Consider the following 101,599-nt stretch of genomic DNA (forward strand, 5'->3'; position numbering starts at 1 on the left):
CTGTCACCTGTCATTCTGAATTCTGCCGTCTGTTAGAAAATGCCATTGTGCCCTGCCACATCTTCCCTCTATGGTGTCTATGGAAATTCTCAATCATCCAAGTCATGGTTGTCCCAAAGGTGAAAATGTTTATGCTTATAATCCAAGAAGCTTCTTCAGTGCTGAATGATGGTGATGGGGGAATGGAAGGATTCCATAGTCTGCCCTTGCACCAAAGATAGCTTCCAGTATATAGCACAGGTAGTCTTTGACTTATGACCACAATGGAGCCCAAAAATTCTGTTGTTAAGTGAGTTTTGCCCCATTTTACGAGCTTTCTTACCACAGTTATTAAGTGAATCATTGCAGTTGATAAATTGGTAACATGGTTGTTAAGTGAATCTGGTTTTCCCGTTGATTTTGCTTGTCAGAAGTTCGCAAAAGTTGATCGCATGACCCCAGGAGTCTGCCACTATCATAAATAAGAGCCAGTTGCCAAGCTTCCGAATTTTGTGTGAAGTGTGTTAAGTGTGAAGTATAAGTGTGAAAAAGGATCATAAGTCACTTTTTTCAGTGTCGTCGTAACTTTGAATGGTCACTAAATGAACTGTTGTAAATCGAGGACTACCTGTACAGATAGTGCTCAGATTACCATTAAAATTAGGACCAGAATTTCTGTTGTTAAGCAAGGAATTATTAAGTGAGACATGCCTAATTATGTAACCTTTTTTTTGCCATGGTTGTTAAGCAAATCACAGCAATTCTTAAATGAATCATGTGGTTGTTAAAGAAATCCAGCTTCCTGCATTGACTTTGTTTGTCGGAAGCAATTGTTAAGTGAATCATGCAGTCATTAAGCGAACCCGACTTCTCCCACTGACTTTTCGTATGGTCGTATATGGTGATCACATGACCCTGGAATGCTGCAACCATCATAAATACATGCGGGTTGAGTGTGCCTGAATTTTAATCACATGACCTTTGGGCAGGGGTGAAATGTAAAATGTGTTACTACCGGTTCTGTGGGCGTGGCTTGGTGGGGGGGTAGGGTAATGTGACTGGATGGGCGTGGCCAACTTTTTTTTTTTTTTTTTTTTTAACTTTTCAAAGCATTTTTTCTAATGCTTTGAAAAGCCTCTGCCGATCAGGCAACTCAGCTGGGATCGTCAGAGACTTTTCAAAGCATTTTTTGTACCACCTCTTCAGCCAAGAGGTTGCAGAAAAAAATGCTTTGAAAAGCCTCTGAGGATCCCAGCTGAGCCGCGCGATCATCAGAGGCTTTTTTTTTTCTTTTAAAAGCATTTTTTCGTCAGAAGAGGTTGTAGAAAAAATGCTTTTAAAAATAAAAAAAAAAACCTCTGATGATCATGTGACTCAACTGAGCATGGTGGGGGGGGCGCATGGATTTTTGCTACCGGTTCTCCGAACCACCCGCCGCCATCACTACCGAATCGGGCAATCCAGTCCGAACCAGGAGCATTTCACCCCTGCCTTGGGGGACTTTGGCAGTGATAAATGTGAGGTCTTTCAGTGTTGTAGCTTTGAACGGTCACTAAATAAACAGTTGTAAATTGAGGATCACCTATACTGGCCAGATGGGTCAAAAAAGAAAATCATAGCTAGGGAAGAATGGGGGTTGAGGCTGCCTTTCTTTGCCTTTCCCATTGGCATCCTGGAAGGAATTTTGTTTGGGGAGATGTTACACAACAATGGAGAAATGTATACAGCAGAACAAAATTGATGGAGAGTGCTAGGGACAAAAATCCTTCCAGTTTCTGGATGTGTTTGAACTGAGATACTACAGCTCTTTTCTGCTTAGCTATTAAAATATGCTGGAAAATTATAATCAACCCGTATTGGTCTTTCGATATGGGTAAAATAAGATCTGTCCACTCGTGTACTACCTCGCAGCCTAACTGTTGCACTTTGCAGTTGGAATTGTGGATTCCAACTAGCCCCATATAGAATGTTTTGCAGTAGTCTCACCTTGATATAATTGAGATACGGATAGCAATAGCAGCAGCACTTAGACTTATATACCGCTTCATAGTGCTTTTACAGCCCTCTCTAAGCGGTTTACAGAGTCAGCCTATTTCCCCCAACAATCTGGGTCCTCATTTTACCCACCTGGGAAGGATGGAAGCAGTGGTGGGTTTCAAACATTTTTACTGCCGGTTCTGTGGGCGTGGCATGGCTTGGTGGGTGTGGCTTGGGCGTGGCAAGGGAACGATACTGTAAAATCTCCATTCCCTCCCCAATCCAGGGGAAGGTTACTGTAAAATCCCCATCTCCTCCCGATCAGCTGGGACTTGGGAGGCAGAGAATAGATGGGGGCGGGGCCAGTCAGAATTTCCACTACCGGTTCTCCAGAACTGATCAGAACCTGCTTAAACCCACCTCTGGATGGAAGGGTGAGTTAACCTTGAGCGGGTGAGATTCGATCTGCTGAACTGCAGCTAGTAGTCAGCTGAAATAGCCTGCAGTGCTGCACTCTAACCACTGCGCCACCTCGGCTCGGATGGTTACTATCTGATTTGAGCGACACAGAAACAATTGCATATAACATACTAGATGCAGTAATGTAAATATATTCCTTTATAGACCTAACCCAACAGGAAAGTATGGGATTTCATCATCCAAAACTGTCAGGTGATCCATTGTCAGTGGTCTGTAAAACTCCCAAGAAGTCCACAGATAAAAAGGATACACTCCAACCTTCCAGCTTTAGTGCAGATTTTCAACCAACATGGCCAAAATAATCCAGATCCTTACCCTGGCTCAAAGCCTGATTGTAATGGGTTCAGACAATCAATATTTTCCAGTTACACCTGAAGTTGTGAGGCCACCATCTTCTTCATCACCTTGATCAGCAAAGTTATATTTGTGATAAATCAATAATAATCCTAGGTCTCTTAGATCACAAAAAAAAAATAGTTTTTTTTTTTTTTTAAATGAGTCTTAAGGAAAGGACTGTAGAAAGTCAGCACCCACCAACCCTCCTAGAGAATGAAATATTTTGGGGAATATTAAAAAAGCAGGATAAAATATTTCCCCTAAAGGAGAAATGAAAAACAAAACAAAATTTAAGGGAGGCAGAAACCAATCCCAGTTTCCCTGCCCCAAGCAGAAACTGAGGATACCAGCTTTTAGAAATGCAGATTTGGGTCAGGCAGAAAATTCAGATAAGCAATAAAGAAAAAGGTTGACAAAATTAGCTCAGACAGGCACCTAGGATTTGCATTTCCCCTTTTGCCTATAGAGCCAGCCATGACCCATACATGACCCCATAGGGATCCAGAAGTTATAAAAACCCATCCACTCAACTCCATTTTGTCAGCTGTCCCAGAAACACATACTGTTGGCGGTTCTGTTCATCAATAAACCAACTTTTTTTCCAATCAGCCTCCATTTTATTCCCGGCTTGGAACTGGACCTGGATTTTTATTCCAACAGGACATGTCCTACCTTGAATAAGGCAATAATCATTTCCCTCAATCATGGGGACAAACTATAAAGACAAATCATCTCTAGAAGATTCAGGGGTGGGATTCAGCTAGTTCAGACCGGTTCGGACAAACTGGATGCTAATTTTACATCTCGTTCACCGAACCAGTAGTTGCAAGGACTGGCTGGCCCCACCCACCCCACCCCGCCCCTCTCAGGAGTCTCCACGTGGCCGGTTTTGGATGTGAGGTAAGTGCAGGGCCCGTGTGGGCCTCCCGGAAGTTCAGAAACAAGCCCGTTTCCAGCTTCCGAAGGGCTTCCAGGGCCTGGGGAAGGCCGTTTTCACCCTCCTGGAGCCTTGAGAAAAGCCTCCGGAGCCTGGGGAGGGTGAAAACACCCCCCCACCATAGTGCAGGAGGCCAAGTAGGCCACACCTTCATGGCCACACCCACCCAGCAGCGGGGCAGAGAACGGGTTGCTAAAATTTTTCAATCCCACCCCTGAGAAGATTGATTTGCAGCCTATCAGCCCTGTAAATAAACAAAAGTAATTTGATTTCCTCTCAAGTTTTTCTTTCTCAGTCGTAGAGACCTGTAAACCAGTTGTGACATCACTGTGACCGTCTCAATACTCAACCCCAATTTGAAATGATTGCCTTATTTGCAAAGGATGATGAAAGTTGCTTTCAACCCAAGCGAGACTATTTTTTCAGATCCACAGCATCCTAGTAAAGCTGGATAGCAGCCATGGTCTATTCCAGGGGTGTCAAATTCAAGGCCCGTGGGCCAGATCCGGCCCATGGGGTTCTTAGATCTGGCCCGCGGGGGCCAGCCTGGAAACTGTAAAGGACTGGCCCACGGTGCCTCTGCCAGTGAAAATGGAGCTCAATGGGGACCGCATGCCAATGGTGGGTTGCTACCGATTCACCCCGGTTTGGGCAAACTGGTAGCGGCGGCAGCGGAAGGCTCCGCCCACCCACCCGGACATTTCTGCACAGAAACGGTACGTGTATCCCCACACCCGCGAGTGAACCAATAGCGACGGGATTTGCAACCCACTACTGCCACACGTGCCCCCCTCAGCTTCATTTTTGCTGGCAGAGGGCTATCAAAACAAACTAAAAACAAAACAAAAGGAGAAATGTTTTGCATTTGAGCATGCAAAGAGGGACAGGAAAGGAGAAAGGGAAAGAGGAAAGAGGAAAGACAAAGAAGGAGAGGAAGGGAGGGAGGGAGGGAGCAAGGAAGGAAGGAGATTATAATGAGAGTGAGGGAGGGTCTCAGGAAAGTTCTGCCTTAGCACTTGGCCATCACAGGTGCCCCTGACACGAGTGACGTCGAGCTGGCCACACCCAACATGGCCACGCCCAACATGCCCCCCCACCAGGCCCCCCCCCAGCTCTCCAAGGTCAAACACAACCCTGATGTGGCCCCCAGTGAAATCGAGTTTGACACCTCTGGTCTATTCTGTGCACAGCAATTGTAGCAGGAAAGTTGTCATTTTTTGTTGCTGTCTCCAAATGTGCTTCAATCTGTTTTGTTTTGTTGTGATGTGATGTGCCCTGACATGTCTTTAGCTGGTAGTTAAGCTGTTGTCCCACCTGCTTTTATTATCCTCAGTTCGGGTGCTGAACTGGCTGAGAAAAGAGGATTAGAAGTGATGGTGTCTATCACATGACCCCTTCAGCTTAGCTAAGACTTGTACAATTTCATTAATTTACAACATAGGAAATGTTCCAGGAAACCATTAGGACATGCTTTGTTTACCCGCCACTGGTTATAGTTACACACACTACTAAATTATTATCTATGACTTATTAACAAAAGTTGTTAGGTTCACACAATCCCCAAAGTGGAAAAAGGTGGCATATAATAATCTGAATAAAATCAGTCAATTATCAAATTAAGCTCATCATATTGTGGTTCACACACACTGGATGAATCCAGTGTCCAGACTTATGAGCAAAATTGTTTCGGCTTGTTTGGTCAATTTCTGGTGTGTTTCCTCCATCTCTTTTGCAAGTACATTAGATAATGGTAGTCCTTTATCTGAACTCCTGTTAGCTTGAAGGACACACCCATGTAGTCTTCTAAGAGACAGTACAGAAGTGGTTGACCTTTAGGATATTTATCCAACTTCTAGTCTTATCTACAGCCCTGGAATTTCCTGGCAGTCTTGAAGGGCAACTTAAATATCCGAGAATTTCTTTTCCAACCCGGCACAGATTATTAGACTACAACTCCCATCATCCTCTAGTCAATGTGACCAAAGAGGAACTCTGGCTGAGATGGGAACGGTGAAGGAAATTGGATTAGGAAACAACCTTTTAAGTAATAGAGCTCTGAATCAGTGGTGGGTTTCAAAAAATTTTACTACCGGTTCTGTGGGTGTGGCTTGGTGGGTGTGGCATGGCTTGGTGGGCGTGGCAGGGGAAGGATACTGAAAAATCTCCATTCCTACCCCATTCCAGGGGAAGGATACTGTAAAATCTCCATTCCCTCCCCACTCCAGGGGAAGGTTACTGCAAAATCCCCATTTCCTCCTGATCAGCTGGGACTTGGGAGGCAGAGAATAGATGAGGCGGGGCCAGTCAGAATTTTTACTACCGGTTCTCCGAACTACTCAAAATTTCCGCTACCAGTTCTCCAGAACTGGTCAGAACCTGCTGAAACCCACCTCTGCTCTAAATGGAGATACGATGAGACATAACATTGGCAGAGAGATTGTCCGTTTGGCAAATCTTGGTATAAATGTTTCCTGTCAATTTTGTTGTTGTTAGTCGCGAAGTCGTGTCCGACCCATCGTGACCCCATGGACAACGTTCCTCCAAGCCTTCTTGTCCTCAACCATCCTCTGGAATCCATTTAAGCTCATGCCTACTGCTTCAGTGACTCCATCCAGCCACCTCATTCTCTGTCGTCCCGTTCTTCTTTTGCCCTCAATCTTTCCCAGCATTAGGCTCTTCACAAATGAGTCCTTCCTTCTCATTAGGTGGACAAAGTATTTGAGTTTCATCTTCAGGATCTGGCCTTCTAAAGAGCAGCCCGGGTTGATCTCCTCTAGGACTAATCAGTTTGATCGCCTTGCAGTCCAAGGGACTCGCACAAGTCTTCTCCAGCACCAGAATTCAAAGGCCTCCATTCTTTGACGCTCAGCCTTCTTTATGGTCCAACTTTCACAGCCATACATTGCAGCTGGGAAAACCATAGCCTTGACTATACGCACTTTTGTTGGCAGGGTGATGTCTCTGCTTTTTAGTATGCTGTCTAGATCAGTGGTAGGTTCCTCCCAGTTCCGCCGAGCCGGTAGCAGTGACGATATGACTTCACCGAACCGGTTCTGCCCCCCCCACCCCCCCGCCCCCCGCCATGTTATTCTTACCTTTTATTTGGCCCCACCTCCAATCTATTGCTGTCTCCTGAGTCCCAGCTGATGGGCTATAAGGAAAAAAACTGTTTAAACTCTTGCCGCAGGGCTTCAAAGGGCCGCCCTACAGCTGATCAGAGGTAAAAGGCAGTTTGGTGGTAGACCGGTGCCTGCAAAAATACATGAGTAGACCAGAGCCTGCAAAAATAAATGGATAGATTGGTACAGCTCTGCAAGCAGTTAAAAGCCTGGTAGACCAGTACCTCTGCTAAAACTTAAAGAATTGTCACATGACCATCAAGCCACGCCCACAAAATAAGCCACTCCCATAGAACTGGTAGTAAAAAATTTTAGAACCCACCCCTGGTCTAGATTTGCCATAGCTTTCCTCCCCAGGAGCAAATGTCTTTTAATTTCTTGGCTGTAGTCCGCATCTGCGGTGATCTTGGAGCCCAGGAAAATAAAATCTGTCACTACCTTCATTTCTTCCTCATCTATTTGCAAGGAATTGAGAGGGCTGGATGCCATGATCTTAGCATCTTGAACATTTTCTTGATGTTGAATTTCAAGCCAACTTTTGCACTCTCCTCCTTCACCCGCATCAAGAAGCTCTTTAGTTCCTGTCAATAGAGGGTAGCAAAGATCTAATTTACCTCCTTTTGGTTGATTTGCAGACAGAAGAGAAAAGATAGTCAAAAATTACGCTCTAATCTCATTTTAGCTAAAAGAACTATATTTGTGTTTTAATTTGAAGGTAGAGAGTAATAAAACTAATACTATTGATAATAATATCTATGGATAAATTCAGAAAATGTGCTACATTGTTGATCCAACAAACCACAGTTAACTAAGTTCACACAAGACAGTAAACCATAAATCACACTTTGCCATCTAGAGTGGCTGGCTTCACATAACATGCTGAGGCAAAACCAAAGAAACCATGTTTTGTCTAGTTGGGGCTGTATGCACCAGATCTAAATGATGATTGCTTATTTTGAGACAAGGCTATATGACAAACTGTGTTTTCCAGTAAAAGCCAGACTGTATTTGAAGTTCCTGAGAGAGGCTTTTCTCCCAACATCACTTTAGTACAAGGGTATACAACCTTGGCAACTTTAAAACTTTAACTTTAAAACTTTAAAACCTTCCAACTATATTCTGCCTGCAATTTCTGCAGGTTCGAATCTTACCAGGCTCAAGGTTGACTCAGCCTTCCATCCTTTCTAAAGTAGGTTAAATGAGAACCCAGTTTGTGGGGACAATAAGCTGACTTTGTATAAATATACAAAAGTATGAAGGCTATTGCTTAACGCATTGTAAGCCGCCCTGAGTCTCCGGAGAAGGGCGGCATATAAATCAAATTTAAAAAAAAACAAAAAAAAAAACTTGTAGACTTCAAGTCCCAGAATTCCCCAGACTATTTGGGGGATTCTGGGATTTGAAGTCCACAAGTCTTAAAGCTGTTAAGTTTGGACATCCTTGCTTTAGTAGGAATGCAAGAGAAAATCTTCATGGCAGTTTCTCCTAAAATTAAGGCCTAAAATTAACACATTCTCCACGTGCCCTTGAATCAACCAGAAAACTATAGTGGTTTTAAAATGTTAGTGTGCTCCCTGCCAATCTTATCCAGATTCCATGTTCTGACTTAGCTGCTGGATGTAATGTTCTGGTTTTAGAGGCCAGGGTAGGGTGGGGTCCATTTTAGGTGTTAAAAATTGAAGTGGGGTCACATAACTCTGCAAACAATCATAATATAATGCATCCAGAATGGTATGGGGTCTCCTGCTTGAGCAGGGGTTAGACTAGAAGACCTCCAAGGTCCCTTCCAACTATATTCTGTATTCTGACAGTCATGACTCCATCTTCATGTTTTTAAAAACTCTATAGTACCCTCTGTGAATGCCATGTGGGCGGTGCATGTTAAACCAAAGCCCTTGTAAAACCCTGGGATTTCACTGCTCTCTCACTTTCTCAATATTACCAGTTAGTGGGAGATTCTCTGCCAATCTTTGACTGGTTTCATAGATAAGCTAGATGGCCCTGCTCCTTCCCCTGCTAGAAACAAAATGGGGCCTGAGAAAAGTGCCTTGAACCAGATCTAAATGACTAACAGATGACATGGTTATCCTGTCCCGATGAGTCATGAGTCTGTGGAGAGGCCATCAGCTGTCATCTTAAGAAAAAAGTGCTACTTTAAAACTTTAACAGAAAAGGACGATTTAAGTCTCTTTCGATCATGGATGGAGTAGAAGATGAAGATCTAGTGCAGTGTTTCTCAACCTTGGAAGCTTGGAGATGGGTGGACTTCAACTCCCAGAATCCCCCAGCCAGCGCTGCTGGCTGGGGGATTCTGGGAGTTGAAGTCCACCCATCTCCAAGCTTCCAAGGTTGAGAAACACTGATCTAGTGGTTAAGGAACTAGGTTAGAAACCAGGAGACTGTGATTAGACATGAAAGTTGACTGGGTGATTTGGGGCCAATCCCCAGGAGTCTGAGCGTTCTAGTCCCGCCTTAGGCATGAAAGCTGATTGGGTGACTTTGGGCCAATCACTCTTTCTTGGTCCAACCTCACAGGGTTGTTGTTGTTGTGGGGAAAATAGGAAGAAGGAGGAGTACAGAATTAGGTATGTTAGCTACATGGAGTTATCTATAAAAATAATAAAGGTAGGGAAACAAACAGAGACATGGAAGCATAGAGAGGTTGCCTGAGTGCATATATACCATGGTTAAATGCAGGGGAGAAAATACACTTAAACTGTGAATTCCCTACCTAGAGAACACCCCCTCCTCCCAACAGCTTTATTCTTGTTTTTACGTTAGCAAGCAAAGGCCGTTTGTTTGTTTATTACATTTAAAGGTTGCACAACTCCAAATTTAATCTGTTTAATTTCAGAGTTTACTTGGAGCAAGCATTTTATTTTTAATTAGTTATGTGATTTAGATCCTTGCTTTCTTGCTCAAGTTTGTGTTGCTTTGTTTTGTAATGGATGGGTTTTTCATTAATTGGCTTTTATGATTAACAAACCATTTACATTTGTGCATTATCCATTTATCTCATGAATAGGATTAGGTTGGCCTCCCTGACTATCATTTGTTTTGGAAAATCAAGATTATGTTGATATATATATATATCAATAAAATAAAATATAAAGTAGCTTTCCCTGAGTTATAAGGCTGTTGTTGGAATAAGTCTCATTCATTCTGATTTAAGTTTCTTCCATTCTGAATAATGATGCTCAATCAGACATGACAGAAGTCTGTTAAGCAATGATCACATTAGAAATTTCTCTCTGCCTTATAACTTTGAAACACATAGCTATGGAATCTCACTTGTAGCCTGTCCAGGGTGTTGACTGAGAATTACGTCTGTCTTTCAATTTAAGAATTCCTGGCCACAAGAGGTGCCCAAATAATAGGGCAGATGAGAAGAAGAAAAAAAGTACTCCTAAAATAGCTTCAGATGGTTTTGCACTTTAAAGAGAAAAAGGGGTTTGAATAACAGCAAAGAGGAATTTAACAAGCCATGGCTTCCTCTTAGTTTTCAACTACAGTGGTCACACACACACACCAGCTTTTTCCTGTGCAGTGTGTGTGTGTGTGTGTGTGTGTGTGTGTTTCAGGCAAACCCAGCCAGGAAATAAGTTTGTAATCATGTGCTTTGAGCCCAGGCAGTTTACACGCAGAGGCGGCTGTCTATCGCGACTCAGAAGCTCTTCCTTGCTGAGTACATAACGCACCCAAAACACTTTCGCAAAACCAAGTATTAGGAAGCCACATCCAAGAACTCGAAAAGAAAAGATGCACCTTGGACAATTCGGGCCCTGAGCTGGGGGACTAACATTGATCTGGACCCATCGTCTTTTCACCGAGCACCATGTTTTCGAGGAAGAAGCGTGAACTGATGAAAACACCCTCCATCTCCAAGAAATGCCGAGCGGGAAGCCCTGTGCCCCCAGCCTCCTTGGTAAGTAGGGGTGAGACCTTTCGGTACCTGGACAGGCGAAAATATGGATGCTCTTGTTTTACACCTGCAGTTTCACAGAAGTAATTTTTGGGGAGCTGAAAGCTGGGCAGGACAGTATTAGTTCAGGCTGCATTTATTCATTTGCCTTGAACCGAATGTCCGAATTGGAGATCAAAAGGGACGGTTGTCTTTTCCTTGAAAGGGCATGCACTTCAATATAGAAAGTCTCAGTTTATACATTGCGCTGAGCTATGGTTCGTTTAACCACAGGTTTATTAAAGAACAGTTGGCTGGATTGTATTGTTTAGACAGCCTGCCAAACTTATAAATCATGATTTCTACATTGCAAATGGCACTTTATAAATCCGAGGTTGTGCAAAACAGTTGGCTGAACTCCAAGCCATAATTTGGTGTTTCAGCACATGTATTTATGTGCATGCGCATTGGAGACAAATAACAAAAACATTGGGAATAAGGTATGGTGAGCCCTGCAGAGTGGCAAACAACTCCAGTCGCGAAAATGTCAGAGATATTTTGCAAAAGCAAAATCAGGGTAGGGATTTACCATAAAATGAAAAAGAGAGAGAGAGAGACTAAAATTAACTATATTTTCTATCTATTTTATTTATTTATTTATTTATTTATTTACTTGCCTTAGCTTGTCCTTATGAACTTCTGCAGCAGCAGGGGGGTTAGGGGTCACAGGGCATATCCAAAAGGAGGAAAAGGTAATAGAGGTAATCCTCGATTTATAACCACAAAGAAGCCCCAGATTTTTGTTGCTAAGTGAAACGTTTGCTAAGTGAATTTTGCCTCATTTTATGACTTTTTCTGCCGCAATTGTTAAGTGAACCACTGCACTTCTTAAATTAGTAACACGGTTGTTAAATGAATCTGGCTTCCCCATTGACTTTGCTTGTCCGAAGGTCGCAAAAGGGGATCACATGACCCTGGGACACTGCAATTGTCATAAATGTGAGTCCGTTGCAAAACATCTGAATTTTGATCACGTGACCATGGGGATGCTGTAACGGTTGTAAGTGTGAAAAACGGTCATAAGTTCCTTTTTTTCAGTGCTGTTCATACTTCGAATAGTCACTAAAGGAACTGTTATAAGTTGAGGAATACCTATAATTAAGATTACTGAAGTTTGTAAAAGCTGGAAATGAATCTAGTGGTAATTCTGAACGTATTTTTTCCCATTGAACTGAAATTGGTTTCAGAAGAATTTCGTTTCCTGTGGTACATTCAAAATCATTTTGGGGGTTTTTTTTGGCCAAAGATCTAGCAGACTTTTGAGACAATAGCCCAACCTGTTGTACTTGTGTTAGCTGAAGCCACAAAAGAGAAGAAGACATACAGGGCAGACAGTGGGGCCCTGTTCAAGCAACTCTCTGTTTCTAGATGAAGTAACAGCTTCGCTCCATTGACAGCCCTCAACAAATGCAATTAGAATGAATGCACCAAAATGTATTTAGGTAGTCCTCAACTTACAACCACAATTGGGACCAGAATTTCTATTGCTAAACAAGGTTAAATGAGTCATGCCTGATTTTACTACCCGTTGTGCCACATTTGTTAAGCAAGTCACTGCAGTCATTAAGTGAGTCATGCGGTCATTAAGCAAATCTGGCTTCCTCCATTGACTTGAAGCCGGTGGAAAGGTCACAAATGGTGATTGCACGGATACCAAGCTGCTACAACCATTGTAAGTACAGCTGGTTGCCAAGCACCCAAATTTTTATCCCGTGATCCTGGGGATGTTGCAACAGTCATAAGTGCAAGGACTGGTCGTAAGTCACTTCTTTCAGTCTGTTGTAATTTTGAACGGTTACTAAACAAATGATTGTAAGTCAAGGCCTACCTATAAATTGGATAGGAATATGTGAGTGTGAACGAAAATAAAGGGATGTACCCTGTTTGCCCCAAAATAAGACCTCCCCTGATAATAAGCCCAATTGGGCTTTTGAGCTCATGTGCTAAAATAACCCCTCCCCCAAAAATATTTAACTGCATGCTCAGCCTGTCCCCGCCATTTCCTCTGGTTAGGGTTAGGGAGACAGAGCTGGAAATCTGGTAAGACAGCAAGAGGAGCCCCGTCTTGCTCCACACGCCCCAAAATAATAAGACCTCCCCAAAAATAAGGCCAAGCGCTTATTTCGGGGTTCAAAAGAATATAAGACAAGGTCTTATTTTCGGGAAAACACTGTATTTTGTGTGTACAACTTGGGACCAGCCTGGCTGCCCCATCCATCATAGTTAGCCAAGTATTCTCTTCTGTTTTCATACTCTGTAGCAAAGAGAAACTCACGGCCCACCAGATTCTTTGCACGTGGTGAAAATCAGGCAGTTTTTAACTACATATCTGAACTCTAAAGTCAAAGTAAAAATGTTAAGACTTGCAATAGATTGGATAAAAGGCCTCCCCAGCATCCTGTTTTCCATAGAGGCCAACCAGATGCTCCAATGGAAAAATTCTTGTCAATGAAGGAAATGGTACTCAGTGATAGATTTATTGGGTTCTTGATGTTCTCTGAGCTTGTTCCTCTTCCTGCAGATACTTTATTATCAGGCTAGGTAACAACATCCGTGTAGAAGTAAAGCAAATTAAAAGAACACCAAGAACTCAACGATTCCACTCTGAGCCACCTATATTCTCCATTACCGAGAGGTAGAAGTTTGGTGAATAGAGAAATTATATCCGTGATCAATAACAATTTATATTCTCTCATACTTCCACTGATTTAACTAATCCTTCCTTCAAAACAATCGTGACAGTCAGCAGCAAACAACTTTAATTACATCCCTTTTTTGGTTTTTCTGCAATCTCGCCCCATTCAGTATCTCTGGATGACTCCTGAATTCTAGTATTGTATTAGCAAGTAAGGAAAACCTATCTTAGATCAATCAATCAATTTGTTTATTGCTTTGACTATTGATAATAACAAATAAGACAAAAAGTACATAAAAGTGATCGAAGACTAATAACGTTCATTAAAATATGCAGAAATCAGTAAGAATATTAAAACATTAATATTGCAGCAGATAAAACAATAGGAAAAGATCAGGAACTGTTGATAAAATCATATCTCCGTTTAGCAGAAGCCCTTGTAAAGCTTGCTAATCTACATAGTGATGTTTCCTTGTCTAAATTCATTAAATATTCAACCTTATGTGAATCGGGGCAAAAGGAAGAAGGGGTCCAATTTTTTTCCACATGCTAAAGTATAAATAGGGCAATACAATAAATAACATATAAAATCTTCTATAATTTCCTTGGAAAATGGGCAGATGTGCATACAGATAGTCCTTGATTTACAACCACAATTCAGCCCAAAATTTCTGTTGGTAAGTGAGACATTCATTAAGCGAATTTTGCCCCACATTAGGACCTTTCTTGCCACAGTTGTTAAGTGAATCACTAAAGTTGTTAAATTAGTAACACGGTTAAGTGAATCTGATTTCCCCATTGACTTTCCTTGTCAGGAGGTTGCAAAAGGGGCTCATATGACCCCAGTACACTGCAACTGTCATAAATATGAGTCAGTTGCTAAGCAGCTGAATTTTGATTACATGACCATGCAGTGAACATAAGTGCAAAAAATGGTCGTAAGTCACTTTTTTTTAGTGCTGTTGTAATTTAGAATAGTCTCTAAATGAACTGTTGTAAATTGAAGACTACCTAAATGTGATATTAAGAAACTGTCCTTCTCTGAAGATGGCATTTGGTTTCGTTGTACGAGGTGCAATGACAATAAAGTAAACTACGCTAGTTGCCGATGCCATTTGCTATAAACTTGTGAGTGTTTCTTGGAGAGATGGCACTATAATACACATCAGATATGGTTCGGCTCACCATAGCCTTTTCTCTAAAGGAATTGTATCAATTTTTAAACTACTGGGTAACCTAACCTATTTGTGTTATTGTGTGTCCTGACTTCATTCATTGTACAACAATGATGACGATGATACCCGTATTGCAGTGGTATTTTTTAAAAAAATCTTGGGCTTTTAAGCTAATATTAATTTTTTTGTGGTGTCTGAGCTAAAGACTCTTTTAATTTCTGGTTTTTGGTTTTTCCTCTGCGGCTTCAAAAAATATTTGACTTGGGAAAAAAGTAGATGAGATTAAACAAAGTAGAATTGCATAAATCATATTCTTCTCAGAATTGCCCAGATACAAAGAGTGGCAACTTTAATAATTGGAAAGAAGAGGATTTTCCACAGGTTTTAAAAGCTACGTATGCAAAAACGTCATATTTTACTTGCTATTAAAAATGAAGATGGGTTACTGTATTTTCTCTCTGGCCATCTTCAACCGTTAGATTTTAGAGGATCCTGTTTAAAAAAAATAAGTTGATATGGTCTGGAAGAAGCAAAGCATCGTAAATATACAGTATACCACAATTTACCATGAAAATTCACTATCCTTGGATCTGAATTCAGTTAATGGGTAATTATTACCTTACAGATATTAATTAGTGTTTTCAGTGCCAGAATGTTTTGTGTTTTATGTTTTGCAATTAGCCACTGTATTTTACATAGGTCTTACTTCTGACTAGGTTGACCCACATTGGTCTTTCTTAAACTGTGCCTTAGGAGCTCTGGTGGCTCAGCAGACTAATTAACATCCACTTACATCTGCTGCCTGCAATTACTGCAAGTTCAAATCTCACCAGGCTCAAGGTTGACTCAGCCTTCCATCCTTCCTAAGGTAGGTAAAATGAGGACCCAAATTATCGGGGCAATAAGCTGACTTTGTATAAATATACAAAAGTATGAAGGCTATTGCTTAACGCATTGTAAGCCGCCCTGAGTCTCCGGAGAAGGGCGGCATATAAATCAAAATTTTAAAAAAAAATTAAAAAAAAAGTGTTGGATTTCAATTCCCACAATGCCTAGCAATATAGTCATTATCTGTGCTGCCTTAGGATTATGGCAGTTGAAGAACAAAAAAATTCCAGAGGACTCCAAATTGAGCAGAATGTGTCTAAACAAAATGTTAGCAGTCATTGTGGTCTCCTCCCATTCTTTATTTTTCCATTTACAATTCCCCCATGTGTTTGTGAGTGTGTGTGTTTGTGTGTGCATGTAAACTCACTTACGCTTCTGTCAATGCAAGATAACCCTTGGTGTATCTGCTGAATCAGACTGGCATCTATATAGTGACTGGAGTTATTGGTTTCCACCGTGCTACAAAACGTATTGTTCGTATTATGTTACTTTGAAAATGGAGTGTCCTATCTTTGGCTGTTGCAAGAGTGGATGGGTGAGTTAAGAGTTGCACATGCTTCCTTTTACGAGAGGGTGTCTCAGTTTGAAAATGTTAATTCTGTCAGTGGTTGGGGTATAGCCACAAAAATGTTGAAATGCACAATACGGAGCAGCTTGGAAATCTACATTCTGAAGTAACTGCTTGAAGATAAACTCAGACGGTGTGGTCTGACTATTTTTTTTATCCTGCCAATATTATAAAATGTTACCTTTTATATATATAAAACGGAGAAATAAGGCAGGGTAGAGAACACAAAATAAAACACTAGCAGCTTGTAGTCAAGCTGTGTTCTTAAACATACAGTATATAATGTGGACATTGCACCTTTCAGCACAGGGGTGAGCTATACACATATGGAACAGGGAAGATCTCTTCTAAAGGGGTAAATTTCTGAAGGAATGTCTCTTTTGTGACCAGTAAATACATTATCCCAAAGCTTTTTCATTATCTTGAAAGCTTTTTCAAGAGGCAACTGGACTTTCTGGTTTTTCTTTGAAGATATTTCACTTCTCATCCAAGAAGCTCCTTCAGCTCTGACTGGATGGTGGGGAATGGAAGGATTTATACTCCTTGCAGACAGCTGGTCATTTGCATTCTTTTAGCGGGAATAAGAATGCAAATGACTAGCTATCTGCAAGGAGTATAAATCCTTTGATTCCCCACCATCCAGTCAGAGCTGAAGAAGCTTCTTGGATGAGAAACAAAATGTCTTCAAAGAAAAACCAGAAAGTCCAGTTGCTTCTTGAAAAAAAGCACCTTTGGGACAACCATGACTTGGATGACTGAGAATCTCCATAGACAGTAAATAGATTAAAACTTTATTTTTGCTTCGGAACCACCGTTCTGTTGACACACTTAACATTTCATGCAGGAATCTTGGAATCTTGATGGAATATCGAGTAAGTATTAATTCATTAAATGATTATAAGTTTCAACAGGGGAAAACAAATATGGTTTATAAAGAAATATTATTGATGTTTCAATGCATTCAGGAAGATATGACAAGGAATCATGGAGAGATAACAGTAACAGAGTTGGAAGGTACCTTGGAGGTCATCTAGTCCGATCCCCTGCTCATGCAGGAGACCTGTACTAGGGATTCGAACCGCCGAACTGCCGACTTTTCTGATCAATAAGCTCAGTGTCTTAGCCACTGAGTCACCTAGGAATTGATAAAGGTGTGAGACTAGGAAAACCCCAGCAAATGAAAATAAAAGATGAACAAAAAATTCAGAAAATAGGGAAGAAACCAGAAGGAACTGAGGAAAGAATAGAGAACACAAATCCAAAAATGATACAAGTAGACAAAGATATGGTAGAGATAGTAATAATTCTTAAAAAGGAACAGACAGATTATCCTCCAAATTAAAAATATAGAAGAGAATCAAAAGAAAATTCTCTTTAAAATGTTGAAAAAACTATGGATGGGTTCTCTAGAGATCCAACAACAAGAGATAGATGTTGTGACAGATGAAACACTTACTTAAATAAATGTAATGTAAGGAGTTACAAGATCCCAAGGGAGAAGCATGAAAGATTTACCAAAAAGTCTATAAGAGTTGAAATTCTAAAAAGGGCAAGAGATGATGGATAGAGATAGAATACTTCTTATTATGGTGGCTATTTCATTAAGAATTAGAAAAAAGAGAGAGAAGTCAGAACATGGGAAAATAGTATTATCTATACTGATATAGAATAGAATATATTATAATTACTATGTATACACAAATGTTAAAAATTGAAAGATTATGATTATGTATATTTAAATAACATTACTATTATTACTGTGTTTAAAATATATTGACCCAGACAATACTCTGTTCACCAAGCACCTATGGTTCTTAAAGAAAAAACCATAAAACTACAGGAATCTACTTATTCAAAACTAGGCTGAGTAAACCACAAAGAGAACACTTTGTTCAGACTTTAATGCAGAGTATTTCAAATATGGTAATTTTAAGACGTGTGACTTCAACTCCCAGAATTCCCCAGCCAGCACTGGCCCCGGAATTCTGGGAGTCAAAGTCCACACGTCTTAAAGTTGCCAAGGTTGAAAAATATTGCTCTGACTGAGGCCAATATTGGATTATTTGTTTTTTGCACTTTGCAGAAAAGAGGAAGTTGTCAGATCTAACATACTTTGAAACAATTTGTGGTTTCTTTTCTCCGCCTTTTTAGAGCAAGGAAACTGGTAGTAGGCGGGTTTTTTTTTTCTTTTCTATTTCTTTTATTATTATTTTTTTAAAAAAACAATCCTCCTGCAGGTTTTTCAGAACTAAGATGGGCAAGAAAAAACTGCAGTTCCCATGTCAGAGATGGAGATATTTTCTTTTAATTTAATACCTTTGTGGAATATACTTCATAGCAGCGTTTTCAAAACCGCTGTGTTGTCTCCTTTGCAAAAGTTGGGTAGGGGTGGGGGGGTTGCCGATTCAGCCCCTCCTGATGCTATGCAATCGGAGGAATGCTTGGCAAGCGGATGAATAGTAAGTCCGCATACAGCCCGTATTCTGCTGAACTACGGAAGAAGGGCTCCAAAGCCGGAGGAAACGTTCTAGACTCTGTCTCTTTTCGAGCTAGTGTCTGGCTTAAGGTAGGATGATTTTTAAAACAGTCCTGCATGTATAAGGCAAAGAGGAAGCAAAACTGAGTCCTGTGTGGTGACTTGGCATAGTTCAGCTCCCATGCTGACATTTGGGTGGATGTGATTCTTCACATTTCTGCTCCACAGATCTAGACTGCAAAAATCCAGATGAGTGCTAGAAGTCAGCCAAGGGGCAGTTGTCTGTCTCGTTGCTGCCATCTAGAGGTTGCTTGAGTTGTCACAGTCCATATCTGATAGCCTAACTTCCAATAGGAGTCCAGTCCTAAGGGGTCTCACATGGATTCTTGGTTGTTCTCTTGAAACCAGAGGAACCTAACTAATTTATTTGATTTATATACTGTATGCAATGATGATACGTCCTTTATTAACTGTACAGAAAGCTGTCCTTTAAATTTATTTCATTTAATGATTTATTTTTTTTGGTTTTACTCTTGAATTTTCCTTTGTAAAGCAAACTTATAAATAATCAATTTATTTTTAATCCCTATGAATCACTTTTAGATTTGCCCCCTTCTCAGGTTTTCCTTTTCCCCCCAAGAAAATATGAAATTCTGGTGAGCATTTATGGCAACTGACAAAACAGAGTATAAGAAATGAAGTATAGGAATTAATCCTGAATTGTTTTGAAAAAGCCCCTAAAAATCCTCTAACAGTTTAAGATGTGAGGAAAGGGATGTGTCTGTACAGATTTTGTAGATACTGAGAGAGTGGGTGACAAATGAATTTCTTGAGGAGTCAGGAAAAGGGAAATATTTGGCAGATTAATTGGCTGCCAACATCAGAGGAATATCAAAGGAATAAAGCAGTTATTAATTTATTTATTAAATTTATATGTCATCCATCTCTCTGTCAAGCAAATCTATCAGGATCCGTTTTGATAAAATGCATCTTTCTAAGACGGGGGTCTCCAGAGTTGGCAATTTTAAGACTTATGGAGTTCAATTCCCAGAATTCCTCAGTTCGCCATGCTATCTGGAGAATTCTGGGAGTTGAAGTCCACAAGTTTGGAGATCTCTGTTCTAAGAGATAATGTTCCCCTATGTTGCCAAGTTAAAAAGTTCTATTTTCTTCGACATTAACAATTGCCTTAGGTTTAATTTATGCATTTGATGAAGGAAAGGACCCATCATGACCCCTAAAAAGTGGTGCAGAAATCAAGCAAATAAAATAAAAAGTATCGGAAAGGACATGTTTCAGGCAAAGTATTAATCCTGCAATGAGCTTCCAGGCTGGTCCCTCCAATTCTTATTAAAAAGCTTATAAGCTGCATGAGCTGGAAAACTGTCCCGAAGGCCTTTGCCTCAGTGTTACCAGCTTGTGCGGTTGCAGGGCAGATATCAAAAAAAGTGGACAGTAGGAAAGATGCCCAGGTCACTTAAAATTTATAAAAGTTATTAAATGGTCCTTATATTTGCAACATTAGATATTCATTCCATCAACAGTAATGAATCTGACTTGTGTTCCTCAACCTCAGCAGCTTTAAGATGAATTAGACTTCAACTCCCAGAATTCCCCAGCCAGAGTTGAAGTCCACTCATCTTGAAATTGCTGGGTTTGAGAAACACTGTTCTGTACTGTGGCTACGCAGGTAGTTAGTCCATCGACATGACACATAAAGGGGGTGTTTTCCAGGGGTGAAATCCAGCAGGTTCTGACAGGTTCTGGAGAACCGGTAGCGGAAATTTTGAGTAGTTTGGAGAATTGGCAAATAACACCTCTGGCTGGTCTCAGAGTGGGGTGGGAATGGAGATTTTGCAGTATCCTTCCACTGCCATGCCCACCAAGCCACACCGCTCACACCACACCACGCCCACCAAGAGTAGAACCAGTAGTAAAAAAAATTGAATTTCACCACTGGTGTTTTCGTTTATATTCATGGTCCCTCATCCTTTGTTTTGCCTTCAGCCCAGGAATTGCTTAGTTTAGGCATCAGCAAAGGAAGGTGAGAGATTAATGAGGATTAAATGTCTAGCTGGTAGCTAAGACAAACGAGGGAAACAATGACCTAACTGAGATTAGAGCCAGAAGCTTATTATCTCACAGCTTGCCAGGATAAATAGGAAGAGCTAGCTTGTTTAAGCAGCCTCTCTCTCAGGTGTTAATTGAAAAATGAGGGTCAACCACAGGACATCCAATGTAAGAAGCAAACTGAAATTTGATGGGTTTGGAGGTAAAGGCATTGAGATATTCTGCAGTTGCTCAGAGGCAATCTTGGCCCACAACATGTTCACTACCAAAAGTACTGTTGGACAAAATGTCCATCTGGGTTCAGTTCCAAGTGGGGAGAAAGACACTGGAAACATGGAGACTGTTTGGAAAGATGGTTTAATGGTGGACAGGACCACATGGTTTGAGGTCCTGGGCAATCGAGCACATGGGTGAGAGAGAGAGAGATTTATACCCTCTCTTGGGCTTTGAACTTGCTTCCTGTTCCTGTGAAAGAAATGTATTCTGATGGGTTGTCAGACTCCCATGGGGCCATGCAGGTGTAACTTTGTAGGTTGTCTTGAGTCCCAGGCTTGGTTGAATCTTGCTGGGTGATGTAATGAAGGGGCTTTGGGCAATTCCTATTATGGCTCAATGGCTTTGTCCTGGTTTGGATCTTGAGTGAGGGCTAATCCTATCGCAGAGGTCTTCAAACTTGGCAGCTTTAAGAGTTGTAGACGTCAACTCCCAGAATTCTCCAGCCAGCTATACCATCTAAAGCCATTAAGCCATAATAGGAATTGCTCAAAGCCCCTTTATTACATCATCCAGATTCAACCAAGTCTTAAAGCTGCCAAGTTTGAAGACCTCTGTCCTATCATGCCCTGAGGTGTGAAGGTCTTTTGTGTTGTGGATAAGCTGGCCCAGCCTTTTGTCTTGTAGATAAGCTGGCCCAGCCTTTCTGGGGCTATTAACAAAGGTGGGGACTGCTTTTCAAGAGCATGTTTCTCCTTTTCTCATCCAGGGAAATATAATATTCTGCCTTTTTAATATTTCCTAGAATATTTCATTCTTCTAGGAGAGGGGTGGGTGCTAACTTTGTACAGTACATTGGAGTGTGTCTTAATTAAGCTATTTTGTAGATAAGAGGGAATATCTGAATGCATTTGGTTTTGCAGAAATACCAAGTGTTATTCCCTAAGATTTGCTGTTAAGAGAGACAAAAAAAACCTCCTCAAAAATATTAGAAAACAGCAATTTTTTTGAGATTTGCTGCCAGTCAATAGTCTGGATTTTTGCAATCCAGACATGGTAGCTTTAGGCAAAGGGGACTGTATGGAAACAAATGTTTGGGGAAGTATGTCTCCCGTGAGATGGGATGGGAGAGCAGGAGATTCACATCCCCGACATGGTGGCCCCAGTTGGGTTCATACCTTACGCTAAACCCTTACCTTTTCCCAACCTCACAATGTTAAGATGGATGGACTTCAACCCCCAGAATCCACCAGCTGATTCCACACATGTTAAAGTAGCTGAGGTTGGGAAACACTGCTTTATATGAAGTGTTTGTTTTTCTCTGTATGTATGTGTCAGCCTACCCAAATAAATCAGACAGGAAACACAACAAGATGAACTAATTCTACTTTATTGAAAGGCTACATTAAGAGAATCTAAAAATCTAGAGGCAAAAAAATCTCACTGTCGCTTTTAAATGTTAGGTGAACCTTAACAGGTCAAGCAGTTAAACCTTCCTAAGTTTCTTCCTCTGAGCATTAAGCTACTGGGGGCTCCTGGCTTTCTCGACTGATTGTTTCAAAGGCAGCATTTTTTTCTCCTCATCCCCCAATGTCATCCCCACATTTCACTGCAGCATGTTGTGAATCTAAGGGGTTGTAATTTGTAAACAATGGTGCAACGATTTATGTGCTGGGTAATAACCACAATAACAAATTAATTAGATTTGTGATTTACTGCACCCAAACCCAACCAACTGTAGTTTATTTTACAAGTTGTGGCTTAGTTATGATCCATAATTGTCATTAATGATTCTCACCACTGTTCATATGTGGTGGCATGCAGAAGTTTCTGAGGATTCTAGCATCTGGTGTGCTTCACATACGTTTGATTATAATTTCCATCATTTTCAACTACTTGCTGACTGGGACTGATAGAAGTTGCAGAGAATAAGGCTCTGAATAAATTCCTTTATACAGTCTCAACCTTGTTAGCGGTAAATAACAAGTGGCAGCCTTTTTAGCTTGGTTTCTTTGAAATGCTTTTACCTGAATGTGTATTTTATTTCATTTTATTAGTTACTCCAGTCATTAGCCAGCTGGCTTACAATTCTACTACGTGTAAGCAAGATTAAAGCAGCAAAAAGATAACCAGATAAATAAACAATGCTGTATTACATAATAAAATATCCCTATGCTAATTAATACTAAAATAATAATAATAAATAATAATAAAAATAATAAAAATCCAAGTAATCATAAACTATACAGGAGGAATCTTGCTCAGTTCCTCTCTCTCCCTCTCTCAAAAGTATGCTGAAAAAACAGTTTTCAATAGCTTTAGCCAAAATGGCAGCACATTATAAATATAAAAACGAAGTATCTATTACACACTGCCATGAAGACGTTGGTTGGTTTTAATGTACTGTAGACTAATCCATAATATAGTTTTAAAGATACATCTTTATAATCATATTATAATCTTCATATAATCGCCACATATATACATATAGGTGGAGCCATCCCAGAATACCAGCACCAGATTTGAAATACCAACGGCAGTTAGTGCAAAATGACTGCTGACATAAGCCTGATGATGGCAGATGGGATTCTGCCGAAACGTCGCTTCTACCCTTTTAGGGATATATCCACAATTACACGGGAAGAAACCCGAAATATTAACTATACACACATACATACCCATGAAAACTTACATAAACATACATACATATATACATACATACATACATACATACATACATATATATATATATATATATATATATATATATATATGCATATTCTTTCTAGCCAGGTTTTACCTACGTAAACTAAGTTGTTTTGCAGCTCTGGTTGTGTGAAATCTCATTCACAAGCTTCAGGGCTTTTTTTCTGTTGACAAACTGCAACTCTGTGTTGCTCTCTGGGAGAGAGATGTGGTGCCAGAGGTGGGGATTCAGCCAGGGCCTTCAGAACCTCCAGAAGCTCCCTTAAGTGAAGAGGATGAAGAGGAGGAGCCTCTTCTCGATGCACGGACGCGCAGAGCTGCCAAAAGGCAGAAGTGGCTCCTCAGGAGGAGGTCTCCTCAAGAGTAAGGCTTGGGGCTAATTGGCCACTCCCTTAGCCTATTTAAGGAGGAACACCAACTGAAGCAATTTGCAGGGAACAACTTCGTTCACATACCTTCGTGTCTTGTCTTGCTTATCTTATCAGCTTCCTGCAAATTGCTTCTGGGCATTCTGCCAACCACAGTAAGCTTTCAGTATTATTCTTTGAATTCTTGGCGGCTGTTAATGCAGTTAATTAACAGCCGTTGTTGTAAAAAACTGGTTTATTTAGTAAACTAAGGTTTGAACGGACTGTGTGTGTGCTGCGTTCTTTGGGGTCCGTAGCTGAAGCAGAACACTTCTAACAGTCATTAAATGAACAGTTGTAAGTCGAGAACTACCTGTATTGGCAGAATCTTGTGAGTATGAAAGTGCAATCTCTCCCCCACCCTAATTTCCTATAGCCTGAGAAATTAGGGAGGGTCTCTTCTGAATTTCTTCTCCCATCCGCTATCAGTTGTGGGCTACGCTGTCTTTTATCTGACCATTCCCTTGGCAGTGTCCATTCTCCCAAAGTCTTTTCCAGACACATTATACAGCCTGAAAAAATTTTGTGGTAATCCCCTGGTTTTGTAAGGTGAATTTAGGCAGGGACTTGGAGGTGCTACTTTTCTGTTATGGCCCTTCTATTTTGAAATTGATGCCCTCTCAAAACCACACTAGTGCCCTCATTATAGTCATTCCAAATATGAAAAATGTTTCCAAAGGGAGGATTGAAGTATGATTGTCCCATTTATTACTCATTCATGTTTTGTCTATTTTGCTTTTATACCACTATTATTTGCATTTTATATATTTATGAGCGTAAGCTTCCTAGAATCTGTTTATGACAGCATACCTTTACATTAAATCAGGGCAGTGGTGAAATCCAAATTTTTTTACTACCAGTTCTGTGGGCGTGGCTTGGTGGGCATGGTGTGGCTTGGTGGGTGTGGCTTGGTGGGTGTGGCAGGGGAAGGATACTGCAAAATCTTCATTCCCTCCTCACTGATGCGGGAAGGATATTGCAAAATCTCCATTCCCATCCCAGGCTGGGGCCAGCCAGAGGTGGTATTTGCCGGTTCTCCGAACTGCTCAAAATTTCTACTACCGGTTCTCCAGAGCCTGTTAGAACCTGCTGGATTTCACCCCTGAATCAGGGGTATCCAAACTTGGCAACTTTAAGACCTGTGGACTTCAACTCCCAGAATTCTCATGCCAGCCATCGTGGCTGGGGAATTCTGGGAGTTATAAGTCGTAGGGTTGCCAGGTGTCCACTATTTGAGCGGACAGTCCGCTTTTTTCACATTATGTTCACTATTTTTTTTCACAAAATAGTGGACATTTTTTTTATTCAAAAGCTTTATGATGAAATGGTACGTAAGTTTTGTGAGTGAGAATTCCATGAAGTTTTGCGCCATGTTCCAACACGTTGGTTAAGTTTGTTTAAAGCGGTCAAAAGACTTCTTTTAAACTGGATACCTCTAAAATCGTATTTTATTTCTCTTGGATCTGATGAATGCCATAAGGTTATCTGGAACCTTATTTTGGATCAGGAAAATGAACTCGCAAAGGATGATGAACCAACAATTTCAGAATTGTATTTATATTTCACGCACTTCTTCATGTCAATAATGCAAGACACCCTACTGAAGCTGGAAAGCAAGAAAATTCTTGCATGTGATCTTCACATTATCATGTGTAAGCTGTGTGATTCTTTGAAAAAAAAATATGATGAGCAGTTTTTTGGAATGAAAGTTTTATTTACCTTACGTAAAAAACATTTGCCTGAGAATGCCGTGCAAAAGTTCAAGAAAGAAGCCATCAACGTGTATCAAAGAGCCATTGCGTACCTAGAAAAGTGGTATAATTTCACCGATTCAGTATATGAGACGCTAAATTGTTTCAATCTAATTGATCGCAATAATCCTCCAACTTTAGAAGAAATGACGAACATCTGGTTATTATCACCATGGCGAGAAGAACTTCCACCCAACACTCTCTTCTATGAAATTTCTGCCTTAGAAGAAGTTTATGTTCATCTGCAGGGCGATTCATCCCTTGATAAGCGGACGTACTTTTTCAAGAAAGAGCCAGCTCCGAGTTTACTGAAACTGTTCCAGTATCAAATGCAAACGTTGAACGAATTTTCAGCGTCATGGGAAATTTGTGGACTGACGAACGTAACTGACTGCTTGTACCATCAGTTCGAAGTGAACTTTGTATATTTTTTAATATTTCTCAACGTTGTACTGAAATTAAAGAATTATTCCTTAAACACAAAGAATTGATCAAAGCTGCGCAGTCAAATAAAAAATACACACGACAGCAAAGTAAAATGTAATTTAATATTTTACATATTATTATAATATATTTGATGTTTTGAATTTTAAGTAAAGTTTTGAAGTGATTATTTTAATACGTGTTAAAATGTTTGTAAGAAAATATATAATTTAATTGTAAAAAATTTTTTTATTTTCTTACTACTTAAAGCCCCCCCCCTCCCCCCCACTTGTCTGCTATTTTTTGGAAGCAGACCTGGAAACCCTATTAAGTCCACAAGTCTTAAAATTGCCACGGTTGAACACCCCTGTATAAATGTTTATGCTCTGGGCTTTAAAGTCTGAAAGGAAAAATGCAAAATTAAGAAGTGGGAAAAGAGAAGAGGAGGAAACAGACCTAACACCAGTTCCTAAAGTTATACTATAATCAAGAGATGGAAAGTTTCAGCAACGTAACCAGGTGGATTTGAGCACATCTTGACACTGCATTTGATAAAATGTTCATTTTCACCCTTATGCAAAGTCACCTAGTGGCTTATTTCCTTTGGCCTTTGCTGTTGTGTGAAGTTAGCATCTGTGGGTTGGTGAACCATGGTTCATGGTTTGTTTATTAAATGTATACGCTGCCCATCTCACCATTGAGAGCAACATCAAAGTTTTGCATTTGGGCCAACCCAATTACTAGCAGCTCATTCCGTAAACCTTGCTTAAGCAAATTGTGTCACATGGTCCAAAGTGTGAAGCCCATCAGGCAGTGATTTCATAGCTTTGCAAAAGGAATGGAGGGGGGAAGGGTGAGTGTGGTTTCTCAGTGGGTGACGAAAACGCCCGTGTCTGCTGTTTACTCACTGCAACACGCTTGAGCAATTGTAGCTGAGGTTCTCCACCCATTTCTGAGTTGCTGAAAACAGTGCAGTACTGGTATGGTATTGTCTCTCCATACTGCTGATTCCCCTCCTGCCCCTGTTCTTTCTGTCCCTAGTCATTATAGACCCCTGATCTTAAAAAAAATATGGAAACATAAAATCATAGTGCTTGAAGAGACCTTGAAGGTCTTCAAACCCCTGCTTAAGGCAGAAGTCCACCCATCTTCACCCAGTTATCTAGGGATTTCTGGGAGTTGAAATCCACTCATCTTATTTATTTATTTATTTATTTATTTATTTATTTATTTATTTATTTATTTATTTATTTATTTATTTACTTACTTACTTACTTACTTACTTACTTACTTACTTACTTCCTTCCTTCCTTCCTTCCTTCCTTCCTTCCTTACTTACTTACTTACTTACTTACTATTTGAATTTATATGCCACCCTATCTCCGAAAGGACTCAGGGCGGCTCACAACAATAAAACACACAAAGTTCAATTAATAAAATACCCAATAAAACTATAAAAACCATTAAAATCCCCTCTAAAACCCCTTCAGTCCAAGCCGGCCAGGCGGAATAGCCATGTTTTAAGGCCACGGCGGAAAGAGCAAAGGTCAGGGGCCACCCGGAGGCCCAGGGGGAGCTGATTCCACAGGGTAGGTACGCCCACAGAGAAGGCCCGCTCCCTAGGGTCGCCAGCTGACATTGTCTGGCCGACGGCACCCCAAGGAGGCCCTCCCTGTGGGAACGCACCAGGCGATGGGGAGCAGTCGCTGGCTGCAGATGGTCCGCCAAATACCCCGGGCCTAAGCCATGTAGGGCTTTATAGGTGATTACCAGCACCTTGAATCTCACCCGGAGGGCAACTGGTAGCCAATGCAGGTCCTGCAGGAGGAGTGTAACATGAGAGTGTCGGGACACTCCCATCACTACCCGCGCGGCCGCATTCTGCACCAGCTGAAGCCTCTGAGTGGTCTTCAGGGGCCAAGGTTGAGAATCACTGACGACATGTTTGCCCATGTGACAATAGCCATAGCCATAGCATTTAGACTTATATACCGCTTCATAGTGCTTTATAACCCTCTCTAAGCAGTTTTACAGAGCCAGTCTATTGCCCCCAACAATCTGGGTCCTCATTTTACCAACCTCGTAAGGATGGAAGGCTGAGTCAACCTTGAGCCTGGTGAGATTTGATCTGCCAAACTGCTGGCAGCCGATGATCAGCAGAAGTAGCCTGCAGTATTGCACTCTAACCACTGCGCAGGACTATAAAGTCCTAGGCCCCCTGGCTTTAAACAAAACAACACAATTTAAAATACAGTAATAATAGTTTGTTCTACGTCTTAAGTCTGTTCATATATACAAAGTCTAGATTTGCACAATGCCCTGAAACACAAACCTGCCAATTACTTTTAGAAAAGGCTGTTGTCCATATTTAGTCCAAGTGATTATTTAATCGTTCTGCAAGTCATAAAAACCCACAATTTGCTTAATCGAATGAAGCATTGTTTCATGTTAAAAAGGTGAAAACGCAAACTCACAACCCAAGGTTTTCCAGGAAGGCTAAGTAAAAAATTTCTTCCTTATTCTGGTACATGAAAGCAGAAGTCTTGGGTTGAATGCTGGGATTTCAAATGATACAGCATGAGTTCAGGATGAGTTCGCACAAATAAATAAACAACCTACCTGTATTAACAAGATGCAATTGCTGATTGGTTGTACAATGGTTTGCCTTTTGAAAACGCTATGATAGTTTCTGACTAGGGTGGCAGTTGGTTTTTTCACGGTATGATGGATCACAATGTAGCTGGACCATTTTCCTGTAAACTAACCTGTTTTGAGAATGTTGACTTAATATTGTTAAAGTTCAACTGCACTGTGCTGTTTGTCATATCCATCCATAGAAGTGGAACAAATATTGGCCAAAAGTGTCTCTCTCTCCATTCACCCTGGAAGCACCATAGAGGAGGGGTGTCAAACTCAATTTCATTGAGGGCCGCATCAGGGTTGTGTTTCATCTGGGGGGGGTGAGTGTGGCCAAGGTGGGCATGGCTAACTCAATGTCACTTGTGTCGGGGGCACCTATGGAGACCCGAGTGCTCTGGCAGCGAAAACGGGCTCCCATGCTCTGGTTTTCGGCTGTGACAGCCTCCTGCGACCCTCTGTCAGCAAAAACGGAGCTCGGGAGGACCGCACACAGCCGTCCTGAGCTCTGTTTTCACTGGCAGAGGCACTGCCAGCCCTTTGTTTTTTCCAGGGCCTCCCCACGGGCCATATCTAAGCACCCCGTAGGCTGGATCCGGCCCCTGGGCCTTGACTTTGACACCTCTGCCATAGAGTGATCTGCAATAAATCACAGAATTAAGAAGGAAGTTTCTGGGAAATTGATCACCCAACTAAATGGTCTGGCTAGTATCTTCCTCATAGGTTACAACGAATATGATATTCAAAACAATGAAGGACCTCTGTGCTCCCTGCCTACCCAAAATTGGAAAATATGAAAAGTATATTATTATTTTTATGCAGGCCTTGTTCTAGTTCTTTTGCAATGTTTCTTGAAAATAAGACTGATTTCATTGCAAATTCCATTGTCTTTGGGTTTGGTGCTCACTTCCCAGAAAGTCTATCTAGAATAATTTCTAAGATTATCCACAGTATTTATTTAGAAATACAGGGATCCACAACCCCTGGTCCGTGGATTGGCACCGTTCCACGGCATGCCAGCAACCAGTTCACGCAAATAAGTGAAGCCCCATCCGTGGCAGGATGCAGGCAGCATGTGAAACCACGCCCCCCTCTGGTCCGCGAAAAAACCTGTCTCTACGGAACCAGTCCCTGGTGCCCAAAAGGTTGGGGGCCGCTGATTTAGAGTATGGCAAAAAGAATGTTAAAAAGCACATCACAGTTACATTCTCAGTGAGCAAATATGAGACTATTTATTCTATTTATAAATTCAATGGTAAACTATTTATATAGTCAATACATGATGGAGTTGCCTACAGAAAGTCTCTGGAGTTTCCCTAATATGCGTGCAAAAAGGCACAATATGCCACCCTGTCTGCTTTGAAGCACCGCAGCTACATTTTCAAAGAGAAGAGCTTTCCCCATTGATGGAGGAGGCTAGCGCACCTGCCATATTGAGTACAGGTAGTCCTCGACTTGCAACAGTTCATTTAATGACCGTTCAAACGGCACTGGACTATTTTTCACAGTTACGAACTTTACAGCATCCCTATAATCATGTGATCAAAATTCAGATGCTTGGCCACTGGTTCATATTTATGACCGTTGGCTGTGTCCCAAAGTCATATAGTCACCTTTTGTGACCTTTTGACAAGCAAAGTCAATGGGGAACCCAGATTCACTTAACAGCTGGGTTACTGACTTATCAACTGCAGTGATTCACTTAACAACTGTGGCAAGAAAGGTCGTAAAATGGGGCAAAACTAAGAAACTAAAATGACCATTGCAACATCCCCAGGGTCATGTGATCAGAATTCAGACACTTGGCAGCTGGCATGTATTTATGACAGTTTCCCTGTCCTGGAGTCATGTGATTACCATTTGAGCTGTGGTGGCGCAGTGGTTAGAATGGAGTATTGCAGGCTAATTCTGCTCACTGCCAGCAGTTCAGTTCTCACTGGTTCAAAGTTTGTTTTTTTTTTTTTTATTTGATTTATCTGCCGCCCTTCTCCGGAGACTCAGGGGGGCTTACAATGCGCTAAGCAATAGCCTTCATACTTTTGTATATTTATACAAAGTCAGCTTATTGCCCCCACAAACTGGGTCCTCAATTTACCTACCTTATAAAGGATGGAAGGCTGAGTCAACCTTGAGCCTGGGGAGATTCGAACTAGCAGTAATTGCAGGCAGCTGAATGATAATAACAGGCTATTAGTCTGCTGTGCCACCAGGCTCTTTTTACCGACCTCGGAAGGATGGAAGGCTGAGTCAACCAGCTTCTGCCAAGCAAAGTCAATGGTGGAAGCCAGATTCGCTTAAAAGTCTCCATGATTCACTTAAGAACTGCAGTGATTTGCTTAGCTACTGTAGCAAAAAAGTCATAAAACAAGGCGCAACTCACTTAACAATTGCCTTGCTTAGCAACAGAAATTTTGGGCTCATTTGGGGTTGTAAGTCAAAGACTACCTGTAAATCTTCAGTAAAATAGTCATGATGTAACTCTGGTCTAGTTGCATAATGATTGCCTTTGTTCATTGCTTTATTGTATGTACACATATAGCCTTCCACATCAATAAAATACATATTTGCAATTCCTGCCTGGTTGCATTTTCAAAGAGAACCTTGATGCAATTCCTAATGATATGTCAGGTCCGCACATGAAGATTCAATTAAACTGATTTATTGCTTGTCATACCTCAGCACAGACATTTTTTCAACTAACAGTTAGCTCCTGCTTGGAGTTAAATAAGAGTTCATGGAATTCAAGAGAGGTTGGATTTGGTCTGCTTGTGGCTACGTAGGGATTCTAGGCTGATTCCTCTCTTAACTCCACCCCCAGGTTCTGTCACTCCTTCTCCTACACCATCCTCCGCTTCAACTCTCTCAGTAATCAAAATGGTTTTGATTCTTCTTGCAGGAGCTTCCACGGCGAGATGGCCTGGATGTATCAACTTCCAGCCTGGTGGATTTGTCTTCATCAGCCACCGCAGCTACACTGAAGCGTCCCACGAGTCTCAGCCGCCACGCCAGTGCAGCAGGATTCCCTCTGTCCCCTGCTATTCCCAGAGGTCTTGCCAAAGTTCACAAGCCCCACAGTACCTATAGTCCCAATGAAATCAGCGAAGGGAGCCTAGCAGAACCAGAGGACATTTCACAACTACTGGCTGACGTGGCTTGTTTTGCAGAGCGCCTGGAGAAGCTGAAGGATGTTGTATTGCAGGAGGGTGAGTAATATTGCACGCGCATGTACAAGAACCATGAGTTAGGGACTGAGCTCATGACTTGACACTCCATGAGGGTCTGAGAGCAGCTGCTATAACTCTCAGTTAATTTGCATTGTACTTCCACACCCCCAACACATACATTTTGTTGCCAATGCACCCAACAGCCTTGTCCAAATTGGTGTCTCCAATTTGTTGCTCAAATTCCTCACATTCGCAACAGAAAGTCCCTATATTTTTATTTAATTGTATCCAGCCTTTATTATTTTTAGAAATAACTCAAGGTGGTGAACCGGGGTGAAATGCTCCCAGTTCGGACTGGATCGCCTGATGGCGGCGGGTGGTTCGGAGAACAGGTAGCAAAAATCCCTGCCCCGCCCCCATGCCCAGCTGAGCCGCGCGATCATCAGAGGCTTTTTTTAACTTTTAAAAGCATTTTTTCTACAACCTCTTCAGCCAAAGAGGTTGTAAAAAAAATGCTTTTAAAAGGTAAAAAAAAAAGCCTCTGACGATCACAGCTGATCACCCCCCGCGCTGTTTGCGCGCCACAGCTGATCACCCCCCCACACACGCTGTTCTACTTACCGCATGCCTCCTTTTGGCGTGCACTGTGTGCACACCTCGCATTGGTGTGTGGTGTGCACTGTGTATGCGCAGCCAGCGAACCAGTAGTAAACCGGTTCAGATTTCACCACTGCGGTGAACATATCTAAATACTCCTTATTTTCCTCACAACAATAACTCTGTGAGGTGAATTGGCTGAGAAAGAGAGAGAGTGACTGGCCCAAAGTCTCCTGGTGATTGGCCCAAAATCATTCAGCTGCTTTCATGCCTAGGACTAGAACTTTCAGTCTCCTGGTAATTGGCCCAAAATCACTCAGCTGCTTTCAGGCCCAAGGCAGGACTAAAACTCACATTATCCTGCCTTCTAGCTTGTTGCCTTAATCCCTAAGCAATACTGGCTCTCATGAAGGGTGACAGGTTGGGGAAACCTAATCTATAATGAAAAAACACTGTAAAAAGTAACCATAATATAATGGATTGCAGTAGTTAGGGCGGAAACTCCTTGAGGTTCTCAATAATTTTTTGTAACATATAGGGGTCCTGAAACCAAAATGTTTGAGAACCGCTGGAGTAAACCATGATTAAGTTAAGCGTAAGTGCATTGTACAAACATACCTAAAGAAAATTGTGATGCACTAATATGCTTAACTTGGACAAAGATTGGGCGGCTGTAGTTTTTCTTCAACACAGGATAATTTTGCGATGGTGGGATTAGAAATTAATAGCAGACCATAGAAACCGAAATTGTGGAAAATTTAATTTATGCCTCATATTCTGTACAAAATGGAGAGTTTAAGCAAGCATGCATAAGGAGATAGTTCTATAGACTTATCTATAGTCATTGCAATAACCTGGCAGGTATTCTACGAATATCCCCACTTTGCAAGTGGCAGTCAAAGAGGTTTCCCCTTGCCTAAACTATTTCTAAGGCCCTTGTAGCAGAGCGCAAGACTCATTGAGCGCAGAGCATCTACCTTATAAAAATTCTGCCTTTCATATTGGGGTGGAAGACCTGGGAATATCGCTTCACGGGGAAAAGCCTTTATGATGGATGACATCAGCTGATTTCACAATGGTTTGCTTAGCCATGCTCCCAAACCAGTTGACATGTCAAAGCAGGCAGAAGGATGGGAAAATGCCATTTCCTGCCTTTTCTGCCTTTTCATTTGTCTGCCTTTCCTGTTTACGGGATGCTGTGACAGCTGGCAGAGCCCTGATAAATCTTCCATGGGTGCACCAATGCACTGGCTTGGGTTACTCTGTCCTTCTCCCCTTAGACTTTGTGGAGACGGATTCTAGACTGAAAGGATGGCCAAACGCTGCCAAAGGGAAGAGAATGGCGAGGAGCAGAGCCATGGATTAGGCTAATTAAATTAGCCATAGCCAACCGTATTGTGCAAACCAGCCTTAGTCTAATACCCATTTACCCAGTTTGGGGTGCTTCAAGCCACCTTCTTTGCATTCAATTCAAACATACACTTCCTCAGAGTTGTACGGATGGGGGAGTGCAAAATGCTTTTGCAAATTTAAAGCAGAAGCAGGATGTGCGGCAAAACCCTCCCCTCCTTACCCTACCATCCCTGGAGTATTTTTTTTTTAATTGCATTTTTAAAAATATGTTTTGTTTCTTACACTGAGGAGGATGGGGAGAGGGGGTAGGGTAGAAAGAGGAAGGGGAGTGGAGAGAAGAAGAAAAGAGGGAGGGAGGGAGGGAGGGAGGGAGGGAGGAAAGGAAGGAAGGAAGGAAGGAAGGAAGGAAGGAAGGAAGGAAGGAAGGAAGGAAGGAAGGAAGGATAACCAGAGGTCTTACAATTCCCACCCACCTCAGCCTAAAAGGCCACCATCAGGATATCATGGGACATTCACTCCAAAATATTGGGTGGTCACGAAAGGTAGTCCTCAGTTTATGACTACAATTGGGATCAGAATTTCTGTTACAAAGCAAGGTCGTTGTTAAGTGAGTTGTGCCTGATTTTAAGACTTTTTTTTTCGTAAAACGAATCACGGTAGTTGGGAAGTGAAATCTTGTGTGGTTGTTAAATGAATCCAGCTTCCCCCATTTGACTTTGATTGTTGGCAGCCGGCTAGGAATGTTGCAAATGGCGATCACAAGACTCCAGGACATTGCAACCTATGCAGCGGTGGGATTCACTTACCTTCCCTACCAGTTTGCAAATGTGAGCACACGCGCATCTGCAAATGTGCACAGCCTTATGCACATGTGCAGTGCTTGCACATTACATCCGGGTGAGTGGGCGAAGCCTCCTGCAGTTGCTGCTACCAGTTTGCCCAATCCGGAGAGAACCGGCTGAATCCCACCACTAAACCTATATAAATACATGCCCAAATTTTGATCATGTGACCTTGGGAATGCTGTGGTAGCCATCAGTGGGAGGACTGGTTGTTAAGTCCCTTTTTTCAGTGCTGTTGTCACTTCAAGCAGTCACTAAATGAATGATTGTAAGTCGAGGACTATCTGTACTTATTTCTTATTCATAATTGAGATTTCTAAGTCTGCTTAACTCAACGTCTCGCAACCTGGACATGCCCTCCAAATGTATGGAGTTCTACTTCACAGAACCTTCTGGCTACTGTCCTTGCTGAGGGCTGATAAAATTAAAAAGAGAATATTTTTCACCTCTTCTTTTCTATCCCTGTCACTATTAAGGTAAATAGTATTTACCACCTCCTCAAAGAAGAATTCTGGGAAACTTTCATGAACTTTTGTGGCTCTGAGCTGGTCTTGTTACTTCAGTGGACATGTTATCATTTAGTTAACAGGATTACTCGCATTTTTCCTGGCACAAGAATTCATATGTTGCACTAAGCCTGGGCTGAACAAACTTAAGAGCAGGGATGCAATTATCCAAATTCCCTGGTGCCAATTGTCCAAATTCCCATCATATAAGGATGGGAGAAATAAAAAATGAACAGGATACAGTATGCCTAAATCAAGATTAATATAATTTTCAAACATCAGCACCATCCTTCCTCTAACTTTACCTTCTCTTAAAGAGTCCTTTAAAAGATGAACTGAGATACAGGTAGTCCTCGACTTACAACAGTTCATTTAATAACCTCCATAAGTTGTGGATGCTCCAACACTGGAGGTTTTCAAGAAGATACTTGACTGCCACTTGCCTGGAATGGCATAGGATCTTCTGCTTGAACAGGGGGTTGGACTAGAAGACCTCCAAGGACCCTTCCAACTCTGTTATTCAAAGTTAGAACAATACTGAAAAAAGTGACTTATGACCATTTTTCACACTTACGACCGTTGCAGCATCTCCATGGTTGCAGGATCAAAATTCAGATGCTTGGTAGCTGATTCATATTTATGATGGTTGGAGTGTCCCAGGATCATGTGATCACTTTTTGCAACCTTCTGACAAGCAAAGTCAAGAGGAAGCCAGATTCACTTAACAGCTGTGTTACTAACTTAACAACTGCAGTGATTCACTTAACAACTGAGGCAAGAAAGATCATAAAAGGTGGGGGGGAATTCACTTAACAAATGTTTTCTGTAGCATCAGAAGTTTTGGACTCAATTGTGGTCATATGTCAAGGACTACCTGCATTAATAACCAATGTCTCAGAAAGGATGCAAATTTTAATGGATAAACTTTTAGAAGACAATGAGAAAAAATTAGTAAAAATTGTACCTGACATAAGCCTAAGAGAGTTTGAAGGTATGGAAGATAACAAAGATTTGAGATTACTAAAATAGGAATTCAAAAGACAAATTAAGAAAAGCTTTTGAGACAAAAAATCCTAGACAACGTCTCTTCAAGGGATTTACGAAGTAGGCAGTTGAAAGCTTTGAAGCATCTTTTAAATGCCAAAGAATTAAGAAAGATCAAATCCTGCAATGTCATTGGAATGATTTAAACTTCAAGATTGTGTAGTGCAAAAAGAAAGAATATAAAGTTGGACTATTTGACCAAGGAGAAACTATTTGTTTGATATTTCTGGTGACTCCTAATGAATTTTTTTGCTGAACCAGGATAGAATAGTTGACGGGTTCTGGATTGAGTATAGATAAAAGTGACAAATAAAAAAAATTTTTTTTTTAATTTGTAAGTTTAAAAGAGGATGAAAAGTTACTACTGTATATTAACATGCTTGGTGTGATGAAGGGCAGAAGCCATTTCTTTATTATTGTATTTGTTCTCTTCTTCTTTTATTTTCCACTTTATTCTTTTTCTTATTTTTCTGCATCTTAAACTTCTTTTTTCTTCTTGTTCATTTTTAAATTAGTTTTTAGAAGTAGTCCCAGTGGTGGGATTCAAATTTTTTTAATATAGGTTCTGTGGGTGTGGCTTGGTGGGCGTGGTGTGGCTTGGTGGGCATGGTGTGGCTTGGTGGGCGTGGCTTGGTGGGCGTGGCAGGGGAAGGATACTGTAAAATCTCCATTCCCACCCCACTCTAGGGGAAGGTTACTGCAAAATCCCCATTTCCTCCCGATCAGCTGGGACTCGGGAGGCAGAGAATAGGTGGGGGCAGGGCCAGCCATAGGTGGTATTTACCAGTTCTCCGAACTACTCAAAATTTCCGCTACCGGTTCTCCAGAACTGGTCAGAACCTGCTCAATACGTAGTCCCCTATTTACGATTATAATGGAGTTTACCCGTTAGGGTCATAAGCTGTCTTGGTGGCAAAATCACGGGAAGGACTTGATTTTACAACAATTTTGCAGTGATCATTAAGTGAATCACCATGGTCATTAAGTGACTCCGCAGTTGTTAATTAACATTGTGGCCATTAAGTGAATTCACTTTCTATAATGGGCATTTTTTGCTGGATTTTCTAAATACTAATTTCCGGTAAAAAAAACATCTTAACTTGGGGTCACAAGGCCAATGGGACACTGCAAAGAACTGTAAATGGGGGCCAGTTGCTGAGTGCCCCAAACATGATTATGTGACCACCGGGGGGGGGGGGCGGTGGCCATCAGAACTTTGAATCTGGGTTTTAAGTACCTTTTTGAGGGTGTGTCATAACTTCAAACAGTCACTAAGCACCCGGTCATAAGTTGAGGACCACCTGTACAGTACTATGTTTATTAAAAATACTATTTTTTAAAAAAGAATTACATCTAGAAGGCTACCAAGAACCAGTGCAGCTCTCCTTAATAGTATTACAAGGGATTACTAAAATGCATCCATGGCAGGGGTGAAATCCAGCAGGTTCTGACAGGTTGTGGAGAACCGGTAGCGGAAATTTTGAGTAGTTCGGACAACAGGCAAATACCACCTCTGGCTAACCCCTGAGTGGGGTGGGAATGGAGATTTTGCAATATCCTTCCCCCAGGAATGGGGAGGGAATGGGGTTTTTGTAGTATCCTTCCCCTGGAGTGGCGTGGGAATGGAGATTTTGCAGTATCCTTCCTCTGCCACTCCCACCAAGCCACGCCACAGAACCGGTAGTAAAAAAATTTGGATTTCACCACTGATCCATGGCCATTATTATCTGCACTGCTGCATTCTGGAACAGTTGCAGCTTTCAGAAGGTCTTCAAGGGTAGCCCCATGTACAGTACTTTGTAGAAATCCAGTTGGGAGATAACCAAGGCAGGAGTGACTATTGTTGTGGCTCCATTGCCTGAGCTTGGGCTATCGACAGATGCAGACTCTGAGAGTGAGGAAGAGGAGTTGGCAAGGCCTCCCTCTCCAGGACCCTCCTCTCTGGCAATGCCTTCGGTGTCCACCGAAGGGCAAGAGATAGTGCCGGGGCCAAGCACGTCCACGCAGCCACAGATGGACAGTGATGAGGGTAATGAGTCTTGGCTGGATCCATGCCAGCGTCGCAGAGATAAGCACGCGCAACAGAAGAAAAGGCATGCCCGAGATTAGGCTGAGTCACTGGACCACTCCCCCACAGGGAGCGTGGTGGCCAGTCAAACCTTGTGACAAACAAAGCTGAAAGCTTCCATGCCATTCTGCATTGCCAGACTTTTTGCTATAGACTTTGCTGGATTATCTCTGGACTTGATTGACTCCGTAATTATTGAGCTGTTTCTTTTGATGTACCAGGAGTGGGGAGAAGTTATTTCTCCTCTTCGTAAATAATAAACTCTTGGCAGGCAGCCACTAGGTTGTTGCCAAGTTCCGTTATCATAAGGAAAAGGATTTTGCTGGCTGGTTTGGTCTTTAACTCTTGAACGTCTGTTAGTGTGTGTGTGTGTGTGGTTGGGGACAGAACAACTATTTAGAGCAGGGGTCTCCAACCTTGGCCACTTTAAGCCTGGAGGACTTCAACTCCCAGAATTCCCCAGCCAGCAAAGCTTTTGATTTAGAGGACTCTCAGTTCAGAAACAGGTGCAACTGGCATACAAGATGGAGTTCTGCAAAGGCCCTCCTGGACACAGCTGCCACCTGCTGTTCAAGGAGAGTTATGAGTTCAAATCACAGGCTGACAGTGGGGTAATGCAGCCCCGGTCAGAACCAAAGCTGGAAATTGTCTGGATCCTTAACTTAAGGGGCCCATAAACTCAGGCAGTCTTGCTCTGGTTGAGTTGAAATCTATTCTTCCCCATCCAGAACCATCCCAGCTTTCAGACAATGATAGAGCACTGAAAGAGCATCCCTGGGCCAGCCAGAGACAGAGATGAACAATTGACTATCATCAGGATATTGATAGTACTTAATCTCATGCTGAAGGATAAATTCATCCGGTGGCCTTCGTATAGTAAGTAGAAAATGGAGCTCTGAGGAACTGTAAAAAGCAGGGGCTGAGGGCTGGACCGCTCTCCCCATAGAAAGAATGGAACTGGCCCTGGAGAAAAGAGAATTTCTATTGTGTTGTCTCCAAGTACTGCAGCATCCACTATCTAGTGTTCTTTGTCTTTCTTATCGACAATTATTTTATTATGGGTTTGTCGCACAGTCAGCTTACATGTTTATATTGAATTTGGCAATTTTGTACACCTATTGGGTCCTTTCCAAGGACCTGGGATAGACACATGTTGTTTGATGGAGTTAAAGGTACTATGGCAGGATGTAAGCTGTTCTAAGTAAAGCTGCCTTTTGCAATTGACTGATGGAGATTTTGTCAATGACGATGGTGTTCAAGGGGCGCTTCAGTTTTTTGGGGATTGCAGCCAAGGCACCTACAATTATTGGTACTATCTTGGCTTTCTTTTGCCATAGTTCTTCTATTATGCTTCTATTTGTAGGTCTTTGTATTTTGTGATTTTTCTCCAGTTCTTTCTCTTTTATTCTGCTCCCCCCAGGTTCTGTAGCATCCATTATCCAGACTTATTTGCCTTTCGTATCAGCAGTTGTTTTATTATTACAATTGGTCACGCAGTCAGCCAGATGTTTTATCAAAACCTGGAGCTTCTCTGAGGTTTTTTTTTCCTTTTCCTTTTGCAGATGGCCCAGAATCTCGACGATCATTCGCCCACGAGTGTCTTGGAGAAGCCTTAAGAATTCTTCGGCAAGTCATTAGCAAGTACCCACTGCTCAACACCTTGGAGACCCTGACAGCAGCCGGGACCCTCATCTCCAGGGTCAAAGGTCAGTGAAGGGATGCTCTTACCAGGAACTTAGCTTGGTCCTGATTTGATCTCCCGATGAGCCCCTTAGGAATGTGCTCTTTAAAGCATGACTAGTAAGAATGTTCAATGTAGTATTTTTCCAACTTGACAACTTTAAGATGTATGGAAGGATTCCCCAGCCATCTGAAATCTACATATCTTAAGGTTGCCAAGTTGGAAAAATATTTAACTTCAGTATCCCAGTCTCTTTGCTTTAGGGCACCTAGAGAGGGCAAGTAACATTATTTGTGTCATGATGTCACCCTGTAAGTGATGTGAATTATACAGTAGTGGCCAAAATTGGGGAAACCTTTTGGGAAAAGTGTATTTTTGAGGTTTGATGGCTAATAACACCACTTTTTTGGGGAGTACTACCATAAAATTATGTATCAATGGAAAGATAATTTAATCAAGAATGTAATGCAACAAAGATTGTTCAATTATCTGTATTCTATGAAAAGTTATAGCCAAATACTGCCTGGTGGCGCAGCAGACTAATAGCCTGTTATTAACATTCAGCTGCCTGCAATTACTGCAAGTTCGAATCTCTCCAAGGCTCAAGGTTGACTCAGCCTTCCATCCTTTCTTAGGTAGATAAATTGAGGACCCAGTTTGTGGGGGCAATAAGCTGACTTTGTATAAATATACAAAAGTATGAAGGCTATTGCTTAACACATTGTAAGCCGCCCTGAGTCTCCGGAGAAGGGCGGCATATAAATCAAATTTAAAAAAAATAATAATAATCAGAAAAAGGAAGCACAACTTGCTTAGGTTGATATCAGGTAGCTTTCCTTCATCTGATTGTAGTCAATGAGCATGAGTGTTTAGAGAGCCAATAAGGTGTCATCTTGTTTTGGCAATGAGCCAATCAGATCACAGTAGGATTCAGTTATTGATGTCATGTATTGAAGCTGAGAGGAGGACATTTGTCAGTGTGTTATGTGATCGCTATCAAGTTGGTTGGGTTTTTTTGTGTTCTTTCACTTAGTGAGCTTGTAAAACGTAATAAAATTAAAGTAATGGTGCAAAGAGTTGACTGGTCACCCAGAAGGTGATGTAAAATAGTATTATTAAGTGAACAAGGCTACAGTTCAGGGGTGAAATGCTCCTGGTTCGGACCAGATCGCCTGATCCGGTAGCAATGGCGGCGGGTGGTTCGGAGAACCAGTAGCAAAAATCCCTCCCCTCCCCCCCTCATGTCCAGCTGAGCCGCGCAAGCATCAGAGGCTTTTTAAAAAAATTTTTAAAAGCATTTTTGCTACAACCTCTTCAGCCGAAAAAATGCTTTTAAAAGTAAAAAAAAAAGCCTCTGATGATTGCGCGGCTCAGCTGGGATCGTCAGAGGCTTTTAAAAGCATTTTTTTACAAACTCTTCGGCCAAAGAGTCACTGACTAAAGAAGTCAGAAGAAAAATTGGTGGAAACTTAACCAAAGGTGGCATTTCTAAGTTTTTGAAGAGATATAAGGAGACTCAGTCACTTCAAAACCACACTGGTAAAGGCAGGAAAAGGTACACAACAGCAAGCGATGATAGAAGAATTAAGAGACTGTGCCGAGGTGACAGAAGAAAATCTCCTGGGTGTATACAAGATGAAATGGCGCAATGCAATGTGAAGTTGAGTGCAAGGACTACTCGGCGCAGACTGCAGGAGTTTGGCCTAAAATCTAGAATTCCACAACAAAAGCCACTTTTATCTCTCAAACAAAGGTTGAAAAGCATTACATTCTTGATTAAGTTATCTTTCCATTGATATACCTATTTTTATGGTACTACTTCAAAAAAAAAAAGTGGTGTTATTAGCCATCAAACCTCAAAAATATACTTTCCCCAAAAAATTGTTTCCACAATTTTGGGCCACTACTGTATAATCTGGACAACACGATTGGTGCAAATTACACTATTTGTATCATCTGCCCATGGAGGTCAAGATGCTCAGGGTGTCAACATGGCACACTTCAGATAACCTGCGAGCCCAGCATTATGAATATATGCAGGCTGCACAACTGTCCTGAGATTTATGTGGCTTGCTTGGTTTTGATTTAATATAATGTGTAAATCCAGCTGTTCTTGCTTATAAGCCACAGCTTGTGGCCTAGCATGCATGCAGATGCAATCAATTATGGCCTATTTAACAAATCATTAAATGTTAGCACATTTTGTGAACCAAATTAATAACTTCTGGAATAAATGTTTCCTTAGTTTTATAGTGTGCGTACCATATACTGTTGAATAGAGATGTTAGCAAATGTTTGTTTGGTCTGCATTTTAATTCACTCTTCCTGGACAGTATGTTTATTTTTATGCAGGTAGTCCAGGGGTGAAATGCTCCCGATTTGGACCGGATCGCCCGATCCAGTAGCGATGGAGGCGGGTGGTTCGGAGAACCAGTAGCAAAAATCCCTTTCCCCCCCTCCGCCATTGCCCAGCGGAGCTGCTCAATCATCAGGGGCTTTTTTTTAATTTTTAAAAGCATTTTTTTCTACAACTCTTTGGCCGAAAAAATGCTTTTAAAAGTAAAAAAAAAAAAGCCTCTGATGATCGTGTGGCTCAGCTGAGATCATCAGAGGCTTTTAAACTTTTGCCGCAGGGTTTCAAAGGGCCGCCCTACAGCTGATCAGTGTTAAAAGGAAGTGTGGTGGTAGACCAGTGCGCTTGAAAAACAAATGAGTAGACCGGTGCCTCCAAAAACAAATGAGTAGACTGGTGCCTCCAAAAACAAACGGGTAGACCGGAACGCTCCAAGAACAAATGGGTAGACCTGTACAGCTCTGCAAGCAGTTAAAAGCCTGGGAGACCAGTACCTCTGCTAAATCCTAAAGAATTGTCACATGACCATCAAACCATGCCCACAAAATAAGCCACGCCCACATAACCGGTAGTAAAAAAAATTAGAACCCACCCCTGAGTAGAACCCACCCCTGTCTGATACAGTGGTGGGATTCAAATAATTTAACAACTGGTTCTGTGTCCTAATGACCAGATAGGTGGGCGTGGCCATGGTGGGCGTGGCCAGGGAGTGTAACAGGCAGCACTCAGCCTCCTGCACCCGCCTGGGAGCCAAAATAGGGCACGTGGGGACTCCTGGAAGGGGCAGAGAGGGGCAGGGCCAGCCAGCAATTTAACAACCGGTTCATCCAGAACGGCCCAGAACAGCTGAATCCCATCACTGGTCTGATACTATCTGACCCACAACTTTGTCCTTACATGGAAGTTGGAGCTCCCAGCAGACTCCTCCCTAAATATTTGGACCAGATGGGAAGAACCATGTTTGATGATAGAGGATAGGACCCTAATCCTTCCCTTTCTGACTATGTACTTGCCCATGAATAAGCAAACTTTTCTTCAAAATTTGAAGAAAATGGAGAAAAAGTATGCACATTTCAATGTGAATATTCACACTCTTTAAAAGATAGCACAAAACGAGTTAAACCAGAGGTGTGGCTGAATCCACTCAGGGTTGATGCAGATTGGAAAATGAAATTTAAAATTTCCAGGGTGGGGGGATCATCCTATTCATTGGAGTGAGATTTACCCATGTTTGTTAGAAGTCTGCTCTGTTCAGAATTGATTCCGGAGACCATTTTTGACCATCAAACTTCAAATGTCTGCTCAACCCCAAATCTCCAAATTATAATTTTACAGTGATAAATTAAAAATGCGATTAAATACATAATGGAAGAATAACTAATCTTATTATAATTAGTATTAATTAAATGAAAGGAAGCCTTTTTTCACCCTGGACCTCATCTTACTTTATAATATCTTGGCTAATTTTAGCTTTTGCAGTCTTCAAATCCAAACCTGGATAAAACTTAAAATTAAAAATGATTTAGGTTGAGGTCTGAAGATTGTAAATATTTATAAACATACCATGTTTCCCCCAAAATAAGACCCTGTCTTACATTTTTTTTGAATCCTGAAATAAGTGCTTGGCCTTATTTTCGGGGAGGACTTATTATTTTGGGGCGTGTGGAGCAAGATGGGACTCCTCTTGCCATTTTACCTGATTTCCAGCTTTGTCTCCCTAACCCTAACCAGAGGAAATGGTGGGGACCAGCTGTGCATGCGTTTAAATATTTTCAGGGAGGGCTTATTTTAGCGCATGCTCTCAAAAGCCCGATTGGGCTTATTATCAGGGGATGTCTTATTTTCTGGGAAACATGGTAGATGTATTCCAACCTAGATAAGAATCAAATGTTGTTCTAGTTTTCTGGAAAGAAATATAAAAGTGATAGGATGTTTGAACCGATTCTTACTTTTCAACAGTAAGAACTAATAATTGTTGGATGCCTTCTTTTACCACAGTGCAGAGTAGTGCAGATTTTTCAGAAATAAAGTCTTTTCAATGTATATATTTTAAAAAGGACCAAATCTGGTCTAACAATTTTGCAATAACCAGAATAATCTGGAAAATTATGAAGTAGATTCTGACTCTAAAGCAGGAGTGTCCAACCTTGGTGCTTTAAGACTTGTGGACTTCAACTCCTAGAATTCCCCAGCCACCTATGCTTGAATTTGGGGAGTTGAAGTCCGGAAGTCTTAAAATGGCCAAGATTGAACACTCCTGCTCTAAACGATTCTGTGAATTGCCAAAATAATTCTTTACAATGGCACTTACGAGTATTTCTAGTGGTGAGACACTTTCTTTTTTCACCTTGAGCCTCATCTTACTTTATAATATCTTGGCATCAAAGGAATTGACTTTTTTGTGCTCTGAATCATATCAGAGAAGCCGAGGAGGAAGTGGTAGGCAGAGAATGGCAGCTTCTGCAGCTCAGCAGAACCAAAATGTTTGTTTTCTGTTGCTGTCTTGGTTTCCTGTATCCTGAACAGTTTAACCACAAAAATGAGAGAAGCTTCATGTTCATGACATCTGCCATAGTGATCTTTGGAGAAAGAAAAACCCTGGGCAAGTGAGTGACAGTGTATATCTCCCCAAGCAAAAATTAAAGTGAACTTCAGTTTCCCAGGGATTATAAGTGAAGGGTCAGTGTCAAAGAATGACTCGTGCAACGATGGTTCTGCCCTAGGATCCTTTTCTACGACCAAAAGATTGGTTTTGCATAATTAATTCTTCAGTGTGTTGTAGCTGTTGCAACAGATTCCTCCATAAAGCTAATCCTGTTGATTTGACCCCCCCCCAACCGGGACCTGAATTTCTATTTCTAATCAAGATGGTTGTTAAGTGTTGTGTCTGGTTTTACAACTTTATTTGCCACTGATGCTAAGTGATACACTCCAGTTTTTAACTGAATCTGCAGTCATTAAGCAAATCTGGCTTCCTCCGTTGGCTTTGATGGTTAGAAGCTTGTTGGGAAGTTTGTAAATGACCACAAGATATACTGCAACTGCAACATAACTACATCAGGGGTGGGTTCTACTTACCTTTACTACCGGTTCGCAACGGGATCGTGCATGCTTCGCTTGTGCGCGCGTGCCAAGCTTTTGCGCATAGACAGATCGGATATGATGACATCCAGGTGGGCGGGCAGAGCTTCCTCCCTGTTTTACTACCGGTTCGCAAGAACTGAACCGAACCGGGGGCAACCCACCACTGAACTACATGCCGGTTGCCAAGCACCCCAATTTTGATCATGTGCCCATGGGGATATTGCGACAGTTGTTAAGTGCAAGTCAATGTTTTCAGTGCTTTGTAACTTCTCATTGTTAACATTTTTTTATTGAGTTATAAAATAAAATAAGATACAAAATACCGAAGAAAATAGGAAAACAGTGGGGGAGGAAGGGAAGGGAAGAAGAGCGAGGAAGGATTAGGAAAAAGAAAAAGAAGCATTGGCTTCCGACTCTCTCTGTTGCAGTAACATCAAATCGCAACTTTTTTGTTTTTTCATAATCATATAAACTAGCCATTTCTATTTAAGGATCCATCAGTCTAATCGGTAAAACCCAAAATCAAAGTTTCATTCTTTTCCAGTTCAAGCCCCAAAGTTCAGAAGCGGTCTCCATGTGGAAACAAAACTATTTATATTCTTTTCTTTAATCAAAATAGTCAATTTTGCCGTTTCAGCCAATTCCATCAGCTTCTGCAACCATTCGTCCATGGTAGGGATCGAAGGGTCCTTCCATTTTTGTGCGTACAATAGTCTTGCTGCTGTCAACATGTATAGTAACAAAGTTCCAGTGCTTTTGTAACTTCTAATGGCCACTAAATGAATGGTTGTAAATTGAGGACCACTTATAATTCTGCATCAGTACAGTTCCCATGTTTCCTAATATGATTCGATTGCTTACTTGTACCCTATGACTATCATTAAGTGTTGTACCTTATGATTCTTGATGAATGTATCTTGTCTTTTTATGTACACTGAGAGCATATGCATCAAGACAAATTCCTTGTGTGTCCAATCACACTTGGCCAGTAAAGTATTCTATTCTATTCTATAGGTAATTGAATGACAGATTCCAAACCCTCTTAGGGTTGTCGCTTTGCAAAATGAAAGAACAACAAGAGGAAAGCTATCATTATTCTTCTAAATAATTCTTTTTCCCCCACTGAGGATGATTTTATTGTGTGGCTGTGAAGTGCTTGCCTTGCTCCTTTTCCTTCCCACCCCAACCCCCATATGAGGAGCATTGGAAAGCGCACAGAAATGTATAGTCTTATTGTGCTACAGTTGCGCTGTGTATCCTGTAGGATGCCTTTTAAGATTGATGAGTTGGGGAGAATGTCATGGTTTCCTTTTCCATCTGCATTTTTTAGGCTTCCACTATGAATCTAACAACGAAGCTGAAAAACGTGAATTTGAAAAGGCCGTGGAGATGATTGCAGTCTCCTTCAGTAGCACGTAAGTGTTCTGACCGGGGCTTCCCGAGGCGCACAAAGCCGAGTCCTTGTCCCGATAAACCCCTTTTATTTAATTTACAGTGAATTCCTCTCCAGCAAAGTCTTTCCTCTCCCACAGACAGTTCACAATCAGTGACTTTTATCAGGCTTGGAGAGTGGCCAGGCCGATATCTTTCAGACACCGCAATACTTGGCAAGAATGCAGTAATGAACTAATTGTCTCCTGCAAACTCCATTTCCCTTTCGCTCCTCTTTTATTCCCTCTGGGAGGGGCCATTCATCATCCACTGTAGCCTTACTCCCAAGTCGACCTTTGTTCTTTAGCTGTTCCCTGCGTCTGGCATCTCTGCACATGTGCACACTGGGAACAGGCTCCAGCTGTTCGTCTACCTCACTGATGTCTGACTCCAAAGGCTGATAACTAGCATATAGCCCTGGCCCCCTCTCTGCCTCTGACGCAGAGCCCTCATCAGAGCCTTCCCCAGACTCCAGGACTGGCCCATGTTCCTCCCCAACCTCCTCACTGTCCGAATCTGCTGCCAGATCCGCTAGCCACTGGCGGGCCCAACAGTAAGCAAAAGATCAGCTCAAAGGCAATTTTAACAGAATTTAGAAGCACAGCATCATAAAATTAGGGCATCCACGGACCCCACCCACTTCACACTCTTCTTCACTGGCCCTAGTTGGATGTAAGCAATTCAGTGTTAAAATATCTAAGAAATGCCTCTGCTTGAAATTCTCCATGATAGTACATCCTCATAACTTCTTCAGAAGAAGCTTAATCCTGTTAAGCTTCTATTTACTGTATAGCGACATCATGATTATAGAAAAGCAGCCCAAGTCAAAGGAGAAAAAACCTCAATATCAGAGATATTTAATTTGGATTTCTGCAGTGAGGAATTTAAATGGCACCTTAGAATAGAATAGAATAACAGAGTTGGAAGGGACCTTGGAGGTCTTCTAGTCCAACCCCCTGCTCAAGCAGGAAACCCTACACCACCAGACAAATGGTTATCCAGCATCTTCTAAAAAACTTCCACTGTTGGAGCATTCACAACTTCTGGAGGCAAGTTGTTCCACTGATTAATTGTTCTAACTATCAGGAAATTTCTCCTTAGTTCTAAGTTGCTTCTCTCCTTGATTAGTTTCCACCCATTGCTTCTTGTCCTACCTTCAGGTGATTTGGAGAATAGCTTCTTACTCTTATGATTCTAAAACAGGTGTCTCCAAACTTGGTAACTTTAATCCAAAAATGCTTTTTTCAAGAGGCAACTGGGCTCTTTTTTCTTAGAAGGCGTTTCGCTTCTCCTCCAAGAAGCTTCTTCAGCTTGAAGCTTCTTGGAGGAGAAGCAAAATATCGTCAAAGAAAAACAAGAAAGTCCAGTTGCCTCTTGAAAAATCACCTTTGGGACAACCATGACCTGGATGACTGAGAATCTCCATAGACATTTGGCAACTTTAAGATTTGGGGACTTCACGTCCCAGAATTGAAGTCCACAAATCTTAAAGTTGCCAAGTTTGGAGACTTCTGTTCTAAAAGAAAGAACCCTAAGTATGAGTTTCTTTCTTTCCCTTGAAGAGATAAAACTAATATTTTAAACATTAATGTTCAGTTTCACTACTCTAAATGATGTTTGCATATATTTGTAATAAGGAAATGCTGTTTGGTGAAAGTTAAAATAGTAATGCCATGGGCCCCAGATGCTGATTTTTGCATTCACTGGTATGGTGCAATTCCAAGTAACGTTTTCTTAATGACTATTTGGGTTATAATCAGTGTTGAAATCCAATTTTTTTTATTACCGGTTCTGTGGGCGTGGCTTGGTAGGCATGGTGTGGCTTGGTGGGCATTGTTTGGTGGGCGTGGCAGGGGAAGGATACTGCAAAATCTCCATTCCCACCCCACTCTGGGGCCAGCCAGAGGTGATATTTGCCAGTTCTCCAAACTGCTCAAAATTTCCACTACCGGTTCTCCAGAACCTTCTGGATTTCACCCCTGGTTATAATGCTGAATAGAGAATATGTAGGGTGTTGATATAGAGTCTGATATAGGGTGTTGGACTAGAAGTCCTCTAAGCTCCTGGTAAATGGAACTGCATTTCCTATCACCCGCAATCAATAGCCATTTATGATAGGGGTTGAAGGGAGTTGCAGTTTCAAACAGTTAAAGAGTAGAGCAAGTGTTGTTTGTGCAATCAATACTGGCAAGCAAAAATGTCACTATTAGCCTCTTTTTGAGAGTCAGTGATGGTTTTGGCTGCTGCTACTAACTTGCTAGTTATTTCCTACTATATCAACCTTTTTCCTGTTTTGTTTTCTTCCCCATTCCAGTGTCTCTGAATTCCTCCTGGGAGAGGTGGACAGTAGTACCATCCTTTCGATTCCTCTGTCTGATCTGAATCAGGTGAGCTCCTTAGTTCATTGCCCAGAACAGTCCTGTTTTGAATGAGAAAGCAGCGGGTTTAATCTCTGGTGTTTCAAGAGAAAAGGATCCTATGCTGAGAAAAAAAATATTTTTTTTCTTTGTATCCTAATTCCAAATGATTCTTAGGGCCTAAGAAACACTAAATTTAATTTAATTTAATTTAATTTAAGTTAATTTAAGTTAATTTAAGTTAATTTAAGTTAATTTAAGTTAATTTAATTTATCGCATTTCTATGCCACCCAACTCCCAAGGGACTCTGGGCGGCTTACAGCAAAAATAATGCGAACAATGAACATAGAAAAATTATTTAAAAACATTTAAAAACATTAAAAGCCCATGCACACCATTCATGGCCGGATCTCGCAAGATTGCAATAGTGAGATCAACAGCCCCAGGCCTGCCGGAAAAGCTAGGTCTTCACCGCTTTCCGGAAGGCCAATAGGGTGGGGGTAGTCTGGACCTCAGGAGGTAACTGGTTCCAGAGAGCTGGGGCAGCCACAGAGAAGGCCCTCCCCAATGGGCCCGCCAGCCAGCATTGTTTAACTGAGGGGACCCGGAGGAGACCAACTCTGTGGGATCTTACTGGTCACTGGGAGCTATGCGGTAGAAGACGGTCTCAAAGATAACCTGGCCCTGAGCCATGTAGGGCTTTAAAGGTAATAACCAACACCTTGAATTGTGCCTGGAGACCAATAGGGAGCCAGTGCAGCTCGCGGAGAATTGGTGTAATGTGGGTGTACCTAGGTGCATCCACGACAGCTCGCGCTGCATTCTGGACCAACTGTAGTCTCCGAACACTCTTCAAGGGTAGCCCCATGTAGAGCATGTTGCAATAATCTAACTGTGAGGTGACCAGGGCATGAGTGACTGTGAGGAGAGCCTCCTGATCCAAGTAGGGTCGCAATTGGTGCACCAGGCGAACCTGTGCAAAGGTCCCCCTAGCTACAGCTGCCAAATGTTGCTCTAATCTTAGCTGTGAGTCTAGGAGGACACCCAAATTGCGAGCCCATTCTGAGGGGGACAGTTTCTCCCCCCCCCCGAACCAAGGATGGATAGTCGACATAGTCTTTAGGAGGCAATACCCACAGCCACTCAGTCTTGTCTGGGTTAAGTCTGAGCCTGTTGACTCCCATCCAGACTCTCACAGCCTCCAGGCACCGGCACATCACATCCACCGCTTCACTGAACTGACGCGGGGTGGAGAGATACAGCTGAGTATCATCAGCATATTGCTGATACCCCATCCCGTATCGTCGGATGATCTCACCCAGCGATTTCATGTAGATGTTAAATAGGAGGGGAGAGAGGACCGAGCCCTGAGGCACCCCGCAAACAAGGGGTCTAGGGGTCGACCTCTGTCCTCCTGCCAACACCGACTGTGACCGACCAGAGAGATAGGAGGAGAACCACCATAACACGGTGCCTCCCACTCCCAACTCTCTTAGTCGTCCTAGAAGGATACCATGGTCAATGGTATCGAAAGCTGCTGAGAGGTCAAGTAGCACCAAGATACAGGAATGATTCCCATCTCGGGCTCGCCAGAGATCATCCATCAGCGTGACCAAAGCAGTTTCCATGCTGTAAATATTTTGATTCTAAATCATGAAGGGGCAGCTGGGCTCTCTCTAGGCATCTGTTGTGCAACCACCTCCAGAAGTTGTAGAGGCTCCAACACTGGAAGATTTTAAAGAAGAGCTTGGACAACCATTTGTCTGAAAATGGTATAAGGTTTCCTGCTTGAGCAGAGGGTTGGACTAGAAGACCTCCAAGGTCCCTTCCAACCTGTTATTCTGTTTTTTTCACCTTTCTTAAAGCACCATCAGTGACCTTCAGCTCAGGGAATAGATCTTGCTGGTTGAGGTACAACCAAAAGTCCCATTTTTGATGCTGTAGCTCCTGCAAATAAAAAAGGCTAGAAGATAGAAGATCCACCCACTCAGTTTTTTAGAAGAGAGGTCTCCAAAGTAGTGTAGGCCTCCTCTTTAATCATCTTCAACCGTCTTGCCCTACAAGAATGTTTTGCTCTGTAATTGGCAATACCACCATGGCAACCGCTTGGAATTTGAAAGACTGGTTCTGGGACTTAAGGAACTAAAAGCTATAGAACACCGTAGCATGTGTCACTATACACTAATTAAAAATAAAACGAATGTATGATTTCTAATGTACTCATCCTGCTAATGGATTTTAGGGTCCCTTATATCTTTCAGTATAAATTATTTCAGAAGGATAGGGCGAACAAAGAAATCATGTCCTTTTATTTCATTCACTTTTTTTAGCTATGTCATTTTCTAGTGGAGGCAGAGTGGTGCGATGGCCTAGAGGTGGAGCTCTCGCCTCACAATCAGGAGGCTGTGAGTTTGATCCTAGATAGAGGCAAATATTTCTCTGTCTCTGGGTGCAATGAGAATATATCTGCTGAACAAAACTCCGCATTGGCGACAGGAAGGGCATCTGGCCATTAAACGCTCTGCTAGCTCCATTCAGTTGCCCATACCCTGCAAGGGATTATGGGGTTGTTAAATGATGATGATGATTTTCTAATGGAATAAGAGAACTAAGGCAATTTGTCTCCATAAAAAGGGAAAACTTTGGCAAGGACAAAATAAGAAAGCTGACATCATAGAGGTGTCCTTAAAGGCTCTGAGGGTAACCTTTTTTTCCCCTTACTTGTAGTCGGTGGAAAATCTATATGGGGGCATTACAAGTTTGGGACCGGAAGATGTGCTGCATGGTAAGGAAGATTTCAGTTCAGGTAAGAACCATCTTTTACTATGATTTTTGTTCCCTTACTAGCTTCTCATGAATTGTGTAGAGTTCTGCATTTATGCCACATAGACAAATAATGTTGATATCATTCTGAATCTGATGCTTTCTCTTTTTTAAAAAAAATATAGGTGATTAAATTTCTATAAAGAATAAAATATATTTAAGAAAGGAAAAATAGAAAAAGGGGAAAAAAGAGGAAAAAGGAAAATAAAAAAAGAATAACTTCCGGCTTTTTTCAATAATTACAAACATAAAATAAATTAACCTTTTGATCTGAAATTGAGTAGCACCCAATATTTCTATAATGCTAAACAAGTCTAATTGTCAAATCCCAAAATTAATATAGCATTTCTTTGTGTCTCAAGCAAAGTGTCAGGATTCTGACGGTTGCCCTAATTAAATCATGAGTCTTGAGCCAAGCTTCCAAAGAAATCCAGTCATTTATTGGAAGCTTCATGTCGGCACATTCCAATTGAAGCCAACTCTGATCCTATGTAATTTGCGACCCAATTTTGACCCTGTTTCCCCCCCTCCCCCCAGGGTGTGTCATCAGTCACATTCGCCAACAGAGCAATTTCATGGGTTATAGAGATCACTTCCCTCCGGCCGCTGTGGGTAACCATGGGAGACAGTCTTGAGAGAGATATTTCTGGAATGTGCTTTTGTTTTTGGCGGCCGTGCTGCTTCCCGTTTTCCCATCCCCCTTGCCTATGGCAACTCGAGAGCAGGCCAGGGAGGCTTTGCGAGTTGACACATAGAATCCAAAAATAGGTTTCCAGATAGAAACAAAGCGAGGCAGTCTTTTCTTTAATTAAAGTAGTTAGTTTCACTATCTCAGCCAATCTCCATTACGAGGATCTGCAGATCTTTCCATTTCTGTACATGCAGAAAGGTTTCTTGCTGTTATCATATATAAAAGAAAGTCCCATGTTTTTTTCTCCAACTGCTTACCCATCATACCTAGAAGAAAAAGAATTCAAATTCTTTCTCATGCTCCTAATTATTGCACACGCTTGTCCTGGCAACCTCTTTAATTCTGCTCTGTTTCCATAATATCAATTTCATCCCATTTTTAGCTCATGAGTGAAACATGAGCCTGAATTATCTTTGGCTGTGTCAGTGTGGAAGCAAACTTTTCATCCTTACTCTGATGCTACCCAAAGGCAATTAAAATGTGTTAAGATACATCAACCATTACCATGGAAGGCAGCAAATTTCATGGTGCAATGGTTTGGGGCTGGCTCAAGGCTGGATAGGAAATGCTACAACTCAGCTGTGCAGAAAGTTCTCTCCGATATTTTGCATTTTGGAGCTCAGGTTTTCTTTGCATTCTTCTTCCTTGCTCTGCATCAGTGCTCACACCATTAAACATTACAAAAGCAACTGTTGCATTACAATGCTGTTTGTGGTATTTGGAAACCGCTGCATGACAAGAGAATGTTGATGTAATCAGCCTTTTATCAATTTCAGAAAGGTTTGCTTTTGACATTGGCTGAAGAGTATATGAAATTAGCCTATTTTTAGGGCTGCGCAAAATTAGATTCTGGCAACCAAAAGGATAAGATGAAGATCACTCATTTGCTACTTTTCATGCGATGCAGCACGCCTGTCAGTTGAAGAGGTGAACGTGCTCCTTCAGAAGTGTGATGGAGGGGTAGACTTTGCCCTCAAGTATGCCAAGAACATCTCCAAGTACATGAAGGATCTTATCTACTATATGGAGAAGAGGACGGTTCTGGGTGAGCTGACCTTGAAGGGGAATAGCTAAGTTGATTCTGTGCCTTGGGGGGGATAAGTGGCTGTTTAAATCGCCCAGCCTGGACTGATGGGGTTTGTATTTTAATGAGTTTTAACATACGTTTAATTTGTATTTTAATATGTTTTTATCTGGTTTGATTTTAATTATTGTGAGCCGCCCTGAGTCCTATGGAGATCAAATTAATAAAATAATAAAATAAAGTATCTGTGGTGCCAAAGTCTGCAGTCAATCAGGGGTGTCAAACTCAAGATCCGTGGGCTGGATCCGGCCCACGGGGTGCTTAGATCTGGCCCGCAGGGCCCACCTGGAAACAGTGAAGGACCGTCCCACAGTGCCTCCGCCAGCTAAAACAGCGCTCAGTTTTCGCTGGCAGCGGGTTGCAGGAGGTTGTCGCAGCCAAAAACTGAGCTCGGGAGCCTGTTTTCGCTGGCAGAGCACTCAAGCGACCACAGGCACTCCTGACACGAGTGATGTTGAGCTGGCCATGCCCACCTGGCCACGCCCCCCCTCCCCAAGGTCAAACACAACCCTGATGCGGCCCTCAATGAAATCAAGTTTGTCACCCCTGGTCTACATTATTCTATGTTGTTTTATAAAACTAATGATCAAAGAAACCCTAATAATTACCAGTATAGGTAGTTCTCGACTTACAACCATTCATTTAGTGGCCATCCAAAGATACGATGGCACTGAAAAAAGGCACTTATGACCATTTTCCACACTTACGACTTCTTTGCAACATCCCCCTATGGCCATGTGATCAAAATTCATAGGCTTGGCAACTGGCATGTATTTTTTTTTTTTTTTTAATTTGATTTATATGCCGCCCTTCTCCGGAGACTCAGGGTGGCTTACAATGCGTTAAGCAATAGCCTTCATTCTTTTGTATATTTTATACAAAGTCAGCTTATTGCACCCACAAACTGGGTCCTTATTTCACCTACCTTAGAAAGGATGGAAGGCTGAGTCAACCTTGAGCCTTGGAGAGATTCGAACCAGCAGAAATTGCAGGCAGCTGTGTTAATAACAGGGTGCACTAAACCCCTGTACTATCAAGGGTCTTTATGACAGTTGCAAAGTCCTGGGGTCATGTGTTCACCTTTTGTGATCTTCTGACAGAAAAAGTCTGTGGGGAAGCCAGATTCACTTAACAACTGTGTCAGTAACTAAATAATTGCAGTGATTCACTTAACAACAGTGGGGGGGAAAGTCCCTAAAATGGAGCCACATTCACTTAACAACTGTCTTGCCTAGCAGTGGAAATTTTGGACTCACTTGTGGTCAGAAATCAAGGATTACCTGCATTCCAAAATTAAAATACAGGTAGTCCTTGAGTTATGATTGTAACTGAGCCCTGCAATTATTAGAGTCATAAGTTGTGACGGTCGTAAAGTGGGTCACCATTTGACTGGACTCGATTTACAATCTTCTTTGTGTTGATTATTAAGCAAACGCTGCAATGCTAAAGAAATCACTGCAGTCGTTAAATGAACCCATTGTTTGCTGTGGGGCCATTGATGCTGGAAACTGGAAGTAAACTCTGCTTTCCCAGCAAAATCCTCAAAAATTGCAGTAATGTGACCGCAAGGTCACCAACACTGAACTTTGAAACCAAGTTATAAGTCCCTTTTCCAGGGTCCATCATGATTTTGAACAACCACAAGTCAAGGACGACCTGTATAAATAAAGGAATATAATATTCGTTTCTAATCTTCTCCCATCAGCTACTCTTTCACTTCAGCCTTGAAACTTTCCCTTATAGGTCCTGGCCCCACTTGCTTTTGGCCCTCAATCCTTAAGAGACGGTGGCCTTCAAGCTAACCAACATTGTACCTTTTCGATCTAATCCAGTATTGTCTACAGGCAGTGGTGGGATTCAAATAATTTAACAACCGGTTCTCTGTCCTAATGATTTCTTCCAACAACCAGTTCACCAAACTGCTCAGAAAGTTAACAACCGGTTCTCCCGAAGTGGTGCGAACTGGCTGAGTCCCACCACTGTCTACAGGTACTCCTTGACTTACAACCACAATTGAGCCCAACATTTCTGTTGCTAAGCAAGACAGATATTAAATGTCCTTTGCCCCATTTCACAACCTTTCTTCCTGCAGTTGTTAAGTGAACCACTGCGGTTGTTAAGCTAGTAACATAGTTTGTTAAGTGAATCTGGCTTCCCCATTGACTTCGCTTGTCAAAAGGTCACAAAAGGGATTACATCAGCGGTGAAATCCACTTACCTTTGGTACCGGTTCGCCTCTTCTGCACATGCGCAGAATCTTCTGTGCATGCACAGATGGTAAAAAAACAGGCCATAATGATGTCCCGGCAGGTGGGCGGAGCCTCCCGCTGCCAGTGCTACCGGTTCGGCGAGCCTGATAGAACCAGGGGGATTTCACCACTGGATTACATGAACCCAGGACCTCATGGTCACATGCAACCATCATAAATACATGCCAGTTGCCAAGCATTCAAATTTTAACCATGTGGATGCTGCAACAGTTGTGTGAAAAATAGTGATAAGTTACTTTTTTCAGTGCCGTTGTTAACTTCATACGGTCACAAAACGAATGGTTGTAAGTCAAGGACACCCATACCTAATCTTTTAAACTATACATTCCAGCAGCTATACTGCAACTTCCTGTGTACCAAAAGCTGATTTTTATCATCTGCCTTTTGCCAGGCTATAGTTTACCTTCGCAAGTACCCTGTTTCCATGAAAATAAGACATCCTCTGATAATAAGACCAATCGGGCTTTTGAGCGCATGTGCTAAAATAAGCCTCCCCCCAAAATAAGCCCTCCCTGAAAATATTTTAAACAGAGAGTTGGAAATCAGGTAAGATGGCAAGAGGAGCCCCATCTTGCTCCACACACCCCAAAATAATAAGATCTCCCCGAAAATAAGGCCAAGCGCTTATTTTGGGGTTCAAAAAAATATAAGACAGGGAAACATGGTAATGTTTCTTATTTTCAGGGAAACATGGTAATGATTTGTTAGCATTTTGGAGCCTGAATCTTTCCCTGCCCTACCTTGAAATACCCAAGAATAAATGTGGAACTTTCTGCATGCAGATCAGGCTCTCCATGCCCTAGCCTAGTGGTCAAAGCACCTGTACATTCAGAAATGTTCTGCTTCTAGCTCCATCTTGCTCTCCAGAAATCTGGAGAGAAAAATTAGGATTCTTCAATTCTCAATGCCATGGCAGAAATCTCTGAACGCTTGCTTTTTAATGTCAACAAAACCTAACATGGATTACATCAGTATTTTTTTGTCCTTCATTTTTTTCTCCTCAGAAATCGAGTTTTCCAAAGGACTTCAGAAGATAGTGAACACCTGCAAGCAAACCGTCACTCAAGAGGTAAACTCAGAGTGACATGAGCATGATGTATACCAGCGGTGGGCAAATATGGCCCCTTTATGACCTGTGGACTTCAACTCCCAGAATTCCTGAGCCAGCTTGGCTGTCTCAGGAATTCTGGGAGTTGAAGTCCACAGGTTATAAAAGGGCCACAGTTGCCTACCCCTGATGTATACAATTTATTCATTCTATTTGGATTTCCTGAGTAGTAGATGGGAATAGAAGTCTGGAATTTGCCTTCTGGCTCCCTAGTTATTTTATTGCATATTTTATTTTATTTTTTTCAATGTGTATGGCTGCCCATCTCAATCAAGTGACTCTGGATGGTGGGCAATCATAAAATCAATTAGAAAATGAATTGCAATCACAATACTGAAAATTAAATGCATACATCAGCCAATAAAAATATGATCCATAGATGTTAAGATAACCAAGAAACAGATAACTTTCCACATACTCAATACTCCAAGCCTGGGCACATAATCAGCCCTCCAAGATTGTTCCAGAGGTGCTTTTCCAAAAGGCAACTCGACTTTCTTGAGGTTTTTTTCCTTGAAAACATTTCGCTTCTCATCCTAGTAGCTTCTTCAATTCTAACTGAATGGTGGGGAAAGGAAGGATTAATATTCTTTGTAGTCCTCTGATCATTAGCACTCTTTCGGAGAGTCATTGTGGACAGCTGGGGAGGGGGGATTATCTGTAGAGTCACCTGAATCAGAGTGCAAATGGCTGTGCAACTGCAAAGAAAATACTGTAGATATAAATTCCCCAGCATTCAGTTAGAACTGAAAAGGTTTCATGGATGAGAAGTGAAATGGTTTCAAGGGGAAAAAACTAAGAAAGTTGAGCTACCTTTTGAAAAGCTTGCTGAGGAACTCTGGGAGTTGAAGTCCACAAGTCTTAAAGTTGCCAAGGTTGGAGACCCCTGATCCAGAGTGCTTGAGCTGCTCTTCCTTTGGATATGAATGAATTCCTATGATTTTCTCCTCAGCCCTCCATGCCGTTCCTCTCCATCTACTCTCTGTCCCTGGAGCAAGACATGGAACACAGTCTCAACTGCCTGCAAGCGGCCACCACTTTGCGAACCGAAACCTATATGCAGGTAAAAAGAAGACCATGGCAAAATTGGGGTTGGCGTTGGGGGGTCCTTCTTTTGTAAGCCCCCAGAGCGTGCTATAAAGGAGGTCCTTGACTTGTGACCAGAAATGAGCCCGACATTTCTGTTCGTGAATGAGACAATTGTTACATAAAACTCCATTTTACAACAATTCTTGCTGCAGCTGTTAGATGAATCACTGCAATTGTTAAATTTGTAACACGGTTGTTAAGTGAATCTGGCTTCCCCGTTGTAAGTTGGGGACCACCTGCAGTTGTAGCTGTAGATATGGTGACCGCAACTGGGAAGCCTCAGCTTCTGATCTCCCCTGCTGCAGAAGCTCCCTGGGGGAAGTTGAACCAATGACATTGGGTCATCCTACCTCACAGGGTTGTTGTGAGGGAAAGCATAGAATCATAGAAAGATTCTAAATAGAATGATGTAGTGCAAAACTCTGCCCCCTTGGACACCTGAGGAAATGGCAGGGTATACATCCAACCAGTAAATAATAAGCAGTATCTGAGTCAATCACTTCTGCAGAAAACTGCTGTACAAATTTGTCTCTACAGGGATCTCCAAACTTGGCAACTTTAGGTCTTGTGGACTTCAGAATAACTGGCTGAGGTATTCTGAGAGTTGAAGTCCACAAGTTTTAAAGTTACCAAGTCTGGAGACCCCACTCTACAATATTAAGTGTAATACCAACACTAATAGTAATATCCCCAGAGGAGGAGCAAAAAGGACTCCTTTCTGAGGGGTGAAGAATATGCAGCTCCTTTTCTCTCTCTTTTTTTTTTAAATCAAGAAGTGGAAAACATCACATCACTGAAAGCTGCTGAATTTTGCTGCTAAATTTTTGTGCTATGGGGTCCTTGGTGCTCTCTGAGTTTGGTCATTTTCTTGTAGATGTTTCATTACCAAATTAAGTAATATCATCAGGGCTAGTAGGGAATGGGGTTTGTTCCCATTTTATATACTAATGACTTGCCCTGTCAGCGCTGGTAGGAGTGCTTTTAGTGGTTCCTATGTTGGACTGTTGTTTATTGTTAGCTTACTTGACAGTTTCCTTTACTGGGGTATTGTTTGCTTCTTGATTGTTAGTCTAATGTTAATCTTGGTGTTAATCACAAATTTTTGTGCAATTGGTGATTCCCAGAACCTTTTGTAAGCAACACAGATAGGGCAGTCAGCTCTAAGTCTTGGCCCATAGCTATTCTTTGTCCAAACAAATGGATGGAAACTGATCAAGGAGAGATTCAACCTAGAAATAAGGAGAAATTTTCTGACAGTGAGAACAATCAACCAATGGAACAGAGGTTGCCTTCAGAAGTTGTGGGAGCTTCATCACTGGAAGCTTTCAAGAAGAGACTGGACTGCCATCTGTCAAAAATGGCATAGAGTCTCTTGCTTGGGTGGGTGGGTGGGTGTTGACTAAATGACCTACAAGATCCCTTCCAACTCTGCTATTCTAATCAAGGAAATATTATTCTGACCCAGGGGTGTCAAACTGGATTTCTTCGAGGGCCAGATCAGCATTATAGTTTTCCTCCGTGGGCCAGCTGGAGGGGTGAGTGGGAGATGGGACGGCCAACCTCCTGCAGCACTTTGCTGGCCAAAATGGGGTACGGGGGGTGGTTTGCGCGGCCCCCACCCACCATTTTGGCTGGCAGAGTGCTGCAGGAGGTTGTCCAGGCTGAAAATGGGGCATGGGGACCCCGTGTGCAGTCACCTTATGCCCCATTTTGGCTGGCAGAGTGTTCCAGGAGGCCATCCAGGCTGAAAATCGGGTGTGAGGGGGGCGCATGGTCCCCCCTCCTCTGCACCCCGTTTTGGCTGCCAGAGCAGGGGTGAAATCTAGCAGGTTCTGACAGGTTCTGGAGAACCGGTAACGGAAATTTTGAGCAGTTTGGAGAACCGGCAAATACCACCTCTGGCTGGCCCCAGAATGGTGTGGGAATGGGGATTTTGCAATATCATTCCCCTGGAGTGCGGTGGGAATGGAGATTTTGCAGTATCCTTTCCCTGCCATGCCCACCAAGCCACACCACGCCCACCAAGCCACGCCCACAGAACCAGTAGTAAAAAAATTTGGATTTCACCACTGTGCCAGAGGCACTGCGGGCCAGTCCTTTGCTATTTCCAGACTGGCCAGATATAAGGGCCTTGAGTTTGACACCCCAGTTCTAATCAAACAGGAGTATGTTGGCCTTAGGTTAGAGTTAGGGCTTGGCCCTTAGTTCCTGGACTATCCAGGTCTTCTGTATGTAACCATTTTCTTTCCTCTAGCAATCAAGCTGACCCAGTTTTCTTCTTTTTCTTCCTCAGCCTCTGTCCCTGAGGCGCCTCGAGCATGAAAAGCGGCGGAAGGAGATTAAGGAACAGTGGCACCGAGCCCAGAGGAAGCTGGTGAGATGCTCTTGGGGAGCACTGTAGGGTTATGGGTTTGCTCAGCCCAGAGGTTATAGCAGTTTCATAAACCTCAGGTATGTTTGCAGGGGTGTCCCCAGGTTCTGGTCAAAGAAGTCACGATGCTCATGTCCACCCTCGTGGCTTCTTTTTTTACCACATCCCTCGGACACTCCTGCTCATAGAATTTTGGCCGTTTAAGAAGCACATGCACACAAATTTTAAAAATTAAAAAACAAACAGCGGAGGTGAGGAAACCGCAGCCAGTATTACTGTTGGTGTCACAGTGCCACACATTTTCCACATTAGAAAATTTTTAAAAAACCAGCTTTGTGACCAATCTTTGCCAGCTAAGTCATCATTAGCAAGCTTCACAACTGGCTGGTAACAAGCAGAGTTGATGGAAAACCTGGCAGTAAATTTGTAAGCTGCGATCTCGTGATGTTTTGCTGAACGACCATGGTGATTTGCTTAATGACCAAATGGGAAGTGACATCATAAGCTTGTTGATTTTCCACTTATTGACCGCGGTGCTTAGCAATGGAGTTGCCAGTCCCAGTTGTGAAGCCTGCCTGTATACTTACCTGCCAAAACGGAATAAAACCCAATGTAGACGTTCAAGATTCAACTGTGATATTGGACTGGAACAGCATAGAAACCCCAGTAAATAAAAAAATAAAGAATCGCTGTAGTGGGAGGAATTGGGAAGGGTTAACCCGCCCAGGTAAAGCAGACAAGAGATATGACTACAGGTAGTCCTCGACTTATAACCATTCATTTAGTGACTGTTTGAAGTTACAACGGCTTTGAAATAAGTGATTTATGACTGTTTTCCACACTTACGACTATTGCAGTATCCCCATGATCACCGGATCAAAATTCGGACAATCGGCATGTATTTATGACGGTTTCAGTGTCTCCGAGACACGTGGCCACCTTTTGTGACCTTCTTGACAGGCAAAGTCTGTCAGGTTCGCTTAACAACCGTGTTATTAACTTAACAGTGGCAGTGATTCACTTAACTGTGGCAAGAAAGGTCATTAAATGGGGCAAAACTCACAACAACTGTCTTGCTTAGCAACAGAAATTTTCCCTTCAATTGTGGTCATAAGTCGAGGACTACCTATAGATGAGCTAACTCTACTTTATTGTAAGGCTACATTGACAGAATCAAGTCTGAAAGGAATAAACTTTTCACCACTTATAATTGATGATCCATTAAGTTTCCTTCTCTGGCCCTTAAGCCAATGGTGGCTCCTGTCTCTCTTATCCGATGGTTTCTTAGGCAGCACCTCTTCCCCTCTTTCCCCATGGCCATCCACAAATTTCATTAAGTTTTCTTCAAAGACCAACACTTGCTCATGTAGGCACTGATGCCGTTGCTTAGTCTGGCGACGAAATGTTTGCAAGGAGAAAACCAAGAGGGATGATGCTTTGCGTTTCCCGCTTTAGCAAGAGGCCGAGAACAACTTGCGCAAGGCCAAGCAGATGTACATGCAACGCTCGGAGGACTGTGAAAAGGCCCGGCATGTGATGGCCAAAGCAGAAGAGGATCAGCTGGTGTCTAGCAACAGCTCGGCCACCTTGAAGAACTTGGACAAGAAGAGACGGCTGGAAGAAGATGCCCGGAACAAGGTGGGTAGATAAAGTTCAACAGAACCTGGAATGTTGGAATGTTATTTATTTATTGTTTATTTATTGGTTCAATTTATATGCCGCCCTTTTCCAGAGACTCAGGGCGGCTTAAAATGTGTTAAGCAATAGCCTTCATACTTTTGTATATACCTGCTTAGTAGGGCTTTCGGGGTCCCCCTAAGCAGGGTTCTTTTTTATACAAAGTCAGCTTATTGCCCCCACAAACCGGGTCCTCATTTTACCTACCTCGAAAGGATGGAAGGCTGAGTCAACCTTGAGGTTGGGGTGGATTTGTTGTGAACTTTGTGTGGTGCTGACCTTGCACTTGGAATCATGTTTTCTTGATCTCTCTTGATCTGTTGATGGTGATGTTATCCATTCAGTTGAGTTCGACTCTTGACAATTTTATAGGCCAGGTCTCTTCACCTCTTCCGATCTTGCACTATTTCTTTGAGTTTCTCTATGCTCTGGAATGGTGTCAGGAAAAGTGTGATAGTATCCAGAGTGTGATAGCAGCCAGAGAGTCAGCTAGTGTGATAGTATCCAGCCACCGTTGCTTTTTCCAGTGAATGGCCCTGCATAGCATGGACAAAGTAAGTGAAACACAGTGTCATGATTTTGCCTTCTAGTGACATGTTTAAGTACTGCAGGCTACTTCAACTGACTGTCAGTTGCCAGCAGTCCGGCAGTTCGATTCTCACTGGCTCACGGTTCACTCAGCCTTTCATCCTTCCGAGGTCGGTAAAATGAGGATCTAGATCAGTGATGGCTCACTTTTTTGCCATCGTGTGCCAGGAAGGGGGGGGGGGCAGGGGAGGTTCGCGTGCGTGCATGCCCACACCCATAATTCTATAAGCCCTGCCCCATGCATGCGTGCGCAATCCCCCCCCCCCGCTTCTGGCACGCAATGGCCCGGTAGGCCCATTTTTCTTTCTCACCTGGCTCCAGATCCTCTCTATGCATCTGGGGAGGGTGGAAACAGCCTTCCCCACCCCTCTGGAGGCCCTCTGGAGGCCTGAAACGGCCCATTTCCCAACTTCTGGTTGGACAGGAAGTGACATTTTTTGTTGTCCCCAGCCTCCAGAGACTCCTAGAGAGGCTGAGCTGGCATGCCAGGTGACATGGCTCTGCGTGCCACCTGTGGCACACGTGCCATAGATTCACCATCACGGATCTAAATTGTTGGGGGCAATATATTGCCTCTGTACACTGCTTAGAGAGGGCTGTAAATAGGTCTACATGCTGTTGCTATTAAGAGTCTTCAAAGCAGGGGCATCCAAAGGGTGTGGCACTCATGATGGTGTGGTTTTAATGCACATCACCACACATAAAGCAGGCTCGTGTTTGATCACACCATCCTGGCAACCATCTTGACATTTTATCATCGCACTCTGGGATTATCCCTGCTTCAAAGGCTGGGGCTTTCAAAGTCCAAACAGCAACTACAAAAGGAAAGATGGCACTCAGTTCCCAGAATGGATCAGAATTCTCTATTTCTCCCTGGCTTCTGCACAAGTTGGAAATAACCAAGCAGCTTAAAATTGTTTGTCTAATATCTGGCCCAGTTTTCTGCGACAAGTGGATGGCTATAGACCAGGGGTGCCTGGCTGGGAAATTCTGGGAGTTGAAGTCAACAGGTCTTAAAGTTGCCAAGTTTGGACACTCCTGTTATAGGTACTTCCTCCCCAGTGTAATCTGTTGATAAACTCTATAGTATCAATATGAAAACTTATTTTTAAAGGACTGGCATCTTGCTGTTCAGCAGACATCATACTTCCTCTTATTTTAAGTATATATATATACCAAAGCAAGCTTCAATCTATCTTGATGCACACCAGACACACTTCCTCTTATATCTATTTGTCTGTCAATCTTGACACCAACTTCCTCTTACTTTAATAATTTAATATACTTTAATATGATAAGTATATTAAAGCAAGCTTTGGTCTTAAAGCTAATCCTTATCTCCAATAATACATTTGGACCAAGATGGTTTCTTAGAAATTAAAAAGTATAAGGGGATGTCTGCCCCCTATAATTATTTGGAAGTATATCAGTCTGCCACCTCCCAAGAGATAAACTAAGAAACTATCTTGAGGAGGCGTAGAATCAGCTTCACCAACTAGCCTTCCAAGTGTTTTGTAACTATTTGTATCTGCAAAATAGAAGCCATTTAGTAAAAATAACCTTCATCTTAGTCTCAGATTCCAGACATGTTTACAAGAATCCCAAAATAGAAGATTTGGGGACCGGAAATCTTGGACATTGAAAGGGAGAAACTAATTAAAACAGAGATTCTTGGGTGAAATGCCATCTCATTCCACCATTTTGAGCCATGTTCTTCCTGAGGCACAGAAATTATGTCCTTGTGGGGGAGTTTAATGCTGAATCCATCTATCCTTGTTAGCCGTTTTCCGTGTCCTTTGCTGATTCTGCCTCTTTGCCAATTCAGGCCGAAGAAGCCATGGCAACATACCGGACCTGCATCGCAGATGCCAACACCCAGAAGCAGGAGTTGGAGGACACCAAAGTAACAGCACTTCGGCAACTCCATGAGGTGGTCAAGCAGAGCGACCAAGTCATAAAGTCGGTGAGTTTGGCTGGGCCATCCCACCGACATGGTTCAGTCCTTTGGTCCTTAAGAAGAAGCTGCAAGCAAGCTCACTCTGAGCCGTGTTCTTTGAAGGACACTGTCAACTCTGAAGTGAACCTGGCTGGGGCCATTTTGGAGGCTTCAGGGTTGCCAGAATGCAAAGAACGGGTAGAGAGGGGGAACATAGTTAGTTGGTGGGGTGGGGGGGGTTGTAGCCAAAACAAAATAGTTTCCTATGGGAACCTAGGACATTCCAATAGGTGGCTGGAGGAAGGAGGGGTGAAGTAACCAAGCAACCGTCCAGCACCTTGATTGGACAATGTGACTAATGGTTTGGGGAAAGGGGAAACTTTCACTTTTTAATTAGATGAAAACCGCGGGAACTTTCAGAGTCGGTTTTCACCAGTTTGTGCCAATATGATATCTCCAATAAAACTCTTCTTTGAGGAATCTGCCTGCCTCGGAGTTCTGCTTTCTATGGGGCTATGACTTGGTGGCAGACACGTTTGTTGCCATCAGAACTAGAAACTTAGTTTGTGTCCAAGTGGGAGCTAAGATTGTCACAAAAGTTTTTGTGCAGAATTCTGGTAGTGGGTTTTTTGTGGGTTTTGGTCTTGTGATGCCCACACTGGAGATGTTTTACTCCTATTGATGACTGATAATATATAAGTTGGGGTTGACTTTTAGCAACTACACAGATAGGTTTTCCCCATGACTTCATTCATATATTTCATCCTTTTCGCTAACATGTTTCTCCTGTTTTCTTTGACTTCCGGATTCCAGGCTACCATTTCCTTCTATCAAATCATGCACATGCAGACAGCCCCACTGCCTGTCTATTTTCAGACGTTGTGCGAGAGCAGCAAACTCTATGATCCCGGGCAACAGTATGCCTCTCACGTCAAGCGGTTGCAGCGGGGAGACGAACCTGAGACACAGTATGATTTTGAGCCCTACGTGTCAACCAACAATTGGTAGGGTTTGGCACTAATGCGAATGGTCATTTGTCATTAGGACAAATCCTAATACATCCTGGTGGCCTCTGTTTTGAACAGCCTTTCAACACCCAGAGGTGTTGGAAGCACAACTTCCAGAATTCCAAATGGCATCCCCAAAGGGTTATGGGAATTGGAGTTATCCCTTCAAACTGTTTGCCAACCAACCTCTCTGAAATCAGGACTGCTTCCTACCCCCCCCCCCAAATTATTCCTGTATAGCATATAGACATGGACCAGGGGATGGTATAGCTCCCAGGGCCTTTACAAAAATTGCTAAGGTATTAATAATATTTAATATGGTAGAAATTGTAAATGATTGCTTCATATGGGCTATAATTACAGTGCCCATATTTTTTGGGGGGGAAAAAATAAAGGACCAATTTGAGAAAGGGGCAAATCTGAAAGAGGTTCATAGGGATTTAAAAAATGTCATTATTTATAACTTTGCTTAACAAAGGAAAATTCAACGGCTTTACCTAGATGCATATTCTAATAAAAATATCTACAATCAATCAGGATATGTAAATAGAATGATAATTCAGTTTTCGTATTTTTTCACATGAATGTGAAAGACTGCCATTTCTACAGTAAAAAGTTGAATGACCAAAACAAAGGGCAAAAGTGAATTTTTGAAAAATTAAATTAATCTAAAGGGCCGCTTTCTGAAATAAGGGATTGTTCCTTGTAATAAAGGACATACGGTCCCTATAGATATATTAACTGTGTTTCTAGAGTTTTAACTTGAACTGACTCAAAGGTTTTGTCCTGGCCACATGAAATTTATTGTTCTGACCTCAAAGGGGGAATCATTCACTGAGAATGGTTGCTAATAGATGGGTTTGCTAAAGCTGGATTGATGGGATGTCTTATCAAGGGATTATCTTTACTTCCGTTCAGTTCTTTTGCAATACAGATATTCTCGATTTATGACAGTAACGACACGTAGAATTTCCATTGTATGTCATGACTGTCATTAGCTGAGGCACCCATGTGATCAACCCAATTTTACAGCATTTTTTGATGCGGCCATTAAGCAAACACAGTGGTCATAAAGCAAATGCAGTAGTCCTTAAATTAACACTGGTTGTTAAGCATACAGGCAGTCCTCGACTTATGATCACAGTTGAGCATAAAATTTCTGTTGCTAAGCGAGGCAGTTACTGAGTATTGCCCCATTTTGCAGCCTTTATCTCATGATTAAGTGAATCGTTGCAGTTGTTAAATGAATTGTGTGGTTGTTAAGCGAATCTGGCTTTCCCCATTGACGTTGCCTGTCGGAAACCCACTGGGAAAGTTACGAATGGTGATCACATGACCTCAGGACAATGCAACTGTCCTAAATACATACATGCCAGTTGCCAAGTGCCCAAATTTTGATCCTGTGACCATGAGGATGCTGGTCATAAGTCACATTTTTCTGTTCCATTGGAATTTTGAATGGTGACAAAACTAATAGTTATAAGACTACCTGTATCTACAATGGGTGGGGTCTCTTTTGTTGGAAACAGGAAGTAAACCCAGCTTCCAGCACAAACTATTGAAATTGGTGGTCATGTGACCATAAGGCACTGCAAACAAGCCATGAATGCAGACTAATCACCGCTTATCAAAGATGCGGTCACATGAACCTGGGGCAGGCAGCCATCAGAACTTTAAATCTGGGTTCCAGGTTCCCTTTTGGGGGGGAGGGTGTCCAGTGTAACTTTGAACGGTTGTTAAGTGACCGGTCATAAGTTGAGGACTACCTGTATTCCCTCTTCTTTTCTTTTTTTAAAATAATTTTTATTAAACAATTTTTTAAAACAATTTTTTTTTTACAATTTTCTTCTTTACAACATTTCCACATCAGTATTCATTTCTTATATATCCATTTTGCTCCCTTACTTCAATTTACCCTTATCTATACATATAGTTCTATTATTTATTTATACATATTAATATATCAGGATACTAAATTACAATCATGCATCATGTGTCATTTCCATTTCTACAAGTTTGTTATGACAAAAAAAATACAATATTTAATTATACATATCACAACAGCAGCGAGAATAACATATGCACAAAATTGGAAGAATAACGATATACCCTCAGAGCAAAACGTGATAAGAAAAGTTTTAGAGTGCGCAGAGACGGATAAACTCACAAAAGAAATACAAGATGAGAGAGAAACAGAGTACTACATGGTATGGAATAAATGGTATGAATGGTTAGAAGAGAGGTACAAAGGGTAAGGAAAGATTAAATGAGGAAGATACAGGAGTTTGAACGTAGTGACAAACTTGTAGAAATATTCCCTCTTCAACAGCTCTCCGATGACTCGGGCAAGAAAAGGCAGCTGCAGTATTAGTGAATTCACAGGAACGAGTAGCTCTGACACCTCCAGTAAAGATGGAGCAGCCTCCGAGGGTGACACAGCCGCAGGTCGAGATCCTCAGAACCGGCCCACCCAGCTTGAAAAACGAGGTGAGGAGACAGCCTAACTTTTCTGCGGAAGCGGGATTTCTGTGCCCTTACCACCCATATACTGTATGACCCCTTGATTTTGTAGCATGGATAACATCTCCAGCAGGACTTGGCTTCCAGGTACACCATTCTGATTCCTCCCTTGCAGAATTTTCAGTAAATTTGGTATGAATTTGCTTCCAAATGCAAAACATGTATGTATGTGTGTGCATGGGATTCATTGCCTAGTTTTGAAATAAACAATCACCATCAGCCAAAACTCCCAAGAGAAAACAATAGTACTTTTATTTACTATTTTGCAAAGAGGGTGCACCATGCCCACGCAGGTACAGTGGACACACCTTAAATCACGGGTCTCCAACCTTGGCAACTTTAAGCCTGGTGGACTTCAACTCCCAGAATTCCCCAGCCAGCTGGCTGGGGAATTCTGGGAGTTGAAGTCCACCAGGCTTAAAGTTGCCAGGGTTGGAGACTTCTGCCTTAAATCATCACTATGTTTTCTTTATATTCCCTATTGAAGTTGCAAATTTACCCCTACCTTTTCCAAATTGGTTTAGTACTCATGCCATTACAACCTATCCGAAGCATCTAAAAGTGAATACATTTCTCCGCCACCGATATCATCTCCCATTACTCTACTTCTATCACCCCCCCACAAATTACCTTTTATGGTCCTAATTCCTAGGGGTTGTTTCTAGAGTAACTAACATATCAATAAATTCTGGTTAAGACTGGTTTCTAGTATAGCAGAGGCCTTCCTACGTATAATTCTCAAACTTCATCCTAGCTCATGAGATTAGAAATATATACAATGTAGTTTCTTCACAGGCTAGCATATCTTCTAGAGTTTCTGTAAAAACAATAGGTTCTGGTTTTTTTATGTATGTATGTATGTATGTATGTATGTATGTATGTATGTATGTATGTGCTTTATTTATTTGCTGCATTTATTTGCTGCATTTATTTATTTGCTGCATTTATTTATTTGCTGCATTTATTCATTTACTTAAATGCTGCTTGATTCAAACTACTTTGGGTTGGGGGGTCACAATTCATTTGTGGGAAAGGCTTTCAAAAGACATATGTCTCAGATAGTTTAAAAAAAAGATGGTAGGCAGAGATACTAGGAAGAAACACTGGGCTCCTTCATGCCCTGCAAGAGGTATTTGTAAATTTGATCCTAAACATCGGAGGCTGCATTAGACAGACCACTGCAGCGTTCCCATGTCTTAGAACTGTAGGCTCAGAAGGGATCTTGAAGATCTTCTAATGATAATAGAATAGAATAGAATTCTTTATTGGCCGAGTGTGATTGGACACACAAGGAATTTGTCTTTGGTGCATATGCTCTCAGTGTACATAAAAAGACAAGATACATTCGTCAAGAATCATAAGGTACAACACTTAATGATAGTCATAGGGTACAAATAAGCAATCAGGAAACAATATCAATATAAATAATCCAATCTTCTGTCCACATTTCCCCAGACACATGGCTGCAAACCTTTTTTTAAGTCTTGAGGCCCATTCCTCATTTCATCCTGCAAATTTAAAAGAAAGAAAGAAAAGAACTTGGTTCCTATACATATGCATTTATTTATTTAATGTACGTGCTCCGTGCTTTTAAAAATATATGTCTTCAAAAGGTTGCCCCAAAGGTGCTTTTTCAAAAGGCAACCGGACTTTCTTGGTTTTTGTTGTTGTTCTGGGTCAAAAACAAAGAAAGTCCAGTTGCGTTTTGAAAAAGGAGCTGTGGGACAACCATGACTTGGATGACTGAGAATCTCCATAGACATCTTCAAAGGGTTGTAACTGGCCCTCCTGTGTCTCTGCATAAGTTGCTTGGAAGGAGATAGACACAGGTAGCTAAACCTCTTCTCAAAGCAGCTCCTGCTGTTATGTGGCCAGGCTCCCTTTTAGGATCTAACCACAGCACAAATGTGATCTGGCAGCATCCTTTTTTCAGCCAGGTCCCCATGAGATCACTGTCAACTTGTCCCCAGCTCATGGGGTGACATGATAGCAGTGTTCTGATATCTCAGGGGCAGCCACAAAGAAGAGGGGGTCACACTATTCTCCAAAGCACCTGAGGGTAGAATAAGAAGCAATGGGTGGAAACTAATCAAGGAGAGAAGCAACTTAGAACTAAGGAGAAATTTCCTGACAGTTAGAACAATTAATCAGTGGAACAACTTGCCTCCAGAAGTTGTGAATGCTCCAACACTGGAATTTTTTAAGAAGATGTTGGATAACCATTTGTCTAAAGTGGTGTAGGGTTTCCTGCCTAAGCAGGGGGTTGGACTAGAAGACCTCCAAGGTCCCTTCCAACTCTGTTATTCTATTCATGACTGAGCCTGGTTTAGATTATCTTTAACTGTTCCAGGATTCGAATAGTATTCCTCCCATATCTTATTCTGCCAGCATTACCCTCCAGCTCCAGGCAAGGAACATCTGTTACTTTTGGTCACCTGGAAGAAACTCAGAGACCAGCAGTGACTAGAAACGGAGACTGTGGAGACAGAAACGGGATCTGCAACAGGAACAAGTAATTTCACGCTGGGGGTTTCCCTCTGACTCAAAGATTCATTATCACTCATTACTGGAGAAAGCTCTTGCCTGATCTCAGAAGTAGTCAGAAGCAATAGGAGCTGCTTGAAAGGAAGGCTCAGGTAGTCCTCAACCTACGACCACAGTTGCAACCAGAATTTCCATGACTATAAACAAGCTGGTTGTTAGGTGAGAAGCCAGATTCGCTTAACGACTGCAAATTCTCTTAACAACCACAGCGATTTGCTTAACAACTGTGGCAAATGGGGCAAAACTCACTTAAGAATTGTCTTGCTTAGCGATGGAAATTTTGGGCTCAATTGTGGTCATAAGCCGAGGACGATCTGTAGTGCAGGTCAAAATAATGCAACCCCTTCATGAGATTCTCTAGCTGCACTAACTGAGACCCAGCTATATTGGCAAAGTGCCTGACTGGGAGATGCTTTTCCTGTTTCAAAGAGCCGGTCAGCATTGCAAAGGCCCAACCTCTTGTCTGACTCTCCGCATGCAGGAATGAAATCTGCCTTGTCATTGGCTCCTTAGGTGGGCGAGGTCACCAGGCACACAAATCATGGCCAACAGCCATCACAGAGACCAAGGACAGTCTGGAATCCCCTACCACAAGCCCAGGTATCTTCCCCTCTTCTGACCTACGGATTGTGCAAGTTCCATTAGGATCTGAGCTGAAAAGAATCTAATAAGATGCCCTTATGTACCTGCATCAATATATTCGTTCCTTCTTATTCATTCATTCATTCAATTTATATTTGATCAATGCACCCGCTCCCACGTTGGCTGCTATTGAAAGAGTCATTAAATTCAGGGAGCTTTAGTAAAACAACTTGTTTCTACCAGGGGTGGGTTCTACTTACCTTTACCAGCAGTTCGCAGTGGGGCCACGTGTGCGCTCTTCTGCGCATGCGCAGAAGCATTTGGATGACATCGGGGTTGATGGGCGGAGCCTCCCGCCAGTTTTACTACTGGTTCCATAGAACCGGTGCGAACCGGGGGCAACCCACCCCTGGTTTCTACCAGGGGTGGGTTCTAAATTTTTTTACTACCGGTTCTGTGGGCGTGGCTTATTTTGTGGGTGTGGCTTGGAGGTCATGTGACTAGGTAGGCATGGCTAGCTGGTCAGAGTCATTTCTGGAAGGTCCTCGCACTTACGACCAGTCCTCGCACTTACGACCCAACTCATTTGTTTGCTTTTAACACTGATCAGCTGTAGGACGGCCCTTTGAAGCCCCACAGCAAGAATTTAAACAGTTTTTTTCCCTCTAGTCATCAGCTGGGACTCAGGAGGCAGCAATAGATTGGGGGTGGGACCAAATAAAAAGTAAGAATAACGTGGGGTGGGTGGGGAGTGGGAGGGCGGGGGGAGAACCGGTTCGGTGACGTCAGATCGTCAACGCTACCGGCTTGGATGAACCGGACCGAACCAGGAGGAACCCACCACTGGTTTCTACCCTTCAATCACTCAAGAAGACATTTTGAGTTGAAGGTAGGCTACACTCAAAAGAGGGCATTTGACCTAAAACCACCAATAAGTTTTGTGGTTGAGACAAAATCTGGAAATTCAGCCAGATTCTACATATTTCAACTTTCTGGGTCTTCCAAAACTCCCAAGATTTTTCCAGACTATGGAGTTTTCCTTATGGCAAATCTCAAAAGCCCAAGCTTGAATATTTGGGGTGGGGATGGGGGGGGTGGAATTCTTGCAAGGTGTAATCCAGAAACCACACACTGTGGTATGATGGTCAAGCTCTCCCTTTTTTTCCCCCTGTGCCACATGTTGACCCCTAGATAGGACTGATTTTGACATCTTTATGGTTTCCTTATTCTGCTGTCTGGGATCTAATTTGATAATATCTAAAACTGAGGCTTTCTCTTGGTTAGGTGAGTTTCCTCAGATGCCTTCAAATGGATCGCTGTCCCCTAAAGATGATCCTGATGAGAATTCACCTTCCTTTGAACAGAGTATGTATTAGTGGAACAGTGGTGGGATTCAAATTTTTTTACTACCGGTTCTGTGGGTGTGGCATGGCTTGGTGGGCGTGGCATGGCTTGGTGGGCGTGGCTGGGGAAGGATACTGTAAAATCTCCATTCCCACTCCACTCCAGGGGAAGGATACTGCAAAATCCCCATTTCCTCCTGATCAGCTGGGACTCGGGAGGCAGAGAATAGATGGGGGCAGGGCCAGTCAGAGGTGGTATTTACTGGTTCTCTGAACTACTCAAAATTTCCACTACCGGTTCTCCAGAACTGGTCAGAACTTGCTGAATAGCACCTCTGTAATGGAACAATACAAACTAGTGGTAAAATTCCTCCCTGTAGAGCAGGGATCTCCAACCTTGGCAACTTTAAACTTATGGACTTCAACTCCCAGAATTCTTCAGCCAGCGCACAAGTCATAAAGTTGTCAAGGTTGGAGACCCCTGCTGGTGGAGGAGGGACTTAAGGGGAAAATCAGTAAAATGGGCATAAGATCCACAACTAGAAGCTGGAGCAGTGTTTCTCAATCTTAGCAACTTTTAAGATTGGTGGACTTCAACTTCCAGTTCACCCAACTTACAAAGTTGCTAAGATTGAGAAACACTGGGATGGAGCTGGCGGGTCCTCTGTTTTTCTTCCAAGGTTCAGGGCCGGGGGGGGAAAGCCTAAATCCTACATTTCCTTTTGTTTTTATGGTTCTACATTTTGTCCTGGAATGTTGTGCGTTGTATACAACTGTAATTTTTAGTTCATTTGGCCCCTCCCCCTCCAGATTCGTGTAATCAGATAAAAAGAAAGGAAACGGAACAAAAAGCAACTTTGATGCCGTGTTACCGTATGCATAGGATCATAGAGTGGGAAAGGACCTTCTCCATGGGTGGCTGGGGAATTCTGGGAGAAGAGGTTCACCTGTTTTCAAGTTGCCATGACTGAGAGATGCAACTGAGCCAGTTTGGTGTAGTGCTTAAGGTGTTTACCTAGAAACCAGGCGACTGTGAGTTCTAGTCCCACCTTACAGATGAAAGCCAACTGGGTGATTTGGGGCCAGTCACTCTCTTTCAGCCTGATCCACCTCAAAGGGTTGTTGCTATTGTAGGGAAAATAGGACGAGAAAGGAGCATTGGGTATGTTTGCCGACTTAAGCTACTTATGAAAAAAATAATAATAAAGGCAGGATAAAAATATTTAACAATAAATCTAATAATAAACAGCAGATTTGGTTGGTGTTTCAGTCTTTGCCTTTTTTTTTTTAAATTTCTGGTTACCAGGTATTAATGAAATGACTCCAGGAATCTCTACGCCCACCGGCCCTTTCCGGCATATCAGCTTGTCCAGAGCTGCCCAAACCCACCGGCTGAGGAAGCTGCGGACACCCTCGAAATGCCGGGAGTGCAACAGCTACGTTTACTTCCAGGGAGCTGAATGTGAAGAGGTAGGATGGGCAAAGGGGAGGCAGTACAAAAAGTACAGGCACGCCTCGGAAATACAGGTAGTCCTCGACTTATGACCATTTTTCACACTTATGATCATTTATTTATTGGATATTTATATGCCGCCATTCTCCCAAAGGACTCAGGGAGTCCTTATGACCGTTGTAGCATCTCCATGGTCACGTGATCAAAATTCAGTCACTTGGCAGCTGGCTCACATTTATGACAGTGGTCATGTGATCACCTTTTGTGACCTTCTGGCAAGCAAAGTTAATGGGGGGATAGCCAGATTCACATAACAACCATGTTCCTAATTTAAAAACTGCAGCAATTCACTTTAACAATTGTGGCAAGAAAGAGTAAAATGGGAGAAAATTCATTTAACAACTGTCTCACTTGGCAGTAGAAATTTTGTGCTCAATTGTGAACGTAAGTCAAGGACTATCTGTATTACAAATTTGATTCCAGACCATTGCCCTAAAGCAAATATTGCAATAAAGCAAGTCACATAATTTTTTTGATTCCTCAGTGCATATAAAACTTTACACTATACTGTAGCATAGTGAGCAAAATTTCTGTTGCTGAGCAAGGCACTTGTTAAGTGAACATTGTCCCATTTTACAACCTTTTTTTTGCCACATTTGTTAAGTGAATCACTGCGGTTGTTAAATTAGTAACACCGTTGTAAACTTAATCTGGCTTTCACAAAAGGTGATCATATGACCCTGGGACACTGCAACCGTCATAAATTCATGCCAGTTGCCAAGTGTCCAATTTTTGATCATGGGATGCTGCAAGAGTCGTAAGTGTTACTTTTTTCAGTGCCATTCAGTGGTGGGATTTAATTTTTTTTTACTACTGGTTCTGTGGGCGTGGCTTGGCTTGGTTTGGTGGGTGTGGCAGGGGAAGGATACTGTAAAATCTCCATTTCCTCCCGATCAGCTGGGACTCGGGAGGCAGAGAATAGATGGGGGCAGGGCCACTCAGAGGTGGTAGTTCTCCGAACTACTCAAAATTTCTGCTCCCGGTTCTCCAGAATTGGTCAGAACCTGCTGAATACCACCTCTGGTGCCATTGTAACTTTGAACGATCACTAGACGAATGGTTGAAACCAGGGGTGAAATGCTCCCGGTTCAGACCGGATCGCCCAATCTGGTAGCAATGGCAGCGGGTGGTTCGGAGAACTGGGTAGCAAAAATCCCTGCCCCCCCCCCACACACACACACCCCATGCCCAGCTGAGTCGCACGATCATCAGAGGCTTTTTTTTTTTTTTTTACTTTTAAAAGCATTTTTTCTACAACCTCTTCCGATGAAAAAATGATTTTAAAAGTAAAAAAAAAAGCCTCTGATGATTGCGCGGCTCAGCTGGGATCATCAGAGGCTTTTCAAAGCATTTTTTTCTGCAACCTCTTGGCTGAAGAGGTGGTAAAAAAAATGCTTTGAAAAGTCTCTGACGATCCCAGCTGAGTTCCCTGATTGGCAGAGAGGCCGATCAGGAACTCATCTGGGATCGTCAGAGAGGCTTTTCAAAGCATTAGAAAAAATGCTTTGAAAACTTTTTTTTTAAAAAAAAGTTGGCCACGCCCACCCAGTCACATTAACCCCCCCCAAGCCACACCCACAGAACCAGTAGTAACAGATTTTACATTTCACCCCTGGTTAAAAGTAAAGGACTACCTGTATTACAGTGTTTCTCAATCTCAGCTGGATGGACTTCCAACTTCCACAATTCCCCAACCTGCCTTGAGAAATGCTACCTAAAAAAAGCAACCCCTCTTGTTAATGACATATTACCACCCAGTGGCTCTTTCTGGAACTGCACAAACTCCCTAACTGTACAGCTGTTTCACTTCCACCCTCCTCTTCTCCAGTGTTACTTAGCCTGCCACAAGAAATGCCTGGAGACCCTGGCCATTCAGTGCGGACACAAGAAGCTTCAAGGCAAACTGCAGCTCTTTGGGCGAGACTTTGCTCAGGCTTCCCACACCGGCTCTGATGGCGTCCCCTTCATCGTCAAGAAGTGCATCAACGAGATCGAAAGGCGGGCCATGAAAACAAAAGTAAGAGGTGGAGCACCTGTAATGAAAGAAATTTATTTACAGAGGGGGAGACATTCCTCTGCCCCAGAGCCTGGGAATTGTGCCATCAAGCTAGCAATCCTAATCAGTGGTGGGATTCAGCCGGTTCGCACCACTTCGGGAGAACTGGTTGTTAACTTTCTGAGCAGTTTGGCAAACTGGTTGTTGGTAGAAATCATTAGGGCAGAGAAACAATTGTTAAATTACTTGAATCCCACCACTGATCCTAATGCAGTGGTGAAATCTGGCCGGATCTATCTGGCTTGTGCGAACCGGTAGGGCTGGAGGCGGGAGGTTCCACCTACCCGCTGGGACGTCATTACGTCCGTTTTTGACCAGACGGCCCTGCACATGCGCAGAAGAGGCTCGCACACTCACATTTCCGAACCGGTAGCGAAGGTAAGTGCATTTCAGCGCTGTCCTAATGGTTAAGTTGCTGAGCCCTGATCTTCGAAGACTGGGGTAGTCAAAAACCAACCAAAATTTCACAGCAAAAATCACTGTAATGGTTGTGTTTTCTTTTGCTATAAACTGGGGTTTTCCCAACTTGGTCACTTTAAGAGGCATGGACTTCAACTCCCAGAATTCCCCAGCCAGCCATAGGTTTTGGGAGTTGAAGGCCACATCTCTTAAAGTGGCTAAGATTAGGAAACCCTGCTGTGAGGCCTCCAATAGATGTGCTAAAGAGAGTGAAAACAAGCTGTGTTTAACTGTGATTTGTCAAGTGATAGAAAGGAAGACTGCCTGGGAAATAATTCTATGAGCTATTTAATTAAAGGGAAGCAAAGTTACTTTTTGCTCTGTTCCTGTCCACTTTTGGCATGCAACCCCTGTAAAATGGTTGCACATTTCTGTTGTAAAGCTTGGCGTGGTTGCAATATTTTCTTTCAAGGTGGCAGAGGGATCGAAACTCTTTGGGGCCCGCATAAAAAATAGGCAGCGCTTCAATCACACCATTATAATTACTGTGTGCTTCACTTTGTCTATCTACTTCCTGGGCATCCCTGAAACTGTTCTGCCCCAGCTCTGGATTCCCGAGGATATTGACACTCACTAATGGTCCTTATCAAATTTATTAAATAGCAAGAATAAACCAAAGTCCGGCAAAGGTTGGCAACCAGCCCAGAAAACAAGATACGATAAGACTTTTCCAAAAATGCTCTGATGATAATTACAAGTTGTTTCCAGCAAGAAACTTACTAACGGTGTGTGACTTAAATAGGCTAAGGGAGTGGCCAATTATCCTCAAGCCTTACTCTCGAGGAGACCTCCTCCTTCTGAGTAGCCACTCCTGCCTTTTGGCAGCCCTGCGTACTCGAGCATTGAGGAGAGGCTCCTCCATTTCGCTCTCTCCACTGGAAGGAGCCTCTGGAGGTTCTGAAGGCCCTGGATGAGTCTCTGCCTCTGGCACCACATCCTCTTCGGCCTCCTTGCTGCCCGACGCGAACGCCGGCTGCGCAGGCTGCTGGCGCAACACCACACCAACCTCCTCCTTGTCGGGATCAGCCACGATCCGTGCAGGCCGCTGGCGGGCCACAACAGAAACAAGAATATCGGGAGGAGGGATTAGGTAAAAAAAAAATCAAGATGGCAACATTTTGTCCAATCGATACTCCTTTCTGTTTTCCTTAGGGCATCTACCGTGTTAATGGAGTGAAATCCCGTGTGGAGAAGCTCTGTCAGGCTTTTGAGAATGGGAAAGAGCTGGTTGAGCTGTCTCAGGCCTCACCCCATGACATCAGCAACGTGCTGAAGCTCTACCTTCGTCAGGTGAGGCTGCCTGCAGAGTGATTGTGATCTTTGGGCCAAAAGGTGGAGCACCTGCCCTACCATTGAAAGACCAGAAGCTTTTTAGCCCAAAGAGAAGAAAGAGAGTACCCTGTTCACATAGAAATATAGTTATGTTCTACTGATTAATTGTTCTAACTGTCCGGAAATTTATCCAATTTAGAACTAAGGAGAAATTTCCTGACAGTTGGAATAATTAATCAATGGAAAGTCTTGCCTCCAGAAGTTGTGAATGCTCCAACACTGGAAGTTTTAAAGAAGAGATTGGGCACCATTTGTCTGAAATAGTATAGGGTTTCCCAAGCAGTGGGACAGCAGGTTTCCTGAGCAGGGAGTTGGATTATGTGAGAGAAAAGTTATTTCTCAATTGCTGTGCCTATTAATGGCTTTTGGAATGGACAAGTAAATAAGCCAATCAGAAAGCAGCTAATAGGTTTGAATCTCCCAGGCTTTTATATTCCCTCCCCTAACTGTCACAGTTGACAGTATAAAAGGAGATTCTTGACAGAAAACCATGCTCTTCTCTTAGAAAACTGTGGGCAGTTTGGAAGTCAGTTAGAAGGGTATTTCTGATGCACTTCTGATGGTTTACAAGACTATTTCTTCTGAGGAAGAATAGCCATAACTAACATCGCTTAGATCTTATAAGCCTGATGATGGCAGATGAGATTCTGTCGAAATGTCGCTTCTACCCTTTTAGGGATATGTTCACAATTACATGGGAAGAAACCCGAAATATTAACTGTACACACACACACACACACACACACACACACACACATATATATATATAATTTTTATGTAAATAAAAACATTTATTGTTAACTGCTTCAGAGGCTCATTTGTTAAAGTAGATCTTAATAGAGGTAAAGGTTTACGGTACATTGATTTATTTCCTCCACGACAGATTAGAAGACCTCCAAGGCCCCTTCCAACTCTTTTATTCTGTTCTGTTATTCTGTAAAGTTACATTAATAATGTGGAAAATACGGATGGAATTTTTTTCCCTGCCTTTCCTTTGGTTAACCAAGATTAATCCAGTGAAATGGATTCACAGCAATGTGGTAACAGCCTCCAACTGTCTAAATATATTTTTCCTCCACTTTTTCCCTTAATCCAAGTAAAATTGTAAATTAAATAAGCTGCCCAGACTGTCTCAAACTGTGAGATGGGGGAGCATATAAATGTACATAATACATTCTGCATCAGATTATACACTTGGGACATTTGATGTATTTCATACAGCTGCTGCTCCTAGAAGCTGCAATTACTTTTAATAAAATACCTTAGTTGGAAAAGGTGTTTCCCGATTCCTTCTGAAATATATTTTGTTTATGGAATTCACTGTCATTAGATGCTACCATAGCACCCTTTAAAAGAGAGGGAAACAATTTGCAGAAGAGTTCTGTGTTCATTACTGTGTTTCCCCGAAAGTAAGACATGTCCGGATAATAAACCCAATTGGACTTTCAAGCGCATGCGCTATAATAAGCCCCTCCAAAAATAAGCCCCCCCCAAATACTTATACGCATGTGCAGCTGCCGTGCAAACAGCATGAGGTGGGGAGGTGAAGCGGGGGGGCCAAATGGTGGGGGAACATGCCTCACGCACACTAAGAGAAGGGGCACGCAAGCTACGGTTTGCAGGAGTGGAGGCCATTTTGGGTGGATGGCAGGTGCACGTGGGGCATGTTCCCCCACCGTTTCCCCCCCCCGCCTTGCCTCCTTACTTCGTGCTGTTTGCATGGGAAGCAAATTAAAAGCTGCCATGATTGCTGGAGGCAGCGGCCTGAGCGGCAACCTGCAAACCAGCTGGCCGGCGCTCCAGGACCGGTCCCCCTGCAGTGGGCCGATGTTTAGGGGCCTCCTCCACCTGAAAAATAATAAGACTCCCCGATAATAAGGCCAAGGCCATATTTCGGGGGTCAAAAGAAAATAAGACCCTGTCTTATTTTCAGGGAAACACAGTAGCTTCGGTGGATCTTCCAAGTTCAAAGTAGCATCCAAAACTGTTGCTTTCAAATTCAGCTAATGGGCTTCCTAAATCTATCTGGGAAATGTGATGTGTTTTGATCCAGGATCCAGGTTCTTGTTTTGTAAGCAAGTTGGCATATGCCATATGATTTACTTTCCTGTGACTCTCCCTCCTTTCAGCTCCCAGAACCAATCATGCCCTTCCGGATGTACAACAGCCTTATGGGGCTGGCCAAGGAGACCTTGCAGAGTCGGTCCGACAGCAGGGCAGGGAGAAGCACTGGGGAGCCAGTGGACACAAGCAGCGAGTCAGAGAAAGCCTTGGTAACAAAGCTGAAGGAGCTGCTCAAGGAACTTCCAGGCAAGAACTTTGCCACCCTGAAGTGTATCACGGAGCACCTGAAGAGGTCAGTTGCTTTACCTGGCAAAATTGGGTCAGGAAAACGATTACAAATAGTCCTCAATTTGCAACCTTTCATTTAGTGACCAAAGTTACAAAGGCACTGATAAAAAGTGGCTTACAACTGCTATCATGTCATCCCTAGTCCTTTTCTCTAGACTAGCTATACCCAGTTCCTGGAATTGTTCTTCATATGTTTTAGTCTCCAGGCCTTAAGAGCAACCTTAGTTGCTCTTCTCTGCATTTCCCTCCACACAAAGTCTCAACATCTTTTTTGTGATGTGGTGATATTTATGCGTCTCTTTGTCCAATTCTGTTCTAGAATTATAGAACTTGAAGATGACAATAAAATGTCTTCTAGCAACCTGGGAATTGTCTTTGGCCCCACGTTAATGCGTCCTCGACCCACCCAAGCTACCATCTCCCTCTCTTCCTTGGTGGATTATCCCCACCAGGCATGCATCGTTGAGGCACTCATAAATTTCTATGCTACTATCTTTGAATCCAATGGAATATCTCCAGATGGCACAGAAGAAACGATCAGGGAAGATGAGGAGCTGGTCAGGAACCAGGTGAGTAGAACCTGCTGGAGACACTGGGGTTGCCAGTGGCAATCTTTTGATCAGCATCCTCTCATTTTAGAGTTAATCTCACTAATGCCTTGAATTCCATGTATCCAGGAGGATGAAGGAACACAACCCCACAGTGAAGTCCAGTATCTTGAAGCAACCTCTGAGCAGGCAGAAGCCGCTCTTGATGAAGATTCTTTCAGAGGTGAGGTGGAAACTCACATTTTAATGTTTGACATGTTATGCTTGGAAAGGTGATGTTATTACAAGATGAGCCATGGTGGCGCAGTGGTTAGAATGCCGTACTGCAGGCTACTTTTGCTGACTTCCAGCTGTCAGCAATTTGGCAGTTCGAATCTCACCAGCTCAAGGTTGACTCAGCTTTCCATCTTTCCAAGGTCGGTAAAATGAAGACCCAGATTATTGGGGGTAATAGGCTGACTCTGTAAACCGCTTAGAGGGGCTTACACTGTGAAAGCGGTATATAAGACTAAGTGCTATTGCTATGTTTGGCACTAGTGCAAAGAAGCAGAAATTGCAGGTCTCAAAAGAGATGCATGTCAGGTGCAAGCAACCAGAACAGTTCCAAAAATGGGTCAAGTAGGTTCCTTTATTGTTGATCGCCAAAGATAACACTCTCTCCAGACTTTCTTCCTTCCCTTAGGAACAGGGGTGGTAATTACTTACCTTCCTTACCGGTTCGCAAATGTGAGTGCGCGTGCCTTCCGCATGCACCTGGCCTCAAAATTGTGCCTAAATAGAATGGTATAGAGCTGGGGCAGGTGGGCTGGCTCACCCGCGATTTCCGCTACTGATTGGTCTGAACCGGCTAAATAACACCTCTGCTTAGGAAACGGCAGATATAAACCTAGGGGTTAAACCACGGATTTCCTCCCCCAAAAGGACTCTTAAGCTGGAATGCTTCTAAATTGGAATATTTCTAAAATGGAGGCCATCGGGGCCTCCTCTCCATCAGCTGGTGGAATTTTGGCATCACAAGCCAAGAACGCACCACATTTGTGTCACAAGGAACATCCCACTCTTGGCTCAATTGGGTTCATTTTCTTTTCTTCTTAGAACCGGACACTCCCTTTATCGATTCGGATTCTGATCCAGAAGATGGCACAGATGCAGCCGTTGAAGGAATCCCACGGGCCAACTCAGGTCCAGGAGGCAGTGAGACCAGTGGTGAGGATGAGAGCCCCTCCGGTGAGGACGCCAGTGAGGAAGCGGTCCTGAGGGAGAGACCCAGCATGGAACAATCAGACCCTGAGGATACCTCACCCCTACATCACCTAGGCCCAGCAGAAGGTTGCTGGGAGGCAGAAGGAGATGCTGTCTTCAGAAGCGGAGGTGATGAGGAGAACAGCGACAGGAAGGTTGAAAGTCTTCTGGTGGACCTCAACACCAACCAGTCTAACAACTCACTTTTCTCACACTTGCTGATCAACTAAGAACATGTTTTCGACTTCCTGGCGTAAAAGTGAAAACTATGTCAGTTGAAGGAAGCAGTGAGTCCTTTTAAGTGTAGAGACTGACAGTGAAGAGATGGATGACCTTCAACTGCCTTCTGAAAGTCATCCTCTGGAGGCCTTCTGGTTTACCAGGCTCCTTATTTGTAACAGCCTGCTTTTCATTCTTTGTAATACCAACATGACATCTGGGGACTCCGTGTGAAAAGGCAGGGAGGAAACTATATGAGGAGAGATTATTAAGGCCCAGACACATTGGAAAGGCTCTGCAACATCCAAACTTTCTTAAGACACTTTTCTCTAACCTAAATGCCCTTCTGAAATTTTGGATCTCACTTCCATCTTTCTTCCTGCATAGTCCTAACCAACCAAGGTGGGGGGGGGTGGGGGAGCAGTAGCTTGAGAAATGCTCTTTCAAAAGAAGAGCCACAGACAGAGACACTCCCTCCCATCTTTGAGGTTCCATCCCTTTCAGGAAACAATACCCCCATTGTGATCCTAGATCTTCAGATATGTTTGTTTAAACATTAGCAGATTATATTTGTTTCTAAGTAAAACCACTTCAGGGATACTATGGTATTTTTAAAATCAGGGTACAGACAAAACGCTGGATGAGCTTGACTGGATGAGTTTGGCTGGATTACTTGAAGGCTGAAATCCACTTGTGCAAATCCTACTGCGGTCTAAGGACCAGCATTGGGTTGTGGATGTGGATCGATCCTATCAGGGAATGAGGGGGGGGGAGGGGGACATATGCTTATTGCACAGCTGTATGAAAAGTGCCAGTAGAGCCAGCTGAAGGGGCTTTATGTGAGACCTTGCTTAGCCACCACCTCATTTAGCGCTCAAAATTACAGTGTCACTGAAAAAAAAATACCTTTATGACCAGTCCTCAACATTTACAACCAGAGCAACATCCCCACACTCATGTCATTCAGGCACTTGGCAACTGGGGGGATGTTTTCGACCATGACAGTATCCCGCAGTCCTGTGGCTGACATTTGTGTGCTTCGCAACTTGACTTGCGACAAGCAGTCAATGCAGAAGAAGGCAATAAAATCAGAAGTCACAGTCACATGAGGTTTCAATTAATGACTGCAATGATTTGCTTAACAGCCATCGTGGAAGCCAGACCATCACGATCACATGATGTTTCATTTAGTGACAAGATATTGAATGACAAGAGTTGCTGGTCCCAGTTGTGATCGCTAAGCGAAGGCTACGTGTACTCTCAAGTGGGATCTGCTGGAGAAATCCACCACACTGTTTAGTGCACCAGTATTCAGATTCTGAGAAGCCACTTGAGATCTATAGCAGAGACGCAAAGTATTTGTGAGGTAAATGTGCTTAAGACACCTAAACAGCTTTTAGAACCACTGTGGATGATTTGAGGGCATTTCACAATAAAGGCCTAGTGGAACTGCTACATTACCTTTAAAGGTCTGTTGTACATAACTGAATTATAGCATTCATTTAAAACAGTGTTTCCCAGTCTTGGCCATTGTAAGACCTGTGGACTTCAATTCCCAGAATTCCCCAGCCAGTAATGTGGAGGGATTCTGGTTGTCAATGGTGGCTGGGGAATTCTGGGAGTTGAAGTCCACAGGTCTTAAAATGGCTTAGGTGGCAACTTGATCTAAAGCAAAGGCATATCACATTTATCTGTGAAAAAGGAAACCATAGCAAGAAATCTTTTGCCTTCTGGAGAAGGCTGGAACGGTAGCACACAGCGAAGGAAGGCTTTTGGGTGTTTTCTTGAGATGTGGATGAGAAAAATGAGTGAATAAAGTTGAAGTGCAAGTCTTCACTGCTTGTATTTATATATAGGTATGTGTGAGTAAGCCTATTTTAATGAGATGCTTGTTTCCTTTTAAATTGCTCTATACACTTTTGTTTTTATAAGACTTGTATCAAAAAATAAACTATATTTGGGGAAGTGATATTTGCACCCAATAACTGTGTTTAGTGTTTCCTAGGTAACTCTTTGCATTAAAAAAAACTCAGAATAACAAGAATTGGGGAAGGGACCTTGGAGGTCTTCTAGTCCAACCCTGCTCAGACAGGAGACCCTATACCACTTCAAACAAATTGTTGTCTGGTTTCTTCTTAACAGCCTCCAGTGATGGAACACTCACAAGTCATTCCACTGATTAATTGTTCTGTCAGGAAATTTCTCCTTAGTCCTAGGTTGCTTCTCTCCTTGATTAGTTTCCATCCATTGCTTCTTGTTCTGCCTTCAGGTGCTTTGGAGAATAGCTTGACTCCCTCTTCTTTGTGGCAGCCCCTGAGATATTGGAACACTGCTATTATGTCGCCTCTAATCCTTATTTTCACTAGACTGGACATACCCAATTCCTGTAACCTTTCCTCATATGTCCATATATATATGGACATATGTCATATGTCCATATATATAAATGGACATTAGGTGGGAGCCAAGCTCCCACTCAATCAGTTCACACCCCCACTAGCAGTTAAAAGGAAGAAACAGCTGCGATCTCACATTGCTCCTGGAAGCACGAAGCTGAGAACACCAGCCTGAAGATGACGAATGAGACTTCGTCAAAACGTCGCCAAGACACTTCCAATTTTACGTGGGAGAAGACCCGAATAACCAAAGACCTACATATATATATATATATATACACACACACACACACAGTATATATATAAGGCATATGTGGGATCTTTCCTTATAATCCACAGTTTTTCAAACTAGGCAACTTTTAAGATGTCTTAAAGTGCCACATCTTAAAGTGCCAAGTTTGAAAAATGCTGTTTTAATCCTTTAGACTGCTGCTTTTCTAAATAGCGAGACTCGGCTCTTATGTCATGTTGAATCATGTTCTAAATCATGGTTGACAGCTGGCTGAATTCACACAATGTAACAATATTGTAGTTTGACAAAGATCCAGAATCACTCCACAATCTATTTAAATGATAGTCTAAGCTACCACTTAATCGTGAATAAGAAACCAGACCCACAAATACAAACAAACCACAAGCCAGTCACATTTGACTAACACTATATATGAAGGATGAATCCTTCACCAATTTGATTATATATATATGAATGAATGAATCTGGGTTGGCGAATACTTCCTGGATTTTTTTTCGATACTTCTCAGTAGAAAGAATTAAGATTCCAATGGCCTGATCAGGATTAAAGTCAGCGGACAAAAAGCCTCACCCAACTGCTTTCTTTTTATACTTTCAGAGGAAGAGAAATGGAGTGGCCAATATTGCCACAACTCTGTTTCAAGGCCACACCTTCCCTCACCCTCTACATTCAGAGGTTTAGCCAAGCTTAAAAGCCATCCATGATCCATCCCTTTAATCCATCCTCAGATGATATGCAAACTAGCACCGTGGTAACTAAGCCTAATATAAACCACAGATGCAATCCGGTTAAGGGATTCTGTAACTGGTTAAACCTATGGTCTAGCATAGATTCACTCATCACCCTATGTCTAACCATGCCCTGGCTTAGCATCTCCTCTGAATCAGATCAGTAGATAGGAAAATGAATTGGAGGTTGCTTCAGAGCTGCTCCCATCATAACTCACCTTGGCTCTCACTGCCTGAGACCAGACGCTCAACATTTGAGCAGCTTTTCAGATAGACTTACTATACCTGGTTGTATCAATCTGGATTTTGACGATACAGATCATCTCAATTCCCATCCATAATTGGGACTGGCTACTTGGTCATTAAGTAAGGCAGTAGCTAAGAGACGCCACTGTAAATCTGAATTACTATTCAGATTTACAGACCTGCAAAGATTCTAAATGCAAGGATGGATTGCAAAGTAATTTTTTCATCAGTTGTTAACTGTGAACAGTTGCTAAATGAAGCAATCGCTAAATGACGGCTATTTTTATCAGTAATTTATACTTAACCTCTTTTCTAGTCATGATTGCCTTACTATAGAAATATTAATATATCTAATAATTTAGCTGTTGCGCAACTGTCTACGCTCAAATCAGAGCTCATTTTTCAATTAAAACACTGCTGCTTTCAGACCTCTTACTGATGTGGTTGCCTAGCTACCCATCTTCTCCCATCCACAATACTACACTGAAGAATTTTCCGTATTTTATTCAAGTTGAGCGCGCCTTTCTTTTTACGTACTTTTCAGAAAGCAATGGATCTCCTTCAAAACCACCTTATTTAAATAGAGATCACTCGGGTTTCCATACCCCTACCCTCCCTGCTTTTGTCAGAGAAAAGAAGTCCTAGAGTGTTGTGGCCCTTCAGCGGCCGGTGCAGCTGGTGGCTGATTCCGACAGCGAGGAGGCTGGTGTGGTGTTGCGTCAGCAGCCTGTGCAGCTGGCACTCGAGTCAGACAATGAGGAGGCTGGAGAAGATGTGGTGCCAGGGGCAGGGATTCAGCCAGGGCCTTCAGAATCCCCAGAAGCTCCCTTAAGTGAAGAGGACGAAGAGGAGCCTCTTCTTGATGCACGGGCACGCAGAGCTGCCAAAAGGCAGGAGTAGCTCCTCAGCTCTCCTCGAGAGTAAGGCTTGGGGCTAATTGGCCACTCCCTTAGCCTATTTAAGGAGGAAGGCCACTGAAGCAATTTGCAGGGAACAACTCGTCTTGTCTTGCTTATCAGCTTCCTGCAAATTGCTTCTGGGCATTCTGCCAACCACAGTAAGCTTTCAGTTATTATTCTTTGAATTCTTGGCTGTTAATGCAGTTAATTAACAGCCGTTGTTGTAAAAAACTGGTTTATTTAGTAAACTAAAGTTTGAACGGACTTTATGTGTGTTGCGTTCTTTGGGGTCCGTAGCTGGGGCAGAACATAGAGAGGATCAATTCTTACAGACAGGCAAGCTGCAACCCTCTAAAAGTAATGTTTGGTTGGGTTCATTACTCGGCACCTTAACAATAACATTGGTCGTTGCTGAACTCCAATATCATAGCCACAGGTAGAAGGACCATACTGGATAGATTGAGGGGAACTACACCCCAACAAATATGAATAGGCAGAGATTTCCATTTTGGTCATCTGATGCGACACCCAGAAAAATACGGCATCCTTCACTTAATTCTCCAAGGAAAGATTGAAGGCAAACAAGCTCCAGGCAGAAGAAGAACATCATGGCTTCAAAACCTTAGGGACTGGTTTGGACAAAACTCAGCAGCACTTTTTCATATGGCTGTTGACAAAAATAGGATTGCCAACATGATCGCCAACATCCGATGACAGATATGGCACAAGAAGAAGAAGAGATTTCCAATTCATCTTAAGGCAACAAGAAAAAAAAAAAAGAGAGAGAAATAAAACACACAGTTTTATTGAAATAAAAAATTCTGGGTCACTGAGCAAACTCTGAACCTTAGCAATAACTCAGCGATAGTTAACAGAACAGGGAAGGCAGCAGCAGGGACCTTCTGAAGAATCCAGATTATCTTTCCAGGGTTTATACAAGTCCATTTTTCAAGACAAAAGTGACTGGTTCATAATTACACGTGACTCCCAGAACCTTCTTTTGCATTCCCAGGAGATTAGCGGCCTATGCTCCCATTTTAATCCTTAGAACCTCTACTCTCCCCCCCCCACAAAAGGCCACCGAAAGGCACATCCAATGGAGCCCCTCTGTCCTCCAAACCCCTCCTTACCCTGTTATCTACAGAAGGAATAAGGAAGCCCTCACATTTGAAGCTTTCTAAAGCATCCTTCTTCCGGATTTGGCAAATAAAAACTGTTGCTGCCTTAAATATTTACCCCAAACTAACTCAAATTCCAGAAAAGTGGTATAAACAAATAATACATCCAGTTTATACAAGCAAGATGAAGTCCAGTTTGGAAAATCAATGCAGCATTTCCTGTGCTGCTGATGACTCCTTTCTTCTTCATGACCGATTGGTTGGATGGAAAGGACTAGAAGCTTGAAGTTCAAAGTCTCAAGTTGGTACGTTTCTTCACATTCTTGTAAACTCTCGTATTTCCTTATGCTCAAGACTGTTAAGCAAGCAGATCGGCATCTGCAGAGTAAGGTAAAAAGAGCTTCAGACATTGCTATAGGACAGTGATGGCTAACCTTTTTGCCAACACGTGCCAAAAGTGGGGGGAGCGCAGAGGGGTTGCGTGTGTGTGTGCCCACACCCATAATTCTATGAGTGACACCACCACCACACTGTGCTTCCGTCGCTTTTGGCATGTGATGGCACAGCAGGCCCAGTAGGCCCGTTTTTCGCCCTCCCCAGGCTCCAGAGGCTTTCTAGGAGCCTGGGGAGGGTGAAAATGGCCTTCTCCACCTCCCTGGAGGCCCTCCGGAGGCCGGAAATAGCCTGTTTGCCGACTTCCAGTGGGCCCGGAAGGCCCGAAAATCAGCTGGCCGGTGCGCACATGTGTGTCAGAGCTGAGCTTGCGTGCCCACCGATATGGCTCCGCGTGCCACCTGTGGCACCCGTGCCATAGGTTCGCCATCACGGCTATAGGATAAGAGAAGCAGCATTAGTGTCTAATTTGAATTCTGTATGTCAGATTCCAAGTAATGCATCCATCACAAATTGAACTCCGAGGCATTCCTTTCTCTCAAAGAACAAATTTATTTAGATACACCATCTTGGCACTAACTGGTGAAAAGCCAGTATTGAAATTCCCGGGCTTTTCACCCCAATATAAGTTTCAATTTCTCAAGTTCCCAAAACAAACTGTCACACTGTCCAACCAAGATGGGAGCTGGTTGCTTGGCGACTTCTCTCCTTCTCCTCCGGCCAACCGGTTGGAATGTGGTTGACTCATCTGCTAGGAACGATGTTTTGACTGAAGGCTCCACCCTCCTTCAGCTTCAAACTGTGTCAAACTGAATTCATGGCAGAATATCCAATGATTCAAACAATCCCACACCCCAATCAAATTCAGGCTTGACACTGTATTCATGTCACAATTCTTTGGAGTATAAGATGCACTTATACAGAGGGTGAAAATGTGGGTGCGTCTTATACACCGAATGTAGCCCCGCCCACCCGCTGGCCCCCACCCTTCGGCCTCCGCGCGTCCTCTCAAATGGAGCTTTTGGAGGCTGCAAATGCAGTCTCCCAAACAGAGAGTCTCTCAAACAGCCTCCAAAAGGTCCGTTTGAGAGGCTGCCTTTGCAAAGAAGCTCCTTTGCAAACAGAGCTTTTGGAGCTTGCAAACTCAGCCTCTCAAACAAGCAGATTCCCCCCCCCCAAAAAATAAGGTGCGCCTTATACTCCAAAAAATACGGTAGCTGATTAACTGCAATACCAATTAAGACATCACAGATATGCTTGCCCTTTCTACACCAGCATTCCTCAAGCTGATATCCTCCAAGTTAAATAAAATTTCCATTGTTCGTGGCTGGAGTGGCTGCTGGATAATGGAGTTATAGCTCAACGCATCTAGACTCAGCAGATTGGGGAACTCTGATTCACATAACAGTCTGTTACATTTCTAGTCTGGCTTTGGGTACAAATATTATTGGTCAGCAAATAATAAAAACTATATAGATTCTTCTGCCAATTCTGTATACTCACTTCATCCCATCCCATGTTCTTCAAAACTTAGCTACAGTTCTTATCACATCCATAGGCAGGATGGTTATAGCACAGGGAGCCCCCGATTTACGACGGTTCATTTAATGACCATTTGAAGATATAAACACACTGAAAAAAGTGACTTGTGACTGGATTTCACACTTATAATCATCGCAGCATCCCAATGGTGACCAAGATTCGGACGCCTGACAAATGGCATGTATCTATGACAGTTGCACTGTCCCGGGATCATGTGATCACCATTGGCAACCTTCCCAGCCAGCTTTCCACAAGGAGAGAAGCCGGATTCAATTAACAACTGCATGATTCATTTAACTGAAGTGGTTCACTTAACAACGGTGACAAAACGGTCGTAAAATGGGGTGCAACTCCCTTAACAACTGTCTCGCTTAGCCAGACAGAAATTTTGGGCTCCGCCGTGATCCTAATTTGAGGACTGCCTATATTCGGCTGTGAGATTCTGCGAGTGATTTTCCTTTTTTTTTAAGCCAAACTTTTAATCCTAGCGAAGAGACAGACAACCCAATGAGAACATTAAGAATGTAAGTAGTGTCCTACTGCAGGGGTCTCCAACCTCGGCAATTTTAAGGCTGTCGGACTTCAACTGCAAAGCTGGCTGGGGAATTCTGGGAGTTGAAGTCCGCCAGGCTTAAAGTTGCCAAGGTTGGAGACCCCTGTCCTACTGGATCAGACTCTGGCCCATCTAATCTGGTGGTTTGTTTTCACAGTGGCCCACTGATGCCCAAAGAAGCCTCCCAGTAGATGGCCTTTAGAGGAGGTTTTGTTTGTTTGTTTTTTTAATTTGATTTATATGCCGCCCTTCTCCGGACTCAGGGCGGCTTACAATGTGCTCAGCAATAGCCTTCATCCTTTTGTATATTTATACAAAGTCAGCTTATTGCCCCCACAACTGGGTCCTCAATTTACCTACCTTAGAAAGGATGGAAGGCTGAGTCAACCTTGAGCCTTGGCGAGATTCGAACCTGCAGTAATTGCAGGCAGCTGGTCTTAATAACCAGCTTAATAACAGGGTGCCTTAGACCACTGTACTACCAAGGCACTTTCACTGCCATCAGTAGTTACTGATCCCCAGGACTACTGTGAATTGGTCCCACCCTTTATTGAAGCCAGCCAATCTAGTAGCCAGCTTCGTATTTCATGGCAAGGAATTTCAAATTAAATGAGGTGTTGTGTAAAAAAAAACCCAAAAATCCTTTTATCTATCCTGATTCGTTCAGATTCTTTCTTCTGGCTTTAGTATTGGGAAAGAGAGAATTCCTTCTTTTTGTTCATTTTATCCTTGCCATGTCATGAGTTTTGTACCCTTCAATCATGGCACAGGTTAAGCATCTTATGGTTGAGAAGAATCTAGACTCCTCTAGTCTTTTTCCTCTGATTATCAGCCATGTTGATGAGGATTTGATGGGAATTTTAATCCCGCAACAGTTGATCTCTTGATTTGCACATTTCTCCTCCTCTCCCCACCTAGGCCCTGCTCCAGAGTGAAAAAAAAACAACCACCATGGACTGTCTTTATCAGCACTGCCCATCAGAATGAATAACAAAGATACATAAAATCTCAACCCTCCAACTCCTGCTCCTGTTATAACCTTTGCATTCTTTGGTCCACACAAATCCGACAAAGCGGAAGGAAGCATGAAAGAGGAAGGAATGTCCATTTTAACAATCTTTAAGATAATGAAACACTTCATAGTACCTTTATATGACACTTCTTGGCTACTGCACCAGCCTGTAAGTGATATAACGCCCGGCTGTTTCACTAGGCCGAATGATCTTCACCACCTGAAGAAACCATGCGGACAATAGAGAAAGAAAATTATTCAGATTATTTTTCAGAAACGGTTATACAATGAATCCCTGTAAAATGGCTGATGGACAGCCAACGTTTCAGGGTTTCATCATGCAATCTGCTATACTGATCAAACCAACTTCACCCTTCACCCAACCTGATCCTTCCGAATATCCTGGATTTGGCAACTTTGGGCCTGCCACTCTCTACCCAACGTACCTCACAGGGTTGTTGTTGTGGCGGGGAAAATAGGAAGAGGAAGGCGTATGTAAGTAATGTTTGCCAGCTATGGATTTAGAGGAGCATTCAGAAAAAAACCCCTGATCTAACAAAAGCCCAAGTGAACTGTGCTAAAGTCCATTTAATCTAAGTAGATCCTGCTGAACAATACAAAAGCCAAAAAAACCCTCCTTTTTTTTCTCTTTCACCATCAGGCTTCCTGAACTTCTATTTAGATATCAGAACTTATTGCTACTTATAACCTCCATTTATTTATCAGATATTTATCAAATCTATTGGGAAATGACATATTCTCCATCTCCCTTTCTCCTGCTCCTTACCTGGCCTCTTTTAATTCCAAAATAGCGAGCTACAGGATCTCCAGCTTGTATTCTTGGAAGCTGATTCTCCCTTAGTTTACTGACAACAGCAGTTAAAGGAAAATTTTCAAAACATATAAAAAAATAAACATATTTTACTTTTTAAAATAAAAATTTTTAAAGGACCTTTTTAAATTTCCTATACCGGAATCACAGTATATTTTGGTTACTTTCACACAACTTGTTTAGTTTAAGCTAAATAAAGTTGGCAATTTGTGGTTTGGGGAAACGTGGAAATCCAGGGCCTGTTTTAGCATCATGAGTGAAGCAAAGCTTCACTTTAAGCAATGTGACTAATTTGCCCTTGATATATTGTGTGAAATGCATTTTGTAAACCCAGATTTATAATCTGAACCGTGAAAACTAATGCACGTCAATGGAGCTGTTTTCAGACAATAGAATGCATGCTTACTCATACATTGGGTTTACTCGTCTATCTGTTATGCTTTTAGTTTCTAGTTTTATAGGCCCTATCCAAACCCAAAGTCAAGAAGATAAGATTATCATTTTAACCCCATATTCATGTTAAAAATCCTAGACATATTTTCCTCTTAACACAGGATAATGCTAGAAAATTCAACCCCTGAACTGATATCTGAAAGACAACAGCAACCCAACTCAGAACAAGCAGAAAACTGAGGAAGATACTCAAAAACAGTAAGTTACAAAGGCAAAAAGATACTATCTGGCCAGTAATTCTGTCACCTCTTCTTTGGTCATTACAACATGTTCTGGAACCAGCTGTAGTGGCAAAAGGAAAGAAAAGGATGAAAACACAATATAGAAATAGCTAGATTTCTGCTATGCACAGAAAAACTCTTCCAGGCAAACAACCACAGAAACAGCTTCTGTCAAGTGAATGATAACAGAGCTTATATTGTTCCTCTCAATGCACTCCTCATAGGCCCAACCAATGTCCCCCACACAACACTCCCCCCATTTCCTTCCTCACCTCATGCTCAGTGATGTTGATCAGCAGCTCCTGCTGAAGGAATTGCTCAAGGATGTACTTGGGAGCCATGTCTACTAGAGACTAAAACAGAGAAAGAGAAAAGAGACATTGAGGCAGCAGATAGGGTTGTAAATTAAGAAAGGGACTTCAATATTTAGGAAGAGACTTGGTGGGAAAAGGGGAGAGAGAAAGAGACTGCAATCCCTCTTACTGGTACCTTAAAGCCCAAACTCAAACTTTAATTCTAGGTTGCTTCTCTTCTTAGTTAGTTTCCATTCATTGTTTCTTATCTTGCCTTCTGGTGCTTTGGAAAATAGGCTGACTCCTTCTTCCTTGTGGCAGCCCTTCAAGTATTAGACTGAGATCATGTCACCTCTGGTCCTTCTTTCCACTAGATTAGGTATACCCAGTTCCTGCAATCGTTCTTTGTATGGTTTAGCTTCTAGGCCCCTAATCATCTTTGATGCTCTTCTCTGCACTCTTTCCAGAGTCTCAACATCTTTTATTATATTGTGGTGATCAAATACAGGTGTTAGGAATAAGACTATTACCTAACTTGTTGGATTGGCAATATATAAACCATCAATGTATGTTTGCAGTGTATTGCAATTGTATTGTATAGCTTTAAGACTGCTGTATTGCATCATACTGTGTCCTGATTGGTTAGCTGTGTTGCCAATGTCCTTGAGAGGGAGCTAGAAACATGGCTTGTTCTCTTTGCTGTTCTTGCTCTCTGGTATTTCTGTATATTACTGTTTGCAAATCCAGAAGAACTGTTTATTGTGAATGACTACAACGACTGGTAAGAAGACTTTGTTATTGGATTATCCCTGGACTGTCATTTTACTATCTCCTGCTTTATATGTGTATGACCTGGATTGTTTATTGGACTATGCCTTACTATTTCCTTAAAGTAAACACAACTCAGTGTATCTGTGTGCTGACTGTGCTTATTCATATCTACTCTCAATCGCTTTCATATGCACACCCTTGCTATTCAAGGGTTACTCTGTGAATTCCTTAACAACAGGTAGTCCTCAATTTACGACCACAACTGAGCCCAAAATGTATGCTGCTAAGTGAGAAATTTTTAAAGTGAGTTTTGCCCCGTTATACAACGTTTCTTGCCACTCTTGTTAAGAGAATCACTGCAGTTGTTAAATTAGTAACACAGTTGTTAAGTGAACCTGGTTTCCCCATGGATTTTGCTTGTCAGAAGGTTACAAAAGGGGATCACATGACCAGGGACACTGCACCCATCATGAACATGAATCAGTTCTCAAGCATTTGAATTTTGATCACGTGACCATGGAGATGCTGCAAACAGTTGTAAATATGAAAAACAGTCATAAGTCACTTTTTTCATTGTACTTTTTTCATTGCATTTTCAGTAACTTTGAATTGTCACTAAGCGAACTGTTTTAAGTCGGGGATCACTTGTACTGGATGCAGTATTCCAAGTGTGGTCTTACTAAGGCTTTTTAAAGCAGTATTAATACTTTATGTGATCTTGAGTCTATTCCTCTATTCATGCAGCCTAGAATTGTATTGGGTTTTTTGGCTGTTGCCACACACTGTTGGCTCATAATTAAGTGACTGTCCAATAGGATAATCCTATGATACTTCGGATGTGCTGTTCAGTGATATGGTGGCATCCATAAAGGTGAGAAATGCACACAAATATTAACATTAAGATGGTGGGGAAAGAGACTTCTATGACCAACACTCTTGAGAACTTTCTAATTTGAATGACGTTCTCTATTAAAGACAATGCCTTGGGATATAGCCCTCCCCCAAGAAGAGATCATTGTTCCCTGAAAATTACAGGTCAGGATCCCTTACCCAGCAGTGAGATGATATCAACATTCCTTCTGCCCATTTAAACTCAAGGTACCTGTTTGGCAGATGGGGTCATGCCTTGCTGCACCACAATCAGGGCCCTGGTAATATTTTCCTCTTGCATTCGCTGGCAGTACATCTTGATGGTCTTAATCCCAACTTTTGGTTCCTCTGAAAAGAGATTTTTGTTTGTTTGTAAGTGGAGAATCTCATGAAATAGAATACTTTGTTCATTAGGCCTGACATCTGCTTCAGGATTAGAATTCAAGCTCCCCTTTAATAATAAATGAATTGAAAGGTTTAATAGTAAAGCAGGAAGCTTGCAACTCCCATTGTTTCACACAAATATAATTTCAGTGGCTGGATTTATTTATTTAGCATATGGTTGGTCACACACAGTATTAAAACACTTCATTTTTACAGGTTAAAAACAATAAAAACAATAAAAAAACAGTAAGAAAACCTAAAAGGTTTTTCAGCGGCTGGAATTTCTGCCAAATAAAATTTCCAGTAGCACGATAGCTGTTTCATTGCCCTACTATATAATCAAAAACAGCAGAAAGAGGATTAAGTATTCGTTAAATTGTCTAATGAAATACCATTTATTTTTATGTTCTTCAAAAGCTGATTTAGTTGAGAAATTAGTACAGCTGCGGAAGATGAAAGTTATAAGTATCAAACCTCATATCATTTTTATAAATATGCGAACATTTATCCATTATATAGTTTTTTTTAGAAAAGGAAATTTTCTAAAAAAAATTCTAACTACTCTTAATGGTATAAAATTTTTGCTTGCTCATTAATTTTTTAAAAAGATATGCCATCAGCTTCAGGAATAAATGTACTCCATTCATAAAACAGTTGTTACCATCAAAATAATTTTATTACACACTAAAAAGTGTAGGTTTTTTGCTATAAGTGTACTGGTCAAACTGTTATTTGTGCCTTGCTAACAAATGACATTACGGTAAATAAAAAGTTAATGTGCCAATTTCACTGTTTCATCCACTCTGTATTTAAAAATAGGCAAAACAACAGATGTCACATTTACTCCACTCAACTGACATAATATAACTAAAAATACAACAATAAAAAGCCAGATATATTTCCTTAAGATACACAGATGGTAAAAGTCAGCTAGCAGAAAGAACTGATGAAGAGGGATGGGAAAATTCATTCCAGATCTTCAAAGAGAAGATTGGCTTTTAGGAATTTAAAACTGCAAGACATGAAAGAAGAAAGAAACAAAAACTGAATAAAAATGTCACTGAATTAATTCAGGAAAAGAAAGCAGAATGAATGAAGATGCAATCAAATTCCAGGTTCCTGGAAGTAATAACCAAATCTATTTTAGTATAATCACCTGGGAAAAAGACAAACATCTGATCCGTAGGATCATCGTTGTGGGCCACCAACACCGTGAGATCAGTACGCCGAGGTCGCCCTTCACTCGGCTTATCACCAAACTGGGCTTTGAACTCTTCCAGAGTCTGATCCAATTCATCCTGTGTTACCAAGTAGCCTCGATCGTGGCAAAGCTGATTTAAGGACCAAAAAAAAGTGCATTTAAATATTAATATAATACTATGCTGAAGAATGCAAGTAACTATAGTGGCAAAATACAGGTAGTCCTCGACTTACGACATAATTGAGCCCAAAATTTCTGTTGTTAATTGAAACATTTATTAAGTGAGCTTTGCACCATTTTACAACCTTTCTTGCCTCAGTTGTTAAGTGAATCACAGCAGTTGATAAGTTAGTAACCTGGTTAAGTGAATCTGGATTCCACATTGACTTTGCATGTCAGGAGGTCTCAAAAAGTGATCACATGACCTTGGAACAGTCATAAATATGAACCAGTTGCCAATTTTGATCACATGATCATGGGGGAATGCTGCAAGGGTCATAACTGTAAAAAATGGTCATAAGTCACCTTTCTCAGTGCTGTTGTAACTTTGAACGGTCACTAAATGAACAGTTGTAAGTCGAGGACTACCTGTAGTGAACCATTCATTTAAGAACCTACACAAAGATGTTCTAAGGCAACTGTCGACAATAAAGCCACCTCGAGTAGTGGACCGACTTTGCCAGCAATCTAAATATGTCAGCTTTGAGCCCCCTCCTCACTATTTCTTCTATGTTCCCCTTTTTATACATTATTTCATTCAAACAAGGTAATATATAGTCTCCCTGGAGTCATAAGCCCTGGTAAATACTATATAAAGGTAAAGGTTCCCCTCGCACATGTGCTAGCCATTCACGAATCTAGGGGGCGGTGCTCATCTCCGTTTCAAAGCTGAAGAGCCAGCGCTATCCGAAGACATCTCCGTGATCATGTGGCCAGCATGACTAAATGCCAAAGGTGCACGGAACGCTGTTACCTTCCCACCAAAAGTGGTCCCTATTTTTCTACTTGCATTTTTTATGTGCTTTCGAACTGCTAGGTTGGCAGAAGCTGGGACAAGGAACGGGGAGCTCACCCCGTTACGCGGCACTAGGGATTCGAACCGCTGAACTGCCGACCTTTCGATCGACAAGCTCAGCATCTTAGCCACTGCATCCCTAAATACTATATATGGAATACTAAATATTAAATACTATACATGGAAGCATTAACGTCGTTTTCTTGGCAACAGTATGGAAATGGTTTGCTTTCATCTAGATTGCTTTTCATTCTTCTAATCTAGCCTACAACTCTAGGATTATTTAATAGTCTTTGATCTGATTTTAGTTCTCCGAGATCTTCCAAAGTTGACTACAGTGGGTGCTACCGCTAGGTCACTCACTTTTCCAATAGCCAGACAGATTTTTGACCTGCCCCATCCCAAACTTTATCATTTTATTACAAAGTTACCATCCTTTCTTTTTTTTAACTAATACGGTAATTTTGTAGCTTTGGTGAAAGCGCAATATATTTTTAATTGCAAACAAGCCGGAACAATGACCTATTTTAAAATAATCCAAATAAAACAAATGATCTAAATATTTTGTATATGATTTGGAAACACCGAACCCAACTAAGAAAAAGAACGGACATTTTCTCCCTCCATAATAAGGGTCTCCAACCTTGGCCACTTTAAGCCTGGCGGACTGCAACTCCCAGAATTCCCCAGCCAGCTATGCTGGCTGGGGAATTCTGGGAGTTGCAGTCCGCCAGGCTTAAAGTGGCCAAGGTTGGAGACCTCTGCTCCATAACGTTCAGGTCAGAATGGCAAACCCTGTCCTATCCCCATTCCCAGGGCCCGTCCTTTTTCCTCCTTCTCCTGACCTGCATGATTGTTTTCCGGATTTTCCATAATCGATAAGTCTCTTCTTCGTCGTCCATAACGCTCCCTGAAAAAGCACCCGCCGCGCGTATATGCAAAGAAAACCCACCGGATGGCTCCGGGAGATGACGTATTAGGCACGCGTCTTGTGGGCAGTACTACGCATGCGCGAAGAGAGCGAGGCGTTAGAGGAGATTACGCACGCGCAGGGAGACGAGAAGCGGGAGTAGAATCTTAAGGGCACGGGGTCATAAAACAAATGGCCTTCCTCCGGCTCTTTCACCGTGATACTGCGCACGCGCAAGAGCTAAAGTAGGGCGGAAAAAGGGACGTTTAGGACCTCAGTTTGCGCGAAGCGCAAGCGCAGTATATGTCTACATGGCGCTGAGTTTGCCTTTCTCTTTCTGACTTTGTTATCACAACAGAGTTGATGGAAGGAACCTAGGCTGACCAAAAAGTAACAAACCTGCGGAGTAACGAAACTCTTAATCAGGATCGACTTCATTTGCATCATGTTTAGGTTCTAGCTTTGCTGAATTGCACTGAAAAAGATTGCCAGAAAGTTAAAAGTGTTTTTTTCTTATCCCCCCATTGGAAAACTTTACCAAATTGTATAGGTCACGGGGTGGAGCAATACCTAAATGTGGGAGGAAGGGGAGACGGCCAAATGTGGTTCTGTGCTGATGTCCCAGACAGCAGAGTTTCTGCCTGGGTATTGTGGAAATTGGCCCAGGAGATTTGGGTTGGCAGCCATGCACCTGAGAAGGATTTAGGACAGGTGGAGGGTGAGGTATGACATCATCAGCCTCATAATATTGCTATGTCCGCCATGGCCTTTTTTCAACGTACAATGTTGCTCCATGCCCAGAAGAGTAAAGTTTGCAAGATGACAGCATAATGCTACTTTCATCATTCTGACTAAAGCAATCAGCTCCTGCGGACGCCACTGATTTAGGAGAACAGCGACCATCAACCACAAGGGGTGTGATGCAGCATCTAAACAGGCCAGGGTTAGGGTTAGGGTTAGGGTTAGTCAGCTGTGTTTACAAACATACGTGCCATAGATCACAGGAGATAATAATAGCCCTAAGCATGGGTGAGACTCTACAATATTTGGTTATTATTGTCAAAGCTATGGTTTTCCCAGTAGTTATGTATGGCTGTGAGAGTTGGACCATAAGGAAGGGTGAGCACCAAAGAACTGATGCTTTCAAATTGTGCTGGAGAAGACACTTGAGAGTCCCTTGAATTGCAAGGAGATAAAGTCGGTCCATCCTAAAGGAATCCTGACATCTTTGGAAGGACAGATACGAAGTTGAAGCTCAAATACCAAATGAGAAGAGAGGACTAATTGAAAAAGACACTGATGCTGGAAAAGATTGAAGGCAAAAGGAGAAGGGGATGGCAGCGGATGAGATGGTTAAATAGTGTCATCAAAATGAACATGAATTTGGGCAAAATCTGGAAGACAGAGGAGAATAGGTGATCTTGGTATGCTGTGATCCATTGGGTTGCAAAGAGTCAGACATAATTTAGTGACTCAGCAATAACAACATGTTCACCCCACTTTAAAAGCGGGGTATGGAGAAGCTGGAGTAGGTTTTCAAGATTGCTGCTAGGATAAGAGGTCTGAAAATTAAACCATTCAAAGTTGCTGGAGATGTTTAGCTTGCAACAGATAAAAAGGGGAGATATGACCGCTACCTGCAAAAGATAAGAGAAGGTGATGCTGTTTTCTGTTAAAATCAAGAGCAGGAAATCAAGAGATTGAAATTAAAAGAAAAGCTCAGTTGAACAACATGTGGGATTTCCTGGCCTGACGAACAGTTAAGCCAGTCTTTCTCAACTTCGGCAGCTTTAAGATGGATGGACTTCAACTCCCAGAATCTCCTAGCCAGCGACTGTTAAGAAGTGGCAGCCTTGGGACAGTGCTGGATTTCCCCTCATTGAGGGCTAAATGGTTTCTTAAACTTGCTTCTCTCACAATCTCCTCAGATTTTAAAAAGTTATGAAGGACCCCCAAAATAACTTGTGCTTGTATGGGTCACATTTGTCATTATTTACTGTATTAGAAATGAAAATTGATGCATCTGGTGATACAACACTGTCTCACAATTGATGGAGTTTTAATATTGTATTATTTTTTCAACATAGGCTACCCAATAATTTTCATTTTGTAGGCCCCTAAGAGAGTCTTGAGGGGTCCTAGGTCCACAAGTTAAAAAGCACTTGGTTTAGTGGATTCCTGAACTGAGAAGGAGGTTGGACTAGATCAGGGGTCTCCAACCTTGGCAACTTTAAGACTTGTGGACTTCAACTCCCAGAGTTCCTCAACCAACAAAGCTGGGAGTTGAAGTCCACAAGTCTTAAAGTTGCCAAGGTTGGAGACCCCTGGACTAGATGACTTAAAAGATTTCTTCTAACTTAGATTCTGTAGTGGAATACATGGCTTCTGGGTTTTAGGACATACAGATAGTCTTCGACTTGAACAGTTCATTTAATGACCGTTCAAAGTTACAACAGGATTGAAAATAGGGACTTATGACTGTTTTTCACACTTACGACCGTTGTAGCATCCCCATGGTCACGTGATCAAAATTCAGATTCTTGGGAACGGATTCATATTTATGATGGCTGCAGTGTCCAAGGATCATGTGATCACCTTCTGTGGGATCTTCTGACAAGTAAAATCAATGGGGAAGCCAGATTCACTTTAACTGTTTTACTAACTTAACAATTTGAGTGATTCACTTACCAACTGTGGCAAGTAAAGTCATAAAATGGGGCAAAACTCACTTAAGAAACGTTTCACTTAACGGAAATGTTGGGCTCAATTGTGGTTGTAAATTGAGGACTACCTGTACGAAGACCTCAAGTTTAAATAGGGCCTGTTTTTGAGTGGATTCATACAGCTAGTCCTCGACCTATGACCACAACTGAGACCAGCATATCTGTTGTTAAGTGAGAGAATTAAGTGAGTTTAGCTCCATTTTACAACCTTCC

At 42.3% G+C, this 101,599-nt stretch overlaps 2 protein-coding genes and 1 long non-coding RNA gene across 5 annotated transcripts; 1 reads left to right on the forward strand and 2 right to left on the reverse strand.

Moving 5' to 3' along the window:
* Positions 1–10,452: 10,452 nt before the first annotated feature.
* On the forward strand, positions 10,453–84,542 carry ARHGAP45 (Rho GTPase activating protein 45). 3 transcript variants are annotated; one of them, XM_034437665.3, is made up of 23 exons: positions 10,453–10,753; positions 31,635–31,941; positions 39,875–40,018; positions 46,761–46,845; positions 49,176–49,248; positions 51,947–52,025; positions 53,641–53,778; positions 57,092–57,156; positions 58,148–58,258; positions 60,578–60,658; positions 62,111–62,293; positions 64,746–64,883; positions 65,670–65,860; positions 68,193–68,350; positions 71,441–71,527; positions 72,794–72,874; positions 74,159–74,322; positions 76,194–76,382; positions 78,033–78,170; positions 80,342–80,568; positions 80,884–81,133; positions 81,242–81,335; positions 82,208–84,542. In XM_034437665.3, exons 1-23 carry the CDS (start codon positions 10,664–10,666, stop codon positions 82,582–82,584), a joined length of 3,450 nt encoding a protein of 1,149 aa, XP_034293556.2. In that variant the 5' UTR covers positions 10,453–10,663; the 3' UTR covers positions 82,585–84,542. The 3 variants fall into 3 exon arrangements, with proteins under 3 accessions (XP_034293556.2, XP_087750354.1, XP_034293558.2); XM_034437667.2 differs by lacking the exon at positions 10,453–10,753 and adding an exon at positions 15,941–16,022; XM_087894228.1 differs by lacking the exon at positions 71,441–71,527 and having other exon boundaries at positions 10,465–10,753.
* LOC132712567 (uncharacterized) lies at positions 69,634–76,400 on the reverse strand. Its single transcript, XR_009623197.2, has 2 exons — positions 73,868–76,400; positions 69,634–69,891 (listed from the first exon to the last, which is right to left on the reverse strand). It is a non-coding gene; the product is annotated as an uncharacterized LOC132712567 (long non-coding RNA).
* Positions 84,543–87,884: 3,342 nt separating the features above from the next.
* On the reverse strand, positions 87,885–98,888 carry POLR2E (RNA polymerase II, I and III subunit E). The gene is made up of 8 exons (XM_034437662.3): positions 98,599–98,888; positions 96,694–96,868; positions 95,386–95,501; positions 93,492–93,572; positions 93,222–93,280; positions 92,501–92,579; positions 91,848–91,933; positions 87,885–88,591 (listed from the first exon to the last, which is right to left on the reverse strand). The coding sequence occupies exons 1-7, from the start codon at positions 98,653–98,655 to the stop codon at positions 91,868–91,870; spliced, it is 633 nt and encodes a 210-aa protein (XP_034293553.1). The 5' UTR covers positions 98,656–98,888; the 3' UTR covers positions 87,885–88,591; positions 91,848–91,867.
* Positions 98,889–101,599: the final 2,711 nt, after the last annotated feature.

Source organism: Pantherophis guttatus, chromosome 1 (assembly GCF_059756535.1).
Source record: "Pantherophis guttatus breed Tessera chromosome 1, ASM5975653v1, whole genome shotgun sequence".
Lineage (NCBI taxonomy): Eukaryota > Metazoa > Chordata > Lepidosauria > Squamata > Colubridae > Pantherophis > Pantherophis guttatus.

What these genes read in the sequence shown, in the direction of transcription:
- POLR2E (XM_034437662.3), bottom strand. Translation starts at nt 98,655, where the DNA reads ATGGACGACGAAGAAGAGACTTATCGATTATGGAAAATCCGGAAAACA. An exon ending in TCCGGAAAACAATCATGCAG is followed by an intron (nt 96,869 to 98,598) that starts GTCAGGAGAAGG and finishes TCCTTAAATCAG; the next exon opens with CTTTGCCACGATCGAGGCTA. An exon ending in TTGGAATTAAAAGAGGCCAG is followed by an intron (nt 91,934 to 92,500) that starts GTAAGGAGCAGG and finishes TGGTTTCTTCAG; the next exon opens with GTGGTGAAGATCATTCGGCC.
- ARHGAP45 (XM_034437665.3), top strand. Translation starts at nt 10,664, where the DNA reads ATGTTTTCGAGGAAGAAGCGTGAACTGATGAAAACACCCTCCATCTCC. An exon ending in AAGAAGATGCCCGGAACAAG is followed by an intron (nt 62,294 to 64,745) that starts GTGGGTAGATAA and finishes TTGCCAATTCAG; the next exon opens with GCCGAAGAAGCCATGGCAAC. An exon ending in AGGGAGCTGAATGTGAAGAG is followed by an intron (nt 74,323 to 76,193) that starts GTAGGATGGGCA and finishes CCTCTTCTCCAG; the next exon opens with TGTTACTTAGCCTGCCACAA.